Source organism: Periplaneta americana, chromosome 14, assembly GCF_040183065.1.
Source record: "Periplaneta americana isolate PAMFEO1 chromosome 14, P.americana_PAMFEO1_priV1, whole genome shotgun sequence".
NCBI classification, from domain to species: domain Eukaryota; kingdom Metazoa; phylum Arthropoda; class Insecta; order Blattodea; family Blattidae; genus Periplaneta; species Periplaneta americana.
In genome coordinates this window covers 56,539,312-56,683,490 of record NC_091130.1, presented here as the reverse complement: position 1 = coordinate 56,683,490, position 144,179 = coordinate 56,539,312, and the positions used below count along the sequence as shown (strand labels likewise).

The 144,179-nt window shown below is 35.3% G+C and overlaps 1 protein-coding gene and 1 long non-coding RNA gene across 2 annotated transcripts; one reads left to right on the top strand and one right to left on the bottom strand.

Moving 5' to 3' along the window:
* Positions 1-70,044: 70,044 nt before the first annotated feature.
* Positions 70,045-141,939, bottom strand: Vps8 (vacuolar protein sorting 8). Its single transcript, XM_069845297.1, has 21 exons — positions 141,777-141,939; positions 139,573-139,704; positions 133,470-133,664; positions 129,073-129,366; positions 126,540-126,758; positions 123,446-123,628; positions 119,324-119,578; positions 117,042-117,176; positions 115,678-115,791; positions 113,155-113,273; positions 110,713-111,059; positions 101,320-101,524; positions 97,516-97,669; positions 95,038-95,282; positions 92,774-92,954; positions 92,546-92,685; positions 86,673-86,829; positions 84,859-85,147; positions 78,376-78,510; positions 75,040-75,235; positions 70,045-70,591 (listed from the first exon to the last, which is right to left on the bottom strand). Exons 1-21 carry the CDS (start codon positions 141,855-141,857, stop codon positions 70,354-70,356), a joined length of 4,014 nt encoding a protein of 1,337 aa, XP_069701398.1. The 5' UTR covers positions 141,858-141,939; the 3' UTR covers positions 70,045-70,353.
* LOC138713313 (uncharacterized) lies at positions 106,349-116,495 on the top strand. Its single transcript, XR_011335838.1, has 3 exons — positions 106,349-106,419; positions 106,502-106,615; positions 116,365-116,495. It is a non-coding gene; the product is annotated as an uncharacterized lncRNA (long non-coding RNA).
* Positions 141,940-144,179: the final 2,240 nt, after the last annotated feature.

The window sequence follows — 144,179 nt, the reverse complement described above, 5'->3', positions numbered from 1 at the left end:
GTAACTCTGTCCTTTAAGTAAACCCATAGAAAGAAGTCCGGTGTTGTTAAATCTGGAGATCTCGGTGGCCATAGGTTCTTGTAAATTAACAGGTCGTCAGATTTTCAATTGTCTTCATGGATTCCTTTGATGTATGACATGTGACGCCGTATTGTTGAAAATATCCAAAATCCACATGTCATTCATGAAGTACCTATGTACCCAGCCACAGTCGAGGTATAATGTGACTTCTTTTGCAGTCGCTAGATGTGAGAGTCGAACTCCAGTCCAGAGGTGCGTATCTAAATGTGACATCACCACACCGCACTGCAAAGTACAGTGTCAATAATTGCACTTCCGTGGTTCTACTGCATTCGAACGATACCTATACAATTATAATCAAAATCAAACATTAATGTGCCACCAAAAACTGCTGAGTGTTATTGGAGAGAGTAAACGAAAAAATTCTTCCAGGTTAAATTGTCCACTTCAAAATGACCAGAGGAAAAATGGCCACAAACAAAAATGTCCAGAGCGAAATGTCCAAGGGAAAAAAGTCCGGTAAAAATGTTCACATACAAAAATGTCCACAACAAAATGCCCAGTATAAAAAAATTCCGCATTCAATTTGAAACATGTATAGGCTTTCTCTTCAAGGACACCAACGAACAAAAATGCAGTGGAAGAAGCATTTCATTGTAAATTTCAAAAGATAGTCCTTGCTCATCATGCGAGTGTTTGGAGGCTAATTCAAAACATCGAAGATGAACAACATGAGAACGAAACTGTCATACATCAAATTCGAGCAGATTATCGAAATATTATGTCTCCAGTTAATAAACATAGGCTACCAAGGAAACCAACAACGGATAGAGGCAATCGTCAGGAGATATCATGAATACAAAGACAGGAATGATATAAAACGCTACCTTCATGCAATATCTTATCACTTAAAAATTCATGGACAGCCTGAACAGGAAGGTCACTTTAAAGAGATGGAATAAAAAATTAATTGTAAATTGGAGATTTTTGTGTGTTTATATGTACAGTTACCCTTAAAAAGAATGAGGCGATTCATGGTCGTCGGAAGTTAAAGTTCTACAGCGCGGTTCACTCGATATCACGTAACGATACGTAACATGACAAATAGTAAAAAATTGTTACAAGGACCACAACAAGGACAAGGACCAGAATAAGGATCACGAAGAATACTACCATTTAAGGCCAGGATTTCACAACATAGCTCGAGTCACAAAATATCATTGCTTCACTGTACCGAATGGCAAATGCCTGCTAAGGGATCTACATTCTGGACTGCTGCTGTCACTGTCTTGTCTCGGTAGCTCATATAGTAGCGTGTCGGTTCCAATGTATAACCGAAACGTCTCGTGTTCGATCCCGGGTAAAACTTTTTTTTTATTGAGGTGTAATTAATTTTTTCAGAGATCCTCGACTGTCTAATTTGTAGAAAAATATGGAATAATTTATGCCCAATTTCTGGGTCTTACAAGTGGGCTGAACCTCGTCAAAATAAATAAATCTTACTTAGATGTTAAAAGTATTCTTCCTCAAACAAAAATCATAAGAAACAAAAAAGGACCTGTTAACTTAAAATCTTGTCCACATGACATCAGCTTCTATTACAGCTCTAAGTCGATCCGGCATGGATGTCACGAGATTGTGGAATAAGTTCTGATCCCCGGCGAGATCTTCCCAGGTGTCAACAACTTGATCCCACAATTCGTCTCGATTTCGAGGGCGTCGGTGGGCATAGGTGGCTATTCTTCTCTTTTTCAATTCCGCCCATAAATTTTCGATGACATTCAAATCAGATGACTTCGGAGACCAATTAATGATTTCGATCTCGGGTCTCCTTTGAAACCATCTTTGAATGCTTGCAGCATAGTGCACGAGATGATTATCCTGCTGGAACAGCAATGTTCCTTCGGGAAACGTTCTCAGGCGGAGGGAAGGAATATATTTTCCAGAATATGCTTGTAAGTTCCCGCATTAAACCGGCCATCGATTCGTTCTATAACGCCAGGTCCATCGTAAGACATCCACCCCCAACACGATATGCTAAAGCGCCCCGATCTTTCACGTCGGTGCACATAGCGCTGGTCATGTCGGAGACCATCCTCACGATAGACAAGGACAGGACTTTCGTAATCACTCGAGATAGTTGTTTCGTCGGAGAAAATTACATTTCTCCAATCGAAATCCACTCGATTGGTAGCGATTGGCAAGACGGTCGACAGCTTGTGCTTCCCCCAATATTTCCATTTGCGCAGCCCTCCGGCTCCTAATACCGCGGTTCCTCAACCTGCTGATCACAGTCTGTGAAGAGCCGGGAATGTTAGATGCTGCGCTTATTTCGTTAGCAGTCAGAAAGGGGTCCTGTCGAACTGTCTCGAATAAGAGAGCATCCTCTTCCAATGAAGAAATCCGCGAACGCCCAGGAATAGGGCGATTTTTGACCTCTCCTAAATTTTGGTAACGATGAACCCACCTCGCGGCTGTACTTCCAGGAACACCGACCAAACGGCCAGCAGATCTAGCCCCATATGCAGCCTCAACTAGAACTATAACTCGCTGTCTCATGCCACGTCGGTTCGCCATTACGATGAGAAATGAGGGATGACGATAATACTTTAGTGTAGACAATGACTATTTAACGTGATATAGAATTATTGAAATAAGAGGCATCTTGCATAGTAAGAGTTAATAAATCAACCCTAAATTAAATATCTAAATAACAGGATATAACAGGAAGTCCAATTGTTGCGAAACTAATCAAATTAAATCTAATTACATTAAGCAAACAAACCCCAAGGTATGACACCACATTGATACAGCTAAATTGTAGGTTATTAACATAAGCATTGAATAGGTCCGTGGTTGTGCATTGGACGGCAAAACCAAACATCGAAAGTTCGAATATTGCCGAGGAATGTAACTTCTTGCTTTTTATAATGTAAATCAGACTTATAACTACAATCATTCGTATTTCTTACATTATTTATTAATATTTATAGCCAACACTGAATTTGTAAAGAAAATACTTTAGAAATCTCATATGGAATTTGTGATCTGTAGTGACATAAACATAGATTATCTCTCGGAACTTTTCCGTAAAAGTAAATTAAATTCACTCCTTGAAACTGGAAACCTTAGTCGTAGAGTCATTTTCCCACAGCATACAAACTGAAGTAGCACAGCCATTGATAAATGTTTTGTACACAGAATTAGACTGAATTCCTATTCGACAGAACCTATAATCACTGGCTTGTCTGAACATGTTAAACAAATCCTAAGTGTTTCCAATGTCACTGAACAATTTCAAAATATTAATTTAAAAACTAAGAAAGGATCGTAAATGCTGGATCTAGTGATTATTTACATTTATGTCTAAAAAATGAATCTTGGAAAAACATATATGATACTGGTACTATGATATTAAGAGTAAATGTATTGAATTTTTCACTTAATTTCATAATCACTTCAGTGGATGTTCTCCACTCAATGTTGTGAAAAAATTCAAAAGTTAAAACATGTAGATAACGCAGGGACTTCAAAATCTCATATATTAAAAAGAAGAATCTATATGTAATGAGTTGCAATGTAATGATCCTCTTAAATATTGCAAGAAGTACAGTATAATTTATCAAAATTTGTGAAAGAGGGAAATAGAATATATTAGAATAGAAAAGTACAAAATTCAGATAATGCAATTAAACCTATTCGGAATATTATTAAATTTAAACTTGTAGATATCCTAAGAAAGAAAATATTTTTTCATTAAGACCAATGATTATGAAGTAGACGCTCCCAAATCTATTGCAAATTCTCTTAACGTATTATAGTATATAGTACAGAAATATTATTGACAACTTAAACATTCAAGATTTTGCAAAAGATACTGCAATTGGTTACTTAACAGATGCATTTAATAATTAGTATTAATACATGTAATTTAGTCAATAACTGCAACAGTGCTGTTTCATTCAATCATAACATGAATCAAATTGAATGCACATTAAATGAAACAATATTGCAAACACGTAGATAAAATAGTTAAAATTAAATGAAGGGGTGAGAATGAAATAACCCAAAGCCACACTTTTAACAAAAATTGTTTTGTGCGAGTGCATATCTTACACATTACACATATGGGAAAGCTATTAATAAAATATTGTAATAATTACTCAAGAAATGACATAGCCTAAAGACTCTAAATCTTTGTAAAAGTTTGTCTATTATTATATATATTTTTTAATTTCATTTTAATTGTTAGTTTTTAATATATATATGCATTTACTTGTATATGTGTGTGTGTGTATAAATGCATTCATTAGATTAAAGTTTATAATATTATAACTTGTAATTTTGTATTGTTTGCGATCATTAACACTTAATCTCAGGACTTTGTAAAACTCTATTTCAACGTTACTTAGCTATTTCAACGTTATTTAGACAAAAAAAATCGTTGTGTAGACTAAGAATCGAACTCGCACTCTTCTACACAACACGCAGAAGTCTTACCGTCTGAGCTATTGAAACGACATGAAAGCTTTCCTTTCTGTGCGGAGTGTCGATCTAGTCATGAAGGTCCATTGTCGATTTAACTACACGATTTATGTATATATTTATGTTTTATTTACGTTATATTATAATATTTTTTGCAGTTTTTGAAGTGAATTTCGGAACGACGCTAGTAACAAACCAAATAGCCTGCATTTAAGTAACTCAATATTCGTTATCTTGTGGATCAGTGCTCTGGTCTCCGATCATGCGCAGTGTCTTACATCTGAGACTTAGGAATATTCAATCGTCTCATCCTTTTTCAGGGAAACTGTACATAAAAAATTATGATCTCATATGGAACATTTTACATAAAAATTTCATTGTAAATTGAAGATTTCTGTGTGTTTATACATTAAAAATTATGATCTCATGTATAGCACATTTTACATTTGTGGACATTTAAACAAGTGGACATTTAATTCTATGGACATTTATATAAGTGGACATTGTATTTGTGGACATTTAATTTTTATGGACATTTATGTAAGTGGACATTGTATTTGTTGACATTTAATTTTTATGGACATTTAAGTAAGTGGACATTGTATTTGTGGACATTTAATTTTTATGGACATTGATATAAGTGGATATTGTATTTGTGGACATTTAATTTTTATGAACATTTATATAAGTGGAAATTGTATTTGTGACATATAATTTTTATGCACATTTATATAAGTGGACATTGTATTTGTGGACATTTAATTTTATGGACATTTATATAAGTGGACATTGTATTTGTGAACATTTAATTCTATGGACATTTATATAAGTGGATATTTAATTTTATGGACAATTATATAAGTGGACATTGTATTTGTGGACATTTAATTTTATGGACATTTATATAAGTGAACATTGTATTTGTGAACATTTAATTTTATGGACATTTATATAAGTGGACATTGTATTTGTGGACATTTAATTTTTATGGACATTTATATAAGTGGACATTGTATTTGTGGACATTTAATTTTTATGGACATTTATATAATTGGACATTGTATATTTGAACATTTAATTCTATGGATATTTATATAAGTGGACATTGTATTTGTGGACATTTAATTTTTATGGACATTTATATAAATGGACATTGTATTTGTGAACATTTATTTTTTATACATTTATATAAGTGGACATTGTATTTGTGGACATTTATATTAGTAGATATATAATTTTATGGATATTTATATAAGTGGACATTGTATTTGTGGACATTGAATGTTTATGAACATTTATATAAGTGGACATTATATTTATGGACATTTAATTTTTATGGACATTTATGTAAGTGGACATTTATGTGAGTGGACATTGTATTTGTAGACATTTACTTTTTATGGACATTTATGTAAGTGGACATTGTATTTGTGGACATTTAACTTTTATAGATATTTATATAAGTGGATTGAATTTGTGGACATTTAATTTTTATGGACATTTATGTAAGTGGACATTGTATTTGTGGACATTAAATTTTTATGGACATTTATGTAAGTGGACATTGTATTTGTGGACATTTAACTTTTATGGATTTTTATATAAGTGGACACTGAATTTGTGGACATATAATTCTTATGGACATGTATGTAAGTGGCCATTTTGCTAGTTGACATTTCTGTTTGGGGACGTATTGAAATGGACATTTTAACCTCCAATCGAAACTGTAATCATTTGGACGAATTTGAAGCACCTGGTGAAGCGAGGCAGGCAGGCTGTAGTTGATATTACAAAAGCTTCCACAATGCGCTGCCACACATACGAAAGAATTGACTGACGACGTGTTTTACAGATGGCTTTGATATCATTGAAAACATCACACCACCACATCGACGTGTGAATCTGTGAATGTCATAGTTATCGTCATGGAGAAAATCTGATAAGTTATTTTGTAATAGCTTTGTTCAGTTATCACACCAAACAGGTCTATTTAAGTGAGGTTGTCTCTAGGGGAAATTCACTTCATCAACAGCAATGAGAATGATTCACTTCTGCTTCAAGCTCTTTCTATTCACGTGTCTTACAGTATTAACTTTTCATCAAATTCAGTGAGTTTAACACACATTCTGCAACAAAATCACACATTGATATGAGGAACGGCGAAAAGTAACAACAGGCACCTTTCTTAGAGTACAGATAGTACAAATATAACTAATACTTAATGCCACTGTACACACTATCGACTCTGTGGAGAACGGGTATGTAAATCAGTTTATGAGGTATATTTATTTTTCTGAAACTAATTTTGAACAAGACAAAGGGGTTTAAATTCATTAACAATGGATAGCTCATACAATTATATACAGTAGTGGCAAAAAAAAAAAACCGACCGACGGAATAATCAGTCCCCGAAATGAGCCACTGCGCATGCCACGCCCGCATTCACAAGATAGCGAGTAATATATTGAAATTGTTGTTGTTTCGACTGCTGATGTAGCCCATTTCGAAAGCCATTAGAAAATAAGCTGGTAAAATTCATGTTCTGAGAATAATAAGTTAATTAAGTAGTAAAATATCACTGCAATCGAAAAGTATTGGGAATAAATTTGAATAAGGAACAAAATAAAGTTTCCTTCCCAGGCAGGATTCGAACCATGAAAGCCTTAGTTACCAGTCTATCATGCTGTCACTGTGAACAAGGCTCTGAAATCAACTACAATGGTCGGTCCGGTTTTTTTGCCACTACTGTACTGTTTATTTGTGTAACTTTTCATTAGTCAGTGTAACTTTGTACTACTTAAGCATTAGGGGTGCTATTCATAGACAATCGCTAGCCCGCGCTACAAGCGTGCTAAACTAGCCCCGGCTATCGACTGGTTAGTTGTACAGGATTCATACAGTATCATGTCATGTCATATATCATATCATATCATATCATATCATATCATATCATATCATATCATATCATATCATATCATATCATATCATATCATATCATACCATATCATATATCATATCATATCTATCATATCATATCATATCATATCATATCATATCATATCATATCATATCATATCATATCATATCATATATCATATCATATATCATATCATATCATATCATATCATATCATATCATATCATATCATATCATATCATATCATATCATATTATATCATATCATATATCGCTAACACTGGTTTATGAATACGAAAAACGTTAGTTCGCTGATCATCCACCGGAAGCCCGTGCTAAGAATGTCTATGATTACGGCCCTAGGTATTTTTCCTCTTTTTACTTACTTTTCTATAAGAGGTCTAAAGTTACTATACGAAAATACTGCTAACCGATAGGATACCAGTTGTAAGAAACGAAATTACAAAGTGGTGCCGTATTTACTCGCGTAATAGACGCACTTTTTTTTTTTTTTTTTTTTTTTTTTCATAATTTTGATTAAAATCCAGAGTGCGTATTATAGGTGAGAAAAATTTTAGGGAAAAAATCAAAACAACCTGAAATCCGACGTGATAATCACAGCAGGTTTCGATATCTGACATTCAAGTAATAGATCCTACAATTAGAAATGAACAGAGCTTTGACCAGCCTGAGGAAGTTCACCAAAAAAAGAAAGACATGTATGAACCAACTATTGAGTACTTTGAAGATAAATACCATCTTAAACACAGAGACGTGATTGTGTCTTTTTATCGGGGTCTTTGGTGTTATTCCAAAATTCTTTAATACTTTTAGGAAACAATTTGGTTTACTTAAAGCCTTGGTTTTTCTAAACCGACGCATGCGACGTGCAAGATGCGAGGCCCGTCTCGCACAAATCCGGACTACACGAGAGATAGTGAGTGGTTTCTATCAGCGCATTCCGAATCTCACCGGTCCGGTGGCATCAATGACGTCACGTTGCAACGATAATAAGGAACAAAACTGCTGGAAGAATCGATGCTGTCATAGCGACTGTGTAAGTGGTTATCTGTGCTACGCTAGCAAAATTTTGCGAAATTTCCGTACTGCCAATCTCGTTCAAATAAAAGAGTTCATAAACAACTTATTTCTTGAACCGGTAGTAATAACTGGTCCGTTGACATGTTCGCTCATAAGCCATTAACATATTATTTTTACGTTGTGCTCATTACAAACAATACAGCAGAACTAAAGCAGAACACACCGCCATGACACAACAGTGCACGATGTTATTCGTCTGCTAATTCCCGCCCTATACAAGAACCAATCAGATTCACTGATGGCGGCTGATGGAGACTGCCACCACCTCTGAAAGCTGATGGCACCGGTGCGACACCGGTGGAGCATCAATGACGTCATCGGTGGAATTCGAAACACCGTGATGCCATCGGATTGCTCACCGGTGAGATTCGGAATACGCTCTATGGCTGCGAAGTGCGCACACCTAGCATCTCGCAGTTATAGAAACCACTCACCATCTCTCGTGTAGTCCGGATTTGTGCGAGACAGGCCTCGCATCTCGCACGTAGCATGCGTCGGTTCAGAAAAACCAAGGCTTTAAATCTTTAATAGATGACAGTGTTACAATAGTTTTGAAAAAATCATGTCAAATTTTAAATAATCATTTACACTCTAAAATATATGTTAATTAGATTTTAGTATTACATATCAATTTCTTTTTTCTTCTTCTTAGTCTACTATGTCTTTATATTTCTAAACCATATGTCAATGTACTGAGACTTAAGAATCTGCCGCCGTTGGGAGGCAGTTTGTAATAATATAAATAATAAAATGTAAACGATCGATTGTACCATATTTGTAAATGTAATTACTTTAGCTTGAAATTTTCCGAGTAACTTGAATATTTACATTTATTGGGAATCATTATAAAGCCGCACAATAATAAGCATATAACCGAACTCAAGCAGGAAACATAGAGACAACGATCGACATTAATACTGTCCATAGCACGCTGAAAGTTCGTAACTATTAAAACGAACCAATCAAAATTCATTTTTACACTTTAAAAAGAACCAATCACAATTCATTTATGTATTTTAAAAAGAACCAATCACAATTCATTTATGTAATTTAAAAAGAACCAATCGTAATAAAGTAGGCCTAACTGTTTTAGACAGTTAAACATGAGAAATGCATCCAATATTACGATTGTATATTAGCACAGATATAGTAGTCTCGTTTTTAATAAAAAAAATTATAGAAAAAAGTACGTCTATTACGCGAGTAAATACAGTATACCAGCACAGCTGTTCTAAACAGTAAAAGATAGTACTTAATGAAATAAACCCAAGACATTTAATCTGGATGATGATGATGATGATGATGGTGAAATAAATAACTCACCGCTTTTATAAATAGGCACCTATAACACTATTATTATGCTGCTGTCGTAGTGAACTACAAATGCACAGTTGATATAGAGTTGAAAATTTAAAAGTAGTACGTATTTGTACATATACAAGCATGTAGGGACAGATTAGCCTATGCAGTAATCCCATTTACAAAGATTTCAGTGCAAATACTGTCTACGTACCACCTGATTACCTACTGTATACTTACAGCTCAAAAAAAGAAATGGGCCGCATAATTTTATCAAGTTCCAGATACAACGCACCGCACTTATGCAGTAAACAAGAGCGCCTGTATAGACAGGGACATCATTTTATTTTTACTAAGATTTTTAATATTAACCTGGCTATATCTTTGGATTAAAGGTCTAGAACCGGAAACACCGCTTGCTCCCCCTTCCGAGAATGGAGTTCGATGGTACTGGCGTAAAATACAAATCACTTTACTAGGTGTAGGAGGGAAGAAAAGTAGTTCATCCATTTATGTAAACTAGGAAATATCGCAATTTTGAGTTTGATAATTTTCATTAGGTTTTTGTTTAATAAAAATACAGTAGGCGTACTGTATTAACACTTAGTGTTTTTACTCACGAATTGAGCTATCCATTCGGACGTATTAATTATGCAGTGTATATTGTACTGTTACAGCTCATTAGCGTACAATATAGAGAATGAAGTTAAATTGAAAATAATCATAATATTGATATTAAAACACATTTTTGAAAATGGTGGCCGTTCATTTCGATACAGGCTTCAGTTCTTTTGTGCATATTATCACACTACAGACTATTGTACCTAATTACAATTATCAGTTTCATCCTTCGTACGAGTAACTCATGTTGAAATAATTTTGTACCTACTCTATAAAAGAATACCTTACGTACTGTAAATTTAATCTTCACTTCTGCCCGATCCGAAAAGATAATATTACTCAGAAAATGCTATCTACTGTCCGTTCAAGTGGTATGTCACAGAGTCGTAGAAAAGGGGGGAAATCACGTGACAGTTAATTACTTAACGAGGCCCTTTTATTGAAGTTATTTTAAACAGTTGTATAATATTACGTAGACCTCCAATTCCTAACAGAAATTAATGTTTTCAGAAAAGAGCTAAGACAGCCCACCTACTAGACTTTACAGAGGGAAGAACAGAAGTAGGTGGGGGAAACCGGGATGCGACGTAGGCAAACGGACGACAGTACCTCTGCGAAAATATGATTCAATATTGAAAGCTCTTTCGTCACTGGAAAACGCGAACATATTTCTGGAACGTACTATACTCAATAACACATTACTGCATACGCGGCCTCGGTTCTGTGTGGAGAACGGCTGGAAGTTTACTAGTAGAGGGGGTGGGAGTGAAGTACATTCAAAAACTCAGGTACAATAAAAACTGAAGTAAAAATAAAATGATGTCCCTGTATATGCTACTTGTGGACTGTCTTGTGAAAAGTGTTGCCTACATACAGGATAAATGCCATCCAGACTCGGCCCATTACTTTTATTCTGCTACTTTACGTTTTAAAACTTTAGCTTGGTTTACCCTTCGAGGCACAGACCTCTTGATTAACAAATTTGAGGTGGATATTGGTCAAATGAAATAGAGATGAAATTTGCAAACAAATTGTATTTTCATAAATTTGCATACAAATTAGGAAATGGCTTTATTTGAAGACAATGTGGCAAAATTTCACGACATTAAAACAAAATAGAAAATGTGGTGGATTCAAATGAAGCCACAATGTCTCAAAGGATTAACAGTTGAATATAAGCAATGGATGCAGTATGATGTAGCGATAGTGTAGGGAAAGTACGGATTATAACTCATGTCATGACTTAAGAAATACTAAAAAGGATACTTGAAAATTATTTTTAACGTTTGAAATATGATTTAGAAATATCTTATTATGTTCACCTCATGCTATTTATTGTCACGTGATAAGTAATTCTTTAAGCATATTTCGATTTCCCAACAGTTCATGTGCAAAAATATATTTAAGTTAATATTAAACATATCAGCATTAGGAATAGGTCTTTTGATTGGGTGTTGACGTACAAGTATTATATACACGTATTTGTACACTTTTATTTTTAAGTATACCGATAATCCTACATTTTATGTGCATTTCATGCAGATTTGGTCTACTTAGTTACAAACCCATCGCATTTTATGTTATATATTATGAGTCATCTATTTCATTACAAAATTTTCGAAAAATTATCATCACATTTATAACTGTAAAAAAATCTCTGTAAATTGACATATTTACAAGACCCTAAATCCTACTTACAAGGAGAGGACACGCTCTGTATATCACCGAATGGAATAAGAGTGTGCAAGATGAAAGTACAAGACGTACTGTTTAAAGTCATACCTGGTATGGGTGACCAATGGTCTCTCGTTTTGAAAATATTGGCTATTTTTTGTGACATACTTCCGTTAGGTGCCTAATAGGGAAGCATTAGACTATGTAACAGCGTAGCCCATATGGTTGGATGCTGAGTTGTTATCCAGGCAACCTGAGTTCGAATCTTAACTGGTCCTATATTTTTTCTTTTAATAATGATTAATATTGTGATCACAGTTATCTATTAACATACCTATACCATACTTCTCAATGTACTGAATGCTTCATCATGTTTTAAACAAATTATTAATTTACTAACATTGTATTGTAAAGGACAAACAATGAAATACTGCTCACGTAGGAAGATAAGATGTGTCACTGGTGTCTGTTCTATTTCTGCAGCAGCTATTCCATTTCATTTTGTACCCGATTCATTATGATATCATAAAAAACACAAAACATACATATTTCCTGCACCATGCACAGCAAATGGAAGAAGGTTGTCCACAGTCACACACATTTTTCTGCACTTCTGCTGCGAAACAGATATCCTTCACATTCACAAACACTTCTCGTTCGTTTATCAATTTTGATGCATACCACGCATTTTGAACATGGCTTTGAATATAGGAACTGACAACTGAAAGTGAATTAAAATAATAATAATAATAATAATAATAATAATAATAATAATAATAATAATAATAATAATAATAATGATGATGACGACAATATCAAGCTTTAAAAAATGAGAAAGCATTAGGATTCGAACTTGGGTTGCCTGGATAAAAACCCAGCATCCAACCACATGAGCTACGCCGTTACACAGTCTAATGCTTTCCTATTAGGCAGCTAACGGAAGTATGTCACAAACAATAGCCAATATTTCCAAAACGAGGGGTAATTGGCCAACCATACCAGGTATGACTTTAAACAGCATGTCTTGTACTTTCATGTCACAAAATCTGATATACAGAGCGTGTCCTCTCCTTGTTAGATATGATTGCTAACAGTCCAAATTGCGACTCAGAATTTCACTGATATCACATGCGGATTTTATAATGATTTTAAGTACTTTCCTATACAATGTGAATTAGTCATATTATATTTTATTAAGTAAAAATAAATGAAAACTGAGAATTGATAATTTATTACATTTACTATCATTTACAGTATATATGTCTTAAGAAGAAGAATGAAAAATTCCTCAACATGTGATCGATATCTACAGGAATAATGCTAAGCTAGATAGAGCAGTATTGATTGTTATGTATTGTATTCCACTCCCAGATCACGAGTCGGCCAGTAATAAAGCATATCAATGTGATTATTCACGTTTTGACAGCCACCTGACAGATTTTCAACACGGAAGCCTCGATTGATAAACAGCCATATCTTACTTGTTGCAGGTAGTGGATAAAGTGGACAAAATAAATGGTTTGACTCTATAGCAGCTACTCTATAGCGAGTGTGCAGTCCTTGGAGAACCTACAGTCTTTCTCCTCCATTACCCCTTCTATAGTCCGGGTCAGCTTACTTCATACCCTAAGGGTGAAACCTAACCATTTTTCCCCCCATTACTACATATGCTAATTGATTGTGGTGATTTTCTAGTTTGCAAGTTGAATTTTCTTTTGCCAACTTCGTTTCGAATTTCGATACTGATAAATACTACAAATAGTAGTGATTTTTGTAACTGGTATGTTGGCAGCTGAGACAAATGTCGGTACTGGAGTTCCATGAAATTAAAATTGTACTAGATTTCTGAGCCGGTTACTGGAAGCTAGTGAAATTTGAACATACTAATAATTATTAATTAATATCAGTATTAATATTAATACACAATAGTTATTTTATGTGTTGCGTTGTGGTTATAATTCAAGACTATGTCCAGGTAAGTTTTCGGAGTTAGTATTAATAATTTTATGTGGTCAAACAAAATAAATTTTTAGGTTAGGTCTCGTGAATCAATTGTTGAATTTCATATTGCCAGACAAAATCCTAATAATTATGTTGATCCCTTTCTCGTATAGTTTGCCTAGGAAAATATGTTATTAATTTATTGAATTATTTAGAATAAACTTCCAACATAAAGGTAAAGTACGGTAAGTAAATAAGTCATTCAGTACGTAGGATCGTGTGATATCTGGTAACAGTTGGCAACACTGACAGGATGACAATATTTGCTGTCTAGGAACTGTTCTTACCTGATCCTCACTATACCACCCTTCCAAACTCACCCCGCTATGTGTACTCTTTCCATGGCATTACAGAGCTTTGAAGCAATCAGGTTGTTGTTTAGATCCATTTTTGTAGAATTATTGTTAACTTTGTCTCTGGCCTAACTTTCTTTAGTAATGCTGATTTTATTGCAACCCAAAAGCTTGGGTCGTCGTCGCGATATCAATCCGGCTTAACTCCTGAGGGTTACGAGTATGTATAGAGCAATTCCACATGTAACTGACTGACATTTACAGTACACTTTGACAGCAAAATGTCTGCCTAAATTGTGTAATGGGTTGAAATTCGACTCTGTCACCGCAGGATTTTATAGAGGAAAGTGTATACTTAAGATACATATAAAAATAAACGTCTTTAATATACAAAGTATACTATTTATTTACGTCCAAAGTGTGTGTAACAGACTGACATAAATGTCAACTCTCTCTACGGGTGAACATGATTCTCCACAGATTTCTCTGAAATGTCATTCCTGATACAATTTTGCAAAATATAGTTCGGAAAGGAAATTGTAATCTTCAGTTTAAGTTAAAAACGACCTCCGAACCGCGATTAGTACTGGAGTTATGGCCGAAAAAGTGATGTGTTACAGACTGACCTCATTCTGTAACTGACTGACATCTCTGAATTTTAAAATAAAGTTGCACTTACGGAACCATAAATAGTATGAAATAATATGAAACTTGATAAGTAATTTAAGTGAATAATACGTTTTCCAGAATACAAAAATTAGTTTGCTTAACCATGTATCTTAAATAACACAAAATAATGCAGATACAACTATTACATAGGCCTACTTAATATCATATAGGCTATAGCTCTTTCTCTGTGATTAAATACTGTATATACAAGCCGTACGCATTGATGTTTACTTTTAGGACTATGAGTGTAGCAGCAACCTTGACAGCGCTTATAACTCTATATGGCATCAACTCCCCAGCGTAAGACAGTATGTTACGTTATCCAAGCGCGTTCCTGACAGTCTGGCACTGACCTCCTTATCGATTACGATAAGGTGAAGCAGATCACAGTTTATATTTCCCATGGCTATGGCTGTTATGTGTTATGTTCATAATAATAGATTAGAATGTTGAGTTCTACTTTTAGATTGAATTTGAACCATTGGAATTAAACACGTAGAAGCACTCCACGGCACTCGTTGACTCACTCATTTAGTCTAACAAGTATGTACTGCAGGAACACTGTTAATATGTCACTTATCTGAACAAACTTCAGTTTCTTTTCACACACGGTACCTAGTATCTTTCGCACTGATTGTTCACAAGACAGCTATGCATATTCTATAACACAGGGATCTAACACTTTCACGTAATGAACTCCATGATTTGCCGGAATAAGTGCAAGATGTTCAAATTGTTTTTCGAGATACTTCTTTCCTTCGTCTATCTCAATCTGTGCTACCCCCTGAACAATAATTTGGATGTTTTTATTGCTCACGATGTTACAAAATTCTGTAGCGCTTTGTATCTTCTTCCTCGATTGCGAAGCCGCCATCCATGTCATCCTTTTTACTTGGCCTCCAATCCCATCACGGCCCCTTCGCCATGATATGACTGAAAGAAGTTCCATTCTATGTTAAATCCAAATATGCGAACAAACAATGTCACATTTCTCAATGTATAGGCATACTTCTGCTTAAAATGACTCGCTGCTCCATCTGAAAATATTTTTACCACCTCAATGTTCGGAAGAATCGCCAAAATTTCCGAAAACCCTTTTCGTAGAAAAACATCCACTGCATATTTGTCATGTGGTACATAATCTGACACTAATGCAGAGGATTTCTTCTGACTTCCCTGTCACCTTCCTGTTTAAACCAGGCAACAGCAGCAAATATTGAGACCTGCTTATTGCTCCAATGAGCTGCCTGAATCTCATTTTGCTCTTTGCAGGTGTAATTACTGCGCACTTAACACCAGTTCAAGTGTAACTTCACCAAGGCCTTCCAAGCAACTAAGTACGCTGTGAGAATGAACAGCATAACAGCTGAGACCGCGACATGTCAGTCACTCACAATGCCGCTGCGGAAAACGAAATCACTTTAGAAGAAAATGTTCTAATACTTTTTTATTGGTCATGTAGTAATAACGCAGAATACCAAAGGAAATTTTAATCTGTCAATTATTGTGCTGTGTGGAAGAGTTTTTGTATGTTTATTGTGACGGACTGACCGTAACTTACAGTACAAATAATTATAATGATTTTAAGTTATTTAGGATCTTAGGATACTTCAACTAATTTCATATTTACTTCAAGGAAAGACCAAAATATAGTATACAAAAAAGACGGCTCGAAATAAAACAAATTTACATGTCCAAATTGTGACACGAAACATAAGTATCTTTACGTCTTCTTTTTAAGTGTTTGGAATATGACAAGATCTGCAGCAAGTTATAGACTAAAAGAAAGAGTTTTTGAAACATTATCTTACGAAATAAGACAATTTAAAGTATAAAGAAACATATTTCATCAACAAAAATAGTCCTACATCAATTTCAAGAACTTCATCTCAGTATGACATTTTCATGGAATTGCTCTATAATGTCCTTAGAATGGAGTACCAATCCATTGCTGAATAAGTTCAGTGGTGGGGCTGCTACCTTAAGGCCATCATCATCATCATCATCATCATAAAATATTTTTATGTGATACTTTTTGAATATCCCTTTTTGGGAGATTTTTAAATTTAAATTGTTAACTGCCTCCCATTGGAGGTAGTCCAGAAGGACTCAGTATACTCTCCTACATGAATTTTACAATATTAAATGTTTACATAAATTTGTTGACAGAAAATTAAAATAATTGAAACTTGATTAATATAATTCAGTATTATTATTGTATTTATCCTGGTAATAATGAACAGTTTAACTCGTAGACACTTCGTTTTTCAGCATTAACTTCCTATGATTGTATGAGGAGATTTGAAGAGAACGTCAGGATTTAGACCTTCGGCTCCCCCCTCCTACCAATAATGCGTAACACTATATCAATACGGCGGTTGCTGTCGTCTACGATATAATGAACTATTTTTGTTGATTTTGAGTTCGTTATTTTTTTTCTGGTTATTATATGCTTATATAAGTTGTGTTAACTCTCGCTAAGTGGTTTTATATTTTACTTTATTAGTCTTAGTTATTATTTTATTATTGTTAATATTTTTATATTATTATTATTATTATTATTATTATTATTATTATTATTATTATTATTATTATTAATTAATTTGTGTTACTCTCTTTGTATTATCTTTGTTACTGTTATTCTATTATTATTATTATTATTATTATTATTATTATTATTATTATTATTATTATTATTTCTACCTTCAACATTATTATTGATGTCTGTAAAATTTATGTAGACTACTGGACTGTACCCGAGCACGAGCACATGCTCATTTAGGGTATCTATTCAAATGTACCATTTCAAATGTAAAGTATGAATAAATTTGAAATTGAATCATCATCATCATCATCATCTGAGTTTTTACAGGGGATGTGACACTAGTTCCGGGAATGACCAGAGATAATTTTGAAATTCTATGAAACAATGGCAGTCCCAACCTTATTATGGGAATCAGAAGCATGGACCTTAGTATCAAATCAACTCCAAAGAATAGAAGCGGCTGAGATGAGTGAAAAAACGGAAAAACTCTCGCAAGATAGTGACAGCACAAAAATTAGTTTGTGTCAGCCAGTGACGTAGGTTTCCGGGAATGACAATATCGTCACGCTGCGGCTGCGAAGAAACCTTTTCCAATGTAAAATCTTCACTAACCTCGCGAGAATCACTATGCGACATTTTGCCAAAAATGGTAAAATTGAGCTTTGCGGTAGCTTGGACATATCAAAGAACCCGGAAGAATAATGTGAAGTTTATATTAAAAATATGAACTGTCAAATCACAAAACGTTAAACGAACGTTTTACAATAAAGTCAGAACTCTAACGTATGGTTAAAAACTGCTCTTAAAATGAGTTTAAAATCGATAATTGACAATATTTTACATCTGCACTGCAGAACTGTCAAAACAACCTTTTCAATATGTTTAACATGTCAGTAGATTTACTGGCATGTAAAAGAACTCCAGCGGGACAAAATTCCGGCAAACCGGCGATGCTGATATAACCTCTGCAGTTGCGAGAGTCGTTAAATAAACCATAATTTAATTTAATTTTAATATGTTTCACAAGTTAAATTTCATATTGTGTCGGCTTCATTTTATTACAAGGTCGGTACTAGGCGGTAGATCTCTCTATAATAAAGATAGCATTGTTATAATTCGAACTTGCTGTAGCACCAAGCACAGGGATTATATTGAAGGAGGTATAAGAGGATTATGATTTTTGTCGATGTAGATTTCGTTACTCTGATTGTAAAAAATTAGAAAAGGGAAAACGATTATTGATAAAAAATACTCAAATCCAAATATGTACTTTTCAAGAAGTTCAATGGGGGCCAAACCCGGTAACCATCACCTTACGTACGGCCCTGATGTCAGCTACCTCATTCGTAAATGTATTTGGAAAGAATGAAGTCATTCGCAATGGAGGAAATATTAAAGATTGTTTAGCTTTAGCTGCAAAAGACGTTTCCCTAACAGAGTCGAAAAATTTAAGTACAGTAGTGGCAAAAAAACCGGACCGACGGAATAATCAAAATCCCCGAAATGAGCCACTGCGCATGCCACGCCCGCATTCACAAGATAGCGAATAATCTATTGAAAATGTTGTAGTTTCGACTGTTGATGTAGCCCATTTCGAAAGCCATTAGAAAATAAGCTGGTAAAATTCATGTTCTGGGAATAATAAGTTGATTAAGTAGTAAAATATCGCTGCAATCGAAAAGTATTGGGAATAAATTTGAATAAGGAACAAAAACAAGTTTCCTTCCCAGGCAGGGTTCGAACCACGAAAGTCTTAGTTACTAGTCTACCGTGCTGTCACTGTGAACAAGGCTCTCAAATCAGCTACAAGGGTCGGTCCGGTTTTTTTTTTTGCCACTAAGGGTGTTTCCGAGGTGGTGTTACAAATTTTCAGGGATTATGGCGAAGGGCACATATATAAATTTGAGATAAGGAACCCTGGTCCGGAAATGACCGAGTCGAAAGTTACAAGCAAAAATAGTTCTGTGGAAATTAAATAATTTTATTGCTCTGTACACCTTATTTATGTGTATTTATCTGTACATCTTACACATACTGTATTCATCTGACGTCGTTTACGTTGTCTACTTACAGTATTCCATTCAGTGCGCTGTCTGAGGGTTGGGGACAGGAAACTACACTAAAGCAATGCAGATAGCTTAATGTGTAACGGACATGGTCGGTCCTGATAAGCACGTCTGTAGACAGCAGTGTATGTGTACAAGTTACAGTGCCCAGTCGATCAGTCCCAGTGAAATGGACGAGTACACGAAAGTGGAATAAACAGACCTCATTTTCGAATATGGATGAGCCAGTGGGAACAGTAGACAAGCTCACAGATTGTATCAGGGCAAGTACCCACGTAGGAGACATCCGGCCCATATCATTTTTCCACGACTGTTCCGGAAGTTAAGGGAAGGAGGGCACGTGGTGCCAAATTACAATTCCATTTCCACACAACTATTTTTGCTTATAACTTTCGACTCAGTCATTTCCGGACCATAGTTCCTTATCTCAAATTGATACATATGCCCTTCGTCATCATCCCTGAAAGTTTGTAACACCACTCTGTATATGATATATATGATCCATATATTTCTACAGCTCTTATTTAGTAATGGGTCGCCACCACATCTCTGTATTCGAACTCCCCATCACCTTCTAATTACAATAACACATACAAACTTTCACCGGCCTATGCAGTCATCTTATTTTACCTTTGCTACCCCTATCACTATAAACATACCCTCAATTTGCTCTCTAATCTCTCACCTTAAAAATGTTCCCTTCTATCTAGTAGACACCTCACCACTGTTATTGTTTACCTATATTGAAGTACTTCCTATCGTCTAAAATTTCCCTAATTTTAAACTAAATTTTACTAACACTACTTAATCATAATCATTCACTTTCATTTATACGTCCATCTCTCCTCACTTCTGTCATCACTCTTATCCCCCATTTCTCCATTAGTCACTGAATCACATGTTTATTTGTTCACTTTCACCTCGATAAATTTTTCGTTAGGCACTATTTTTGTAAGCCAATGATCAATATTCAATCTTCATTATTTGTAAACTTCCATTGAAATACTTCCTCTCTTCCTATCATTTCAATTTAAAGAGTGGAAATGAGTTTTAATAGGGACCTAATTAATTAATAAAATAGAAACCTTGAAGTAGTATTCCTCGGCAATATTTGAAAGTACGGATATTCAAGACACTGTTCAATTAGCCATGCGGCATTTATCAGGAGCGCCGGTGAAAACATGACTGACAGATAAGATACAGGTACAGTGCCACTCACAGATCGAACACGTGGCAGTGATATTTTACAGGTTGTTTTGCACATTGCAGCAAAATTTGAGCTATTATGGTGTAGCTTACTCTCAGTAGCCACTGATGTGGCCACCCTCGCATTGGTAGCATGGGAGAATGGGTTACGTTGGATAGAAATTAATTTAAAGTCATCCATTGTATGAAACATCGGGAGAATCTATGTGAAGCATCTGTAAATATAAAAAAAATGTTGCGGACATAATTATGAAGACAGTCAAGTCGATTAAATCACATCCGCCACTGATGCCGGAGAGACAATTTCATTAGTATTGAGACTGGGTACACGTACCTAAGACGAAGAAGGAGAGGGAAAGGCCTCGTTTGATGAGTGAAGTAATATCATGTACTGGTAAGGAGAAAAAGAAGTAGGCCTGCTATAAATACTAAAGGCCCATTCACAATGAAAATTAAACATAACCGTAACATAAACACAAAAGTTTGCGCCCAGGCTACCAAATGGGATCATTCACAATGATTCACATAAGCATAGACATAAACATTACCGTAAGACGTTAACAAGAAAGTTTGCAAACTCCAAACTTTTATGCTTATGCTTACGTGATTTGCAGACAGAACACAATCGTGGAGCGCTGAAGTATACAACAGAATATGAGGAAATGGCGTCGTTGTTATATTTCCATGGTTACCAAGTATGTTTGCGGTTATGTTTATGTTCCCATCGTGAATGATCTTGATTTTACCGTAACGTTTATATTATTAAGTTAACGCTTACTTTATGTTTAATTTTCATTGTGAATGAGCCTTTTTAGCTTACATGTTTGAAAGTTAAGTGCATTGAATTTTTATTATGCACAATGTAACAAAGATAATTAGGTATGATTATTTAAATTTGGCTCATAATGTCTTTATATTTTGGAATAAACATAATCAAATTAAAACAGAACTAAATTTATATTTGGACGTGTACAGAGTGCGGCAATGAATCGGACGATTTTAAAAACGTTATCATGGATGAATGACTACATTTATTCACCTTTATCACAGGCGAACACATACAAGCATTTAGTTTACAAGCAATTTAACTGCATGAACAGTCCTTATTTTGCGAAAATAACGTCCTGCAAATGACCAGCATCCCTCTGTACGCACTCGGTAAGTCGCTTCCTAACATCACTCACTACTCTTTGCAGCATAGCCACTGGAATTCGTTCAATTTCTTCCCGAATTCGGCGTTTCAACTCCTGAATCGTGTGTGGTGCTGGAGCATTAAAAACATGAGATTTCAAGTACCCCCAGAGAAGGAAGTCACAGGCTGAAAGATCGGCCATCCGATATTCCCGTGTTTGGAGATAACATGGTTGGGAAACAAGTTCCTCACAGCTGCCATGGAGATTCGTGCGGTGTGGCTCGTAGCTCCGTCTTGTTGAAAGAACTTGTCCTCGTTCACAGGAAGACGAGCAAGTGCAGGAGCTAAGAAATTCTCCAACATGTCACAGTTACAGCTCTTTACCGATCATCTTCAAAGAAGTACGGACCGATAATTGCAAAAGCTGATATCGCGCACCATGCTGTCACTTTCAAACTGTGAAGTGGTTGCTCATGAATTTATTTTGGGTTTGTGGCAGCCTAACAACGCCAATTTTGTTTATTAACAAATCCTGATAAATGAAAATGGGCCTCATCGCTCATCAGTAAGTTGTTCACGAGATTCTGGTTTCCATTAATCAACTGCAGAAAAGTCTGGTAGAACTGAGGCCTGTTTTCATGTAGGTACTTACTTACTTAAGGAACTCGGAGGTACATTGTCGCCCTCACATAAGCGCACCATCGGTCCCTATCCTGAGCAAGATCAATCCACTCTCTACAATCATATCCCACCTCCCTCAAATCCATTTTAATATTATCCTCCCATATACGTCTTTGCCTCCCCAAAGGTCTTTTTCCCTCCGGTTTTCCAACTAACACTCTCTATGCATTTCTGGATTCGCCCACACTTGCTACATGCCCTGCCCATCTCAGACGTCTGGATTTAATGATCTTCATTATGCCAGATGAAGAATACAATACGTACAGTTCTGCATTGTGTAACTTTCTCCATTCTCCTGTAACTTCATCCCTCTTAGCCCCAAATATTTTCCCAAGCACCTTATTCTCGAACACCCTTAACCTCTGTTCTTCTCCCAAAGTAAGAGTCCAAGTTTCACAACTATACAGAACAACCGGTAATATAACTGTTTTATAAATTCTAACCTTCAGCTTTTTTCGAGAGCAGACTGGATGACAATATCTGAACATGTACCATTTAAAAAAATAAAATAAATAAATAAATGAGTAAACGAATAAATAAATAAATAAATAAATAAATAAATAAATAAATAAATGAGTAAATAAATGGGTAAATAAATAAATAAACGAGTAGCCGAATAACTAAGTAAATAAATAAACAAGTAAATAGACATATATATTTTATAAAAATGGATTTTAATCGTATGAAAATATTTAAGGTACCGGTAAGCTATTTATACGAGACAATGCAACTAGAAACCGATGAAGGTATTTCTATACTATCGTAATGAAATACCATACTTTTATTGACATATTCTTTGCCTGAATGAACAAATTGAAGAATTAACAACAATCATGACAGACCTAGAAATACAGTATAACACAATCCTTTAAATAACAGTCTTGTATTAAATGACTACATGTGTGCGCGTGCGTGAGTGTGTGCATGTTTTTATGTATGCAAGTATGTATGTGTGTATGTATGTATGTATGTATGTATGTATGTATGTATGTATGTATGTATGTATGTATGTATGTATGTATGTATGTATTTATATATTTATGTATGTATGTATGTATGTATGTATGTATGTATGTATGTACTGTACATTATATTACATATATAATCATCACGTATATTATAAATAATTTTATATCAACGTAAAAAATTTATTTAAAATGTTATAATGATATTTTGTAGACTTAGAAACATTATCACATAAATCTGAAGAAAGAAACATCTCCTTCTTTGTAGGAAGAGTGCTTAGGCTAAGTGATTCTGTTCTAATTTTTTGGTATTACCAGTATTATTTGTTAATGTTATTTACCTTTTGGTATCCTGATACGTCTTGGAAATTCTTCGCTACGATATCCTTATCTGTTTGTCTCACACTCACTTTATATTATTAAACCACGGAAACCTCCATTGAAGGAAATACTCAACACTTTTAAAAGCCACTGCACTTTGAAATACTGCATTAATCACTTGTGTTCAACACGATCAACTGAATTATTAAGCAATCCGCTTCTTATGGAAGTTGCAAAAATTCTCACACTCTTTATTCACATAATGAAAACATGAACAAAAATATTAATAAGATAAAAAATGATACGCATTTCGCATTCCACTTTTCTTCTTTCTTGAATGCGACTAGTTGATGAACAGAATGATGAAAGCAGAATTGGCTACTAGAAACTTGTTTTCACTTTCAGTATGGTTGGGTGATGGGTCATCCTCAAAGCTAGGAGTCACTGTACGCAACCTTGTCTTCATTCTTAAGAAGATGAAGAATAACAATCTTAATATTAATATTATGTAGAAGACAATTATCTGCTGTTGCAATTCGAATACACCAACGCACGCGAAGAGCCACAGCTTCCGACTAAACTTTCATGCGATATACTTGTGAAATACAATCTTATCTACATTATCTGCTGTGCATTTGGAATAACGTTTGAAAACACGAGACAGAAATTACAATTCCCACAGAGAAGTGCATGATAACTGAATATTTCATCATTCAGTGACCTGATGTTTACATGCATGTTTTGGATTGAAAACCACTCTGGTTCTCGATTCTTAAGTTATAGTAAGATATGGGACTTTAGGGTAAATGCCTATTTTTTCCTCAACCAGTAACTTAAATTGTTTTTAAATATGTACGTGTTTCATGGAAAGAGATGAAAGTTGCTAATTTTATAATATCCTAACATGCCTATTTAAAAATTCCAGCTTAAAAATATTTAATAGTATAGTAAAAGAGACACAAACTCAACAATGCCTTCATGTCTGTGTTCTCTGCACCGTTACTATGGTATCAAGTTAATAACAATCAATATTTTATACTAACCGGTAGTACTGATCTTACTACAGTGAACATAAAACCGTGACAATTTTTTAATTCAAATCTTGTTACAAAAAATATAAAAATCTTCTGGATCTTAATATAAAATACTTGTACAATAATAATTAATTAGACTATAATATAAAAACTGATAAAATAATATTAACCTATTAGGATTTACATAGCTCTCAGAGTTGGTAATATGCCAACTCAAGATATATTAGACTTAACATGTGATACTTCAGGAAACTTCGATAACTTATTGATTTTTTATCTACATTTTGACAGAAAGAAAGATGTCCAATTATACCATAATATAAACACAAAAATAAGAATTATATATATATATATATATATATAGTAAAACAATCTTAAAATTTAACTTATGAATGACATTGCAGCCAACCGCCAAATGCTTCACAAAACACGTGACAGAGAGGACAGCCCAAGCAGTAATGGCAATGCACGACATAAAAAATATACGGCTACTCAGCCTAGAAACAGCCCTAAACATATTCAAGGCCAAAATCATGCCGATACTATGCTACAGAATTGAGGTTATATGGAGTCATCTCACAAAAAGTAACCTAAATGCATTAGAGAAGGTAAAATCAACATATCTAAAAAGAGCACTTGGACTATCAAAAGAAACTAGATCACGATTGGTATATCTCCTAGCTAGAGAATCTTTCGTAATAGAAGACATTAAACTTCGGTATTTGTTACAACACACCAAGGCTTTTGGAAACCAAGTGAAGATTATAGAGAGGAAAAGAGTAGAAGTATGGCTTGAGTTCTACGGCACCGGAGCCATGACAGACCGAACATGGACGACCCCAAATTTCGAACTGCGGCACGTCGTGACTAGACTGGCAATCCACGGCTTCCATCACCTAATCTGTACCAACAAGACGTATCACGACCCAACCCAAGCATGCGTGTGTGAATTGCGTAGTAAAGGCTGTGAACGCTACCACATAGAACTATGCACAAAAAGACTAAGATCAATACGCGACTACGCAAATGCAAACTAACTAAAGTAGAAACAATGCATATTTGTGCGCTTGTTAGTTTATTAAAATTTAACTTATATACCACTAGAAACAGAAAAGAAAAATAAAAAAAGCATGGTCGTTGAAATAATAAAATCTGAACTTGCAGGAAAATAGTTATAAAAATTAAGAACATGCCAAAAAGTTTATTTAGTTTTTCACTCGACGTTATTTTCCATTTTTCTTTCCGTAAGAATCTACAAAATCCAAAGTTACGATCTCGGCATGCGAATGTAAGACAAAATACAGGATAATTCAAAACCTCTGCGACAAACTCTGAGGGGTGATAGATCTAACAATAAGGAACCCTTTTTGTTAAACAACATATGTTAGGGATGCAAAACTGTGCTCCAATTGAGGCAGACGTCAGAAGCCGGAATACGTAACTCATCCCTTCCCTCCAGCCCTCGTGTCATTATAGGGTAGAGGGAGGAGAGAGATATATTCAATCTGCTTGCCAAACGTCACAGAGCATCACTGAAGGCTCCGGCCTTGTGGACGGGGGAATGAACTCTTTCCCCATGTTTCCACCCCTCTATTTCCCAGTTCTGTAAGCCTGACCTATGTCTTTTGATACGTCGTTTCGAAGTTGTCGTTGAAAATGTTTTTGCGCGGGCGTACGTCAATGTATGCGAATGTGTGGACCCCTGTTTGTTTGTTTGTTGAGATGTTTGTAAGAGACGAGAAGGGTTGTTGTTGTTGTTTGTTTACGTTTAATGTTACGTCCTTTCTGTTCAGAGTAATCATCAATTGAGAACGGATGTCTACGCGGTCTTCCACCAATGCGCCGGGGACGAAGAGACCCATCGTCTCGAAGGCGCTGATAAAGTCGAGCAAACATTGTGTGGTGAGGGTGATTTCTGTTTTGAAACTGTTGTTGGTACATGTGGAGAGCTCTGCTTCCGTTTTCGCCAGCCTCCCCATAACACATTACCATGTCGGCTAACTCGGGAAAAGAGTAGACATCCATTCTCAATTGATGATTAGACTGAAATGAAAGGAAAAGGTATTGAACATTAAACTTAAACAAACAACAATCCTTCTCATCTCTTACATACATCTCAACAAACAAACAGGGATGCACACATCCGCATACACTGACGTACGCCCGCGCAAAAACATTTTCAACGGTAACTTCGAAACGACGCCTCAAAAGACATAGGTTGTTCAACAAAAAGGGTTCATTATTGTTAGATCTATCACCCCTCAGAGTTTGTCGCACAGGTTTTGAATCACCCTGTATATGTAATACACAAGAATCCAAGAAAGCGCATTATTCCTTTTCCTTGGAAAAAATATTAAAATCTGGTCTTATAAATAAGTACTTATTGCACCAAGCATAATATGTAACGTTTAAGATAATATAATATTCTTTCATCTTTTCTCCTACATACTGTACAATTGTACACTCTGCTAATCTCAGAATTATCGTGTCAGCACGGTTACAATTTGGACAAAGATCATCATCCGTCAAGTGAATACGAAAAAGCCTATGCCGGGTAGCTATTCACGTAGATATTATAACTGTTGAGAAAATAAAAATATTAATATTTATACACATTTGTTGATAATTAATATAATCAGGATGCAGTTTGAAAATTCTTATATCAGGTTTAGGCAAATTACTATACATAAAACTGTAAACAGTTTTCGATGATACATATATTATATACTTTGGAATACAAAATCTCTCAATAACGTATTTTTGTATATATGAACTTTGACCGGAATTTGTGCAATATTAAGATATAATGAAAACTCTATTAGGGACACACAATAATTGGACCACCCAGCGGTAAATGTCAATTTCTTATTTTGTAGTACCTATATAATTACGGCTAAATCACAGACTCGTACACTTTAACTTAATATTATAAAGTTCAACACCTCCTTCTTTCCGAAGTAAATGTAGGGTCGTTTGTGGATCTTTAAATATGTTCCTTTTCCATATAATATCATAAAATTGGACCAGTGATTTGGCGAGCAAACGTTTTTTTTACATAGGTACAATTTACGCAACATACCATAATTGCGAGAGAATGTATGTGTGAGTAACCCATACCCTCGTGTATATACTTAAATCACGATAATAATGTTCCCGGCAGAGTATCTTGATACGATTAATAAGTATGGGTCAGTTATTTTGTTGAAAACCTTTGGTGTCCTTACTAAAATAATTATACCAAGAGTTTTAAGTTTATTTATAATTTTAATGTAGGGTATATGCTATCAGCAAAGCGTACGATTTATCCGTATAAATTTCTAGATCCGATATGTCCTTACTCCAAGTTCTGTATGTCTACATTCTGACTTAGAATAACAGTACATTGTCCGCAAAAGCCTTCACAGCCATTGTTTGATCATCCTTTATATTATTCTGTATTTTGATAAGCAATGGGTTAATCGATAACGCAAACAAAATCATAGAATGAAGGATCGGTGGAGCGGAGAAAAATTCTCTCCGGCCCGGGATTCGAACCCGGGTTTTCAGCTCTATGTGCTGACGCTCTATCCACTATGCCACACCGGATTCCAATTCCGATTCCGGATTGAATCCTCTCAGTTTAAGTTCCACCTCTTAGTTTCCCCATTAGCAGCCAACCCTCATGCACTGTGTCACAGATGTGTGACAGTAGCACAATGTCCAACACACTATACCCTGTCTCATGGTGTTTGAGAGCGCGAGTAAACAACTCCCCCACCCGCTGCACACTGGCCCACGTGCTGTGGCTCCGCGCTACTACTGATCCTACAAACATAAACATAGCACAGAAAACAATGATTTTAAAATAATGTTAAGTGAACTCACCAACTAATCGTCCGTTTCTAGAGGTTCAATTCCGGACATGTCAACGTCACCGGAATCATCAGCACCATCATCATCATCATCGTCACTGTCACTGTCATCACCCACGTTAATAATTAGAGGTTCTACCAGCTCCTCTGTCAGGCAATCTAGACGCCACATATTCTCTTCTTCCCCACGGACATGGCGGATGCAATCTTCCCATTCACGCGACAATATATTTCCTACTGCCTCAAGCATGAGTTCTCGCACTTCTGAAAGTTTGAAGGTTTTATTGTTCCTGGCCACATGCCCTTTCACTTGGCTCCAAATTAATTCGATAGGATTAAGATTGCAATGGTACGGTGGTAGTCGTAGAACCAATCTTCCAGAATTTTCGGCAATTTTGTCTACTCTATACTGACGGCATTCGGTTGCGAGGTGACTTGGGATACACTGCAATAGTTCCAGCTTGTGGTAATTTTCCTCAAAATACAGTTCTTTTGAAATCAGCCAGTCCCTGATTCTAATATTAGTCCACGATTTATTGGGCACTCTTTCCACCATTACGCTGTGGTAAGGAGCGTTGTCCATAACTATAACAGAGTCCTTTTCCAGGCGTGGAAGAATGTCACTAAACCATTTCTCGAATCTGTCCCCATCCATTTCCTCGTGGTAATCTTTAGTCGACTTGGACTCGAAAACAAGAAGACCCCCCATCCACGAAACCTTTCTCACTACCAATATGAAGTACTATCAGTCTTTTCCCCTTTCCGGTGGGGTTCCTTAGTCCAGTCGATAGCCCAGAGAGGAATGCCTGTTTTCGGGTTTCAATAGTTTTGTCCACTAGAACTCTATTAACGGTGTGCCCCGCATTCACCCACGTTTCGTCTAGGTAATATATTACTTTGCCTTGAGCCCTGTGCTCTTTTATTGCCCTCAAATATTTCCTCCGCCACAGCACAATGTCATCTCTGTCGAGCAACAAACATTGACGATTCCATTTTTCATATTTAAATTGAAGCACTTTAGTGAGCAGTAGATGCAGGGTGGCGCGCGAGAAATTAGGCAAATTTTTGTCATTACGCACCACGGCAAGAATTTTGTCTACAGTCGGTATCTCATTACGAAAATAAAACTGATGCACTATACCACGAATTGCACATTTAGTTGCTTCATCATACTTTTCTCCTAGTTGTTTAGCCCGGCGAACTTTTTTAGGGGTGCTCAACTTTTCGCCCGACTTCACCTTACTTCGTAGTCGATAATTGCTGGCTTTAGACACGCCTGTTGCTTCAGCAGTCAACTTTGTCACTTCATCAATAACCATTCCGGGATTGTCGGGAACAGTCTTATTGAAGACATTTAGCACACACTCTTGTTGGCCTCGTTGCAGCGGTTTGCCTTTCGAATGCTTCTTCACTGAAAGTTCCTCCATTTCAGTTATTATATATACGCACCCAGGATATATATATATATATATATATATATATATATATATATATATATATATATATGTACAAACAGACTATAAAGTACTTTACTTAACACTATATATTATATACACTTAACACTATATTATTATATATACTGCCTCTCAGTAAAAATCTCAGCCTCAGTCAATGTATTATAACTGTGTAATACACAACGCAAGTGTTGACTGGAGAAGGGGATGCTGTTGATATTTTGTGTTCGCAATCCCATCCAATGTTAATCTGCATCCACAAATAATTACATTTTAAAAGCATTTTATGCTGTTCACAAACCCACCAAAAATATAACATGTATATCTAGTTTGAGTTCTCTACAATATCATAATAAATTAAAACATTACAGTATTGTAAATGACCGTAATCAGTACGAACGGCGACAAGGAAAGGGGGTGAGATCACTAGAGTAACAGCCACCTGCAGGCAGTCCAGCTCGTCTGCTAGAACATCACCGGGTGGGGGAGTTGTTTACCCGCACTCTCAAACACTGTGAGACAGGGTTTATGTGCAGAGGTGCACTCATTACGAGTGATTAAGTGACCGGGATCCACGGAATGAGCGCCGTCTTAAATCACTAAGTGATTATATACGCATATCATATTATTGCGATGCACCGAAGTACATATGATATTTCCGTGCAGGAATTCTGCGTTATCATATGATGATAGTGGATAGATCGTCAGCACGTAGAGCTGAAAATCCGGGTTCGAATTCCGGTGCCGGGAGAGAATTTTTCTCCGGCCCACCGATCCTTCATCATATGATAACGCAGAATTCCTGCACGGAAATATCATATGTACTTCGGTACATCACTATAAATTCATAGAAGCCGGACACCCCTGACAAATAGATCATTCAATCGGAATTGTCTATGTATGAGACCCATTTATCTGTATCACTGATTCTATGTCAGAATATAACATTTGTACAGTATAATATATGACATAAAATGTATTACTAAAACCATACCATCGAAGCATCTGATTGAAATAACTATGATGCACACTGTCAAATGCACTCCGAAAATCCAAAGACGCCAGGATTGAATTAATTTTATTATGTTTACAATATGTAAAATAATAGTGAAGCGAGCTAGTAACCTCAAAAATAATACGATAGTCTACATTACAAGTTTGTGCTGTGTGTATTCATTTTGGAAAAAGGGGTTTTAATCTATGAACAAAAATTCTTGCTAGTATTTTATAATCATAATTCACAATTCCGTATGCATGTGAAGTGTTATTACAGACTTCTTCGGTATTAAAACTATTATTCCTTCTTTCTGTGAAGAACACAACATCCCATTTTGTATAATGGTAATGAATAGTTAGATCTTCTCCAATATGTTCCCAAAATGCCGAATAAAACTCTTTTGGCAACCCATTCAAACCTTGTGATAGCCTGTTCTAACATGTGACTTTCCTGTTCACTAATCGTAGTAGTAGTAGTAGGTTTAAGAAGGGCGCGTCAGCTACTATGGCTATTTGCGCCCTTATCTAAAATTCTTAATGTAACAAGTACATAAATAATATAATAATCAGAGTGCTAAAAGAACTAAAAAGCGTTGTCACGATAAAACGAGGCACACAAATGCAGTATACATAAGGTGATTTCTACAGAATCATAAAAGTGAGCAATTCTACCACACTAGGTGGTATTCAAGACGAACAGATAAAACAATAAAACTAAGGCCACCAGAGATAACTTGTCAATCATATTTTAAAACCATAAAATTTCATAAAATATTCGGATGTATAAAGTCCGAAATGTCAACAATGTAAAATCAAATATAAAACAACAAATGTAACCTCCGGATGTAAAGGGTCCGGAGGATGAGTAAAACGGATCAATAAAAAAACTAAATCACCTTATCCAAACCTGTATTTGATAAAAATCTCAGAACTGCATTTGCACAATTAAAATCATTTCCAAGAGCGTCACGTAATGTCGGCCGAATTCCATATTGCCTCCGTGCATGGTCATATTTCCTGCAACGCAATAAAAAGTGTTCCACCGTAAGTGGAACATGGCACATATCGCACTCCGGCTGAGGTTCGCCACGTAGGAGATGGCCGTGTGTCAGATGACAATGGCCAATCCTCAACCGGGTGAGTAAAACCTCCTCGTGTCGCGAAGCTCTTGTAGACGAATCCCAAACTCTAACAGTATTCTTTATATTTCGTAATCTGTTTCCCTCTTGTGCAGACCATTCTCCTTCCCATTGCCACCAAATTTTATATTTCAAGTAGTTTCGAATGTCCTGCCACCTCTCGCGCCAATATACCAGAGAGCCATCCAGTGCGCCAGCCCTGGCTGCAGCATCCGCGGCCTCATTTCCTGCAATCCCTACATGGCCAGGAATCGACACTACTCCAATCTCAGAATCAGAGCAAAGGAGAGTATGGAACAGCTGCTGAGTTCTTAAGACAAGCGGATCATCACAATTAAAACACTGCAAGGACTGGATGGCACTTAAAGAGTCGGAACAGATAAGGAATCTGCCCCAAGGTTGCCTAATTAAAAACAATAAAACTCTGTAAAAAGCATAGAGTTCAGCAGTAAAAACACTAGTATATTGGCTTAGTCTGTATTTAAATATCTCTCCATTTGTAACGAAGGAACAACCAACACAATCATTTATCCGGGATCCGTCAGTAAAAACTAATGAATAATTTGGATATCGGGATAAAAGTTCACTAAAACGAAGTCTATAAACAAAAGCTGGTGTAAAATTCTTAAAACAGCGGCTCAGACTTATATCAAACATGGGACGTCGCATAATCCACGGTGGAGTGGTGGTATACTCCAGTGTGCGGACTGATGGTAGATGTATATCCAGCTCAGAGAGCAGTTCACGAAACCGCACACCTGCTGGACGAGGTCTCCGTGGATTTTCACTGTATCGGCCGTAAAGAGACGAATGATGGAAAGAGTCGTAAGAGTTGTGCTCAGGCTGCGAGCGGAGCTTAACAGCATATGAGCACAACAAAATATGACGTCGCCGATACAGTGATGGTTCTCCTGCTTCACAATACAGGCTCGCTATCCGACTGGTTCGGAAGGCCCCTGTAGCGAGTCGTATCCCATGGTGATGTACAGTATCTAAAAGACGTAATTTAGAGTTATTTGCTGAGCCATAAATAACACACCCATTATCCAGCTTTGATCGAATAAGAGCTCGGTAAAGGCGTAAAAGCACTGTACGGTCTGCACCCCATCGGACCCCTGACAAAAGGCGTAAAATGTTTAAGGATTTCTCGCAACGCCTTCTCAAATCACGTATATGCGCCTCCCACGTTAATTTATAATCAAAGATAAGGCCCAAGAATCTCGCAGTGTCTGTATATTGCAATTCCACTCCATTAAGACGCAGTTCGGGATGTGGATGTAGTTCACGTTGGTTGTAAAAGTGGACACACTGCGTCTTCTGAGTGGAGAATTTAAAGCCATTGCAAACAGCCCATTCTGATAGTACGTTGATGACCAGCTGCAAATGTCGACCGATGGACGGAAGATATCGGGAGCTGTAATATAAACTGAAGTCATCAACGTACAACAGAGAAGATACTCGGTTACCCACACAGTGGGCAATTCCATTGATCGCAATGCAGAAAAGAAGAACGCTTAATACAGAACCCTGCGGAACGCCGTTTTCTTGGAGGTGTTCGTTAGAAAGTGTGGTGCCTACTCCAACTCGGAAATACCGCTCTGCCATGAACTTCGCAATAAACGTTGGTAGACTACCACGAAGTCCCCAGTCATGCAGAGTTTGCAGAATGCCATACCGCCATGTGGTATCGTAAGCCTTTTCTAGATCAAAGAAGACCGCCACAAGATGTTCCTTCTTGAGGAAAGCATCTCTAATGGCGGTCTCTAGCTGAACAAGATGGTCTACGGCGGATCTGTGCTTACGAAAACCACATTGGATGTTAGATAATCGGTTTTCCGATTCGAGTACCCACATCAGGCGTTTGCTTATCATTCTTTCCATAACTTTGCATACGCAGCTGGTGAGAGAAATTGGTCTGTAGCTTCCAGACAAAGAAGGATCCTTTCCTGGTTTCTGGACGGGGATTACAATGGCGGAACGCCAAGCAGATGGGAACACTCCCTCAGTCCAGATTCTGTTATACATTGCCAGAAGAAAGGATTTTCCAGCAGGCGGAAGATGGCGAAGCATTCGGTTATGGATGTTATCAGGACCAGGGGAGGTGTCAGGGGATGTGTCTAGTGCCGCCTCCAGCTCCTCGGATGTGAACGGTGTATTGTAATACTCTGTATTATCTGATATAAAATTGAGGTTTCGTTTTTCCGCAGCATCTTTGATTTTCAGAAATTCCGGGTCATAATTATTTGAGCTACTAATCTGTGCGAACGAGGTAGCTAATATTTCTGCAATTTCTATTGGGCTGGTGGTCGTTAATCCATTGCTTATTATTCCTGGAATTACAGAACTACGTTTCCCCATTATTCGACGGACTTTGTCCCATACGATGTTAGATGGGACATTACTTTTCCTTGAATTGACGTAGTTTGTCCAGGACGTCTTCTTAGCATCGCATACAGTGCGACGAGCTTTTGCTCGAAGACGTTTAAACTGGACAAAATTTTCTTGGGTCGGATGGCGCTCAAATTGGCGTAAGGCACATCGGCGGTCTCGGATTGCATCTCTGCAGGCATCCGACCACCAGGGGACAGAGAAGCGTTTTGGCCTGCAGGACGACCGGGGGATAGATAATTCCGCTGACTTGATAACCATATTTGAGAAATGGTCTACTACGGAGTCCACACTTTCATGTCCGTTATCATCGAATGATATGGACTCCGAAAATCCGACCCAGTCCGCCTTTTTAATAACCCAGTTTGGAGATCGAGATTCCGCAGGACGTAAAGCGGACATGCGCATTCGGATGGGGTAGTGGTCACTACCATGTAAGTCGTGAATCACAGACCATTCGAAATGCGTGGACAAAACTGCGCTACAAATGGAGATATCTATCATGGAGTATGTACCATAAGCCAAGGAAAGGTGTGTTGCTTCCCCTGAATTCAGGGTAACAAGATTTAGACGGGTACATACCTCTGCTATTTTATTTCCTCTGTCGTCATCGGAATTTGAGCCCCAAGAGTGGTGGGATGCATTGAAATCCCCCACCAAGGGATATGGTGCAGGTACCTGTGAAAGAATGTGTTGAATTTCAAGTACTCTAAAGGGTGTATCTGGGGGCATATAAACGGAGACTATTGAAAACTGTATGGTAGGTAAGGTTACTCTGGCAGCTATGCATTGATGAGGACTGTTAATGTTTAGAACAGAGGAAAAGATATTCTGGCGGAGAAGGAGGGCACAACCTCCGTTAGCACGAATACCGGCAAGATGGTCATACCGGTAAACATTGTATCCCGAGATTTTCAGGGAATGTTCAGGTCGGAGGTGTGTCTCCTGTAGACATAAAATAGCAGGGTTCTCACGATAGATCAATTGCTGTAGTTCTGCATATCTGCTGCGTACACCGTTCACATTCCATTGTATGATATCAGTCATTATGTGGATCTAAATTATCATGGTGACTTGACGGGTGATTTTCTCTTCTTATCTTTTCTAGGATTTCGTGCCGTTGACTGAGACTGCTTGGTCTTCGACCGTGGGGATTCGCTGGCAGATCGCCGCACGCCCGATCGTGATCTTGATCGAGATCGTGATCTCGATCCGTCACCAGAACAGGGAGCGCGACGTCGCGGCGATCTACCAGGCGTAGAGTCTTTCTCTGTCGCCACGGTAATAATATTTTTTCGAATATAAGGCCTTATGTCAAGGCCACACGAGTCGTCTGACTCAGCAGTCTGAGTGGCAACGTCTACATACGTCTGGGTTGCGCTTTCAATACGCTTCCCAGGTATACTAACAAGAGGTGGCGTTTGCGTAAATACATCTATTGCTTGTGTTGCCTTTTGCAAAACTGCTGCATAGGACTTTTCCGTCGCCTTTTTCTGTTGATCTAAAATACGCTTACGCGCCTCGAAAAACGTAATATTTTCTCGGACTCTCAGTTCTTGGATATCCTTCTCTACCATATACTTCGGGCAATTTTTAGAATTGGAGGCGTGGTCCCCAGCACAATTCACACAGTGCTCGGCACTGGCACACGGGATTCCCCATTGTCAGAACCGCCACACCTTGCACATACGAAGTTGTTTGTGCAACGTTTTTGCGTATGTCCGAACCGTTGGCACCTAAAGCACCGCATTGGGTTCGGCACATACGCACGAACTGGGACACGCTCGTACCCGACAAGGATGTATTCTGGTAGGACAGGCTTTTCGAAGGTAAAAAAGACAGTGCTCAGCGGAAAAGTCTGTCCGTCCCGCTTATGTAATAAACGGTAAGCCTTGGACACAGACTGTTCCGCCAGTTCTAGTTGGATCTCTTCATCAGACACACCGTCCAGAGAATCCGTATGCACTACTCCCCGCGTGGTGTTCAGCGAGGAGTGCCGTTCGACTTTAATAGGGTAAGACCCTAGCAACTTCGCTTTCAACAGCGTCTCACTCTGTTTTGGAGATACCGTCTCGACGAGGAGACTACCGTTGCGTTGGCGAGTTGCATTTTTGACCTTCCCAACGAGTCCGTCGAGTGCGCGTCTCACGTAAAATGGACTAATGTTTTTCATTGTCTTCTCTGTTCCGTCCAAGGTGATACTGATAAACTTCGGAGGCGGCACTTTGACAGTTACTTTCTCAGGGTCCAAGTCCATAGCAATTTTCGTCAAAATTTGACCACCAGTCGTATCAATTCCCGTCTTCTGTTTTTTATTATTTTTTTCTGAGGGAGAAGAGGAGCGCGAAGAGGCCATTTTGAACTGGCCCCCCCTACGGAACTGTCGGCGTCAGCCTGCCACCGGGGGGGCGAAAGAAAAAGACACCTAAGAATTCTTCGCGGTCTATTCCGGCCGTGGGGACCCCCCCACAGCCCGATCCCAAGCAACCCACTTCACGCAAGTTACCCTTCAAACTGGTCATTACACACCTAATGGCAAGTCTTACACCAGAGGCGTGTCGCAGTTTTATGCCCCTACCACGGGAATAACCGCCCGTGGCTCCCCACTCTACACCGAATACAAGTGCCAGACTACTGCGGCTAACTCCGACCGACCCTCCCAAAGCCGGAGCAATCCGAGACCGCACGCAGCTTCAGGGGACTTGTGGTTGATTACACTGCGACACCCATACGTCAGCGGTAACACGTCGGAGCGATATATCCGCCCCGGCGAGCAGAGTCGGTCACCGGGACGTTTAAGTCGCTCCGGACCCCCATTGGGGTTCTACGTGAGTGTACATGACTACTGGTCCGGGCTCCGCACCTAGACTTGCATATAGGGGCAGTATGAAGGACTCACTATTGCTTCGTTGCTGGGCGCCCTGTCGGGCCACACAAGTTGGAAGTCGCGCTCGAAACCGTGGGACAGGACCACGGAGATAGGAAAGATCCCCGCTGGTGAGACGGGAGTTATAAACCTAAGAAACTTAACCTAATAATAGATATAAGAATTAGAAGGGGAAGAAGAATAAAGCCTCATCAGGCATTGTTAATAAATCCCGCCATGGTGGCGGACGTGGCAAGAACAAAAACAGCGGGGATGGAGAGGTGAAAATGGCTGTGATGATGTGGTGGGCGTTCCGCATGCAATGGCGGCCGGCAGAGAGAAATAGTGATGAAAAAGAAGAGAGAACGAAGAGGAGTGGTTGGTGATAGAACGAAAAATGGCCGAAAAGAAGAGCACGAGAGCCACCATTGCACCCCCCGGTCACCACTTGGAGGAACCGACGTCGACCGGTCACTAATCGTGTAAGACGGAAGTATATTAAACTGATCTATGCTATGAGTCTGATTTGCAGTAGAACTAAATATTCATGTATAGTACGAGTGAAATTCTTTACTAATGTCATGCTGCTTTATTAAAATTTCACCATCATCGGAATTGATTTCCAGAATCATATTTGACTTACGTTGTTTGTGTAACTTCATTAAATGATATAAATTAACTCTTTCATTATGGACATTCCGTCTATACAGTGAATTTCGATTCTTTTCTACAGGGTGTAAGGGGAATAAGTGCCGTCCTTCTCACAGTCGTCGGGGACGGTCTACAGTATCAAAAAATGTCCATACAACATAGGGTCAAAACTTGATAGTTTTCTCAGAAATAAAATATTTATTTTCTTATTTTATTTGCGTTATACTGCTTATATCGTTAGTAAAATTACGAAAACAATTACATCAGCAGGTATATCTAGCAAAGAGTTAATATTAGTTTAAATAAATATTTGTGTGTTCTATTACGTTTTCGTGAAATTAAATAAAAATGCATGCTTAAATTTGTTAATATTCTGGAGTGAGAGACTTTGCAACGTTCAACAGGCAGTACTCTGCACAGACGAACGTACGAGTCAGCTGAGTTCAAGCTCCCTGTCCATAGCTCTACTGTCGAGCGAATAGTAGTACAGTACAGGGTATTCGATAAACAACTTACAATGTCATTCGCAGTTTAGGAATAATGTTATCAATTTATGGAGAAAGTCGTCGTAATTCAAGTGAGGCAAGAAGGATGTACCGTCAACATTTTCTGCAAAAAAAGGTTATCTAATCAGCTAACTTTTGTAGCAGATTCTCAACGATTATTAGAAACTAGAAGTTTCTTACCTCGTTTCGAAAATTACAAAACCAGAAATTTGTTTGAAAATGGTATTGCTTTACGGAAGCGGGAGAGATTAAAATGTTGCATTAGAAAAAAAAGTTCGTGTGATTTTGTGCAGTAAACCATTATTGTTTATTTTTTAGACGTACAATTGAAAAATGGAGCAATATTGTTACATAAAATGTAAATTTACCATAATGTTCTATTAATGAGAATGAAAATTTGTATTTGCTGCTCGTTTTATGTAAACAACAGTACAGTAGAACTTGGTTATAACGACATCCAAGGGACCTTGAAAATTATGTTGTTATAAACGAGTGTCGTAGTAACCGAGATTCATATTATCAGTCTAGTGAGGTGGAAAATGAAAAATAATAAACATAATTAGGCTTATTTTAGATTTATGTATTCACTTATAAGCATACCATGAACACAATAAAATACATGTACAATTGTAAATACAGTATTCTGTATTAAAACAGTTTGTTCATTACTCACCAAACTTATTTACTGAGGAGTGAAGTAATCAGTCATTTTACTCTGTTGTCTCCTACTTGCCCAATATACACTTTCTAAATTAAATTCTGTGTTCATTATTTCAGTTGCAATTTCACTGCTCCTTCTCCTAGCTTCATAGATATGTTCACAATTCTAATGGCTTCTAAAGCATCACTCACTTCTTTTAGTGGCCATACTGCGTTAAAATGCGTGCATTTAGTGAAAACTTCCTGTCGAAACTGACCGCATGCAGGTACCGTTAATACCGCATGAATTCGGGCAGGTTACAATGTGGTGGGGAATCTGCCTGCATTCCAGAGGTCTATGATAGAAGAGGACAGTAAAGGATTTTCCAGATTTCAGCAAAATATTTCTTAAAATACTTTGGTTCTTAGAAAATTGTATTCCAAACTGAGGTTGAAAGTGACGTTATATGCGAGGTAGACGCATATACGTTTGTCATACTAAGCAAGGTAGAAAAGCATATGTCTTATGGGGAATTAGTTGGGACCACAGAATATTTGACGTTATAGGCGAGGTATCGCACAAAACGAGGTCGCTATAACCAAGTTCTACTGTACTGTCATGGTCTGCTCCTGCATTAGAACAGAGCATCTGTTTTGTGCCTGTATGTCTGTATCCGCTTGAGCTGTACTGTGTAGGCTACTTCTAAACCCCCTCCTCCCCGCTTGAGCTGCACTGTATATTCTGAACCCCCTCCTTCCCATCCAGCAATGTTGCAAAACGTCTAATATTGTAAACTTTAATAATTAGTTAAATATTGCAATTAGAAAAAAATTGTAAGGACATTTTCTCTTCCTTATGACATGAACAATCATCAATTAAAATAATGGCACTTATACCCCTTACATTCTGTATATGCAGTCAACATCAACTCGATTCAGGCATTAGAATTGCTGTCCCGATCTATCAGCTGATTCCACGGATCAGTCTCTTCCACATGTATCGTCTCCGAAGTCTGCTTGTTTCTTCTTAGACGTGGGTCGTTGTTAGACAATTTCGGACCAACAGAGGACGATATTTTATGTTCCGAGCTGACCACCACAGTTTGTATTTGCCTATTTCCTTCTTCTTGTTTGATACTTTTATTTTGCAGTTTTTCTTTACACTCTTAAACGCTCTCTTTTGGAGATTTTTAGTACCTTTATCTACTGGCAGTTGCGAACGTCGTTAAATAAACCATAATTTAAATTTTTTATCTACTGTAACTTCCATCTCATGATTTATCGTTTCCGTTACTATACGTTCCTGACTTTTTCTTGCGTATTAGGACGGTCAAATGCTCTCGGTTCCTTTCACACTCTCCACCACAATTTCTCGTTCTTCCTCTATACATTCATCAGCTTCCTTACTACCCTCGTCTTTTGACAACCGTCTTTGTCTCGGTTTTGTGTTGTGTGGTTTGAATAGATCACTCATCAACAGCTGTATTCTGGCTACAGTTATTTTCCTTCTCATAACTTGTTGTGGATAATCCTGCCGCAAATATGTAGGCTCTTTATATATGAAGCACTGTTGTTCTTGACCTTCATACGTTATATACGCCTTAGATCCAGCTATTTTCAAATTTAACGGAATGTGTCGAGCGACAGTCATTAATGCAATTCTAATGCCTGAATCGACTTGGTAGCCTATTTATACTTCATTGACCACTTGTCATTCATTAGTTATCTGATGCATTTTTCCATAGTTTAACAAAGCATTGATAGGCGCAAGAACGCCATTTCGTAGTGCTTTAGTAATAACATCTTTAGCAAGACTTCTGGCTTCTGTTGCATTGAAACAATTATAAAATACGATAATTTGGTCCAGGGAGCATCCGATTTGGTGCAAAGATAATTCATTTGGCTTGTTTCTTAAATGAAATTGCGAAATGGCGTTCCTGTTCTTAACATTTAATGAGAGATGAGAGATTCATTTTGATTTCATAATTCGTGTTTAAACTACTATAGTCCCGTCTCTCTAATTTCCGGCAGCCAATCACGTTGCAGGTCGGCTACATTTAAACGTGTGCATCTTGTGATTCGCTGATGAAGACGTTATGTATTTCCTAAGGCTGGATAAATACTTAATATAATCGCCCGCCATTTTGGTTCTTTCGTTGGCGTTCGCAGAAAGCACACGAAGACGTTATTTGCAGCTCAATTATTTGCCGAATTACAGTGCGTTTGATTTATTATCATAGGAGCTACGACATCATAATGTTTAGCGGTGTAACAAATAGATTCCTCGTCTGGTAGCTCGGCAACGAAAGAACAAATATGGCGAACGATACTACGTACCTAGACTTTATAGAGCCTTCACTTCTTAAGACGTAAGCAAAGAGGAGTCACGCCGGGAATAACAGGGTCGCGACTATAATTTATCGAATTCTATGTGATATAGTTTTAATTGTACATAAAACTCATGTTACCGGTACATGTAGTTTATCCATTACAGTTAAAATTGATGGAAAACATTATGATTATGTATGTTAAAATTGTATGAATTTAAAATTTCCGTTATTTGGTCGAATATCATAATCAAAATAAATAAAATAATGTATGACGTCTTGGTGTGTGTATATACATAATATAATTATAGGTTAAAATTTCTTCTACTGTATGTGTGGTTTCGTATCTATTGTGGATACGATTATTCTGGTTGCTTTGCGATATGTTGCAACGTTTGTGCTTGAGAGACGAAAGACACATGCAGCACTACATGTAATATGAGTTTTATGCACAAATAAAACCATATCACATTGAATTTGATAAATTAGTAGTTTAAACACAAATTATGATATCAAAATTAGTATCTCTTCATAGCACAAAGCACTTGTTGCATAAAGCTCATGAAACAACAATCAGCATTGTAGGCCTACACAAATTAATGATCTATTATAAGAGTGAATATTCTGTATTATACGTACAATGTATTACAGAATAAATAAATAAGGAAAGTAAGTAAAGCAAGTTAAATAAATAAATAAATTAATTAATTAATTAATAATAAATAAATAAATAAATAAATAATAAATAAATAAATAAATAAATAAATAAATAAATAATAAATTAATGAATGAATGAATGAAATAAATAAATACAATACAACCCAATTATATATTGTAAACAATGCATCTGATGATGCCGTATAGGCTAAAACGTTCATAATATTTTTTTTTATAAAATAACATGTATTAGCAGATATGTAATAAATAATAAGTTCGGAATATGTATTATATATCTTTCTCGTGTTAAATTCTATCGTACCTGGTTAACATGTTTCGGCCTGCTATTGGCCTTCTTCAGAAGAAGGAAGGAAGAAGTTCTGAAGAAGGCCCATAACAGGTCGAAACATGTTAACCAGGTACGATAGAATTTAACACGAGAAAGACATAATATAATACATATTCTGAAGTGATATAGGCTTAGTGTTAAAAGTTGTCTAATCAAGAAGTATAAAATAATAAGTCATATGACTGAAAATTGAAATATTATTGTAATCGTAAACGTATTTTTAATTCTGTTATTACAAACCTCCGGGGGAATATTTCAAACTTTAACTTTACTAATTTCTTCCTCAGCTGATGTTATATGCACAATTGTGGTTGACCCATCTAATAATGCAAGTTGAGACATACCTGCATTTTTCTTTAACAAGATTTCATAGCTAGTTGAATTTGTTGCAGAGTCTACAGGTCTTCAGCTCTCATTTTTGACGTTTCATCTAACCAGTTGTGGATTTCCATTGCTGTAGGTCTATGTTGGTATTTGTTAAAGATTGCTTTAATTGTATTTTTCCTCACTATTTTGTGTTCCATTTAAAAGTAACGAGAGAAGCCCTTATTGTCTGAATTATTTTGAAATTGTATTCTCACTCGTTACGAATAGATTCACTGCACTGCACTATCACTGGATACTTCGAACTAAATGCACAACTTACTCCGCTTTGACTGATGAGGACACGTTGTTCGCTGCTCGACAGTCACGAGCACACTGGCACTCAGTGTTGTCAACACATAAATTGTATCCCCGTCAGTCTACTGCCACAGTCTAGTTCTAGTATATACATTCACGAAGCTTGAGTTGTGAGGGTACTAGGAACAATAGACTGTGCAGGTACTATTTCGCATTGTCTGTAATGAGGCAATAGTAGCGATCCTAGTGGTTAGCAACTATCTATGGATGCATATTTACTACGTATTGACCTTCGTGACTGTATATACTAGACTGTACTACTACCTGGAAATCCGTCAGAATCCGTCAAAATGAAAAAAAAAATAATAAGGCCCACTCAATATATCTATATAAAAATAAAAGCAAATGTTAACACAACTTCCTTACCAATCTTGATTAAAATAACAATAATTCATCCACATCATTTGCCTCTAGTTTTGCAGTTGATGTACTGGATTGGTTTACGATCCCCCAAAAATTAAACAATTAAAAATAACAGCAACTAAAAAAGCCAAAAGACGATGTAAATCTTAATTTTTTCCAGAAAATCCATCATCCGTCAAAGCCGTTCTTTTCCCGATAGCTACGTTGAAATTCTGTCAATTTTGACGGAATTTCCGTCCAGTTGGCAACACTGCTGGCCATTCAGACACATTCTGGTTCCGCAGACTATTTTCAGATTTACTAAAAGTTTCACCATTATGAGTAATAATTATTATTACAAAAAAGTGACCGTTTTTATGCACTGATGTGCCGTTTTTATGATAATATCCACAAATATGAATATTTCTGAGCCATTCTTCTTTCTGTTTATTCCTGAATGTCAAATGAACAACATGAACTACAATCTTTGAAACATCTACACTAGAAGTATTTTGTTTTATTTCTTATGAGAAGTTTAATTTTTAATGTTTTTAGTTAAAAACAATTAAAAATAAACTACAAATGTTACAGCAATAATTATAGTGCATCATGTTCACAAGTATGAAAGACAGTTGCATGCAAAATTTTACTGCGGGATCTTAAAAACTTACCGAGTTATTACAAAAACGTTTTTGAAAAATACAAGTTACGGGAAATGAGTGTTAAATGTAGCTAACCGTACCTCATGTGTGGAGAGCTAAATAGCGCAGACTCGCACGTTTATGGCCATATCTACCAAAATATTATATATATAGTATAAATTCTTTCAACTGACTGACAAAGATAAATGTCCAAATTTTAAATTTAAATTATGGTTTATTTATCGACGCTCGCAACTGCAGAGGTTATATCAGCGTCGCCGGTGTACCGGAATTTTGACCCCCAGGAGTTCTTTTACATGCCAGTAAATTTACCGACATGAGACTGTCGCATTTAAACACACTTAAATGCCATCGACCTGGGCCGGGATCGAACCCGCAACCTCGAGCACAGAAGGCCAGCGCTATACCAACTACTGTACGCTACCGAGGCCGACTAAATATCCAATCTTTATATAAAAAAATAAACTGAAAAAGGACTTTTTTGACCCTCAAAACTGTATATGCCCCCCTTAATTCTCATCACATGATTGGAAGCCCAAAGGAAGAGCCAAAGAGCAATTATTATGGTATTTTACCTTGTTGAGTTACCCTAATCATACCTCACTGTATTTTTTTAAGAAACTGTAATATTTTTATTCTCTTGTTTTAATGGAGTTTACTAATTAGTGCGTGTTTATGCTTCTTTTATTCTCGTTATATTTTGTGAAGTGTAAACACTAAAGAGGGATGAAGTTACAGGAAAATGGAAAAAGTTACAAAACATACAATTCCATGCATTTTATTCTTCACCTGACATTTATTAGGAACAGTATATGCAGACGTTTGAGATGAGCAAGGCATGTAGCACGTATGGGCGAATCCAGAAATGCATATAGAGTGTTAGTTGGGAGGCCGGAGGGAATAAGACCTTTGGGGAGCCCGAGATGTAGGAGGATAATATTAAAATGGATTTGAAGGTTATGATTGTAGAGAATGGATTAATCTCGCTCAGGATAGGGACCGATGGCGGGCTTATGTAAGCGCGGCAATGAACGTCCGGGTTCCTTAAAGGCCATAAGTAATTAAGTAAACACTAAATTGATAACTATTACTGAGATTTTATCTAAATGTAAAAATGAGTAAAGTTTATACAGAGTGGAAGGATTTCTGTAACAGTCCTTTGAGATACGAATCCTGAGCATAGTGTAACTGGGAAAGTTCTCTATCATGTTATTCCTTTGCGCTTACATTTCTTAGAAATAATAATTTTATATGATTATTTTTGAGCCAATTATCTTTCAAACATATTTTCATAATGTTTTTGTTACATTTACAATTTAAGAGTAAGTATTTTAATACTGAAAATGGGTTCCAAGTTTAGCTTCTTGTAAGCTGGTTTGAATAATGTTAAAAGGAAAAATTGATCCGGGACCGGGGATCTAATTCGGGACCTTTGGTTTAACGCGCCAACGGTTTACCACTTAGCTATCCACACAATTCCAATCCATTTCTTCCCTTTAAGTCCACATATAGCTCAGTGGTCGAGCGTTGGCGCGCTAAGCCAAAGGTCCTGAGTTCGATCCCCGGTTTTCTGAAGAAATTGATATAACGTACATATTGATGCAGTTGTGTATTTCATTTCTGTTATTTTATTTTTATCAGTATAAAACCACAAATTTTTACTTTTTTTCGAGAATATTAATTTCAAAACTTTTTTTTTTCTTTAGAAATCTTCTTCCTCTTCTTCTATTAATTTTGTAGCTGAAACTCATTCTATACTATGTTGGCTGCGTTTTCATAATAGTTAGTAGATGAACCTTAGTTAAGAAAATATAGTTCTTCTCATGTGTTCATTTGTATATTTGGTTTTTAAAAATTACATTTCTTCCATTTTCTCTGGGACAAGTGAAAGTAAATAGTTGAAATTTCGCAGTTTTTTTTATAACACTACATTATGTGAATCATGTGGTAATTTACGTACTGATTCAAAATGTAGATTAGAAACTTCTGTTAGAGTCAAAACTTTTTGAAATAATAATACAATAGAAATAGATTAATTCGACATTGGATAATAATTGGAATAAATGTCTATTTCCTTAGTAATTACTTTCGAAACTAATGTTGATAGTTAATATTGCATTCAAATTTTCGAAGCTTACTTTTCGAAAATTCATTAATTTAAACGAAAATAGTGTCCATTCTGGAATCCTGGAATATGTTGATGAAATTCCATTATTTTTTTCTTCTAGCTACAAAACGTTGTACTTTAGTACACTAACACAGTCTAGTATATACAGTCGCGAAGCTCAATACGTAGTAAATATGCAAACATTAGGTAGTTGCTCACCACTAGGATCGCTAATATCGCCTCATTACAGGCAATGCAAAATAGTACTGGCACAATCTATTGTTTCTAGCACCCTTAAAACTCAAGCTTCGTGACTGTATATAGTGGACTGTGACACTAATTCATTTTATTTTATAACAAAACAAAATAATGTAATTTTTATGTTGTACTAGCTGAAAGCACTCGGGCGTTGCCCGAATTATCCTTTCTGCTTCTATTTTTAATTACACTGGTTGTTAGACTTTTCAGAAATCTCGGAAACTCGACTATAGACAACCAAAACGAATTTTTTTACTAAGCTATTCTCGTCCATAAAGATGAATCTTTGCCTAGCGCCATTTACATTAACTAATAAACTTCTTAGCCAAATGTCTGCCAGGGTTAACTCAATTTAAATAGTTGTAGGTCAGGCACCGAAAAGAAAACATTTCATTGTGTTCCTTACGTTCAACTGGTTTTTAATTAATTACTTAATTAATTTTTATTTAGTTAATCTGGTATAGTAAACGCCAACGGACCTTCTCTTCTACACCACCAGAAATACAAATAAAATAATAATAATAATAATAATAATAATAATAATAATAATCCGTGGCGCTACAGCCCACGAAGGGCCAAAACCGACCAGCAGACTGCTGGCCTCACAGCCACAAGCCGAAGCAGAGGTGGACGATCATCCAACCAGAATGGAGGTATTGTGTGGTTAGCACGATGAGCCCCCCCCCCAGCCGTTATAGCTGATTTGCGTAACCGGATTTCGCTACCTATCGTAGCTCCCCAAGTGCATCACGATGGTGGGTGGGTTCCGGTCCCATACACTGGTCGAAATTTCATGAGAAAATTTCTTCTCCCATGAGGACTCGAACCAGCGCGCATTCCGTAACGCGAGTCCCAGGCAGGATGCCTTAGACCACGACGCCACGGCGCGGGACACAAATAAAATACAGAAAACTCGAACTATAAACAAAGTAAAACCAAACGAAAATATATAATGGCTACAGTTACACAAACTTTAAATGAGTCAGCATTGTCTTGAAGTTCAGCAAAATAAAAACATACCCCTCGGTACCTATATGCCCACTGAGCGTTGACTCAATGTTCTATAGATCTTACATTTTATCTCTGTCGGTCAGTTACCGTTAAATTTCAAGTGGTTTGTCTTATTTGTTGTTATCAGCGTATTAAAAGCATTACAACCTTTCTGCCGTTTCCTTTCCTCCCCACTGCAAATTTGATACAGAGACAGATATAAAATAATTATAAGATCTGTACATTAATTTGAAGCTGTGCTGACATAAATTTCACGTAATTTCATGTCTATATTTGCTTTCACTTGAACTTCAGAAACAGCTACGATAAATAAGGAATTCCCTTGTTCCCAGTCTGAACCCGTTGGGGTGTCATCGTGAGCCAGAATTTATGTCTCTATCGGTCGTACCAAGAATCAATATATACATATATATAATTTAATTTATATTGGAATATTTTTTTCTTGTAGTCTATTTATATTTTGCTTATTATTATTATTATTATTATTATTATTATTATTATTATTATTATTATTATTATTATTATTATTATTATTATTATTTATTAAGAACACTTTCAAACCATTGTCAGTAAAGCCTACGAACTGCAGCTGCATTTTGCCGTGTTTCACAATGGCGCAGAACAGTGTCAGTGTACTCATTCACAAACGCACCAGGAACACCGCTGTTACCATAATTAGTAACAAAACAGAAACGAAGTAAATGGAGCGATTCCATAACCATGTTACTAGTTCTGCTTGACGTTTCAACCGCTAGACACTCGAGTCACTTGCATTTTTTTTGGTATCCGTTTCGTAAGCCTGTGAACTAGGCAACTATTTAGCGTTTTATGCGCGAAGGGAAGTCTAGTTCAACAAAAGACGGCGCAGATAGGCCACCTGGTAGCTATGCCACTGCAGTGAACTATGCTGTACATACGAAAATAGCCGAAACATTTAAACAATACTTACACTGCAAGAAACTCCTTTCGACATCGCAAAAAGTGGTATAAGCATAAAAATAACATGACATATCACTGATGATTTTGCATAAAGAAATCGTCTGAAGTGTCTCACAGTGGGTAGCCATTGTTTTCATTTCAAATAAGGATCTAGTAATTCTTAATAAAATTATTATATTTCATGTGTATCATTCTGAGATAAATTGACCAGGCAACAAAGCATTCAGATGGTACTTCATACACAGATAATTTAATATAATTATTATTTTTAAGGAATTATTATTAAACGGTTACAGAAAGCGAACGACAATTTTGTTGAGGATTTGAAATATTATTTACTTCACTTCAATGTAATTGGTGACAGTGAGATGATATTTGGCGAAGTGAGACCTGAAATTCGACATTTTATTATCTGACATTCGTCTTACAGTTGGTATAAACTTCTGAAAAATAGCAAACAGATAATCAACCCAAGCGGTAATCGAACCCATGCCTGAGCGCACCTCCGATTTTCATGATTACTTTAACAAAAGATCCAATTAACATGAAGGAATTTCCGATACTTACATAATGTTACTTCATGAGCTGCGTAACATTAATATGAATTGGCGATATCTGATTATCACGCTTACACGTCCAGTAAAAGCTGCCTGCATTTCTCTCCACTCAGTAACCGCTGTAGTGAAGTCAACTTCAACTGCAATAAGTTAGAACAGATGCAGCCCAGTACCTCTTGCTGCCACAACTAGAAATGTTTACAATTTTAATATAGGAAATCTGCATTACTTACTTAAAAATGGCTTTTAAGGAACCCGAAGGCTCATTGGCGCCCTCACATAAGCCCGCCATTGGTCCCTATCCTGTGCAAGATTAATCCAGTCTCTATCATCATACCCCACCTCCCTCAAATCCATTTTAATATTATCCTCCCATCTACGTCTCGGCCTCCCTAAAGGTCTTCTTCCCTCCGGTCTCCCAATTAACACTCTATATGCATTTCTGGATTCGCCCATACGTGCTACATGCCCTGCCCATCTCAAACGTCTGGATTTAATGTTCCTAATTATGTCAGGTGAACAATACAATGCGTGCAGTTCTGTGTTGTGTAACTTTCTCCATTCTCCTGTAACTTCATCCCGCTTAGCCCCAAATATTTTCCTAAGCACCTTATTCTCAAATACCCTTAACCTATGTTCCTCTCTCAGAGTGAGAGTCCAAGTTTCACAGCCATACAGAAGAACCGGTAATATAACTGTTTTATAAATTCTAAGTTTCAGATTTTTGGACAGCAGACTGGATGATAAGAGCTTCTCAACCGAATAATAACACGCATTTCCCATATTTATTCTGCGTTTAATTTCCTCCCCGAGTGTCATTTATATTTGTTACTATTGCTCCAAGATATTTGAATTTTTCCACCTCTCTGAAGGATAAATCTCCAATTTTTATATTTCCATTTCGTGCAATATTCTGGTCACGAGACATAATCATATACTTTGTCTTTTCGGGATTTACTTCCAAACCGATCGCTTTACTTGCTTCAAGTAAAATTTCCGTGTTTTCCCTAATTCTCCTAACATATTCACGTCATCCGCATAGACAAGAAGCTGATGTAACCCGTTCAATTCCAAACCCTGCCTGTTATCCTGAACTTTCCTAATGGCATATTCTAGAGCGAAGTTAAAAAGTAAAGGTGATAGTGCATCTCCCTGCTTTAGCCCGCAGTGAATTGGAAAAGCATCAGATAGGAACTGATCTATACGGACTCTGCTGTATGTTTCACTGAGACACATTTTAATTAATCGAACTAGTTTCTTAGGAATACCAAATTCAATACGAATATCATATAATACTTCCCTCTTAACCGAGTCATATGCCTTTTTGAAATCTATGAATAACTGATGCACTGTACCCTTATACGTACTCCCATTTTTTCTCCATTATCTGTCGAATACAAAAAATCTGATCAATAGTCGATCTATTACGCCGAAAACCGCACTGATGATCCCCAATAATTTCATCTACGTACGGAGTTAATCTCCTCAAAAGAATATTGGACAAAATTTTGTACGACGTCAACAAAAGTGATATTCCTCGAAAGTTACCACAGTTGGTTTTGTCCCCCTTTTTAAAAATAGGTACAATTATGGATTCCTTCCATTATTCTGGTACAATTTCCTTTTCCCAAATAGCAAGTACAAGTTTATAAATTATAGGAAATCTGCATTGAAATAAAAATATCTATTAAAGATCCAGTTATTGATAAGACCCCAATTTATTTTGAAATCGACAAACTGATTGTATAATGACACATTACTGGATTACAGAAACTTAAAATTAATATATTGACTAAGAATTATGTGGCAATAAAATTTTACAGAAAATAATACTAACAGATTAATTACTATGAAGGAAGTATAGTACTGTACCTTAAAGTTTAACTAAATAAAAATTACAAATATTACTGAATAGAAGCATGTGAAACTGAGGGAAATTATAGCTACAGAACTGCAACGGCATGGGATAGCAATAGCAGAATGCAATTAATTCTCGGTTAGCAAAATACGGTGTTCACAACCAGCAATTCAAACACTGGAGAACTTCTATAACACTGCAATATGCCAAAGTATTTAATATTATCTGGAAAAGGAAATTACGATTAAACAACATTGAAAAATTATACTAATTTTATAATATTATAAAACTATTTTACTTAAGTGATCATGCTTCATTTAATTTAGGGTGCTCCTTATTAATATTATTGTATTATTATTATTATTATTATTATTACTTTTATTATTATTATTATTATTATTATTATTATTATTATTATTTGTATTTATTACAATGTACAATTTTATTATTTCTTCAATTTAAGCTCTAAGTTCACATTCAATTTGACTCCTCTATTTACTGTAATCGTTATTATTCTTGTATGTGTATTATTCTGTGTTTTTGGCAACCCAGGATGCCTGGGCAGACTATTTCTTGGAAATAAATTGTATTATATATAGTATTATTAATTTATTATTGATTTTATTTATTAATTGTGTTTATTATTAATTATTGTCATATTGAGTGTAATCAGTTACCACTGCCACAAGGTACTTACCTATTTGCAGTGTGAATAAATACACACATACATACATCTTTCTGTATTTAAGGTGTCATCTCCATTGTAGCTATAGATTTAATTTTTCTCCAATTTGTCTTTATTAAATTTGACAAAGCTCTAATTGCACTTTCGTGTGTTTCATTAGAGTGACAAAGTAGGTCATATGCAAATATCAATGAATCTATAAAACTTTCTATAGTTAAAAACGTTACAATTTTAAAAAAGATAATTTACCTTTATGACAGACGGGTTCATCAGCAAATATCAACTTCAGTGGAAGGGTCATCTCGAACGAATGGAACGATGCAGAATTCCAAAAGCACTGTTTCATTACCACCCACATGGAAAAAGATCTCTGGGTCGTCCGAAGAAGAGATGGACTGAAAATTCTAGTTTGAGACCTTAACAGGCCACTCGGCCTAATACTTGTTAGGAAGACGACGACGACGACGATAGACGGGCTCCGTTTCAACACTGGTGTGGTGTCATCTTCATTGTCTTTCGAACTACTGCTCCTCCAGCTGATCTTGATTTCCGGCGTTTACTTTCGTCATTGGTGGGGGTGGGGGTATGTTGCTCTTATGGTAGTGTTGGTTGTTTGTGTGTCGTGTATTATGATATAGATTACCGGTAATGTATTTATATTGAATTGTATTTGTGCATTAAGTATATGCTGTGGGTATGTTTTTGTGTGCTTGTGTATTTCGTATTGTTCTAATATGTTTAACTGTGGACTTTTTGGTGTGATGTGTAGTATTTCCATATCTGTTTCTATGTTATTGTAGTCGTGATTGTTGTTAGCAATATGTTTTGCGTAATGTTATGTCATGCATGGTTTAGTTATAGCTTTAATGTGGCCATTGCATCTTATTTGAAATGATCATGTCTGTCCTATGTAAAATCTGGACAGCTATTACATTTTAATTTGTAAATCCCGGTTGCTTGCTTACTTACTTACTGGCTTTTAAGGAACCCGGAGGTTCATTGCCGCCCTCACATAAGCCCGCCATTGGTCCCCATCCTGAGCAAGATTAATCCAGTCCCTACCATCATATCCCACCTCCCTCAAATCCATTTTAATATTATCTTCCCATCTACGTCTCGGCCTCCCCAAAGGTATTTTCCCCCTCTGGCCTCCCAACTAACACTCTATATGCATTTCTGGATTCGCCCATACGTGCCCTGCCCATTTCAAACGTCTGGATTTTATGTTCCTAAAACCCCGGTTGAATTATATTTATTTGTTTGTTTGTTTGAGGTGATTAATTATGCTATCTTGTAATTTAGTTTTCTGAATGAAGTTGCAATTTTGTACATTTTGCTATTGTGATATGTTAATGTTATGTATTTATTCTCGTGTGTTGTGTTAGCTTGTTATGTTTTTGTTTTGCCTTTTTTTATTAGTGTGTCTATTATGTTAGGATTATATCCGTTGTCTTGTGCTATATACTTTATTGTATTTGGTTCTTCAATGTAGTTGTCATTGTTACTTGGTATATTAATTAAATCACACATCACATTAACTACAACCATACATAAATTCATAAATACTGGTGATATTTAGTTTTAGGCAGGGTGCGAATTAACGGGTAGATGGGGGGATTTCCCCCCTGTTGGAAAGTTATCCCCCTCTCATAAATTCATATTAACATACATGCCAGGGATAACTTCTAACCCCTCTCACAAAATATAATTATTGTTTTAATATGAGTATACTTTACAAAGTTTAAAGTAAGCAAAGAAAATATTTCTGTATTATCATCACCGGCAAGCTGATAACAATCAATAACTTAGGAATTACACATCTTATTTTAAGCTGCTCATGGATATTATAATCAAGATGCAAAACAAGCAACTCAGTGCGACCAAGTGTTGAGCCGTATCTAATGAGGATAATAATAATTTGATGTATGGTATTCTCTATCTAGGATTCTATCCCCCCCCCCCCCCCCCATCAGAAATCTTAATTCGCAACATGGTTTTAGGTCTCACAAAGGTATCAGTTTAATTCATTCCATATAATATAAATTGTACAGTTTATAATTTGAAATGTTATGACTACAAAGAGCATAATTTATTGGTACTCTCTGAAAATTTTACAACTATAATACTGCTCTCATACATTACAATTTAAATAGCAGAATCATCTTTTTATTAGTACTAGTTTAACCTGTTAGTACAATAGGGCAACTTGAAAATACAAATGGATTACAGTAGGTACCGGTACTTACTTTTTGAAAGACACTGAAAGAATGGTGTGCAATAATTCTGGATAGAGAAGTTACTTAACGACACAAACAAACAGTAATGATAATACAATTTATGATTTTTATATAACTAGAATGAAACTTAATTTATACGTTTTATGGGGGTCTCAAGAAAAAAATGCATAAGTGAGAAAAACGTATAGTCCTACCTATAACTGAAATGACATTTAATAACATTTGAAGACTATATGAAGAGAACGAGTTAAGTCAATTCAGTAAAATTTTCACAAGAGAAATGTATTAATTTACAGTTTAGCCATCTTTGAATCTATAATACAGTACTGATACTCAAGTATATAACACATTTTCTTGAAGAATGTAATATTATTTGTAGAAAAATCTTAGGTGCTTTGAGCCAAAGCTGGCTGATATATTGCATTTCAAACTCCAAAGCAGAAAATTTTACTTTGATTTACCTTGTTCTTTTGTGTGATCTTCATTTATTAGCACGTGATTATTTTACAAAAAAAAAAAGTCAGAACATGAAGTGCTTGCTTTTAAGGAATAAACCATGCCCTCAAATTGTCATAACTCTTCCGTAATTTGTTCATTTACATCATGGTGTGTTAATGTTACACTGTTTCTCAAGCAATAATATCATTAAGTGACACAAGATTGTTGGAGGCAAGTATGGGCAGCTTCGAATTTCCACGATTTTCAAACTGTGTCGCATTTTAACAATAAACACTTGCCGTATTTCCGCGTTATTACATTTTCAGGGCAAACCTAATTTCGGGCTAAATTAATATATATAACGTATAAATGACGTTTCTCATCTGTTGGAGTTTAAAATACGATCGTATAACTGTGAAAACTATAACCAAAAATAAATTAACACGGGAAGTATAGGAATTTTGCCAGGACTTCAGAAAAAGAAACATAAGTGTGAAAAACTGTAAGTGAGAAATATATAAAAGACTGATTAAATGGCGATCTTACTCGTGTTAATTGTGTAAGCATGTGCGGCTTACAGCTGTTTCGGTGCTTCTTCACACCATCTTCAGAGCCTATTAGACCTCGGCGTCATCTCGAACTTCGCTACCTGTTGTGTGGGTGCGTTCGATTGTTGAAAAGTGTTGAAATGTGGTGTCAAAAACTCAACACACTAGAACAATATGAAATATACAGACACACTAAAACACACCCTGATCAAATTCTCAACACACAGATCAAATTCAGAACACACACACTATTTGACACATTTCAACACTTTACAACAATCAAACGCACCCACACAACAGGCAGCGAAGTTCGAGATGGCGCTGAGATCTAGTAGGCTCTGAGGATGGTCTGAAGAAGCACCGAAACAGGTGTAAGCCGCACATGCTTACACAATTAACACGAGTAAGATCGCCATTTAATCAATTATTTATATTCGAATGTTAAACGTAGTGTACGAAAGTTTCAACATGGAATATAAAAGACATTTTACTAGTGCTATGTGAAATATGAAAAGCTTAGCAATTACATAAAGATCTTACTCCACCCAGAAATCTGTTGAAAATTAAGTCATAATCTAGGAAATTATACCAAAAACAAAAGACTACTGGCACCTAACATGTAATCATATTTCAACTACAAATAAAAACATCATAGGTACACTTAGGAACACATGTATATTTCAACTTCAACTGCAGATTAATTTTTGTTACGGTTAATACTTCTGTAAGTTTTCCATTTGTTAAACTACCAGTTCGCAACACATGATTCTATATTCAGCAAATAGCACAAGGTTTCACACTACAATAGAAGGTGGTTTTTCTTCCTGAATTAGTACAGATTTCTGTTCAGCACACACACAACCTACGGCCACCATTTCCATCTTCCTCCTCACATTTCGTCCATCTCTGGAATCCCTAAACAGTGAGACCACAGCAACTTTGACCGTAATACATCGGTGACTGCCATGAGAAGCACATCGTGAGCCATCGCATACGCATTTCGCTGTCAGCAGAGTCCTTGGCCATACACGAGTTGGGTTGCTATGGGGTCGCAATTTCGTAGGACAACCCCCAAGAGGTTCTCTGGATTGGTACTGCAACCAAGATGGCTGCACAGGTAGGGTGTTGAGAATCTGAGAGTCCACGTGATGGGTCAGTGGTTCATTCAAATTAGAGGGACACGAAGTTGGACCATAAGAAAGAAATTCCAAAGCTGCCATTGGCAGATGGCCAAACTCTGAGTCAAGTTCTGAGGCTGTGTTTCTGGATCGCTTCATTTTTGATTTGTAAGAATTTGATTTACAAGAATCTGATGAACAGTCTGAAAAGCTCGTTTGCTCTAAATATCTCAATGTAAAATTTTCATTTCTTTGCTTCAATGTTGGCAAGTTCTTTTCGCCATTGTTGAGTTTACTGAGAGTTGTTAAAGGCAGTGAAAGAGGCTTTTTTAATACTCGTAGAAAATGTAACATTTCGGCCAATGACGCATTATTATTAATAAGGAATCTGACAAATTTAGAACTTAAGTGATATGGCTTTGTAGTGTTGAAGACGTTTTGAATATGAATATTTTTCCGTCCTAAATGTTTATTTTGGCGACTTGAGTATCTAGCCAGCGGATGATGATTGTATTCTTTCAATATGTTGGAATGAGATATTAATTCTGTTTGTCTAATAGAACAATTCTTTGACAAAAGAGAATGTGAAACAGAGATGTTTCTCAATTGTTTAAAGAAACTCCAGAGAGTATTTATGGAAGAACTTTTCAGAATGTTATCTTTAGGAAACATACTTTTAGAAATAGACTTATTTAATCCTTTCTTAAGGGTCCTCTTTCTTAATAAGCCTTCAGTTTTAATTGAAAATATACTTTCCAATTTTTTTTTCTTCGCAGTGGATCCTGAGGACTTAAATATATCAATTTTTAACAAACAGCTTCTACATGCAGTACCGGTACAACCCCTCTCTACATTACATATGAAAACTCTTGATTTAGACACGTTATTTAGAAGACTATCCTTCACTAAACATTTTTCACCGCTGCATATTAAAGCACTGCAAATATCATTGAAATTACATTCCATGAACGCTTTCGTCAACAAAGCACTATACTGATTGAATTTAAAAGTGGCACAATTAATGTTACCAGTATATGATTCCTTGCTATTGCTTCTAGGTTCACTTTTTTGAAGTTGATAACTAATACATCGCACAGGAATAAACTTCTTGAAAGTCAAAAATATATTTCTTTTAAGATTAATTCTATCGCTGGTTTTTTTCTTAATTTCATCACCTGTGACAAAAATGTTGACTTGTAGACCAGAACTCAGTTTGGGAAATCTTTCATCGAAAAAACTGTCTGAAGAAGGTTCTCGTACTTTGTTTACTATGGCAATTACATCCATATCATTAAGCACTGGTGATTGTATACCATAAGTAACTGAAGAATACATCACTATTGAAATATAAATAATCGCAACAGAATATTTTAACCTCAAGTCTGATATGAATAGCAACATTACGAATTTCAGCATACTGCAGATAGTTTGTGGAATAAAACAATACCAGTAAGCACAGTCTTAACACACTGCACAGAACTTCCGTGAATCCAGATTGGGAGAAGTCAATGAAAATACAACATGAAGTTTACATTATGTTGTTCAACAACAATGGATACGTCTGGAATTAAGTGTCCAGTTTCAAATTAAATACTGGAAGCAAATAGAAGTATGATTTTATAGTAAACTTTTATAAAATCTGATCCCAACTGAAATAAAGTCTTCTGTATGAGAGTATGATCTGAAGACTGAATATGTACCATAGTTCAGATGCTCTTATAAATGAAACCTTAGATGCCCACAGCGAATCTTACACCCACAACAAATTTGAGGTACAAAGTAAGGTGTACCACGCATGAGAGATTATTTTCACAATATACCACCTACATGTTATTCCCTTGTGCCACTTTTAAAATATCTGAAGCTAGTATATTCAACATTCATATATTTCAACATCAAAAGAAAAATATATTCATATCTTTTTCTTTTTTAACTGACAAGGGTGGACAACTGGGTGCGGACTGAACGGCTCCTCCCCACAGTTCGTAACAGAATCTGAAGACCACCTACGTTAAAACAAGTACAGATTGAAATCAGACATTTTGCTTTGTGGAGGAAGGGAAACAGGCACGAGATACGGAGTGACTATGGATTGCAAAGCGAAATAAATCTTGAAAATTAAAGTGAACTTAAAAGAACAATACTATCACTTATCAGTAATGCATTTGGTGAATGTATATAATATACTACTTTGAAACTATAAATAGGTACTGGTAGGAATGCGATTTGTAACAAATTGCAACTTAATTTTCATTTGTCTTGTTTACACAGTTAATTTTTCTTGTAGCTTAAGTAAGCATTAAAAATCTAGTTAAAATTTAAACACAATGGTCAGTTGTAATGGAAGATTAAAAGTATCAGAAAAATGGAATTAAAGAACTGAAGGTTTTGATCATAGTTTATCATAGAACTGCCATTTTCGAAACATCGTGCTTAAGTCTGTGTACAGGATTGAAAATGGAGGGGAAGGGATTCTCTGATAAGAACAGCAGCATTAACTTGAATAGTGTATTTAATTTCTTGTTTTTATTACTACTGTATTTTTGCAAATGCTGTTTTATTTTGTTTCAATTCTTGTAGCTTTTTGAATAGAAGATAACACTAATAAACAATGAAATACTCCTTTAAATAAAACTAAGTGATCTTTATGTATTGAAATATGCTGATAACGAATATGACATCCGTTTTGCTGTTCACCTGAATTCCTCATTTTATAGTTTTATCATTTCCGGTCTCAGCATCCGGCTTAACGTTTGGTTCCAAACAAATTAATAAGAAGCTTTTACCGATCTTGTATGTTTATGAATAGCACTTAATAATTGGTGAAGGGTACATCTGGCAATAGATTAATGTTCTCTTTCTCTGTTAAAATTATTATTTTGTGAATTGCCTTCTTAGTAATGTGCTAACTTCCTTTCTGATCGCTTCATGAGTAGCCATATTTTATGTTCGTGAAATTGTGAATCTAAGTATGTATTGTGAAGTGAAGTGTAAGGTGTATTTTAACAAAACGGTAACAACATTCATCATAATTGCTTTTTTAATTATAATATTGTAACTCAATTATTGAGTTCTCTATGTCATGCAAATGTGTGAATAACCTGAACTTGTTCTGTTATGTTTGTGGTGAATTTACTCCGAAGTCACCGAGAAATTCCTGGAGAGAAGAGTGTTAAGAATCACCTTTTAGTTGAGAAAGACAAGATTCTGTTACCATTGTTGCACATAAAATTAGGACTGATGAAAAATTTTGTCAAGGCTTTGGATGAACATGGTCAGGGTTTTGGGTGCTTGGAAAAATTTCCTAAACTCTGTGATAGTAAATTAAAAGAAAATATATATTTTATTGGGCCACAAATCAGTGAGATCATTCATGATACAACTTTGTGGAATTGCTAACAAAAAAAGAGAAAAGTGCATAGTTAGCTTTCAGACAAACATGCTCTAATTTTCTTGGAAATGTGAAAGCTGACAACTACTGGTACAAGGAACTTATTAGGAACTTGATGAAGTCTTATCAGCATATGGGGTGCAATATGTCCTGAAAATTCACTCTTTTACACTCGCATTTAGACTTTTCCCCCCCTAACATGGTTAGTGATGAATGCAGTGAGAGATTTCAGCAGGATATATTTGCTGTCATGGAGAGAAGGTAAGCAGGAAATTCAGTACATACATAAGAGACTATTGTTGGAACCAAAAAAACTTTTCTGGTGGCAGTTACAAACTGAAGAGATCAAGGAAATATTTTTGAAAATGTGAGAAAAATGCTTCCCCACCTTTTTTCTTTCTTTTTTTGCATGAAATTTCTTCCTAAAGCAGTTCTATAATTTATTTCATATTTATTCACTCCAATATTTAAATTTTAATTCATGAGCAAAGAAAGAAAAATGATTTCAAATTTCGATATAGTATTACAAAAGAAAGTCCTGCGCCATGGCGTTGTGGTCTAAGGCATCCTGCCTAGGACTCGCGTTACAGAATGCTCGAGTCCTCATGGGAGAAGAAATTTTCTCATGAATTTTCTGCCAGTGTATGGGACCGGTGCCCACCCAGCATCGAGATGCACTTGGGGAGCTACGATAGGTAGCGAAATCCGGTTGCGAATGCCAGCTATAACGACTGGGGGGAGGATCATCGTGCTAACCACACGAAACCTTCATTCTGGTTCTGCTTCGGCATGTGAGCGTGAGGCCAGCAGCCAGCTGGTCGGTCTAGGCCTTTCACAGGCTGTAGCGACAGGATTATTATTATTATTACTATTACAAAAGAAATTAAATTTCTATTAAAAATGAAAATGAAAATCCTAAGAAAATGAGAGGTGATACAGCAGTTCCAATTCCAGATTTGGATTCAGTGGGGTCGAATTATAACTAATCACCTATTTTCGTTCAAAGGCTAAAAAAAAAAAAAAAAAAAAAAAAAAAGTTTAAATTTGTCTATCAGTGATAATTGCAACTTCTCCCCTTTCCATTGTGAATGGCCTTCATCTTACTGTACATTTAAGACGTAGTTAATGAGAATTAGTTCTACAAAACATAAGCATGCAAGCAAATGTTACGGTATGAATAATAAATTGGATTTGAATAATAATATGCTTTAAATTATTTTCAAAAATATATAAAACTAATCAAAAGATGTATGGTACTTATGTAAGATAATAGCATTATAAGAATAGTTACAGTAACTTTTAGAGCATTGCTAAGCTTTTCACTTCAGTAAACGGGAACTACAAAATCCTACTTATTAAGGAAAAAAGAAGAATTTCAGGAACTTCATTAATTTCTATTTCTTATTCGCGTGCTGTACCAAATTTGTAGTCTCTATAAATATATTTAATGATTCAGAGAACAGGAATTAATTTTGGTAGTAGGTAGCCTATCTTGTACTTCATGGGCTCTCCCACCAAAATTCCTGAGGTGACTATTACAGTGAGTTCCAGCAACCATTCCTAGTCTATTTGTAAGTTGACCAGTGGCAGGTACTCTCCGCTGCTGTTGGTTCTTGCATCATCGAACTTACAGCACTTCACTGGATTAAAACTTACATACTATGTTATATTAATAACATTCAGTACTTACCCTCCTCACAGTAGCTGCTGGAAGTGTTGCCCCAAATTATACTCCTCTCAGTCAGTCATGGCCTACTGTTAAATAAATAAGAACAATTAACAATAGGTATCTCAATCATAAAAACCTCGTTAAATAGCAGACCAAACTGTGAAGTAATTTAATAATTAAAATATACGATCATTTTGGTTCAGAGAGTATACATTTTGAGTCGGCCTGGGTGGCGCAGTCGGAAGAGTGCTGTCTTCTGTGCCCGAGGTTGGGGGTTAGATCCTGGTCCAAGTAGATGGCATTTAAGTGTGCTCTTTACGTAGGTCCTTTAACATGTTTAATTGCTACTGACGATGCATCTTTGAGCCATGTGGTTAAAGACGTATTAATTCGCCAGAAATACTAGGTCTCAGGTTGTAGAGTTAACCAAATGAAATTTATTTACAAAAGAAATACAAACTGAATTTAATATAAGTGCCGATATAAGAAACTGACCAAGTGGTGCTATGGACAGACAGAGAAGTCTGTAGAAGAGAACTGATGAAACATTTACGTTTATGCTGAGTCAAACTTCTATTTGTATGTAAAATTGAATGCAGATTTCAAATATGTAAAATTTAATATAGAGAGCCATTTTAAAAAAGTGTTATTTTTTGCCACACCCTGTACATGAATCAATACTTTTGTGAGACCACAGCCATAAGTTTTAGTTAGATATCTCCAACAACTTTTGTTTTTGGCATTTTTTCGTAAAATGAATATATAAAGAGTTATTGGCAATATTCCATACTTAATTAAGATATGAAAATATATAACTTATTCATTATTGTTCTGCAAAGAGCAGGTCTTTCACTTCAAACCATTCTCCAGTCTTTCCTATTTTCTGTAATGATTTTAACTTTACGATTTATTATACATTTGATATACAGTAGACTCTCGGTAATTCGCGGTAATTAATGCACGAACTTCCGCGAAATATCGAATATCGCGAATTATCCGCAAAATTTACTCTGACAGGTTTAATTACTAAAATACACTTCAAAATCAAGTGCAAAATGTGAAACACTACAAAACATTTTGAAATATAATACTTACATTACACAGTAGAATAAAGTCTCAAAATAAGAAACGCAAATTTTACAAAATATCGTAAGATACTTTAGTTTAACAAAAATAATAATGTCATCTTTTTTTCGTTTCTAAGAGGATTGTTCATTTTTTCTGATTTTAGATCGTTAAGAGGGAGGGAGAGAGCGTAAATCGAGTAAAAACGGAAATTACGTTATTTCGCCTTTCCTCCCCCCCCCCAAAAAAAAAAGAAGATTGCGAATTACCTGCACGCGAATTACTGTACTTTATTACAGATTTTCCAAAAATTGGTATACTTCCTAAATCATAAAATAAAATGTAAATTATTTTTATCAGAAAGAGAATTCATAATTTTATTCAAGTTTCCCGAATGCCAACATACTTCCAGTATCTTACAAGTGTGTAACTCAACTCCTACAGTTATTGATCTGTATACAGATGAAAAATGAAAGCACAATATACTTCTATCACAGAGTACAAATCTCCTTACTGTACAAAAAAAGCGACACAAAAGATTTTTTTACGTATGTCCCTCTATTGTACAAGAGGATTTATCAAGCTAATCCTCCTGGTGTTGTGTAAATTCACAGCAGTCTCCCACACTCTTAATGAGAGCAACAATGGAACAAATGCACACTGCACGGTATAGTCACTTTCCTATTTTTTTTTTTTTTTTTGTTTCTTGCTATGAAGAAATTACTAACTGAATATATGCAAAATTGGACATATCACTCGCAAAGAATTCCAATAACAAAAATACTGAATCTGTGCTGCAATATCAACTAACAGGAAAAAGAGAAGTAGGTAGGCTGTAAAAATGAGAGATTTGAGACTGGAACACGTCAAGAGGTCTTAATTCTAAGGACAGCTGAGGGGGAGAGGATATGACTAATAATTCAGGGTCACTTTTACGAACATATATTTTTTTTTGTTATATACTGAATTTTATTTCCTACATACTGTATTATCTTCGCTCTAGGAAAAAAATTTAGTTTAAAACAGGATTGTAAGCAGGATTGCGTTTACTAAAAAACAATAATAAAAACAAAGCTATTTAACATCAAATTACACACACCTTATAATTTCATAAGTCTATCATTTTAAACAACCCAAAATGTCGTGGGTTCGTTCCCCACACGGGATGCTAAATATTTTTCGAATGCAGTCAAATTGAAGTTATAATAAAATCATGATCGAGTTTAATAATTTAATTATATTAAGGTATGACATTATTATTATTATTACATAATTATTTTATTGGTGTGTTGGAAAGATAAAAAGAATTATTATATTATATTAATCAGGGGTGGCTTTTGGGGCCGTGCCAGTGTGCCATGGCACCACCAATGAAAGAAACAAAAAATAATATCCTAAAAAGGAGTTGTAATCGTTCATTTCTACACATTTTATTCGTATTTCAGCTGAACGAGCGCGCGCACAGATCGGGACGCACTCTTGCAGCATTTCTCCGAATGTTGGAGCCCGTTCAGTGTGGCACTATCTGCCTCCATATAACACTGTACAAAAGGCTACTGATTCTAGTTTATATGCGTTTCTTATGGCAGACTTTGAGCCGAATTCAATTTGACTCAGTAGTTAACATTCCGCCCGCTAGAGCACAGTAATGCAGAAATTTCGCTAGATGGCAGGGTTGTTGGAGGCGTTTTCAGGGAACCATCAAGCGCAGACTTGCACGAAAACACAAGTTAAAGTTCCGCGCCAAATCTTAATGTAATGCTGCCAATTCAAAACTAATGCACACAACTTGGATTTGAATGTGTAAATTATTATCCATTTAATTATATTGAATGCAGAGATAGTCAAAATAACATTGCAATGATAGCAGTATGACACAGATTATAAATAGATAAGAAAGGAAAACTGCGTAAAGAGGATAATTAAATGTTTTTGCCACTGAAGTTATAACATTTTGTAAACATAAGTTTAAAAAACTGAAAAAGTGACGTATAATAGCACTAGTTTGATGATGATTACTGTCTAATGACGATGCAGTGATAGCAACAGCTTTGAAAAATAAAACATTCATACTTTACATGCAACATGTCTTGAAGACGGATTACACTGAAAGATAAGAAGACTATAGAAAACAAATATTTTTATTAACATACATGAAGTCTTATATTACAAGGGAAAATAAATATATTTCATTTGACTAAAATATATGCATAGATATACAAATGGAATGAATACTGTTTTGGAATATGAAGCCAGTCTCAATAGTTTCTTTCGTTGCAAATAAACACCAAAGACTCAAAAATATATCAATAAAATTAATAAAGTGCACTATTTGAAGTATCTTAACTTCCGCATAACTATAACGTCATTAAAATGGAAATTCTGTAGTATTTTCACTTCATTTTAATCTGGGACAGAAAAGTTGTACTATAACTACATAATATGCAATTTCAGAACTGAGAAACTTTATGTTATACTCGAAAATTGAAGCGCATTTTTTTATTTTAATTTTATAAAACTCGCAAGAGTTTAATTTTTACTGCAAAACGTTAAATCTGTTTTTAAGATTTTGAAAATTTGTCAAGTTATGAACTTTAACATGTAGTTACAGAAAAAATAACCATATCATTATACGTAATTCTGCCTGCAGATACTGCATAAAAAACAAATAAAAATTATCAGCACCTATAAGCTTACTTCATAGAAATAATTTTACTTCATTTTTATTAAGGGAGACAAATAATAATAATAATACTAATACTAATAATAATGATGATGATGATGATGATGATAATAATAATAATAATAATAATAATAATAATAATAATAATAATAATAATAATAATAATAGCAGAAAATGCCACATATGAAAAGGTGATAATTGTGTTGGAAAAGTAAAAAATTATAACAATTTTTAAAGCAATGTTTGGATAAAAATTGAAATCATTCTAAATTCTCCATGTTCTATTGGAAATGAATTGGGAAAAATGTATAAAAATAGGATACCGGTACTTAAAAGAAAAAGTAAAACATCTGTAGGCCTAGTTGTAAACTATCTGCAATAAAATTATCTCTATATTTTAAATCTTTTTCGCTGAATAAAAATAGAATAATTACTGACTATGTATGTGACACACTCAAACTCGTTTGTATCTTAAATTGGCGTATTTGGCACATGACATTCTTATGAACGATCAGGTTGTATCAAACGTAATTCCTACTCACAGAAGGTATATAACGAATACTGTTTAAGAAAAATGTTATGTATTTTTTCAAATATAATTTATGATGTATAGGAAAGAGGTAACATTCTGAGAATGTCATATCAAACCATTTTCAGAAAACTTTCACACAAAGAAGATATCAGCATTAAGACATAAAGTAACTTCAACAATGTAGAACTTTTTCACTCTTATTTGAAAATCATGTAATTACAAACAACAAAATATAAAAGTATAAGTAAAAAGAGATACAAAATGATACATATGTACATACACGATTTGCATAAATATGCAAAAAATAAGTAGTATCTGGATTCCAGAAACATAAATGTATAGGTCAGAGAGTATATTATTCTCCTACAACTCTTCCCCCTTCCCTCTTCCTTCCTCTCTCAGAAATAAAAATTGTACGTATTCACATGAAATTGGCGTGTTTCTATATTGGCAGCATTCATTATTTCGCTTACCACGACAGGAAAAAAAAAAACAATTGCTTTTCCTGTCCATCCTAGTGAGAATCATAACCTATCATAGCCACACCTTCTGAACTGTGGTGCGAGGTGTCAGACCAGTAGTGAGTGAACTCATAGAGTGCACGGCGACTCACAGCAGAAATTCCCAAGAAAATCGAGACTTTTTGGGAGGGATACATAACAACCCTTTCCGATGCCAAGTAAAGGTAAATGAAAATAAAAGAAGCCTGCAATAAACGAGGTTTCGTTATTTCAAGAAAGGCATCCTGTGTGTACTTAATAAGATTGGTAAAGCTCGAATGGAATTAATTTGTATCATCTCGTGGGGTGTGGTGACTTGTATTGGGGGGGGGGGGTGGATTTGCTAGCTTTTTCCACTCTGGAATTAATCCCATCCGAGCTTTGCCAATCTTATTAGGTACACACAAGATGCCTTTCTTGGAAATAACGAAACCACGTTTTTTGCAGACTCCTATGATTTTTACGTTACTGTACTTAGCATCAGAAAGAGTTGTTATGTACCCCTTCCAAAAAGGCTCGATTTGCTTGGGCATTGCTACTGTGATACACCGTGCACTCTGATTATGAAATCACTCACTACTGGTCTGTCACCTATCGCCGCAATTCAGCTGTGATTCCTGACGCACATGATGTCATTCAAATTCGTTATCGGAGATCGGAAACAACCCTGTATTACTCGAATTTCTTTCCAATGTGTTTCATATGAATTAAGTTTTCCCTATTGAGAATACATAAGGATCAATTCTTGCAAAAGTCCATCACAATTGTAACTCAAACATTCAGGAAATAAATATTTTTTATGGTCAGTCATATTTTGTTCAAATTCGAATTCGCAAGCAAATCATTGAACAGGAATCGTTTAGTTTTATAATGTTGCATTATTTACGCAGTTCCATAATTCCCTATTAAGAGAGTCTTAGGATGATTATTTCATAAATTATGTCTGCCATTTTGAAACAATAATATAGATTATGAATAACATGACAAGTATAAATTTTTATGTTAAAATATACACTTTCCTTTTTATTGCAGTATGTGTTAAATCCCTCAACACACACTGTAGTAGATGATTTAACATAGATATTCTCTAGTAAGACGATTTGACATAGATATACTGTACAGACATAACAATGGCATAAAGGGATTTTTACATATATGTGCAAACATATCTAAAAGAATGGAAAAAATTCCAGGTATAGTATTTGGGACACTTCACAATATTTTAAAATTTCTACCCATTAGAACAAGTTTAAGACATATGTACGATATCATGATACATAAACTTAAGAGATGATAAAAACCCGATTTCAACAAATAGTGGACATAGATTTCATGCTTCTGGTATCTAGATATGTATTTTTAAAACTGAATCTAACATTCCTAAATATAATAAACAAACAAGAAATTCCTTTTAAAACAAATTTTAGGACATCTGTTTACTGCGTCAATAAGAGTATTATGTACAGTAACACTAGGATGCAGTAAGGAGAAATATTTTTAGTTCGTCAGAAATCAACAGTAATAGCAAATTTTAAGAGTAATGATCTATTTTAGAAATGTATACACAGAGAAAATATCCCTTATAAAAAAGCATAATTTGATAGCTTTCGTTACAAAATTATTTTTTATTTCCTTAAATGGAATGTATTAAATGTTTGACTATATATGTTTTTTATACACAAGGATTTCTGCGATACGTTATTGAACATTATTTATGTGGGAGAAGTATGATAATATCTACAGAATTCCATTTTAAGTAACCTTCATTTTAGTGTAAATTTACATTTGTTATAAAAATTGTACACCTTATGCAGCTGAGTTGTACCAATAGACATCTATGAGAAAGGTACTGAGGCTAGAATAATTTAAAGCTAAGCATGGTCTCAGCATCACGATTCTGGTTGGAAATATGTATCCCCTTCCCTGTACCGAAGAGCTATTTTGGTAAAGAATTTACCAGTCAAGTGACAATGAGAGTAGTACTGGGTTCAGAGCTTCTGAATGTCTAATTCACTTATTCACTAAAAATTCTGTATTAACAATTTTCAGCAATGTCTTGCTTTATTCTGAGACAACGTTTATTTTCAAAATACTGATTTTATAATACCAGGGACCTTATAAATATTTAGCAGCCATAGTCACATATTCAAGAGACAGTACTAAAAGAAAAATGCTCACCAAAGTAACAGAAATTAAGTGTAAAAAGTGTTATTGTTAATAGGTAATGTCTTTTATATATCTGTACATATGTGAATCCTGATGATGTAAATTATAGAATACATTCATTTATATATTATACTAATACTAATGTACACCCGGTTTTTTAGAGTTTTGCGTAAATGGAGGTAAAGTAAGAATAAACAAATTGTATAGGAACCAGAGTAACTTAGTCAATTCATAATGAGCAAAGCAATATAGAATTTAAACGAATAAAATGTCGTCATTTTTCTATATACACTTTTAACACTTAGACAATCACTGATTAACTTGAAACTTCTTTACTGTGTTAACTTTTACGTAATCACTTGGCTGACTAGTTTCGAAGTGTTATTCTTCATTGTCCAAAGCCTAGGACAATAAAGGATAACATTTCAAAACTAGTCAGTCAGGTAATTATCTAAACATTAACACGGTAAAGAAGTTGCAAGTTACTCAGTGAATAAAATGTAAACAAATAGTGAATAAATAAATAATTCGTAATCTACCTCTTCTATATTGTTCAAAGAGCAGCGAAGCATTTATATATTATTATAATCACAACCTCGTACGACTGGAGAGTTCTACCAAAATAGAAAATAACATGCGAATCTCTTGTTACTTCATAGCTAAATCGCTCTCAGGTTATTAGTCAACATTTCGATCAATATTATCCATTTTATAAAAAGTATAAAACTTTTATTTTGTTGGAGCATTTCCCATAAAACAACTCTCTTGAATGTTAAATTAGCAGTACGGGAGAGTTGGGTAGTATCGGACATCGGGTAATATCGGACAGTGATGTTTCTTTCATCTACCACCAGATGGTAGTACAGTGAAGTTTCTTTCATCTACCACCAGATGGTAGTACCAGTGTTCAGATGTCGCATACAGAAATGTAACCATGTCACTTAGGTACTGTCATCTGGTGGTAGATGAAAGAAACATCACTGTCCGATATTACCCAACTCTCCCCTAAACATTACTAACACTGCAACTAAGATTGATAATTTGGTATGGTGACAAACAAAAGTCTGCTATGACACTGAACATGAATGAATTCTGTATAAGATTTCTCTACAGAAAAACGATTTCCTCCAAATTATAAACGATACATTGTTATTTGAATTACAGTGTTTATATGTTGTTTTGAAAGAATTACTATTATAGTTAGGATGCAAGTTTATCTAAATGCCTCAGAATAATGTAATGCTGAGAATTAAACTTTTTTCCAATTCTGACAAAAATACAGAATACAGACATTTGCAAGGGTTTTCTGGTGCATATGACGTGGTCAAAAGAAATATTACTCAACGGGGTCATTACAAATTAAACTGTAAATTGTAAATGTAATAATTTATAACAGACCCAACAATTAGGATTCATTTCGTCCTTGCTCTTCATCTGAAGATAAAGGTATATATGAACTTTGGAATGTCATATGTAGAGCTCGGAATTTTAGGTGCTAAAAGTTAAGAATGACACTGAGTGTAGATGAATAGATGTGTCCGGTGAGGAGGGTTTTAAGCTTAGTTCACAGGAGTCCGATATGTAATAATAGACAACAGAGTCACAAGGACTGGGTAATGAAACTTGTAAACCATGCGTTAATTTGTAAGCGGTTTTTAAGAGGATTAGAGACCTTTAGCGGTACTGAAAGGAAAATAATGAATGACAAGAATGACGTGTCAAAGAAGTGGGGGCATGGCTTCTGTTTTATAAACTATACCGAGGAACAATATTAACTTTTAGTATGTAAAATTCCGAGATCTAGTCATATGTTTTATATTTCATCGACAATGCGGAAAGGTCCAATACAGACTTCTCCTTAATAAACCATTAATGCTTTCTCTCCAGTTTGCAGTGACCTCATAGTAATAAGATTCAGAAGCCCCTTCTCCCACTCTCAATGCCGCTGAACACTCTTCCAGCAGACCAAGTTACTGAAACTGGCTATTTTTTTTTGTTCAGCACCATATTTTTGCTTAAAGCTAATCTCGACACTGAGAGCAATCACGCGACGACTAGAATATCCCCTCCAAGTCAGGTGGTGGTGGTGGCGCCAATCGAAGATTGAAGTCATGACTATGGAGGAGACCTTGGGAAGCTATTGAAGAAGGAGCAGGTCTGGCTGGAGACAAGACAGGCTGGGGTAAGCTCTGCGGCCTCGACGTGGGGCTTGCAGGTGTTGAGCTTGGCACTGTACAATGCAGACACTGCCAAGGCGCTTCTAGACAGCTTGCATGGTATGCATGCCCACACCTACAACACAAGAAATAATACCAATTGATTGAAGTGTTTCAAGAAAAAAGTGACTGTCACACAACAACAAAGATTACAGTATTTGCTGGTGTATTGTTGTTGTTTAGTCAACTGTCCAAAGACAGGTTTGAACCTCATAAGTAACCCAATAAGGCATCACTAATGAGGCAACTAGGCCAGGAGATAATGGGGTAGGGTGGCCAGTTCCTTTCCCCTTCCAATGCATACATCGCCAATTAGCTACATAGTCCACTAATCTAACTTCAGATGCATACCAGTACAAACAATTCTTCTTCCTCTGACACATATCGTCAAGTGAAATGTACTGCCTGATAAAATAGATATACATACCAGCCAGAACCTCAATCAGAGGTATATAAGATTCATTTTTTCCTTTGAAAATGGGTCTGAAAATCAGGGTTCATATAAGATGCATTTGATCTCGTGTCCAAATCTCGTGCATGTTGTATCGTAGAATAATTTTAATACTGTGTCCAGAGCTATACAGTATAGCAAAGCTGCTTCTGTCGAAAGCACTTTTGCTGAAACATGCTTCCGTATATGCAAATTTTATTTTCAGGTAAAGCTCCCTGTGAAGCAGACTTGAATAATTTCAAGGGAAAAATTGTTCTGGGGCCAGGTATCGATCCCAAGACCCTTCGCTTAGCGCATGAATGCTCTACAGACTGAGCTACCCAGAAACTACACCCGACACTGTCCCAAGGGAAAAATTGGGATGGTGTCGGGTGTAGTTCCTGGGTAGCTCAGTTGGTAGAGCATTCGTGCACTAAGCAAAGGGTCCCGGGATCAATACCCAGCCCCGGAACAATTTTTCCCTTGAAATTATTCATGCTTTCGTATAGTTTAATATTACATGCAATGGCGGCTCGTGATTAAATATTATATGTGTTCACAATTTTGTGGTTCCAAAATCGAAGAGAATTTGAAATTGTACGTTTAGGCTAATATGAAATGTCATGATTCCAATGTTTCACTATCGAAAAAAACCGTGTATAAATTCAAAACGACATATAATAATAATAATAATAATAATAATAATAATAATAATAATAATAATAATAATAATAATAGTAATAATAATGAAACACAGTCTTTCTATTTCCAATTTTTCCTGGTAAGCCAGTTTACCCAGTTCTTTACTGTTCCAAATTTCATTGAACAGAGTTCATTGTTTACGTTTGTTAATAATGAATACATACCACAGTCCCGTTATTTACAAACGCGTGTGTTCAGTAATATATTTTGATTCACAACACACTGATACGCTATAGCCTATACCAGTACTGTAAACCCATTCGCATAGATTGATTGCTATAAATACATGACAGTAAATATTATTCTTAAATATTATACACCACCATACAGATACTTAAATTCATATCACCACCACAGTCAGCCAGAACTTGTTTGAAAGTCAAACTATGCTATTATGCTGACACTGAAGTATAGTAATTCACATGCTACACTCTCGTAGCAGCACTGTACACACATCTACGAAAAGTAAACGTTTCTACAGTCAGATGCTGACATCTACAGGCTTTTAAATTTCCTCCTCGAGATATAGCACGTGAACGATAGGCACCGATGCACCTGACATCTGTAGGATAGATACTCATCATGTTCACTTAACGCTTTGTGCTCTTGACGAGTCATAAGCGGCCAGCTAAAGACAATTTTCTCCCGCGCATGCGTGAAATTCCTTTAACCATCTCGAAAAGAGCACGGCTTGTACGTGAACGGATGTTGCCAAGTTTACATAAGAAGTTTATGCAAGATGCGGGAAGTTTAAAATACTCGATTCTGATATTATACATCCCCACTACGTCAATACGGTATTAAATAATAAAACTAGTCGTGAACAATTAATTAATTTTAACATAAAAATAAAATAAAAAAAAAAATAATAATTTATATAATAATTCAGGTTATATCGAATTGCACGATAAAATTATTCAGTGTAAATTAAATTCTTAACTTAAAGATTTAACCTGTATTGAAATAATCATTAATGGAAACAAGGTGTTCACGTGCTCTTGTGCTCTTATTGACGCACCGCCACTGATTACATGACTCTGCACAGCAAGAAAGCAAATGGTGGAAGTGCTATCCAGCATTATTTGGCACAATTAGGCAATACAGCCAGACCATTACTCTCTGGTAAAACATTTTGTTATGTGCATGTGCCATTGAACTGTCAGCTGCTGTTCCTCATTTGTTTCCTAGTTCAAAGCAATATTGTGATTGTGGTTCATTTATCAGTTTGAACCAATATGAAAATAGATGCAAAAAAGTTAATTGTTGTGATACAACAGATTGTATAATTATACAGGGTGTCTGATTTAAGCTGTTCGTTTTTGTTTAGGCAGCCCAAATACGAGTCCAGTCATGTAGGAGGTATTTAATGGTTTTGCAGGCGGAATCAAGGGTGTGTATTAGCGTCCATGTGAATGTCTTCGTATGATAATTTTATGTTAAACATGTGCAGTCAATCTGTTAATTATTTATTTTCTTTCGGCTTTCCAACGTTTCTTATAGTCGCGTTTATCATTGGATAGTGTTTTATCGAGTCAATTGCTCCTCTTACAGCCCCGATATTATATTTTCTTCTTCTTCCAGTTTCATGACTGCTGACGCCATCTTCCGGAAACCAAACGGCAATCCTCCCTATCCATCCACTGCTCTGGTGTCAAATTCCTGGAAGTCATGGCAGTCTGTACCCCTTCTATGCACGTCTTTGCTTGACGACCTCTTTTCCTTCTCTCTGTCGGTATCCATTCCATAATTTGTCGTGGTAGTCGTTCCTCTGTCATTCTCTTTACATGTCCATATCATTGTAGTCTTTTCTTCTCTATAATATCAATAATGTCTGGTTCTTCTTCTACTTTCATAATTTCTTTTTTCTCTCTATTTTTTTACTCTTTCTTTTCTTGATTTCCCTGCTGATCTTCTTAAAACATCCATTTCTGTAGCCAAAATTTTATTTTGTTCTCTTGTAGAAATTTGCCATACTTCTCCGCCATAGGTATAAATACTTTGAATTACTGTTCTATAAATTTGCATATTATATTTTCTTAATATGTAATTTATCGTCAGTCTCTTACACAATCTTTTTTTGTTTCATTCGGAATAACTAGCGGACATAATAAAAAAAAGTACCTTTAAAGAACCGAGAGCATAGAGGTTTAACACAATTTATTAATTGATAAAAAGATATTTTAATTACATCACTCCTAGTGACGCTACCATGAGAGCGTCACAACCTGGGTAAACCAAGAAAAAAGTTGAATTCGGACTATGACAGACCATATGCTCTACGACATACGAAATCGACGACAACCCACATGGAGTTGGACCATACTGATGTATTCTGCTCACTGGAACACGTTATATTCACTATAATGGGAAAATAATTATTCTCTCACTACCTTTTATGTTTGCTGTCATGAGTTTCTGGGATTCGAAACGTGAATGATTACTGAAGGCAGGATTCGAGCTTTTATAGGTACTTCTGTGGAACATTCTCGTTCATGTGATGTTTCGATTGATTGCATATTTCCGTTCTAAAGTAGTTTTAACTAGAATGTTCTAGAATCAACTGGAATCGGAGTTCAAAATTAAAAAGTACGAAAAGAAGACTGTGGATCGAATCCTCATAGAGAGTATACATATTCACAGAACCCATTACTATAGCTGAGAACCATGAACTACCTTCAGGGATCTGCATGTTAGAAATGAATGTTTCTTTCCTCACACACATCGTATGAATCAATATAGGTCTATTAATCAGTCCACCCGTCTATGTGTATTTATTATTTCAGCCGTTTTGAAACTTTATTAAAACTAAAATATAAGCGCTGTGAGTTAGAGAATTTTAATGACGAAAAGTGTCCACCTCTAGTAGTTTTGTGCATGATGCCTAAAACAATTTATGAACGCCTTGAGTCAGACACCCTGTACAATCTTTGTTCTGATTTATCTCTGTAATAAAAGTGGTATCTTTTCTTCTCATTTTCTCACGGATCAGAGTCGCAATAAAATCAAAAGTACATATCAAAAGATAATATGTGAAATTTCCAAATTCATTTTCATCACATCGCAATTCTTGGAGAAAATTCTGTAGTAAAGTCTCCTTGTGCCTTTTCACAGTAATTGCATGCACTCAAAGACATTGATTTTCAGCTTCTGTGTACGATTTCTTCAAACAATATTACAATAGCATCTTCCTCGACCACAGCTATGACTGTGATATAACAAGCTGACTGTTTTTTTCCTTCCACGAAAACTTTATTGTATAAAATATACATTACATTTTAATAATAAGCTGAATGTGTAAGATATTGCACATTACTTTCGGTACAAGCAAGAATGCAAAAGTGCTTTGCTACATTGATTTACGCCCAGCTTTAAAGTAAAATTTAAAGTAGTACCTGAAGAGAACATCCTGATCATCAGACTTGAGTATATTCAGAGGTTTATGGCACACAGTACACAGAAGGCTGCGGGGCGAAATGCCTTGGTTTGATGATGCTAATAGTTTTGCTAGGCGATGATGAAGGTCAGTGCTTAACAAACGAGCTGTTGCTTGAAGAAGTGTTTCCTCATAACAAGAATTGCTTAACATACCTGTAAAATAGGAAAGTGTATGACACCATCAGATTTTTTAGGGACAAATAATCAATGGCAATCCTTAAAATTGGCTCTTACTATTATAGATAAAAATATTCGAAAAAGGAAATAAATTTTCCAAAACTGGATATTAAACTTATGTTGGACAAAAGTATGCAGAAAATACAAATTAATTATATATTTCACTGATAACAAATGCAAAATTTTAAATTAAATTTGAATTATTAAAATAATAAATTAGCCTACATATACCAGTACCAGTACATACAGTAGAATCAAAAAAAAAAAAAAAGTTCGTATTTCATGGTGCCAAATGTTAAAACTGCAGCCATGTGAAACTTATTTCTCTATCACTTGCTCATAACTGAATGAACATAAAAACTGTTTGGATTTTCCATATTAAAACACATCACACAACACAAATAATACACTAATTTTAGGTTTGAATATTCACTGAAAATGAAAGTTCATGCGAACTTCCTAATGTGTCAAAACTGACGGCCTAGACTGTGGTAATGTGGCAGATTTAAACTTATTTTTTTGGCCCAGGCAAAAGTGCCGTTGGTTTTGTATTGCCAGTTATTTGGGTGCCAGTTACGATGGATTTTATTGCATTTAAAATAATTCTAGTTTTCACTCAATAGAGCAAATGCTGATGCCTGAGTAATTCCAGTTACATAATATAATACTAAAAGTTAAATGATTTAAATAAAATACAGTAAAACTTCATTTATACATTTTATGGGGATCAGAAAAAAAACATGTAACTGAAATGGAATTTAATTACATCTGAAATAGCATTAATAATAATTAATAACATGTGATTATTAAAAAAAAAACGAACACACACACACACACTTCCTCTTTCTTCTACTCATTGGAATTAAAAAACCAATGAGCACCCTTCTCGTCATATCAGATTGAGTCTACTTCAAAATATTTTCAGTTTGGAGGGGTCTTAGGATTAGTTGTATTCAGTGCGGCCACAGCTTTCGATCTAGATTCTCATAGCTTAAAATGTTCTATTTCTTCCCTCTGCACATACTTCTCTCCCCTCTCTGAACTGATTCTCCCACTGGCGCATAACCGATTTACTGAAGCTAGCACGTGCAGAGACAAGAATGGGCAGCTTCAAATTTCCAGCAATTTCAAAACTGGCCACATCTTAACAATGAACACATTGTACCGTATTTACGTGATTATAATATACACCCCCTTTTTTTGACAAAATATCGTCTTCAAAACTGGGTCATTGTCAATCAATGTTCTGACACCAACCCAGACCTGTTGACCAATAGTTCCAGTTCTGATAGGTACTGCAAATAAGGATGAATGTGATGTATAGCTAGAGGTAAGGAGGCCTGTCTCGATAATATACAGTGAAACCCCCATAATACACACCCGTTTGTTATGCTATCCCATGTTATACAATCTTTTCGCTCAGTCCCTTGACATCCCTATATAAAACCATGTAAAATCCAATACTTAATACGTTCATCATCCGATTTAAAACACCCTTTCATCTGCTGAAAATTCTAAAATATAGTACTTTAAAGAATACCGAGAAATTGTCCTGGATTTTTACATTTACTGCTAGCGCCAGAATATTCAAGGATTTGCAGGAGTCTTTCGTGGATACAATAAAATGGAATGCGACCCTTGAGTACCTGTACCTGCAAGACTACTGTATTCAGAGATTGTCCTTCTTGCTAACAGCTTTAAATCGCATTGTCAGTGAAGACTAGATGAAGAGGAAGTGAATGCGGTAGACATTCCAAATCCTTCTTGCAACGAAGCCCTTGCGGCAGTGTCTGTGATTCGTAGATTCATTAATGTTTATAGTAGTCAAATTACTGATGTCACTTCCAATTTAAATTGTGTAGAAATTGCAATTATTCGTAGTACCAGATCAAGTGCAAGACAGAAAACAATTTTTGACTTTTTAATAAAGGGGCACTTTAATTGATAATTGATAAGACAGTACCTCAAAATCTGTGCTTCAGTGGTTGACCATGATAATATCTTTGAAAAATATTGGAGTGCAAGAGGTCAAATGACTTTATTGTCAAACGCCTGGCATTAGAAAACAACAACATTTTCATGGTAAACCTAATTTCAAGCAAAATTTAATGAAGTTTTATACCTCTCGAGGTTTAAAATACGATCATATAAGTGAGAAAAATGTATAACTGAACTAAATTAACATGTAAAGTATAGGAATTTTGCTGGGACTTCAGAAAAAATATGTAAGTGAGAAACGTATAAATGAAGTTTTACTGTATTAAGATTACAATAAACTCTTATCTAAGACTAAATGTACAGGGTGATCCATTTGGGTACGGATAAAATAAAAACACCATAAAACATTTACTACTGAACTTTATTTGTTGAAACTTTGTGCTTACAACACTGAAAGATGGGAGATTCCTCAGAGCTCAACATGACCCCCATTGCGCAACCTGCGTAATTCATAACGGTGATGGAATTCAGCCCATGTCTGTTGTAGCATAAGAGGGGTGATTTGTTGAAAAGCTTGAGTAATTTTTACTCTCAGATCATCAATGTTCCTGGGTTTCTGTGAATAGACAATGTCTTTAACAAAATCCCACATGAAGAAGTCAGGACGGGTTAGATCTGGGGAGTTTGGGGACCAAGCCATGAGATAGTTGCTTCTTGTACTGGGTTTCGCCTGCGATCTCCTGCATGTTTTTTTAACACACAACCTGTTTCTACAAATTTCGATACCACAACATTATGGAATCGTATTTAGGTACATTACGTACACCATACTCACATCGAAATTCCCTTTGACTATCTTTAACACTCTCAAATTTAGCATACCAAAGAACACATTGTGCCCGCTGTTGATTTGTAGCAGTCATTTTAATCATCTAAGTTTTTCATTTGTACTTTCAGATTATGCGTTCCTGATTGTCATATATGGAAACTCCTATCTTTTAATCATAATGTAACCAGCAAAAAATTTTTCCTACTATCATAATAGCTTTATACCGCAATAATAAATTAATATTATCCATATCCAAACAGATCAGACTGTAATATTGATATAAAAAACTCCAATAAATGAAACACAACAAAATCGTCAACTGAAGATATGAGAACTTCAAATAACTCACCCATCATAAGTTCTCTTATATCACCGAATTTTCCTCCTTTGTACGCAGGATCCATAAGTATGACTTGAATCATAGCAGGTAATGATACATAACCACTCATTGAGGTTAAAAGCTGCTGTGTCTGTTCCTTTAATACTGAAAGACAAAAATTGCAAAACTTAGATATTTTTCGGTCTTAATTTGGTGAGAGTCTGTCTGTCTATGTCTTCTCCTTAGGAGAACAACTTAGCACGTGCAATATTTATATCAAACCAATCCTAAAATACTGTGGAGAAATATTAATAATATCTTCTAATACAAACAAAGAATTACTTCAACGCACTCAAAATCAAGCATTGCGTTTGATAACTGGTGTACTCATAACTACACCAATTGCAGCATTACAAACCATCACCTCTAACAAACCCATTATGCTAGAATTAGAAACTCAAACTCTGTTAACTTATGAGAAGTTAATAAGAAAGACTCCAAAATTCTGACAAATGGAACAAATGAGGAGTGTCATTTCAAAACGTGTTGAGTCCCCTCTCCATCGAAATTTAGTTAGATGCGATTTCGCACTTATAAGCATGTCTTCTATCATATATTATAACAAAACTGGATCATTTCGTATTATATTCTGTGTTTTTTTATGCACTTTCTGATGCGTCGGATCAAATCGTATTATGTTCGCGAAACTGATCGGTTCAAATCGTATTAAATTTCCAACCGTTTTCCTTTCATTGTTTGACCTGAACGAAATGCCGCATTTTTTCCCAAGTTGTCAGCGATGTGTACGATGTAATAAATAACGGTTGCTTACTACTTTTGTGAAAAATGGATGGTTATGCAATAGGGTAGTTAGAGAAAGATCAAAGAGGATCAGGAAAAGGCTGAGAACAAAAACAAAAAGGAATAGCGAAATGGAAATAAGATAAATACATCAACTGTGTTACTAAAGTAAACTGAATTAAATATCTCATTCTGAGATAATATTATCTTCTTAACTATATGCATTTCCATATACACACAATGGGGAAAACTGGACCTTTCTACAACTAATCGTTTCCAATTCACTATGTATCATTCCCACAAAGTTCCCTACATTCTATACATGGAAGGAGACTCAGTCTGGAAGAGGCGCAAATGAAGTGGCATCAGGAGGAATGTCATTTCTCGAAGCTCTCAGCTTTGAGCAGGATGTTACTTGCATAAGACTTTTCTTGACAGATGCAGCGGGCAGAACAAAAACATGCACATAATATACGTCCTTCCTTTCTGGCTCCAAAGCAAGGCACCTCCACATATTTCCAAAGTTGTAATGCATTTTCCAGTGCGAGGCCATTGGGAGTCATAGAGAAAACGTTGCGCAAGAAAGCTGAGTCCACACCTGTGGAGTAACGGCCAGGTCGGGACAAGTTACCTGGTTGAGGTTTTTTCCGGGGTTTTCCCTCAACCCAATAAGAGCAAATGCTGGGAAACTTTCGGTGTTGGTCCCCGGACTCTTTTCTTTTCACCAGTATTATAACCTTCATCTCATTCAGATGCTAAATAACCTAAGATATTGATAAAGCGTCGTAAAATAACCTAGTAAAATAAATAAATAAGGCCGAGATAATTACCCCTAATGAATATAGGTTTTTTATGAAACAGTGGGTTCCGTTAAAACTCTAGGAGAAAATTGGACAATTCTCTAGCTTCACAGTACAAAAAGGTGGACACAATCAAGAGTATGAAAAGGGTTACGTTAAAAAGGATCTATAAAAATGGAAAATCAGAGGTTACTTTGAAAATGGAACCCACATGTAGATATGATGATCCTTTCAAAGTAGACACTCGTATTATAAAACGAGGAGTAAGAAGAATAACAGTGCCACAAATCTTACTGATGCTAAGAAGAACGATGTGGATACTTTGCTGAAAGTGAGATTTGAAGATAGTTGGGAACAAATGGATGACGTGGGGTTCTATGTTTCTGCCTCAGCAATGATACAGGATCTTCTACTGAAAATAACAACATGGTGAATATCTTCATGAAGAATCAGGTTTTAAAAGACTTTGAAAGACTGTATTTTCATAATTATTTTAGTCATGTGTAATCATTTTAGACTAAAGGGTGCTCAAAAAACAATGTAGCTTCAATTTTATTAGTGCCCTAGTATAATTTACGATAGGCCTATTTCGTTGATAATAAATACGGAACACAGAATATTTAATCTCAAATAACAATTTCTGTTATTTACTTTATAACAAATAATAAATGACATCTCTGTGAAAAAGATAAATGAAACAGCATTGTGTAACAAACAAAAGGTGTCGGATCAAAATGTATTAAATTCCTTGTGTTGTTTCAAAACGTATTAAGTAACAAATTAAAAGACAAACTGCCCCGCAATGTGATAGGAAACACATTTCAGATTTTATCAGTATTAGTTATAAATGTCTATATTAATATGATGGCAATTCATTTTTATACATATTCAAAACACTTTAGGAGAAAAACGTTTTACTGTTTCCTGTAAAATTAGAATTCGGGAACATAACACGTTTTGAAATGATGCTCCTCAAAAATCAAAATTCCAAGCATACATTGAAAACCCAAAACGGATTCATACAAGTAGCAATAAAGTTAAAAGAAATCCTAAGAATCCCCAAACAGAAAGAAAATCGGCTGAGTAGTAACAATCCACTTGACAATATTAATGTACAGTACAGATTAAACTTTAACAAATCCTTCAACAAGAAAGATATACCCACATATGAAGCAAACGTTGTCACATTAGAAACCCTGCACACAATATATCCACCAAATGATTGGATTCATGTATATACAGATGGCTCCCTCACAGATCAGGATGATGGGGCTAGAGCAAGAGGAACTTGCCAGTTTCTTTTTTTTTTTCTACAAAAGACTCCATAACAATAATCCAGGCAATAGTATCAACAAATCACCCAAAAATGGAAAAAAATTAAAGAAATACATTCTATGGTTAAACAAATTCAAAATCTAAATAAACACATACTTCTTCAGTGGATACCTGCACATTGTGACATAAATGGGAATGAGAGGGCTGATATGTTGGCGAAAAAAGGCTCCAAAATTGAACACAATACAAGTCTAAATTTGTCCTATGAATAATCAAAAGCAAGATCAACCACAATTACAACATTAAAATATTAGCAGAAAGTGAAAATACCAAATGGAAAAATCTGTTGGTAAAAAATGCTTATTCTTAGAAAACCTAAAAGTTTTCGGCAAAAATGGACATGCAAATTTTTATTAATTTCCTTCTCAAGAACATAAACTGTAAACTTCTGACATATTGCAACCCTGTTAGCAGACAAACAAGTACAGTACTTGATGCTACAAGATGAGTTAGAAAATAATGGTATACTTTATATAGTGTTTCTTATGCTTGTTTGTATAATACAATACAGTGACGTTCTTCCATTGTAACATTTTAATGCACAACCACTCATATAAATTGAGGGAAAGAAGACAGAGGACGGACACTGGAAAGTTTTCTTTTCTCAATCCTACTATCAGGGACCGGAATGCTTTACCTGCAGACTTACTAAAGGCTTTACCAATAACCAAAAATGTATTTAAAAATAGGCTTAAGGACTTTACTAATAGACGATAGTATATTATACACATTACTTAAAGGGTGTAATTGATATCTTGTTATTTGAAGTGTTCTATCAGTGAGGAAGTGTGTTGTATCAGTGAAGTGTGTAGTGTCAGTGAAGTCTATTGTGTAAGTGAAGTGTGTTGGTGTCAGTGAAGTGGCTGTGCAATGTATTTGAACAGTGAAATGTTTAGAAGTGTTAGTGAAATCGGGTAGAATCAGTGCAGTGAGTGAGTTGACAGCGAAATAAGTGTAGTGCCGAAAGGTACTTGTGCAGGTATGAACCTGTCACACTCGTGGGTCTTAGTTCGAACTTAGGGTTAAGATACAAATTAGATTTACTTCAAACATTATTTTAAGTGACCATGCTTCATTTAATTTAGGATGCTCCTTGTTATTATTATTATTATTATTATTATTATTATTATTATTATTAGTATTATTATTACTATTATTATTATTATTATTATTATTATTATTATTAATTATTGCTATTTATTAGTTGTGTTTATTATTAATTGTCATTATTGAGTGTAACCAGTTACCACTGCCACCGGGTATATACCCATTTGCAGTGTGAATACATACATACATAACACTACTGTAAAATAAAAGGTACATGTAAAACACTAAAATACGTCACAAAATTGATCCTCACCATCACAAAAGAAAAAACAAAAGCTGACTGATGCTCAGCCACTGTCAGTCTACGTCACTTCCACTTTGCTATGACTTATTTAGATTAGAGTCACATCTGGCCATAAGAAATACCTTATACACTCTAATACACTGTGTCTGGCTTAAACATATAACATTTCATTATTTTATTACTTGAAAAGTATTGTTTATATTTACAGTCGGTTTGGTTCTATGGGTAGGATAACTCCAAATGTTTTCTGTGTTTGCATGGAGGGAGTGTACATTGCATGCACAAACTACGTCGTTCGCGGAAATAGCCAATTAACGTCAGTAACCATGTGGACTCCACAGCAGAAGGCATTCTGTGTGCTTTCTCTCGCAGAGATGAAATCTGTTACGCAGGTACAACGTCGATTTCGGTGTGAATATCAACTGCGACCAACTGACTATGTTCCAACGTATGTAACAATCATGAAATGGGACAGATGCCTTCGTGAAACTGGAGTTTGATTTCAAAGTCGGGCCACCACACCAAGCACGCTGTTCCAGTGGCTTATGTCGAATTAATCCATAAGTCTTTCCAGTGGAGCCCCCGTAAATCAATCCAACGAGCAAGTAGGAAGCTAATTTTACCTTGTTCGACAGTACACGATGTCGTCCATAAAAGGTTGCGCCTACAAGCGTACAAACTTCAGATTCGTCATCAAATCAAACCTGAAGACAAGACGGAGGACATTCACAGAGACAATGAATCAATCTTCTTAATGTATCCACCTGTTTGATGACAACATGAAGTCCACTATAGTCCACTGTAGTCTATTCAGTTGTTGTTTTTCACGAGAAATGAGGGATATTTTGACTCCAGAATATAGCATACAAATTCCAGGAAATCATTCTAAAAATGATCCTCAATACATTCTTAAGTTAGATGCCATGGAACTACTCTGCAGCACATATAAGGTTCACCTTCAGATTTATACAGATGGATCTCTAAATCCTAATAATGGGACATCAGGAGCAGGGTATTATATTCCAAAATATCAAGAAAGTTGTTTCATACCATGTTCATCCTCCTCCAGTCTTGACACTGAATTGCTAGCTATTGATGCTGCTCTTCAGTGTGTTACTCAAATTTCTGAAAAATCTATTTGCATACTTACCAACTACCTATATTTAATATAATTAAATATGTACCAAACCTATATGCACATAGAATTACTCCACTTCAGAAACAACTAAGTAAACTAAAAGAACTCCAAAAGGAAATAACATTTCAATGGATACCTAGTCATTGTGGTATACCTGGAAACGAGAAAGTCGATAATATTGCAAAACAGGCAACATAATTGCAACCAAGACCTCTTCAAGTGATATCTCTATCCATTGGCTTTGCTTCAGTAAAGTCTCATTTTACAAACCTATGGATCAACAAGTGGCTCTCTTCTGACAAAGGAAAAATTTTACAGTCTGTACAAAGGAAACCAAATGACCTGAAAATGTACAAAAACTTGCCCAGACATGTTCAAACATTTTTAACAAGAGCCAGAACAGGTCTCATTGTCACTCAATTGTACCTACACTGATTTCACATTTCTGATAATCCTACTTGTCTGTGGTGTAATAATCATGATGAAGATCTGGAACACATTCTTCTTTACTGTCCATCCATAAACCACAAAAGAAATAAATTAAAATCATCAATACCAGTTGCAGAAGACACAGCCCTGCAGTACATATTGACTACACCCCATCTCTGGGCTACTAGCAACAGGCATCTATAATGAACACCGGTTCACAGAGACAATTCTAGCAAAAATTGATGAAAATCAGGCATTCCTTCATATGGTTTGTTTCTCAGACAAGACTAAATTCCACACTTCTGGGAAGGTTAACAAACACAACCAGATATGCGCCATCACATTGTTGCAGCTGTCGCAAATGTTACGCGTGCAATGCTGCAAAACACATGGAGAGAGATGGAATACAGATTGGACGTCTACCGCGCCACTAATGGTGCGCATATCGAGGTGTATTAGGTATGTAAAAAACATTTTGAGTTACCCTACCCGTAGAAGCAAACCGAGTGTAAATATCAACAATACTTTTCAAGTAATAAAATAATGAAATGTTATACATAAGCCGGACATACTGTATTCATACAAAGACAAAAGAAATATGAAAGGAGTCCTTTTAAGGAAAGAGAAGCAGCATTTTTGGATAAGAAATTGATTAGTACCTGCTAAGTGTGGAGGTTTCTCCTTTCTTTGTGGTTTCATCAGAGTTTCTAGCAGTGGAAACCACAGATTTTGGCGACCTTTCTCATCCAACATGGCAGAACCACGTTGGCAGAGACCAACACATTTGCTAGAGATATTGCAAAACTCTTCTACATCCATGTGATCTGCTGGCTCTTGAGCTGAGAGATTGTTCAGCTTTTCCATCATGAGGCTCAGGGCTCCCTGAAAGTCTCCAGTCTTTTCCAAGAGGAATGCTGTTGCTTCCACTTGTGAGTACTTCTTTGTAATCTGCCGAAGTTTACAAGAAATTGAAGAAAATTATTATTTATATGGCGATAGTTACAGTTCAGATGGAACTCAAGATTATTTTTCTTAAAACAAATTAATAAAATATTTATCATTATCTTCAATTACTTCAAATGCCAGTTGGTATATAACAGTTTTCAAACAATACATACATATGTGTTCTCCCCAAGAGCAGGTCTTTCACTGCAAACCCAGCATTCTCCACTCCTTCCTATTTTCTGCCTTCCTCTTAGTCTTCTCATATGATCCATATATCTTAATGTCGTCTATCATCTGATATCTTCTTCTGCCCCGAACTCTTCTCCCATTCACCATTCCTTCCAGTGCATCCTTCAGTAGAAACTTTCTTCTCAGACACTGACCTAACCAATTCCTTTTTCTCTTTCTGATCATTTTCAGCATCATTCTTTCTTCACCCACCATTTTCAACATAGCTACATTTCATATTCTGTCTGTCCATTTCACACGCTCCATTCTTCTCTATATCCACATTTCAAATGCTTCTAGTCATTTCTCTTCACTTCGTCGTAATGTCTATATTTCTGTCCCCATACAATGCTACATCCATACAAAGCACTTCACTAGTCTCTTCCTTAGTTCTTTTTCCAGAGGTCTAGAAGATGCTCCTTTTTCTATTAAAAGCTTCCTTTGTCATTGTTATCCTCCTTTGACTTCCTGGCAGTAACTCATGTTACTGCTTATTGCACACTCCAAGTATTTGAAGCTGTTCACTTGTTCTACTGCCTCATCTAGTATTCGCAAGTTTATCTTCTTTATTTTTCTTCCATGTCTGATTTATTTCAGATCACTGCTATGTTTCCCACTTCCCTTCCCCCTGAAAATATTTCCTTTCAACTACTTTGGCAAAGATGAAATAATAAATAACTTAATGGAATGCACAAAGATGAACGGGAGAAAAATTTGAGGTAGAAGAAGATATCAGATGATAGATAACATTACAGCAGAAGATAGAGAACATTGGAGAATGCTGGGATTGCAGTGAAAGACCTGCCCTTGGGTAGAAAGTTATGAATGAATGATTATCTATTTAAACACACAATGTATAAATGAAGTCAAAAGTCATTTTGGGATTATAAAGAATGTAATGCAGGAAACGGAGGTTAATCTTTTTATTTGCATTGTTATTAAATGACACATTCAAAAAACGAACTATAAATGGTAATGTCGTTTGTAACATGATAAAGGGACATTCATTGCAAAACGCATAATGAGAAAGTATATGACACATTTCTGGCACTTAAATGTTTTCTTTTCGGAAATACATCTATCAATAATCGAAATAATTGTCCGATTTTTTATACACTCAGTTTATTATTTTTATTTATTTATTTTTATATACCTATATAGTTAATGTACGTTGTGGAAGGAAACACATCTGTTTGGTGAAAAAAAATTAATATTTATAAAAAAACTGAGGCCAAATTATTGAGATATCAAACATTATGCTACAATCATAATGAAATACATACCATATAATGAAACATACCTCCAGAGCGTTATCCAGACGATACCCTTCACTGCTAGTGATATATAAAAATACTTTCTCAGGACTGAATTCACACAGCAATTCTATATAACGTTCAACTAAGTCTGGGTCGAAATTCAGCTCATCTTTGAGTTGAGCTAAGCCGGAGTGGGATTCCCTTCAAAAAAGAATAATAAACTGGCTCTTATTATGTGTGAAACAGTCAACATTCAGGAATAGATCAAATATATTAAATTACTTAACGAAACAATGTTTCGTCAACTGAGCTACAACAAATGTTTTAACTTTTAGGAAATTACCTAACTGACTAGTTTGGAAGTGTTAAAAGTGTATATAGAACAATGAAGAAAAAATGTCTTAATTTTGCATCACTCATTCATTACTTCATTTGCCCTTCATTTTCAAAAATCACATCTCTCAAATAATTCATGCCTGTAATAGTAAGGCCACGAAGCGAGCCGTATTGGAAGCAGGTTGCTGCTGTAGGTTTGTTGTTAAATTACAGACCTACCAACTTTCATGCATAATGCGCTAGTCATCCGCAATCAGCTCATGACTTTCACTTTCCTGTATTGACATATCTCCAGGACTTATAGGTTATCACTATGGCCCTGATTGTTTGGTGAAGTAAAACTAGTTATTTCAGTGCTTTACAAGGTTCTATTTTGGTGGATATTTCGTAAAATAAATAGTAATTTTAATCGCCGCTAGAAGTTATTCCTAGGTATTTACATTTGTTAACTTCCGGAAAGGTTTCACCCTTAACATTTATGATGTGATTATTTTATTTCTTTTTATTGTAAAACTGACGGCTTTGCTCTTTAGAGAATTTATTTTCATTTTGTTGGCCGTTGCCCAATCGTTTATTCTATTGAGGTCATTCTGAAGAAGAGTAGTATCTTCATAACTTCTTATTTCCCTGTATACAATACAGTCATCTGCGAATAAGCGAACCCTGAACAAGATGTTAACTGGCAGATCATTTACAAAAGCCAGGAATAGAAGGGGGCCCCAAGACACTCCCCTGTGGGACTCTGGAAGTAATTTCTATTGGGCTCGATAATTCCTCCCCCACCCATACTCTCTGAGTGCAACAAGTTAAAGATCCCTTGATCCATTGGAGCTCTGAAGTCAACCCCTGTTAATATTGTAGTTTAACCAACAATATGTCGTGTGGGACTACATCGAATGCACGTGAAAAGTCAATAATCACTGCATCTACTTGGCTATTTGAATCTATTCTGTCTGCTAAATCCCGACATACGGTTACTAATTGACTCTCACATGAGTAGCCACCTTGAAACCCATGCTGACAATTACGTAACCAATTTGAATCATTCCAATGCTGCCTTAGATATGCTGAAATCAAATGTTCCATCTGTTTGCGAACCCCAGAGGTGAGGCTGACTGGTCTGTAATTTTTTGCCTCTGAGCCAAACCCTGACCTAAATTGGCACCACTATTGCATCTTTCCAATCTCGCGGGACAATACCATTGGTTATTGATAATTCAAATATACACACTAGATAGGAAATCATGGCTTCCCCTTCCAATTTTAACATGTTTCCAGCGATACCATGAGTGCATGCTTTACGAGTCTCTACACATTACAATGAATGACTGTAACATTTTAAGTGTTTCAAATAAAAAATTTCTCCTTTTTTTCTGATAAAATACATTTTCTTCTTTCCTAATGAAGTGCTCGTTACCAAATTCTTCTATTAGAACACTAATCTCCAAGCACCCAGCTTTGTTTTGTTTTCGCATGTTCTCTGAACAGCAGATGTGAACTGTGTAGTAGGGTTGAATGCCGCCAATCTATACTCCACAACAGTAATGTGTTGTGAACCACTTTTGGATAAGCAATTGCTTTTATAGGCCTATAGGCAGTAAGAGTCGAATTACTGTCCAGAAGTTGTGTGGACACAGGAGGCGCTTACCTAAATGTAATGTCATCACACACCACTGTTCCATACGTATAGTCGGGATCAGCTTACTTAATACCCTAAGAATGAAACTTAACCATTTTTCTTCCATTAATACATATGATGGTGGATTATGGTGATTTCCTAGTTTGAAGATTGATTTTTCTTTTGCCAACTTCGTTTCGAATTTCGGTACTGAGAAATACTACAACTGGTAGTGATTTTCTAACTTATGTCGGCAGCAGTAACAGTTGTTGACAGTAGTGAAATTTTATAAAATTAAAATTGTTCTAGATTCCTGAGCCGATTACTGGAAGCTAGTGAAATTTGAACATACTAATAAGTAATTAATATCAGTATTAATACATAATAGTTATTTTATGTGTTACATTGTGGTTACAATTCAAGATTATAGTCGGATAAATGTACATAAATATAACATATGGTGTGATACATGCACTTGGATGATTGATAGAAATGCCATTTCACATTTTAATTAATTTCTTTCGTGTTTAGATTTTTATTACAATAATGTCAAAGAGAGAAAATAGCATGGCAGTGACTTCTTGAAAAAAAGAAAGCATGTGCCATTCAGAGTACCCTTCAGGAATCTATATAAACTGAAGAAAGACTATAATGAAGAAGGAATTATGTGCACAGAGACAGCAATTATAACACTAGTCAACAAATTTTAACTTTTTGTCTGTCACAGAAATGAAATCAGCTGATTTTTACTAAATCGACCCTGCTGATTACGAAAATCGCAGTGAAAAATCTGTAACACGTAACATTTTTGTGTGACAGAAAGGGAAATATTTTGATTTAAAAAACGTTTTCGTGCATTTGAAAATACGTAATTACAGCAGCGATAATAAATAAATTCCTAAGATACAAAATTTATATACAAAATACACTGACGTTTCATAGAAAAATAATAATGCTACATAAATAATAATTACAATAAGAAAAAGTAGCATTATATTCCTTTTTTTCCCTTCAAAATAAGCTTTTACTTTATTAATTTAAAACTGGACCGAATGAACTATAATTTTTTAAAATTTATAAATTAAATTGATTAAAATATCAAATCAAATAACTTAAGAGCCCTACACTGAAGTAAACAACCATATACAGACTTCAAGCTAGATTTTTTAAAAATATATGTAGTTATTTAGAGTTATTTTTTCCTCTTGTAGTTTGAGTCACCTTCTCTGAACAAAAACCAACAGTAGTCCCCCATCATACTAGAATCCCACCTTCCTTGATGTCGTTGTTCCATCCTGTGTATATCTTGATGAAATCTTTCCCCTTGTTCATCGCTTACAGCTCCTAAGGTCTTTGGGAAAAAGTCGAGATGGGAATGTAGGAAATGTATTTTCAAAGACATTTGACAACGAAGCTTCTGGAAACTATGCAGGAGTTCTTGCACAAGCTGTTCGTAATTGTCAGCTTTAGTATTACCTAAAAGCCCACTAAAACACTTCAAAAGGCATTCCAAGCTTCTAGTTCCTCAACACTTAATTTTTTTTCGAAGCTCTTATCTTCCAAAAGTTTCCTAATTTGAGGGCCAACAAAAATTCCCTCTTTCACTTTAGCTTCACAGAGTTTCGGAAACATATTCCTTACATTTGCAAAACCTTCTCTATTTTTATCCATAGCTTTAACGAAATTCTTCATTAAACCAAGCTTGATATGTAAAGGAGGAAGCAGTACTTTTTCCGGTTTTACTAAAGAGACATGCTTGACATTATGTTCTCCTGGGACATAGCTTTCTCTGGGAGGCCAGTCTTTCACTATATAGTGTTTTTCAGTCGCTCTACTATCCCATAAACAGAGAAAGCAACAGTATTTTGTGAATCCACCCTGAAGTCCGAGCAATAAGGCGACAATTTTCAAATCTCAGTAGAGTTTCCAGCAGTATGTTTTATATTGGATTGCATCTAGTAACACTGACAAATTTGTGTAAGTTTCCTTCATATCCACTGAATACACCACTGGAATTGATGGTTTAGTGTTTCCATTGTGCAATAACACTGCTTTTAAACTTATTTTGGAAGAATCTATGAACAACCTCCATTCCTCTGGGATGTGTTGAAATCCTAGTTCTTCCATTAAGCCGTCTATATTTACATACGAGCACATAGAATTTTTCATTATAAAATACTTCGAAAACCATTCATCTCCCTTCCTGTACAATGAAATTATAGTATCTGGTGCTAGCAGGTTCCATTGTTGCAGTCTAGACCCTAAAATCTCAGCTTGTTGTTTAGTGAGATTAAGATCTCTTATTAAGTCGTTCAGTTCACATTGTTGGATTAAATGGGGTTCTTTATGATGTTCTGGACTATAGGACGGAACAGATCCTGTTGATGGTTGAGCCAAGTCATCTGTTTGTTCAATTAGGAGAACCTATTCTTCCAATTGCGAAGGTGGATTAGGAATAGGGAGTTTTGGTCCATGTGGTTCAGGTCTTATTGCAGATTGAACATTAAGATATTCAATTTTATATCTTGTTTTCTTTGAAAATCCCGTAATCTTTGTTAAACAGAAATAACGGACTTCTGCATGGTTTGTCGGTTCACGCCAGATCATTGGAACTGCAAACGGCATACTTCGATTCTTCTCTCCATTCATTCATTTTATCAGTTTTGAGTAACATGTTGTGTAGCACACATGGGGAGCCCATGATTTGTCCTCATCACACACATTACATTCAAAATAGCAATAATATGCTTGTTTCAACTTATCTGATAAAGGCCGATGCTGCGATTTTGTCGTAAATTCTCCACATACGTAACAAAAGCTGTCCGGCGAAGTTACACACGCACGACGAGATTTTTTCATTCTCAGAAAGCGTAAATGAATGCGAAGATGAACACTTAAAACCAGCGATACAACTTGTCACAAGCTCAAACAATTTACAACTAATCCTAAAATGCAATCCATTTCATTCTAAAAGTCCACCCTCTCAGTGCTTTCTCTTGGTCTAGCGCCATAAAGCAATAACGTTATATAGATAGGCCTATATATCGCCCACTACGCACCTTATTAATGCAGACTCACATATTTGAAAGAACCTATTCCTTAGTATATTCTGAGCAACAATAAGTTATAAAACGTATGAATATACTGTGTAACCGTTTAAATAAAGTCAATAGTTCGATACCCGAGTTCTTTAGTAAATTCATTCCTCTTTTTTTTTTACAATTTCCAATTTTCCTCTTAAATGGTGCGTGATGGAAAATTTTCAAGTATAGATCCACTATCAGCACACAAAAATTGATCTAAAATGACCATTTTCACCCTTGTGACAAAAACCTTGTTGACTAGTGTAATTAGAATAGCAAAATTATTAGGAGTAAGTGTTTTAAGCATACATTTCAAAGTGGCATTCGGTTTTCGGAGTTTGTACTAATCATTTCACGTAATCAAACAAAATACATTTTTAGGTTAGGTTTCATAAGTCGTAAACTGTTTAGTCAAAGCAATGACTTTCATGTTGTCAGATAAACTATATTTTAATATTAGATCATATTAATCTACTAATTACCAACATAATGTGCAAGAGGTTCAGGAGGAAAATATAGGCCTAACTCTTTCACAAATTATTGAACCATTTAGAAAACATCTCTCAACATAAAAGCGAGATGTGGTAAATAAGTAAATAAGCAAGACATTGTTATTGTTAATACATTATTAATATTAATATTATTATTATTGTACATGGCATTGTGATTTTACCCTCTTTGGTGGTATCTGGTATTAGTTGGCATCACTGAACAGACTGCCAAATTAGCCTTTAGGAACTGTTCTTACGTGATCCTCACTATACCTATGTACACTGATGCGGGTTGGAGACAAGGTAACCAAACGTAAGACTCTAGTTATAACAAACTCAGTTGTTAGAGAAACATTAGAATTTGAGACAAATGCTACATTTTCTCTCACCTGTAGTTAAAAAGGCCTTGTAGAAACTGGAAAAGTACTTTAGGTTCTTCTTGTAATTTTTCTACGATTTTAGGAATGAGTTGAGGTACATGTAATAAAAGAATTTGTCCTGTCTTTGTTGAATCAATATCTAGAAGTTCCTGAAAATATAACCAAAATATTTATGTACAAATTCAAGAAGCAGTAGAAAGAAATTTACAACATTATTACACAAAAGTATTCCGTTACCTGTATATTATCTGAGATCTGTGCTTCTACTTTGGCCCTGTCAGTAGTACTGGTGTAAAGCAGAAGTATATTGCGAAGGTAAGAAAATACTTGAGGCTTTCTCAGTGGGTCACGTAAGTAGCAGTGAAGAATTTTATCATACTCTCGTCTTTGTTCATACAGCAGTTCACACACACGGTAACTACAACATATGGCAACATGGAACATTGTGATATTGATAATAATAAGTAATTTCAGGTTTAAATAAACATGAAAAGGGAAGTTCATGTTTACAAATGTTCACTATTTTTTAATAATTGTTCACTATTTTACACCCCAGCAAATTTTGAAGGAAAGAGGAGAACAAGAAATACATATTATACTGCTAGTCAAAATGCTACTTTGACTATTACACTTTTACCACGTCTTACTACTTTTGACCAAAAAAACGGCATGGAGGACGTGTTTCAACCAATCATGGCTGTTTATCGCTACAATTTTATTACTTCCTAACATTTGTTTCTTTGTTTGCCAACATTTGAAACTGAAAATTCTTTATGAGACTATAAAACATGCTTTGCGATCGACATTTGTTTACCACATAGATAGTCAACTGAAAATGGCGGCTCCGTTCAAACGTTTTGGTGAAGCTAACATTAGTGAAACAGAATTTTAGTAAGTCAATATTTTGTATTAGAGTACTTTATTTCTTCTAGATAAAAATCAAAACCCCTAGTGAGATTAATGTTGATAAAATATGCAATTGTGATAAGATACAGGAAAAATGAGAATAACTAAAATTATAAGAAAGATGAATTTTGAATTTTTGAATTTTAATTACAGAATTTTTGTTTATGTCTGTTACATTACAATGGCTGCACATATTAAATGAGAGTATTCTGACTGCAGAAATAGGAGGAGTAGTCACCCCACATAAGTTTCTTCAAAATGCTGGGAAATAGTGAAAGAGTTTTCATTTACAATATATAGCAATGTTATCACATAAAACTAGGCTAATGCGATATACTGACAGATTTTTCTAGGTACGTGTATCATTATAAATCATAATGTTACCAGATACTAATTAATTTTATATTTAACTTTTAATTACATAATATATTAACAGACTTTTATTATTATTATTATTGAAATGTATTATAAATATGTAAACGTGAGCTCAGGATTAAGAAATCTTTTCTGTATTATAATAAGATAGGAAACAGTTAATTGCAATAAAGATGTTTGTATGTTTATGTACAAAGTAAAATATTGTTACTAAATAAATCTGATGTCCCACACCGTGGCGTCGTGGTCTAAGGCATCCTGCCTAGGACTCGAGTTACAGAATGCGCGCTGGTTTGAGTGGGAGTGGGGAAGAAATTTTCTCATGAAATTTCGGCCAGTGTATGGGACTGATGCCCACCCAGCATCGTGATGCACTTGGGGAGCTACAATAGGTAGTAAAATCCGGTCTCCAATCTGGTTGGATGATCATCCATCTCTGCTTCGGCATGTGGCTGTGAGGCCAGCAGCCGGTTGGTTGGTCTTGGCCCTTCGTGGGCTGTAGTGTCACGGATTATTTATAAATAAATCTGATGCATTCTAACACACCAGATTTGGTTGGTCATGTCTAAAATCATTTCAAATTTCACAGCTCATTTCCTACCTCTACTTTCTGGAATGTCACGTTCTGATAACGCCGATGGTAATGACAGTAGTCTTTTTTTTTTTTTTTTTTTACAAAAAGGGAGAAAAGTAAAAGTCAAAATTGTAATAGGAATGGTTACATTTCAAACACGATATAAACATGAATATAACGAGGAGGTGCAGAGAAGTCGTCTGAAATTCCCGCCATTTTTTTGTGCATGCAGTGCTTTGCTCGTGGCTGCGAGAAGCTTCTTGACAAATTACACTTAATTCAGCATCTCTCCTATTATAACCCTTTTGGTCTTAACAATGACATGTAGCTAGTGAAGACATAGAAACTTACCAAAATAAACAAGACTATCTCCTGAACATTGTCACAGTAAGTGAATGTTCACATATTAATAGGAAGGTGGGATATAGGACATCACAGAAAAAGATACATACAGAAATTTAATTTTCTTTATGTAGTTATCCTTTAATCTTGAAATAGGTATTTAAAAAATAACCTGAAAGGTCAAAAGAAAAAGAAAAAATATTTTAATAGTTATAACTATATTATAATACAGCCAGAGAGTTTGTCTCATAAAAACTTGAATAGTCTTATCAATAATATTACAAAAATGCAAGAAAAAACTTACAAAGCAGCCTTATCAGCCAATTTTAGCAATTTATCTTGATCATAATGTGCCAGACCACCTGCTCTCATCAGCTCCAGCAAGGCTTGTTGTCTCTCTTCATGATGTCCCATTGTGCTGGTGGATCCAGAATCTGTTGTAAGGAATTCTACTACTTGTTCAAATAGTTGACGCTCTACATGCAAGCTACACCATGGCTTGGCTAGCTGACGGGCCAAGAATGTGAACAAGGATCCTACTTGACTAGGCTGTAAAAAGATAATAAAACCTCTTAACAAGTATGTTCTAATGCACGCACATACACACCTGTATTCTCACGCATATGCACACATGCACATGTGGTGTTAGTGAAATAAGTACAAATATTTTGATAGGTAACAGATAAAGCCAATATGAATTAAAAATTCCTTTACCACTTTTCCCTTACTCAGTTTGTCTAGTATTTAACAATATATCGAACTACAGATTTAGGCATTATACTGACATAACTGGTCATAGTGTGTGTGTGTGTGTGTGTGTGTGTGTGTGTGTGTGTGTGTGTGTGTTTAGTAAGGAGATCCGACCTCTCTTGCACAGGAGGAAAACTAATCAGCAATGAATGCTGGTGATTTAGGACTATAGTCCTGTACAAATAATGCACCGATAAGATCTTAACCTTTTATCAAAGCTTATGTTGAAAATTATGGCCACCTTTCTGGAATACAAGAATCACATCGATGTAAAAATTCTGAAACATTTTCTGCAACTCACTATTTTGTAACTTCATTCAGCACTCGGGTGATTTCTTTCTCCAGCTCTTCAAGAGTCTCTGGATTGTTCACATATACTTCCTGAATTCCCCCCGGATAAAAATCACAAGCATTTAAATCTGGGGAACGAGTTTGTAAACGTCCACAATTAATTATGCTATCAAACACTCTTTTTAATGCTTTAGTGGTTGTTTGTGCAGTAGTTATACTTCTGGAGGTAAACGTAATGTTTCTCATCTTCAGTAAATAGACCTATAGGGGAAAAAAAAGCTACAGCATGTCTTGTACATAACGATTTGTGTTCACTGCATCCTAAAAAAAATGGGGCCAATCACTCTTAAGTGCAGATATGCCACACTACACACCCACTTTCTGATCGTAAAGAAAAACTTCATGCACTAAATGAGGATTTTCAGTGTCCCAGTGCCTTGTATTCTGAGAGAAGAAATAGCAACTTAAAACTGGAACCAAGCTTCGTCCATCATTATTAATTGAGATGGATCAATAGTACCGTCATGAACAGATTGCAACATCCACTCACAAAAATTCACGCGAGTAGCTGGAACCCCTTGCTGTAATCGATCAATCACTGTCAAACTATAAGGGTAAAAGCACAATGACTTTAGTCCTTTTAATGCTGATGTCGCATTCTTGTGCCAATCAGCGTGAAGATTTCGTATGACTCTTTCCGGGGGGGAGGGGATATTCAATTATAGAGATATATACTGGATCAGATAGTATACTATCGTATGTTTTCGAAGGTTGTAGAGAGTATTTTTATAAAAACATTGAAAGTTTTTTTAATCTTATTGTAAAAAAAAATGTGTGTGTGTCCAATACCTACCCACTTCATTTGCGTGATTCGGATTCCGCATATTGCGCATAGATGGCAGGACTGTGAACCATTTTCAAGTTGCACCACTTCGGCAGGCCACACTATGCATGATGTGTATCTGTGGAGAGTTAAGTCGTGTACTGGGGTGAATATGTGTAAGTATTCGTGTAAGTGTAGTGTAGGGAATGGATGAGAATGATGATGAGGAAGGGAAAAGGGGAAATCCAGTGCCAGCACATAGCCTATTCCTGTTGAATAGCACCAAGGGGGCCGCCAGGCTTAACGTTCCCATCCGATGGAAAAATCATTATCAACAATGACATATGCCTTCTCTTCACATGCCATTTCCAGAAAACTTACTAAGGTAACTTCTATTTTTAACTCCTATTTTAAATCTAGCAATCCAAGATTAATTGAAAACTACAGATTGTATCTATATTATCAACAATACTTAAGGTATATGAAAGTAGTATATATTTTATCTGTGCGCACTTAGAAATTCATCTCTTTGCACCTGGTAAGGTGTGGAATTTTAAAATACAATACTTACTCTCAAGTACCAATTATTTGCCTTAATAACAGAAGGCATGATACTTCTGTAGCCTTCATATGGGCGAGATTTGCAGCTGACAATACTACTGATAGGTTCAGGCTATTTCACAACATAAATACGAGTACGATATTTAGATTAGAACATAGGATTTTTGCAGTACAAATAAAACTATGAGACATGCCAAAATGTATAACAAATTTTTTGTTCCTTTCACTGACTTGCATTAATAAAAATATTTGCACTTATTTCCTTAGAATATTACATATTACAGAATTTCATGCATAAATCAAATAATTGTGGTTTCTAAGTATAATATATAAGTATATTCAAGAAACCGCACTGACCGTGAAACCATCACCTTGCTGCACCATGACTAGAAGAAGAATGTCAACAAGCCTTTGCACTTGCCGTAGTCCTAATTCAGATGTAAACTCAGGCTCTTCAAAGGCCAAAGCCAAAACATTTAGAAATTCCCTGGTATCAAAGTGCAGTAATGCCCTGTAAAGTGTAATGAAAAATACGAAGTTATTATTTCCTATTACAGAAAGTTTTACAGTCGAAGTTGCAAAAAGTAGACAAATCATACAATGTTTGTGATATTAGGTATGCCATTAATGTTAAAAAAAAGTGAAACAATATTCATCACTTCCATAAAGATGTTTCCTAAGATCTGAAGTGAACCATAAGTAACAGCATTTTTAATCAATTCTGCATACTTGACATTCTTAAAGTAAGGAGACTGACAATGATTCTGAAAAACAGTTTTAAGTTGCATAAAAGAATAGTTGCGTGCTTGTAAAATATTTTATATTATAATGTATGTTTAGACTGTTTGTATGACAGTTTGTATGTCTGTCTATTTCTTAGTTAACAAAAGTAAGATTCAGATGAGTTCACTACTGTATCCAACGTGGATACAAAACCGGAACATAGATACATAATGAAATTCTGTATTCATTTTAAAAGCAGTACCTTTTGGAACCTATAACGTGACACAGAGAAGATTTATAAAACGATGCTTTATCATTTGCACAAGATTTTAGACTTCATCTATGGTTTTTGGAGGCGATTAAAACAGAATATGTACTACAGACAGGTTAGCTTTTTAATACTGATACTAAACAAAACACACAGAAAACTGACCAAACCACCAATGAAGATAGTTGAATAGCCCTTTTAAAAATCACTGAAAGGCTTGATATTGAAGTCTAATAAGTCCTTTCAGATTCTCTGCAAAGAAACATGAAACACACACAAATAAATGGAAAGACAAACTGAATATAACAATACACCAACTATCATTTACAAGCTATGACTTAAGAAAGCAGCACTGATGTAAAAGGAAACAATCACGGTAAGTAAATAGCTGCATGTGTTCAGAGAACATATTAAGTTACAAAAATATTAGGGTCAAATCACATGGACCACAACTTTGCGATTATTTTGCAGTTTTGTGTGGTTGTGCTGTGGGCGGTCAGGAATTAGTATGGGAACAGGTGACAGTAACTCACACGGACCACAAACTGACGTCACTGTCGACTAATAATTATTTGTCGTATTATTATTATTTTAGTTGCGATTAAGCCCATTTAGGACTATGCAAAGTATTTAGAGGGATTTCATTGCCTCTTTTTTTTACCCATAGTTCTCTCATTCTTTGGCAGTGGGATTCTTTTTTCTTTTCAGTCCACATTGTTCCAGTCTTTTTCGTCAGTTTTTGCTCTTTGTCAACTTGCCATTTTACGAACTTCGATTCCAAAGATCTCTCTGTTTAAGATGTCTTCTTGTGTGATTGTTGCTATTTTAAGTCATTTTTTATTTCCCCAATCCATTTTATAGTATCTGTTTGTGCTTTACTCCTATTTTCATAAAATTCAATAATTTGCTTTGTCTGGGTTCATTCTTTTGTTGTGTCTGTAAAATTTTAACTTTTTTTCTTCTAATGTCACTATGTCTGTGTATTATTTTTATTTCTTGTTTACTTCTCTGTCCATATTGTTCATCTATGACTTTGAGCCTAAAATTTTCCTTCTTTATTTCAATGTTTTGACATCAGCTTTTTTATTCAAAATTAACGTTTCTGCTCCATAGAGACATTCTGGTTTAATGAGTGTTTATAATGTCTTAATTTTGGATGTTTGGATATGCACTTTTTATTGTAAATATTTTGAGTGAGCCGAAATGTTTTCTCCATTTTTTTGGCATCTAATTTCGTTTGCTTTTGTATCAACTCCATTTTCCTGAATCATGTCATCGATGTATTTAGATTGTGAGGCTCGTTTAATTTTACCATATTTGGTTTCCATATACTTCGGTGCTTGTTTGTTGCAGTTAATGTATTCTGTTTAATCGAAGGATATCTGGAAACCGATTTTCTCCGCGATTTCTTTTAACAGTTCAATCTGTTTTTGAGCTGTTATGATATAATGAGTTAAAATTGCTAAGTCATCTGCAAATACTAGGCAATCTATTTGTTTTTTATTCTAGTAGGTTATTTTACGACACTTTATCAACATCTTAGGTTATTTAGCGTCTGAATGAGATAAAGGTGATAATGCCGGTGAAATGAGTCCGGGGTCCAACACCATAGTTAAGCAGCACTTGCTCACAATGGGTTGAGGGAAAACCCCGGAAATAGGCAATCTATCTTTAATTTATCTCTGCCTAATGTGATTGGTTGTTTAATTTTGAGGATTGTTTTTGTTTACACCACTCTTGCATTACTTTTTCAAGAACACTGTTGAAAAATAATACTGTCCATCTCCTTGCCTTACTCTCCTATTTTTCTTCGAAAGGTTCTGAAATTTCCCCCATAAAATTAACTTTAGACTTTGTATTTGTCGGTGTCTCTTTATGGTTGCAAGAGTTTTGTGGTCTAAACCATTATTATTATTATTATTATTATTATTATTATTATTATTATTATTTGCAGACGACCAGCTAGTTATAGCACAGAGCTATGAGGACATAGAATATATGACCAGAAAACTTATAGAAGAATATAACAAATGGGGTTTAAAAATAAATTTAGAGAAAACACTATATATGTCCTGTGAAAAGGAAATGAAGGATTTGGTTTTGGAAGATGGAATGGGATGTATCAAAGGATGTGAGGAGTGTGAATATTTGGGGGTAAAAATGAACTCAACATAAAGCCAGGAAAGTGACACAAAATATAGAATTCAGAAAGGTAGATCGGCAATAGCTATGTTAAATGGGGTTTGGTAGGATAAGACAATAACAATTGAAACAAAACTCCAAATCTATAAATCTATAATGAGTACTATAACATATGGGATGGAAACGTGGCATTTAAAACGAATCAGAGATTGAAACTCCTCTCCACTGAAATGAATTGTTTTAGACGTTCCACTAGACATTCTAAATTGAAAAAAATTCGAAACACAACCATTAGACAAGAAATGGGAGTAATAGTACATTGTTAGATTTCATTAACTACAAGCAATTAGAATGGTATGGCCACATACGTAGGATGCGAGAAACAAGATTGCCCAGACAGATTTTAGAATGGATTCCATCAGGAAGAGGAAAGAGGGGAAGACGAAGGAAAACCTGGATGGACGATATAAGAAGTGGAATGAAGGAGAGAGGCTTGGAAGAACGGGATTGGGAGGCAAGAGAAGAATGGAGGAAGCAGATAAGAATTTAAACACTTTGGATACAGGAAGATGTAGTTTACATTGTAACCCTGTTAATGATGATGATGATGATGATTATAATTATATAATAATAATAATAATAATTATTATTATTATTATTATTATTATTATTATTATTATTATTATTTTAATTAATTTTAACTTATAACTCGTGTTTGAGCCTATTCTATGTTTCCCAAAAGTTGAAGCCACTGGTTGGATCAGAAGAGAATCTGAAAACAAGAGTAATGAAGTAAGAACTATTGTGAGTGAAAGAAGTTGAGAGGACAGGGTTTAGGAGACTAAGTAGGATGACCCAAAACAACAGAAACATCCAAGAGAAGGAGAAGAAGAAGAACATTTAGAAGTAGAATTGTACGCTTTCAGTAGTAGTTTGGCTGTGGTATAGAGAAAATGATACTTCACATATCATTGCCAAAGTACTAAATGTTTGAAGTTATCCATTGATATTGATTGAATTTTAGATACCTCAGATATGGATAAGACTGCTCTGTGTCAGAGGCATTCTTGCTGTGCAGACATGTAATACATTTGAACACTTCATGTTTTACTCTTTGGTCATCTTCTGCAGGTACATCGCCAGAGAGGGGATATGCTCTTCCAGCAAGGCAGCAACTAATGTAAACTAGCAGTTTGTTCCCTAGAGCTATGTTGTTATCACTCAGCTGTTTACCTGTGCAACAGAAAACAAAATAAGTTGAGTTAAAATTATTGTAATCGTATTTCTTCTGCATATGAGGAACATAGTCTCCGTTTTCTCCATTCTTAAAAAAGTTGAACATGTAGCATTTTTTCTTCATTCTATGAACGCAGAATTCAAACCTGCAACAATAAAGTAACAAAATTAGTTTTCCTCCATCTTAATATGATGTTAAAAAGGAAGTGTTTGTCGGAGGAGACTCGATTTTTTCATTTCATGAGAAAAATACTAAGAAGGAGAAAACTCATTTCTAAATGATGCTCCTAATATAAAAATACTTCAGAGTTAAGCTCAAACAAATGAGAAAAACATGCCAGAACTTTTATATAATTTACCTATATATACCCATACACATACAATATAATCAGCACAGAAATCAAATGCATACGATTATGTGATCAATTCTTGCTTCAATATTCTTAAAAGCTACAACTGAGGCAAAACCAGTGCAGTGAAAACATCCCAGCACATTGTCGGTTTAATGTTCTGTTAACAAATGTCACAAGAAAATAAATAGGAATAGTGGCGGAAAAGACAGAAAGGACCACCATATTTGTTATGGATCAGTGAACCAAAGCTAAGTCTAATATTTTAACATTCATGTTACTTTTAAATGTCAATTTTTGTAAACAGAAAAATAATATTAGAAATGACTATAGTATACATACAAGATTTGATAAATTTGTTTTAAAACAACCTTCCTCTATTAATGTGAAACTATGATGGCAATTTACCTTAGTTGATATTTTCAGCTTGATATTATAGCCATCTTCAGGTAATAGTGAGGTCCTTGCTTGTTTCCGGTTTCTTCTGATGGTGCTTTGGTGGTGGGTGCGTTTATTATCAGTAGTGTTGTGTCAAATAGGTGTGTGTTCTGAAATTTAATTGTGTATTGAGGATATGTTGTGGATGTGTTTTTGTATGTCTGTAATGTGTCACAGCCATATCCAAATCACTTCATATATGCAGAACACATCACAAACATCACACATGCAGCAACACAGACAAGGAAATCCTACATGCTAAACCGCAAAACCAGAAATTAAATACACTAGAACAGTACGAAATATACAGATCAACAAGGTGCCAAAAGATGATGATGATTTCCGATGACCCGGATCTTAGTAGTTACACCATTCTCGTTCTTGCTTCCCAATATAGGCTAGTTATATCTTGTGCAACTTTATCTATCTTTACTTAGAGTGCTGCACTGAAGAAGGTGTTCTGCATTCAATAGAGCGTCTGTGTTGCATAACATACAGGTGTCCGAGTCGAATATTTTCATCCTGTTCAAATTATATGCCAGGCAGTCATGACCTGTTAGAATCCTAAATTTGAATTTCATTTTTGTTTTGTTACCGATAAGCTGCTATACTTTAATGTGTAACACTTTTATTAAGCCGCCAATGCTTATCTACTATAATAGTCATTTACATGAATAAGATTTTTACATGAACGTTTTCGATACCATTTTTTGTATCATCTTCAGATGCATTATAATTAAAATTAACAATTAACATTTGTAAATGATTGAAAACCTAGCCATTGGTGTGTGTGTTCTGTGAACTTCTTTTCGTGATTAAGTGTGTGATACATTTATGGATGTCGCTTGTACTTGTGTGTCTACTAGTAATTAGTGCTAATAGTAATACTAAGCTTACTTAATATCAATCAATTTCTAAAATGCAATATAAAACTTATAGTATAACACCAATATAAAAACTTTTATAAAAGAACACTTGTTTGGTCGTTTTTGTTATTCTGTCTTTGAGTTCTGTTGTGTCTTGCCTTTTAATGGGGCGATTATAACTGTTCTCTCTTTGTTTTTATATAAAACTTCATAATACTAAAATGCTGAAACATTTGAATAAGAAATTATACGAATTACATATACAACTAGCAAAATATTTCAACAACTTATGGGACCATATTTATCAAAACAGCCACAAGAAAATCAATAAAATAATGGAACGGAAATATGAAACACTACAGAAAAAACTAAACAATCTAATCAATAACCGACCATAACAACAACCCAACAACGTCACACAAAACAATAGGATAGTGAACTTGACAACTCTTAAGTTAAATGACCAAGAAACAAATATCCTCAACAATGGCTACAAACATAATTATCCACAACTTAATAGAAAACTTGACAATAGAAACCCAACACATTATTTCAAACAATAAGCATGAGAATAAAGAATTCTTACAATATAGCACCGCGAAAATCATAGAAAATTACATTACAGACCCAACAACTAAAATAGTACATTATGCAACGAGCCTATAATGATAGTAATTAAGAATCGAGTATGGATATTTATGAAACGAGCACAAGCAAGTTTCATAATTTTCATACGAGCTTCTTAATTACCATTATAGGCGAGTTTCATACGACTTTTTATACTCGACCATATTTCTAACTTGAAATTACCAGTATTCAGATGTATACATTTTATTTGTAACTGACAAGATCGGAAGTGACCTTGTTCTAGGTCGTGAATTGTGAGATGTGCGCAGACGCGAAAGTATTGATTTTTTCCGAGGAACAATAATGTCATTGACCTTGACGTAGTCCCGTTAAACTTGATAATATTGTAATATTATAACCTTGATTATTGAATTCGACATTGAAAAACGAGATGACAAATTGAATTTATTTGAATATTATTTACAATTAACGCTAATTATTATAGTAACAGAACATAACCTTCTGCGACAGTATTGGATTTCCAGCCTCCGTGACTTTTCGCTAATTCTCTTTTGATTGCATATCCGAGAATAATCGATACTTGCGGTTTTATAACGGTAGAAAGCTGACCTGTCATTGGCTGAACAGTTGTAACCTGAGTCGTCATTGGCTGAAAGACCTGACCTTTAATGAGTAGGTGTACTTTAATGACATGCATTAAAGGTCTGCTACCAGGTGTATAACTACTACATTTCGGCATGGTCGAGCATAAAAGATTTTAAAGCAACAAAGAAACCACACAAAGAGTTAAAACTATTAAAACAAAAACTAGAAGATAATAACATCATACACATAAAAGCAGACAAAAATGATGCAGTTGTATTAATGAATAAAACAGAATACATCGACAAAACGAATGCATTTTTTGACAATAACCAAATCACTGAATTGAAATCAGACCCCCACAGCAACATATCAAAAACAAATAAAAACAGCTATAAAAAACGCATCAGACCTAATACCAAAAAGTAAAAGTCATAGTTTCATAATGAAGAACCCTAAAGCACCAAATTTGAAAACACTGCCCAAAACACATAAAACAGAAATGACTATGAGACCAATAGTTAATTGCAGAGAATCACCAAATTATAAAATCAACAAATTTTTATACAATTTCCTAAATACAAATATTATACAAGATACTCATTACAACATCAAAAATACACAACAAATTATAAAAAAACTTCAAAAACTGAAAACCACAAATAATACTAAATTACTATCGCTAGACATAACAAACTTATATACAAACATTCCAATAGATGAAACCATAGACATAATAGCCAAAAAACTCAACGAAGCTCAACTAGATAACAACCTAATTCAGCAAGTCATTCAGTTACTGAAAACATCACTGAAACAAAACTACTTTAAATTTAATAATAAAATATACACTCAATCAAAAGGTTTAGCCATGGGTGACCCCCTTTCCGGATACCTAGCAAACATATTCTTACAAAATTTAGAAAATGAACATATACATGATCTAAGTAACAAATTCCATTTTAGCATTTACGCAAGATATGTCGACGACACATTAATAGTATATGAAGTCCCCCAAAATTTGAACACACAAATACTATATGAGTTTAATAAATGGCATCAAAATATCAAATTCACATTAGAACAAAGCAATAAAAACAGCCTAAACTTCCTAGATTTAAATATAACAGTTAAACCTCCATTAATAACCTTTAATATATACAGAAAACAAACGTCAACCACACATTCAATACGCAAAAACTCTATACACCCAGCCACACATAAAACCAGTAAATTCCGATATCTTATCGACAGATTACTTACAACTCCACTAAATAAAGACCATTACAATAAAGAAGTTAATTACATACAAAAACTAGCACTCGAGAACGGATATGAAAAACAACTAATTAACAGACTAATTCAAAAAAGGAAAACAAAATTACACAAAAACAATTTTACCACACTTCAACCAGAAAATGCAAAAAATAATAAACAATGGCAAAGCATGAAGTATTACGGCAAAATCTCAAATAAACTCTGTAATTTTTTCAAGAAACAAAACATTAATATAGCTGCTAGAACTAACAATAAATTAAACAATATAATTCCCAATAAAACCAACAGTAACGAATCATTCCTAAATAGCGGAATATACCAGTTAAAATGTAAAAACTGCACAAAAACATATATAGGTCAGACACGACGCAACTTCAAAGTCAAATACAGAGAACATATAACGGACTTCATTTACAATAGAAACAAATCTAAATTTGCACAACACCTTATTGAAGAAAATCACGAATTATCCAACATAAATGACACATTAAATATAATAAGAATTACAAACAATCCCTCAATAGACACGGCTGAACAATTTTATATAGCAAAAGAATATATCTCAGGACAACCCCTCCTTAATGAACAAATAACTAATACTAACAATCCCTTATTTAATTTATTCAAATCGCTCCCGCGAAAACAAAAGCATACAGTCACCACACAGGCACCTCCAACCCCCCCTCCAACTTCCGGTATCAACGATGTACTTTGAACTCTGTGAGCAAGCACCATTATTCCAGCTCAGCCACGCAACCGACAAGTACACAACATGCAAAACAGCTGAATTGTAAGTTTATTTCCTATTATAAAATATAGTTAAAACTCAAAACATCTAAATTCTAACATTAATTATATTAACACTGTTACAGAGAAGCACTGGCTTTGCTTGAATACGGAGCTCGACATCAAACCAAATTGTAACTCAACCTGTTAGACGATCGAATTTGCATAGGAAATAGTGGACAACAGTGAACTCCAAAATGGTAATGTTAACATGTGGTTACGTGACAAGTAAAAAGTAGATAAGGTTTTATACAACTACAACAACAACAACACACAGTACAAAAGTGAAATTAATAATTCGTAAGCTACCCCAGTTCACTTCGTAAAAAACCAAGTGATTAAAACAAGTGCTCTACAAATTGCTTCTTACACAACGATTCAGCATTTTAGTATTATGAAGTTTTATATAAAAACAAAGAGAGAACAGTTATAATTGCCCCATTAAAAGGCAAGACACAACAGAACTCAAAGACAGAATAACAAAAACGACCAAACAAGTGTTCTTTTATAAAAGTTTTTATATTGGTGTTATACTATAAGTTTTATATTGCATTTTAGAAATTGATTGATATTAAGTAAGCTTAGTATTACTATTAGCACTAATTACTAGTAGACACACAAGTACAAGTGACATCCATAAATGTATCACACACTTAATCACGAAAAGAAGTTCACAGAACACACACACCAATGGCTAGGTTTTCAATCATTTACAAATGTTAATTTTTAATTTTAATTATAATGCATCTGAAGATGATACAAAAAATGGTATCGAAAACGTTCATGTAAAAATCTTATTCATGTAAATGACTATTATAGTAGATAAGCATTGGCAGCTAATAAAAGTGTTACACATTAAATCCTAAATTTGGCTACAGCATCCTTGTGGTCTAAAAAATGTATGGGTAGGGGTTTTCATTCAATATCTATTTTCATCCACTTTTTTTCCTTGGTATGTTGTTTTGATGTGCTTAATATAAGTTTGATCAAGAAAAAAAGAAACCAGAAACAGGCAAGGACCTCACTAGTAATCTGAAGATGGCTACATATCAAGCCGAAATTAGTCAACTAAGGTAAATTACCACCATAGTTACACATTAACACAGGAAAGTGTTCATATAACAAATTTACCAAATATTAAATGATAAAAGTGTATTAAAAAAAAGCACGCATGCACACACACACAGCTATTTCCTTTAAATATTTCTTCTTCTTCTCGTTATACTAGGCCTACAGCCTGTTCCATCCAGAAATTAGGAGTCTCTCCATCTTTTTTTCCGTCTTCCAAGTGATCTCTTTCCCTCCACAGGTAAACTGTCCCTTGCTACGTGTACAATTCTATCCAATGTCATGCGGGATATATGTTGGTTCCATTGAGTTCATCTATCTACCCAGTCACCTATTGGCTGGATATTTGACTGTCTTCTAATCTCTTCACTTCTAACCTTGTCCGTTCTAGTTTTATGCACGATTTTCTCTAAAATATTCATCTCATTTGTCTCTAAAATTCGTTGTGTTCTAGAAGTATCCGCTTTTGTCTCAGAAGCATAGGTCGATATTGGGCGTATTACTGCTTTATAGAATCTTGTCTTAGTATTCTTATTTAAGTATTTATTTTTCCATATTTTTTCCATATATCATCATCCATGCAGCCCGCTATTCTCGCTGCTTTATTGGCCTGATGTATGGCTTCATTCTGCGATGCTCCCCAACTGGTTATCTCAACACCTAGATACTTTAAATATGTGAAAAAATAATTAGTTATAGTCGCGTCGCTATTATTTCCAACGTGACTCCTCCTCTTTGCTTATGCCTTATGAAGTAAAGGCTCTATAAAGTCTAGGTAGGTAGTATCATTTGCCATTTTTGTTCTTTCGTTGCTGAGCTACCAGACGAGGAATGTATCTGCCACAACATTGAACATTATCATGTCATAGTTCCATGACAATAAATCAAACGCACTATAATTGAGAAAATAACTGAGCGGCACATAACGTCTTTGTGTGCTTTCTGCAAATGTCAACAAAAGAACCAAAGTGGTGGGTGATTATATTAAATATTTATTGAACCTTAGGAAGTGCATAACGTCATCAGCAGCGAATGACAAGATGCACACGTTTAAATGTAGCCAACCTGCAACATGATTGGGTGCCGGAAAGAAGAGCGATGGAACTATAGTTACATATACAGAGTGTTAAAAAAAAGTATCCAATATTTTAGGAGGTGATAGTATGCATCAAAATAAGAAAATAACGTCTAATAAACATGGGTCCTACAACACATACTTTCTGAGATCTGAACACTTGTTCATAGGAGGTGCTCAATGTGACGTCCATTCATGGCAATGCATTTCTCAGCATCCCATTGTGGAATCCTGGGAAATGAGAATGCGGATGCTTTAGCAAAGAAGGGCAGCACTGCTACTTACAGACCTGTTACTAAATCTACGTATTACTCTGTGAAAAGATTTATTAAATCTACATACTTAGACTTCAACAAAATAAAATTTGATAACACAATCGCAAGGGAAAAAATGGAACTCTCTGCATCAAAATCCACAGTTAATTCCCGATTTACCACGAAAATCGTCTGTAGCTGTATTTAGATTGGCAACAGGCCATGATTGTTTGGCCAAACACCTGCATAGAATTGGAATATATCAGTCTCCTAACTGCCCATTGTGTAACTCAAACCAAGAAATGGATTCGGAACACCTCAAAATCTGTGCTTCAGTGGCTGACCATGATAATATCTTTGAAAAATATTGGAGTGCAAGAGGTCAAATGACTTTATTGTCAAACGCCTGGCATTAGAAAACAACAACAGATTGTACAACTCTGACATATCATTCGCCTCATTTTCCACATCTAAGCAATAAATTCCTCACAACAGCCTATATTGCAGAAAATATACGAAATAACATTAATTGTTAAACAAATTAATCCAGCAGTATTTGATAGATCAATATTGTCTGGAAGAAGCGCAAAAAATTACAATTCATAAGAAAAGACCAAAAGGTATTACTTATTGATAAAATAAGAGGCCTACAAGATTTTGTAGTCTCTTGATCACCTCAGCAAGATCTCTTAGTGGGGAAAAAATGATTCTGCCCTCTACATTTCAGGGTAGTTCACGAAACATGCAGCAGCTATACCAAGATGCTAAGTCTTTTGTTCAAACCATGACAAACCTTACATTTTCTTAACTTTCACATACAATCCGCAATGACCCGAAATAGCTACTGCATTACTCCCACATGAAAAACCCACTGATCATCCTGACATTGTTACTAGTGATTTCACATTGAACAACTGAAGACGGATAGGTTCAAGGAAAAGTATTTGGTAAAAAAAAAAAAAAAAAAAAACATTCAGAGGGAGTATGTTTCACTATTATGGAAGCAAATAACTATCAAAATGCCTGGTATTCTTCATTGAAAATAAATCTGAACAATTTTTATTGAACTTTTTATGGACTTAGTTTGCAGCAATTGCTGCACAAGCCACTAGTTATTTATCGAATCTTAGGAAGTGCATAACGTCATCAGCTGTGAATGATAACACGCACACGTTTAAATGTAGCAGAGCTGGAACGTGATTGGTGCCGGAAAGAAGAGCGATGGGACTATAGACTATATACAGAGTGTTGAAAAAAAAAAAAGTATCCAATATTTTAGGAGGTGATAGTATGCGTCAAAACAAGAAAATAATGTCTAATAAACATGGGTCCTACAACACATACTTTCTGAAATCTGAACACTTGTTCATAAGAGGTGCTCAATGTGACGTCCATTCATGGCAATGCATTCCTCGGCCCTACAATACAACAAACTACCAGATAATCATACCGTAGTTGACACCCCTGGCATGGAATAATGATATGCTACAAGAAATACTGAAAACAAAAGTCTGGTTGCAGATATGAGCGGGGTTCAGCAGAGCTGGTGTTGTGAATTTTCGTAATCAGCATGTGTAGGCTAATGAAAATCCTCATGCAGTTGAAGAAACAAGGCATCAGCACCGATTCTCAATCAACGTACAGGCAGTCACGACAGATATCTATTTGACTGGACGCACAATAAATGATTACCTTTAAGTATATCTTTTGAATAACAGTTCAAGAAATAAACTCTATATGGTAATATCACTCACAACATAATAAAAGATCTCAATTGTTGCAAAATGAGTATAATGTACAAAAAAGTATGTCACCTTCATGAGACTCACTTTTTTATTTATCAAGTGTATTTTTAAGTGATTTCTTTCCTTCCATCATTCATTATCATATACTGACTAACCTGTAGCTAGTGCAGCTTGTAGAATAGGCATCAGCTCCTCCAATGGTGTGACATAATCCCGTAAGCCGCGGTTGTGAATATGAATGATAGCGTCATACAAGCCATTAGCTCGACACAGTCTCATGACTTGGTCAATGTCTAGTGAAGATACGTCCAGATGCACGATGCAAGCCTCCAAGGCTTCGAGCATTCCTTGCTTCTCATAGTGACTCACGAACTGCTGTGTGATCGAGGGAGGAACCTGGGGCAAGTGGTCACTCAGCAACCATGGCTCAAGGGATTCCAAGAAACATGCCTGTGCTGTGTGATGGAGGCAGGCATCCCACAGTTTTCCAAATAGAATATCTCTGTAAAGCAATAATAAAATATTACAAAAAAGCATTTGCATACACACAAACACAGAGGAAGATAACGTACAGTTAATACTGTACAATATTAAAATAATTTTTTGAGACTTTATACACTTTGCAATAAAATATTAACAAGTAACGGTAATAATTTATTTATGACTGATTAAAAATTTGGATTAGGAGAATAGAACTTGTTATTTTTTAAGTAAGACTTCAAAACGTAACTAATAATTTGCAGTTATATGAAGAGTCTGTTTAATTCAGTAAGTGTCCTTTAAAACTGTTCCATTATTTTTAAAGTCTTGAAAATTATTTATCACAGTTTAACAAATTCATTTTGTAATCAGTCACTTCTTCAATTACTAAAATGTTGTAAGTGACAAATTGAAATATGTTCATTTTCGCTTTTACTTATACTTTTATCATACCGTTATTTATATTATCGTTTCAATAGGGATCATTTTTATGTCATCTGCAACAGGAAGTGAATTTATATTGTTTAAACTGCGATCTAAGTATACATTTCAAAGACTTTGCGAAACGAAAGTTACAGTCATAAGTGTAGACCAGGAAATCATTCTCTTTCACTAGTAATAATATAGTAATGAATTGATGGAGTGGTCGACCTGGTTGGCGAGTTGGTATAGTGCTGGCCTTCTATGCCCAAGGTTGCGGGTTCGATCCCGGGCCAGGTCGATGGCATTTAAGTGTGCTTAAATGCGACAGGCTCATGTCAGTAGATTTACTGGCATGTAAAAGAACTCCTGCGGGACAAAATTCCGGCACATCCGGCGACGCTGATATAACCTCTGCAGTTGCGAGCGTCGTTAAATAAAACATAAAAAAAAAAAAAAAAATGGAGTGAGAACGATACACTCCTAAGCCACAAAGAGACAATTTTACAGGAGAGAATATTGAAGGTTTAGAGTCCAATGTTATTAGGTGCAGTATCATAATTTCTTTGGCGTATACTTACGATATTTGTTGAGTAATTTTTATAATATTTTACTAGTAGCTTCCCCATATGTGTAAGAAATGAACTCGCACAAAAAACCATTTTTGATAAAAGTGTGGTTTGGAACTTTCTCATTCCCACCCCTTCAACTATTTACGTTGTGTGCATTTTATTCATATATATTATTTAGGTAAATGAAGTGATTACAGTTTGTGGTTTCCATATGTGTAAATATGATAAAGGCATGAAAATGCCCGAAGGCATGTATCCAAGAAATTTTTATATTGATGTGTATATAAATATTTCAGAATTAATTTTACACCCGCTATACTCAATCATCTCAATGATCATTAATTCCACATCGTTGTTGTCATCTACACCACTATGTCTATGAAAATAACAGAGTTCCGATTCGTAAAAATTTCCATTCCGAGCCCTACTTGGAGTTAAAATTAAACTGGTCTTATGATTTAAATTAAATTAAAGAAGTTCATGACAATGACAACTGTGATGATGGTTGTATGGTATGGAATATGGGTGGAAAATGACACAAGCTCATGCCATAATATCTATCTTCAAATTTTGGTTGTTGGAGAAATAGCCAGCAAATTTTGCCAGGAGTCGTCTATCAGGGACAGGGTTCTTTTACGTGAAACAAATCAACCACACAGGATACCTAGCTTTCTCTCCCACCGGAAGAAAGCCATGCCAAGAATTTATATCATCCTTAAAAATCATCACCCTCAGTGGAGTTTAAACCTATAAACCTCAGACCCAATGGCAAACATAGTAAACACTGCACTACCGAGGATGGTAGTGACAGCAGTGATTGATTACGAAAATTTTCCTTAATTTTATTTCATTTTAATTTTTAAGGCACATTAATTGTGTATTATATTTCTCTCTCTATACTTTAATTAATTACAGTATATATGAGAATACTCCACACCATCAAATAATCTGCGCACCCTAATTTTTGGAAAGAAAATTTAAAAAAGTGTTTGAGGCGAAGCGGTACCAACATTATTTTAAATAATGCGTGCATCCAAGTTTTTCTTCGCTAAATTCCGGCAAAAATATGCACAGGAGTATTCACGCATATACGGTACTCATTTTGCAATTAGTTAAATATCTCACATGACTTCTAATTCAATGCAGTATTGGATACATGCAGGCAAAGCCTCCTGGCACAGTTCTACGTCACCACTCCCTGGCTCCAATATCTCTTCAATGTATGTATGCAATATTTCCAGCACCTGAAACATGCATTTTCTTATCACTTACATACAGTAATTAATTATCATAGTTTTGTACAGTAATCTCTGTACAGAGATATTTATATGTCCAGGGGGCTATCACACAAAAGATACTAGTGACAAGTGACAATTTACCAATATATGGATGACAAATGTCAAGTCGTCGTAATTTCTCTATTGAGGTTCTGTCTTGCCACTGATTGAGGTTCTGGCTGATATGTACATCTATTATCAGGCAGTACATCTCACTTGACGATATGTGTCAGAGGAAGAACACTTGTTTGTAACTTATGCATCTGAAGTCTGATTAGTGTACTATGTAGCTAATTGGCGATGTATGCAATGAAGGAGGGAACGGAACTGGCCACCCTATCCCATTATCTCCTGGCCTAGTTGCCTCATAAGTGGTACCTTGTTAGTATAACTTGTGAGGTTCAGATCTATCTTCTGACAGTTGACTAAACAACAACACAATTTCATTAATTTGTCATGATCAACATAGATTACAAGTGAAAGGCAACCATATTAACAATTCTGTTCTAAAATATTGCGAAAAAAGTAGTGTTATAATACTGAAATCTGTTTTAAGTATTATTTAATTCTGCATTAATTTAATTACGAAAGAAAGACAATAGTAGTCTATGACGCACACAAAATTCCAATAATTATGTGTTTAATTGTTGTAAAACCCTCTACATCATCAGGTAGAAGAAAATCGACTAAGTAATTAATTGAAGGGTTCAGAGCCATAGTGGGCCAAGTGCCATTTATTAAAAATGGAGAAAGCAAGGGTTAAAGTGAATACCATAGTTTAATGAAGATTGATATATCATTTAATTTTAACGTGTATACTTTATATTACTTGCTATATGTTTCCATTGAATTTTTTTTTTTTTTTTTCCACAATATTTACACAGTTTAATAACAAATTTTCTATCATATAATTATTCAACTTATGTTGGTTTAACTTACACTTACTTCTGGTTTTAGTGCAAGATATGTTTCCATTGAATTATGGTAATAACTTAATTTTAACCCTTGTTTTCTACGGATTTAGTAAATAGTGCTTGGCCCACTATGGTTCTGAACCCTTCAATTGTTGCAAAAATGACTCGAAATGATCCTCTTATCACGTTTTTTGATAAATTAAGAGAAGAAAATGATGTATTATTTGGACAGTTTTCTTACAATTTGACGAAGGAAGTAAAATCAAATATAGTCGGCTCCTGATAATTTGCATGCGGTTAATTTGTTTTGCTGATAATTCGCGATCTTATCTTTGAGGGGAGGGCGGCGCAAATTCTGTCTTTCCATTTTCTCTCAATTTACGCTTCTTCCTCTCTCTTGATAAATTTGAGATCTAAAATCACAAAAAATGAACAATTATTTAAAAAAAGATGACATAATTTATTTTCGTTAAACTAAAAGTGTCTTATGATATTTTTTAAAACTTGTGTTTCTTGTTTTAAGATCCTATCTCACTGCAGCACTGTATAATATTTTACGTTTCAAAATATTTTGCACTGTTTCACACTTTGCACTTGATTTTGAAATGTATTTTAGTAATTAAACCCGTCAAAGTAACTTTTACTGGACTTTAAATTCTGTATTAATACAAAATTTTGCGAATAATCCGCGAGTTTCGATATTTCGCGGAAATTCATGCATTAATTACTGCTAATTATCGGGAGTAAACTGTAAAGAACTCCACATGTATGCTCAATCAACTGGTCTGATATCACCGAATAAGGACTGAAAATATGCTAGAAAAATAATCTGACCAAACTTTAGGAAGAGACCTATGGTATGTACTTACATTATTATCTTTCAAATGAACATTATTATCAATTCTTTAATTATTTTTTAAATACAGCGTCTGATTACTATCAAAATATCTTTTGTTGGTTAGAGGTAAGATCTACTATGTTGCAGGATGTCTAATAAGGCTCTGCAGTAGCAAACGATGTGTCAAATTTAATTAACTGGAATTCTTGAAAATCAATATTTATCTTTAGCTCTTATCTACTGCAATTAGCTGGTAATGTTTCAGGAGACATCGTGAAAACTGGTACCACATACCAAGAAGTAAGTAAGTAAAGTTAGGTTTAATATTCTTGTATGGTTGGATCTGTACTTTCAAAAAAGAAAAAGTAAAATCAAAGTTGTGATGAAATTATGTAACTATTTTTACTCAGAACAACTAATATTACAGAAATTAAAACACGTCCTATTTTTCACTGCATCAGGTATTATTACAGAATGGTGAAAAGATGTAAAGGAAATATCTAAATGATATATGAACTGGATTAGTGGATGTTTTTTCATCTTCATTAATAAAGAACAAGAATTTTACTTAAGTCACAAAAATACAAGTTGCTTAGCCTAATCATGTAACAGAACATACCTTCTCACGTGCCATTTCTTTTCGCTTCTGTTTTGTTCCTTTGAGGCCCACAACTGCTTTGGCCTTATCTTGGTAGAACGCCATTCCCAACATGAGTGCATCCAAATATCGATTCTAGTAACAGAACATAGCTTTGCGTCAATTCAATAGTCTTTTATATAGTCCTACTATATTATTCATATGTACATTTAATGTTATCATATGACATTATTGCTTGGGGATCTTCACCAAAATCAACACAACTACTCAAATTGCAGAAAAGAATACTTAAAATTGTTAAGGAAGTCTCTATTCGAAGTGAAAGTATAAACATTTTCAGAGAACTTAAAATTTTACCTGTACCTTGCATATTTATTTTAGAAATAGTGTGTTATTAGTCTAAATTATAGATTCCTTTAAAACAAGTTCAACCTATCATGAGTATGGTACCAGAACAACCAGAAATATACACTTGAATTATCACAGACTTATCTGAAGTCTTAATAGTTATTCACATAGAGGCAGCAATTTATACAATAATTTTTCACAAAATATCAAAGAGCTTAATATGGAAAAATTAAAAAAGAGGTAAAGAACATTTTATTAACATGTATGCCATTTTGTACAAATGAATATCTAAATTTCAAGATTTAGTAGCTTGATTAATTTTCTCTTCTTGATACTGCCCTTGCTCATTTTATGTCCCAGGTTGCCAGAGTGGAGATCAATGATGGGAAGAGGAAACGTAGTCTGGATGGGACAGTGCCAAACACACCGGGAAACTAGAAGAAGGGGTCAAAGTTGAATGCTCCTGGATGGGCTTTGTAGCCGAAATCGGCATTTTACCTAGGAAGTTTGTATTGTAATATATACTATAATATACCTTTATACTGCGCTTCATTTTCAATGAAGAATTAAATGAATTTTAGTTTTGCATGTTACTTAGAATTAAGTTTGCACTGTATATTAAATTAAATAATTTTTCTTGCAATGACGATACCATGAATTTTTGTAATTCCTACAGCTAATAAAAATCATATCAAATGAAATCAAATTACAACAACTAACAGTGAATTTCTGATAATGAAAGAAGGTGGTTTGCAAGCAATCATGTTTCAGTTCTCTAATGTCATTTATCTCTACTTATGTAAAATATATTAACACATGTTAAAGGAATGAACAGAGTAAATACGACAAGCTTCACAGATAATTGTTGGAATGATCCGAAATTGATTGAAAATATTAAAAAACGAAGCAAAGTAATAGACTGTGATGATGTTAGATAATGATTAATTTCATATTACCTAGAAATTCTGAAAAATACTATGAAAGTGATACGTTGTATGTTATATTTAAAAAAAAAATGGAGATCACAACAATATTACCTGTTTAACAAGATGGTTAAGACGTTCATTCCAGGCACGAATTGTTAGAACATGGAATGTTTTAGTCCCCAAAAGTAGCATTTGATTCCCAAAACTAACTATGGAGTTATAGCATGCACGTTCACCAGCTAATGCCTGAAAAATAAATTAATGTTATAACATCTACTTCAGTTAATACATCTACACACTTTTTTCAATAGAGACACGAAAAATTCACATCATGTCATATAATCAGACAGTGGATTTTCGATCTCTACACAGCCTTGGCATATGGAGGGAGTGTAACAATGAGTTCAATGACCTCCGTGCAACTGACTTACACCTAACATTCAGTATCTGGACCGAAAATCCGTTGTCTATGGAGACAACTGGTACTTCCAAAATAGTAATTTTTCCATTTTGAATCTTGCGTACACTACTTTTAACACTTGAATGTAAGTAAGTGATTAACTAGCGGACTTACTCGTGTTAATTACGTAAGTTTGTGCGGCTTACAGATGTTTCGGTGCTTCATCACACCATCCTCAGAGCCTGGTATGAGTAGGCTCTGAGGATGGTGTGATGAAGCAACGAAACAGCTGTAAGCCGCACAAACTTACATAATTAATACGAGTAAGTCCGCTAGTTAATCAATTAGTTATAGTAATTTTTGTTTTCCGCAAATGTATATTAAAATGAGGATTAACTTGATAATTTTTATACTTCAATATAAATACCAACATGGATTGATAAAGGAACTTTATAGTTTATTGTATCAGTGATAGCATTCTGAGTTATTAAATTTATTTGAAAATTTTTTAAACTTCAGTATTTATCCCTATTCTGTGTTTTTGTTTGTTAGTAGCAATATTTGTTCGACAACATGTTTTATCCTGAAATACCTTGTAGTCTAAGGATATAGCCTAATACAGCGAAGTCTCCAAAGCCAATTTCGAATCTGTGAGAATGCAAACCTTCTCATCTGACATTACATCAAAAGTCATCAGAACATATTAATATTGATTCTTGAGATATAGAATATAACAGCTTGTGCCTGATTTTTTCTGATGTTAAACATCCATCTACATGCAACAGATAACAATCTTTGTACTGTTAATTTATCATTTTTGTGATTACTACCATTGGTAAGTGAATTTTCCAGGAATTTTTCAGTTTTATGTTTGGTATGATTAATCAAAGACTGGAGTAATTAGGCTACTATAATTTTCTCTGCACTTTTGTCAGGTAGAATATGTATCTCTTGACTGGTTGCAAAATCAAACACTTGTTTAGGTAGATTTGGTGGAGTTAAATGGATTTTAAGAAAGAATTTCCAGGTATTGTTGATTTTTTTGTGTGTCTGAACAAAGTTTGTGTAGAAAATGCTACATTGGCCAGATGGGACACTGCAAGGAACACCAATGCAGCATAAGACTACATTACCCTGATAAGTCGGCAATAGCATAACACAGCCTGGAAACGGACCACACGATGGACTTCGACGCCACAACAGTCTTGGACAAGGCATTGGGTCATTGGGACCTGGTCATCAAGGAAGCCATTGAAATCAAACTAGATGGTAATAATTTCAACAGAGACAGGGGACTATGGCCTATAGCTGAGTACAGCGTGGAAACCTATAATCTACACTCTTTGATCAACTAGAACACGGCAGGCAGTCAGGACTAGTACTGATTGGCCCGCAGTGGGAAGCTCTACTGACCGCTTATATACCGGCTTAGACATGGTCTCACGGCACTTCATTCCCTGAAGAAGATGCCAGAGCTAGTCATCGAAAGCTTGGAAGCAACAATCCAACCCACCTGGCTGAGAATCCGAGAAGAATTATTCCATATCCAATGCTGGGAAAACCTCAAGTTTTATAAAGTTTGTTTTTTTTTTTTTTTTCAGATATAAACTTATTTGTGAAATATTTAACTTAGTCCTATGGCTTGTATTGATATATGATGAAGGATTGGTGAAGCGGAGAAAAATTCTCTCCGGCACCAGGATTCGAACCAGGGTTTTCAGCTCTACGTGCTGATGCTCTATCCATTAAGCCACACCAGATTCCAATTCCAAAGCCAGATTGAATTTTTCTCCACTCAACTGATCCTTCATCATATGATAATGCAGAATTCCTGCACGGAAATATCATATGTACTTCGGTACATCACTATAATATATTGTATTGATATAGTTTTAGATGTATGAGGCATATTCTCAGTCCTGCATTTTCAATTATCTATAATTTTCTGATAAAAGATTTAGCTGCACAATGATTAAGCTTCAGTATAACTTACCATTGCTTTACTAACATTGCCTCCTGTTGCTAGCCCTTTGAAGTGACTGGTCCCATACACCAAGCGTACTTCCGCCAAATCAAGAACTTCCAATTCCTCCTGTGTTCGAACATCCAGGAGGTGAAGTTGTTCCATTGTGTCTACAGTCGCCAGAGTGCGAGTGTTTAGCCAATGAAGACTTAGTAAAAAATACGGAACAGTTAAACGCTGAAGAGGAACAAATCGAATCTTACTCCTCCCATCCATAACAGACACCTGAAAGAAAATATAGGTTCAGTTTCAAGTTTCAGCAACTGTAGATTTCAAGCATTCTTATAATAATAATAATAATGACTAATGAAATTCTAACAGAGAGTATTAATCTCTATATAACATTTTCATATGAGCTTAATGTTTATGAAACATATCAAATGCATTTAATGTAGCCTAATGAATATAAGTCATTTAATGTAATGAACTTTGTCTGCTAAGAAAGCACTAGAATGTGAGGATGAACGGGCACAAGGAGTATGGGGAAGAAGGTGAGTGGTGAAAAAAAAAAAGAATCCAGGAGTCGGGAAGTGACAAAGGGAGAGGAAGTGAGTAATGAGGATGGGATTGAAAGGAAAAATTTAGAAGACTCAAATCCGTTGGGATATTGAATATTTTAGAAGTATTATAGTAAAAAAAAGTTTTAGGAATTAAGTCAGAAGTTAAGTGAGCTGATGGGGATAACGAAAAGTGGTGAAAAATATGGTGGGGGAGATGAGAGTTGATAGCAATAAGGAAGGCGAGGGAGTGAAAAAAGTGCAAGCTACGAAGAGGGGAGGGGGGAGAGTGGTCAGTGAAAGAGGTAGAGATCAGTGCTGGGGCCTGTTTCTCAAAACTCATGGACTAGTAATACTAGTCTGTACACTAGTAATATTAGTTTATTGTACAAGTCTGTGTTTCTAGAAAATACAAGGGTAAAGTAGTAGTTACCAGTTCACAGACTAGTAATATTGGTCGATTTCACCAGTTCATAAGTGATTCTGTTTCTCAAAATGCTAATCTAGTTGATTACACTAGTATTCAGAAGGAATATTCCTACAAGACTCTAAAGACTGATGGTTTCTACATTATCAGTTACCAGTGACAACCTTTCTCAGATAAAACAAAATATTGTAGTTATTTTCTTTTAATATCTGGTTTGGTGATTCCAAATGAAGTGATGAAGAAGTTGTGAGAAGAGCTAAAACTATATCGAGAAAGAACAATTATTATTCCTTTACGGGAGCATTGTTTAAATATAATGAACTGTTTAGGTAAAGTACTGAAAAGCTTGAAAAGTTGTTAAATATAGTGGGACCTGCCATAACAAGACAAAAAAATAGAAGTCTTGCATTATCAGCAAAACTTCAAATACAAATTGCTCTACAAATCGGGATGTTGATTATTTTCCAATGCCGTCTAGTCTTTCTGTCCTAGACCTGCAACACTTGCAGAATTTTTTCCTAATAATATAATACCAATTCATCAACTGTAGTAATTTTTACTGGCTTTCCTCCTCCACTGCCAGTTCTTCTGGCACTGTCAACTTTAGCCTACAAATTAAATATAAAACGACAATAATTTATGAATAGATCAAATATAAAACTGAAAAAAAATTAGCGAATTTTTCATCAAGTCATAAGTGGCATTCATGTCGGCAGTAGACCCACTAGCTACATCATAATATGTTCATATTATGATACTGTGAACTTGAATTGGTACTTATCAAAATTACTTTCTTAATGTTGGGCCAGTAAGTGTCCCTAACGTATGCATAGTCTTTGTTCTGAGGTATCAGTTCCATAGCCCCACACATTACAACACTTTTTGTCCATTCGTTCACTTCATCATTTTTTGTTAACATGCTTCAAAAAGCACCGAATAATAATCCTTTGATTCATTAATCATATTGAGTATAGTTAATTTGCTTTCAACTGATGGAATTTCAACCGAAAAGAGAAATCAAAATCAAAACACAAACAACTTAGCCTTCTAATATCAAATAACAATACCTACTGATGGCTATAAACAAATGAACTCAATCAGCTGACTAGTGAAACAGATCATGTGACTAGTGAAACATTGTCACAAATTACTAGACTGGTAAAATAGTTTGAGAAACAGAATCTACTAGAGCTGGTGAAATATACTCTGGTAACTAGTAACTGGTGAACTACTAAACTAGTATTTTTGAGAAACAGGCCCCTGATGATGACCTGTTTTACTAGGGGAAAAAATGACTAGTGAATAGTATTTTCAGAGTAATGAGTGATCAATATTAGTGAACTAGTAAAAGATCAAGAAAAGAGTAGTAGGAACTGTTTACTGATACTGAATTAGATTAATATTAAGGTATCAGAGTAACGAACGTGGAATAGTAGGAATTATCTGATGGTGGAAATAAGTTGTTATAGTAAATAACGAATAGGCTATAGAAGCAAACTGGTATAAACAGAAGGTATGTGTTAACTAGTGAATAAATAATGAATAGCAAACTAAAGGTAGGGTAAGTATAAAATGGATCATAGACTGAGCTAGCAAGAGGGTAGTTTTAATAAAGTATACTGCAAAGAAGTGTTATTTGTAATAATTGTTGATGATGACACCATGAAAATGTGAGGTCCACCATTACAAGTAAGAAATGACGAAATATACAGGGTGATTCACAAGGATTTACCGTGACTTACGGAGTTTATTTCCGAAGATATTCTGAGCAAAAAAAAAGTCATTTAAACATGTGTCCTAATCTCAATATTTTCAGGGTTACACTAATTTGAAGTTGTTAGTAAAATGCCTTTTTTCTTTAGTTTTAAGGGTAAAATAATATTACAAATAGATACTGAACTATTCAGAAGTATCATTTCTTTATTTGGCTAGTGTTCTAAAGCTAAACATGTACTGTTAATTGCTTTGTACAAATTTTGTTTCTCAATTTTTAACTAAAAATTACATTATTCTTATGCACTTATCACAAAAATTGTTACAAATCATATGACTTTAAGAACTTGATTCTTTACAGTTTAGCATCATAATGAACAGTCTTAAAGAATTTACAAGAGTGGCGTGATTTGTAACAACTGTTGTGAAAAATCATAAGAAAAATGTAATTTCGTAGTTAAAAATCGAAGAAAAAAAAAATCTGTATGAAGCTACTATGGAATTCACAACACATTTTTAGCTTCAAAATACTAGCTAATTAAAGAAATGATACTCCTGAATAGTTAAATTTTTATCTAATATTTTTTGTACCCTTAAAACTAAATAATAATGGTATTTTACAAACAAATTCAAATTAGAATAATTTCAAGGGAAAAATTGTTCCGGGGCCGGGTATCGATCCTGGGACCTCTGGTTGAACGTACCAGCACTCTGCCAACTGAGCTATCAGGGAACTCCACCCGACACCGTCTCAACTTTTCCCTTTATATCCACACAACTCGTGTGGGCTGACGAAATGCCAGAGACCCACATCGAGTGCACACAAACTCTCTGTGACTTGAAATTGTGGTTTTCTTCTAACGTACACAGTGACGTATATATTATGCAAATCTAATCTTTCAGGTAATATATACGTCACTGTGTACGTTAACAGAAAACCAAAATTTCAAGTCACACACAGTTTGTGCGCACTCGATGTGGGTCTCTGGTGTTTCGTCAGCCCACGCGAGTTGTGTGGATATAAAGGGAAAAGTTGAGACGGTGTCGGGTGGAGTTCCTGGGTAGCTCAGTTGGCAGAGCGCTGCTACGTTCAACCAGAGGTCCCGGGATCGATACCCGGCCCCGGAACAATTTTTCCCTTGAAATTATTCAAATCTGCTTTACAGGAAGCTTTACCTGAAAGATTAGATTTGCAAATTCAAATTAGTGTAACTGAAAATATTGAGATTAGGACAAATGCTTATATGACTTTTTTGCTCAGAATGTCTTCGGAAATACACTCTGTAATTGACGGTAAATCCTCGTGAATCACCCTGTATATCATATATCATATCATGTAATAAACTTAAGATCAACAGTATAAATCATGAGCTGCAAAACTAGGTTATCAATATTCGGAACAGTAATAGCTTTAATGTGATAACTTGCAGATATTCATATTTTTATTTCATTTACCTGGTAGAAAAATATAGTAGACTCTCTTGCAAAAGCTAGAACAGGATCAACAACACGGGTTCCATCTGCCATCTGAATTATAACAAACTGCCACGCAAGCAATGGCAGAGTGGCAGGACTAGTGTGAAGTAATGGCTGTGTGAACAGGACTCTCATCCTCGGTCTGATGCTTACAACTATAACCTATCAAGTCCAAGCAAAACCATATTTAGTAAACAATAAGGATACATTATCACGAAAAATAATTATGTGAACATTTTGCGGTTTATGCAATTATAATATTTTCACTGATTTTATTCTATAACAAAGCTTTTCAATCTTTCCTGGCAATATATTTGTATTTCAAAAACATCAGACCAGTAACATTGGCAGACCACAAGGATCATGAATTCTAGAAAACAGACATTTCTGAATGTTTGAAAAATAGTAAACGGTATATAAATTTTGAAAAAAGATACAAAATTTCTATTAAACTGAACATTTTGAATAATCTTGCAGTGTAGGCTTTCACGGCCGGAGTCTATAGATGTAAATTCATTTTCCGGGCTGAGAGGCCGTGGTCTATTAGTTGGTCTTCATATCAGGAAACGTTATACAGGAAACCTGTATAAATACGCCCGCACAACCAGACACAGGATCAGTTGCCTCAGGTACGCCGAGAAGAGTCTTGCGACCTCGGATACCACTCCACTGAAGATGTCTGCCGCAGTTGCAGACGAAACATCTGGTATAAAACCAACTAATAGACCACGGCCTCTCAGCCCGGAAAATGAATCTACATTTTGAATAATGTCCATAAAATATTAACCAAATACACTACTTATTACAGTATACAGCGCACTATAAAATAATCTTCGCACCCTAATTTTAGGAGAGAAAAATAAAAAAAAAAGTTCTTGAGTGAAGCCGTACCAACCTTATTTCAAATAAGGCCCACACCCCAGTTTTACTTCGCTAAATTCCGGAAAAAAATATGTGCACAGTATTCATGTATACTCGTATACAATACTGATATATCTTTTGGTTGAGGAAACCTGTATTATCAACAGTAATCTCACTAGACGTTTTGATTTATCTAGAGAAAATCAAAACTCGAGTGGGATTTAATTGACTATTACACGATTAGAAGAAAGTATATAAAGATTAGAAGTAATGAAGTACTCCAATACAATAAAATATTAATTGACTTACGAAAATACAATATACTGTCTTCAAATGCATTATTGTACCATCTCAACATTACAAATATTACGCTAGATGCATGCTAGATGGCAGTAGTGTCTTTATATAGACACTGTAATGATTACTATTCAATAAACTTAATATTAAACAATCTCTGATACGTGACTATCCATAATATCATATAGCAGAAGTTCTTTTTATCCTCTCAGAGCAGAAGCTATAACATAACCTAATATACACAAGTGTTAGAAAAGTTTTAATTAACGACGATGACATAAAAAATAAACATGAATAATTTTAAAAGGAATAATTATTGAATGTACAATTTTCAAATTTGAATGTGGTTGGTGGTTCAATTGATGTTATATTGGACGTGTGCGTAATAGAAGTGGAACTAGTTGATTTAGGCATACATGGTGTATTCAACTTATTCAGGATTTCCGAATGGTGCTCTTCATTTATTTGTAAATCGGATTTCAGAAGATGCATAGGTATGATCAGTGATTTTTATTAATTCTTGTTCTTGAATGCCAATGCGAGTCATATTTGAAACTGCTGTGCATCGACTGGAGTGGTTTGTAATTTTATATATATTTTTGACATCCAGACCAGCGCAGTTTCAAATGTTGGCAAACAAAGAAACAAATGCTAGGGACGCGATAAAATTAAACAAATGCTAGGGACGCGATAAAATTAAACAAATGCTAGGGACGCGATAAAATTGTGCGATAAGCAGCCATAATTGGTTGAAATACGTCCTTTCGTACCGTTTTATTGGTCAAAAGTAGTATGACGTAGTAAGAGTGTAATAGTCACAGAAAATTCCTTTATTATATATACACGAGGGACATTTCACAAGTCATGGAAACTATATTATATCAGGCCAATAAAGCTGCAGGAATAGAAATTCACTTTATGCGATTGTAGGTCACTGGAATGTGCTTTGCAATTCTGGTACCAAATTGGGTCCGGGTACAGGAGGCAAAGGGTACGGAAATTGAAAGATGTGTAAATAGAAATCATTGTTTTATTATGCACAAAAGGAAACAAAGTACATTACTCACAGCTAACACTCTTCAAAATAATCTCCCCAAGGGTTCCACACATCTTTGCCAACGATGATGCAGGTGTTCAATACCATTGGCTGTGTGTGATTTGTCTATGGTACCACCTCTCGTCGAAACGCTGTTAAGATGTCCTCCCTGTTTGCAAACCGCTTCCCACACAGTGTCTTCGTCAATTGCTTCTCATAGCTCAGAATAACATTGACAAGCATTTCTGCCATGAAGAACTGCAATTTTCACGTATGGCTGCTGTTGAACTTTACTTATATCCATCTTGGAGCACAGTCTTTAGTACACTAACTTTTGTGTGTGCTGTCAACTAGCCACCAATGCACAGTGACACAATCTGGTAGTGGCATGACGTACAGTGTACAACAGGTTTTCAAACTTATATATACTGAACTAACCACATTTTCGGTTCTTCGGAAGATATAACATAGTTGCCATGACTTATGAAACGACCCTCGTACATATATACATACATAAAACTAAAATACTAGAATTTAAAATAAAGGTGATAATTCAAACTGTTCAAGGAATGCAGTGCTATGTTTTGCTTTGTAAGGTTGGATCATATCATGTAGAGACGATGAATATAGCCACTAGAACATATGAAGAATATTCATGAGCACTTTAAACAATGTCACTGAACAAAAAGAAAACATACTTAATTCGCTAATAATCAAAGATAATATTATTACTGGATTAAATCATCTTACACTGAGGTAAATAATGTTAATTACAGATCTTCGTATTATATTTACTGTAACTAAAATACAATATATTTTATTTTCTAATAATTATTTATATGTTTCATAAATACTACATTTTAATGGAAAGAGTGTCACCTTAGACAGAGTTGCCATGGCAACCAGCACTACTCCATGTAGAGGATGTGTGCTAAGCTGGTGTAAAAGAAGCGGCTCCAAGCAACAGACTTCGCCCCTACTGCCAGAAAATAAGCACTTGGAATCACAGCCTCGAATGCCCATAGTACGGCGAAAGTTGAGCTCAAACACAGATCCACCACTGTCACTACATAGCGCCAATGTAGGAGAATCTGTGAACTAACAGTATATCTACAATTGGAATCAGTTTTTAACACTTCTTATTAAGTCACGCACGCACGCACACGCACACACACACACACAGATATATATTTATTTCAAACATTTTTATGATCACTCTACAGAGAGAATAATTAAAAAAACCATGGTTACATATTATATATTGAATATGTAACATCACTTTTAATAATGTTATATACGGACAAACTTCATCAAAGACAATTCTAAACCCATATAAAAATGGGAGGAGGAGGAAGAGGGGGGAGGGGGAGGGGGAGGAGGAGTAGGAAGACCACTCGTAAAAAGTCCTAGGTTCAGCTGGTCTGGATGTCAGTTCTTGGTAAAGAACCCTTTCCTAGGGTAATGGACGAATAAGGACAAAGAAGTAAATTTGGACAGAAATTTGCCCAACATTTTATTATGCCTGAAGCTCTATCACTCAGAGACAGATTTTTTACGTTGCCATACAAATGTCGTCCTCATTAGTATAGAACAATAACCTATACACTTAGAATTGATAGAATACACCTAATAATTATTGGTATATATGACGTGTGCATGCATATGAAAGGGGACTTCTTGGCAGCTTCTAGTTTCAGATATAGACAATGATTTCAGCGTGATTCAGTTAACACAGGACTTTAATATTTACACAGTTTATTGCTTAGAATGTGATCCTATCGAGGCATAACAAAATTTACAAGTTTGAATCCCCCTTTTGTTTTTGTTTTTTTTTATTAGATTATATCTGAAACTAGAAGCTGTGTAGTGGTCCCTTTTCATATGCACGAACACAAGAAGTTCTTTTAAGATGGATTGCAAAAAGAGTTAAATAAAATAAACAGGACAGATCATGTACAGCAGTGGCAAAAAAAAAAAAAAAAAAAACCGAATTGACCCTTGTAGCTGATTTCAGAGCCTTGTTCACTCCAGAGCATGATAGACTGGTAACTAAGACTTTCGTGGTTCGAATTCTGCCTGGGAAGGAAACTGTTTTTGTTCCTTATTCAAATTTATTCTCAATACTTTTCGATTGCTGGTTAAATTCATGTTCTGGGAATAATAAGTTAATTAAGTAGTAAAATATTGCTGCAATCGAAAAGTATTGGGAATAAATTTGAATAAGAAACCAAAAAAAGTTTCCTTTCCAGGCAGGATTCGAACCACGAAAGTCTTAGTTACCAGTCTATCGTGCTCTGGAGTGAACAAGGCTCTGAAATCAGCTACAAGGGTTGGTCCGGTTTTTTTTGCCGCTACTGTACTTAAAGGCGGAGATCTAAAGACTGGAATGGGAGTGATAATTCACCAAAAACTGTTAGTGGACAACAACTGAGAGAGTTTCACTGAAAATATCCAACACACAAGATGCTTATAGATCACATCATAATAAATGAAATAATAAAACAATTTCTTGGCTACCAAAACTTCATGAGATGAAAATATGTTTATTAAACAGTCATTCAAAATTATAGAGGTTTTTACGAAGATGATGAGAGGATGAGTTAGTTAGTGGGGTATAAAAAGGGCGTGTCAGCTACTATGGCTATTTGCGCCCTTATCCAAAATCCTTCACAAAACAGAAACACAATACAATAATCAGAATGCTTAAAAGAACTAAAAAGAGTTGTCATGGTTAAAACGAGGTACACAAATGCAGTTTCAACAAGGTGATGCATAAAAAGTGAGCAGTTCTCAGACCCTAGCTAGTATTTAAAAAGAAACAATAAAATAATGAAACATATGCCACTAGAAATAAATTATCTGGCGCATTTCTAAAATAATAAAATACTCGAATGTAAAGGGTCCAGAGGATAAGTAAAACGTGTCAATAAAAAACTAAATCACCCTGTGAAGTTCTGTATTCGATTTTCAGAACTGCATTTGTATAATTAAAATCATTTCCAAGAGTGTCACGTAGAGTTGGCAAATTCCATATTGCTAACGGACACAGTCACATTTTCTACAATGCAATAAAAAATGTTCCACAGTAAGTGAAACACGGCATATATCACACTCCGGCTGAGGCTCTCCACGTAGGAGATGGCTGAGAGGGTGACACAGCAATAATAGAGCACTAGTGGAAAGTGAATGAAAGGGAAAATTAAAACCTGTCCCATAACTGATGTTTCCACTACAAATCAAACAGCATCTGTCAAGGAACAAATCCGTTCCTCTAGTGAAATTCTATCAACTGTCCGATATGAAGTATGACTCGACAGTGATCATGAGATGAAGTTTTAAATGTACAATTACTGTGTCATCTTGAAGATGTAGCAGAACTTTAAAATACGAGTAAGCAGGCAGTCAAACTTGCCTTAACATGCAATACAGCTGTTCCTGGGGGGTGTACATCAGCCATTGTTCTCAACACTTTGCCATTGACTATATCAAACATGAGAATATGTCCCCTGGCAAAACCTGCCAGTAATCTTGTACAGTCATGGTTGAAACTTAAGCTTGAAACAGATCCTTGATCATGTGCAGTTTCTCCCAAGCACCAACGCAATGTTTGTGCTGCATCAAACACAAGCACCAATCCATGAGAAGTACCAACTGCAATCATTGTAGTGGCAGCCATGGCAGTAGGAAGCCCAGCGTTCACACGCTCCTGTAACAAAAAACATACAGGCCTATATTAGCTTCAGTCATTTTTAATTGGATAATATTTGCTCACGTTAGTTTCCATAAAGAATTTCAGATTTTGTCTCTCCTTTCAAAATGTGAATGAATTTGTCACATATCAAGGAAATGAGCACGATTAAAAGCTCTAAGTATTTCATTAATCACATCAAACTTAATCTAACCAAAATATAAATCAATAATATTAGTATTGCTCGTTTAGAATGACATGATACTAAGCCTACACAAGAGAGGAGATTAGAAAGAAAGATAGGACAGGCCAGAATGAGTCCTGCTGCTCTAGCAGAACCCGAACAGAGATATTAGTGGCGCATAAATGCCTTAAGATGCACTGACCAGCAGGCAAAATTTTATAAATATTGTTTTTAACCCATTTTAGAAGATTTTTCGATATTGAAATCTGTAGCTAGTCCTTCAATAATAATGCTTTATCTTCCATTTGCCAGCAGTTTTATTAAGACTGCAGTAATTTTGGAAATCCATTTTGAATCTTGCGTACACTACTTTTAACACTTGAATATAAGTAATTGATTAACTAGCGGACTTACTCGTGTTAATTATGTAAGTCTGTGCAGCTTACAGCTGTTTCGGTGCTTCATCACACCATCCTCAGAGCCTATTAGATCTCAGCGTCATCTCGAACTTCTCTGCCTGTTGTGTGGGTGCGTTTGATTGTTGAAAAGTGTTGAAAAGTGGAGTCAAATAGTGTGTGTGTACTGAAATTGATCTGTGTGTTGAGAATTCGATCTGGGTGTGTTTTAGTGTGTTTGTATATTTTGTATTGTTCTAGTGTGTTGAGTTTCTGGTTCAACAATCAAACGCACCCACACAAGAAGTAGAGAAGTTCGAGATGACGCCGAGATCTAGTAGGCTCTGAGGATGGTGTGATGAAGCACCGAAACAGCTGTAAGCCGCACAGACTTACATAATTAACATGAGTAAGTCCGCTAGTTAATCAATTACTTAATTTTGGAAATATACATACAATGTAACAGTAATGGCCATTCACACTTACACATTGTGCTGCTGCATATTAATGCGAATGAGAGACAGTGAAGTGATGCACTACAGCATGGGCTGCATTGTTGACATCACAATAGTCAGTTGTCTTTTTATATAGCCTACCTGTACATCTCAACTTTTTTATAAGTTAGGAATTAAAATGGATTGTGAAAAATTGATTAATTTGATGGAGAAATATCCATTTCTTTATGACAAAAGCCAGATACTATTGCAATAATAGCATAAGACTTACATGATAATTCCTGGAGGGAAATAAGTAACACACTAGGAAACATTACAGGTGAGAAAATAATTTCTATTGATTTTGTTTAGCCAAGCTGTGCAGCACCACACCACATAGTTCTAATGACAACAGACTATAGAAAATATTAGCACAGTGCAACATGTCATGATGTATAGGTGTGAGGAGGCTATAACACATTCATAAGCTATGCAACTTAATTAATACCAGGCAGATGTATATACGTCATTTCAATTTCCCCTTCCGATGATCATGTTGCCAATAGATATTATGATTTAAAAAACAAGGCTTTATTAACTTTAAGACAATTCGATTTAATAACCAGGCTTCGCATGTTTGTCACAAGAGCTATATTGGATGGAGTAATTTCTCCTGGTACATTAATGACATCAGTCAAAGGCACAAGCAGGTTAGAAGACCTCTATGAGTTCTGACGTTTGTTATGCATATGTTTGTATGTCGATGAGTTCACTGTGACCCCGTTCAGTCATACCAGGAGGCAAATGCTGCCACCAATATCTACACTGCAGTTATTTATTTCGGAATTTGGAAATGATTATTTTTGTGTAAGGAATGTGAACACATTCTGTAAAGTGTGCAAAGTGGAACTGAAGGTAAAGAGACAACGAGTTATTCACTACTACCCTAGATCATATATGTAACAGATAACTCCTCGCTACGTTAAAATCGGCAGCACTTTGAAGAGAACAACCGCCAGGATCGCCACCCGTCCGCCGTAAACGAACACGAGATGGCAGCACAGTCGCTAATGCAATTCAAATAGGAATTATGACGTGACTCCTTATATAACAACTAGATGGCAGCGTAGTAAACCTGACAAAAGTTGTTAACTTCAAAGCCTATAAGCCCGACATATCTGTTACATATATGATCTAGGCTACTACTACTACTACTACTACTACTACTACTACTACTACTAAAACTGCCCCCACTGAGGGTAGCCCTTACGGACTCAGTATATCTTCAAAAAATTAATATACATATGTAAATATAGATATTAAATTTAAAAAAAAAGGAAACAAAGAAAAGGGCAACAAAAAATTACAATTGCTATTAATGTGGCACCATGTGATTAATCAGGATTTGGCAGGATTTTTTTAACACAATTATCACAATGTCTTCCCTCAGGAATGTTGGCAGAGCAAACTGCCGTCGAAATTCTTCGAAAAAAGCAATTTACTGTAGTAGTAAAGAATACATGGAACATTTGCAATTGTTTCTTGCTGCAAGAGATATAGATTTTAATTGTGATCATTCACAGTTTTTCAGCGATTTGTGTTTAATGATGATAAGTGACAATTGGAAAAGGTTTCAGTTAAATAATCTCAAAATGTATATTTTTTGTCATTGTAATAGTAGTTATTTCAATAAATTGATGTGAATTATTGTTTGTATATAATATGTATAAAACTTATGTTTATTTATTATGATATTATTCATTTTGAAATGCAATTGAAGGTATATTAGATATACCATAAGTAGAAATATATGGTATAAATCATATAAAACCTATAAATCTTGAATATAAATAAAACTTAATAGATAATAACTTACTCCCAATATTAATCTTAGAAATTTCATATCCAAGCCAACCACCTAAAAAACTGACTAACAACACTAAAGTTTTCAAATAAAAAGGTTAGTCAATAAAGGGGCAAACATATTTGTTCAAAACGTTTCGGTTGTGCAAACCACTAAAATTAAGTTGGAGTGTTGTCATGATATTGTGGCGCCATGTTGGAAGACCTGGTCGCCTCGGAGAAGTTGCGCGCGCATCTAGTGCGAGGGAAGGTGCGGCGTGACGCAGAGCAGAAGGAGCAAGGGGGGGATATCTGGAAGTTTGCAAAGCAATGTGAGCCGATTGTTGTAGAAGCTACGAGACGCAGTACATTTGAGAACGTGTAATCTAATAAATAAAGGGGTAAGTGAGCCAGTCAGTCAGTTTAGTCAGTAAATCAGCAGCGAGTGAGCAAGGAAGCCAGCCTTCGAGACTGAGGTTCGACGTGAGGAGGACCGCAACTGTGGCAGTGTCCAGGCGAGTGCGGCATATCTGGAAGTCTTGGATTCGACGTGCAGTGAACTTGAGTGGGTCCGCAACTGCAGCAGCGTCCAGGTGAGTGCGGCGTATCCAGAAGTCTTGGGTTCGAAGTGCAGTGAACTGTATCTGAAAGTCTTCGGTCGAAGTGCAGTGAACTGTATTTGAAAATCTACAGTTCGAAGTGCAGTAAACTGTATCTGGAAGGCTTGGGGTTCGATATACCGTCAACTTGAGTGAGTGAGCTAGAAAACTAGCCTAGACGAATGAACTGTGAATTGACAGTTTTGTTTTGTAAATAGTGCTTTGTGAACATTAGTTGAAATTAGGAGTACATTGTTGTTCTCAATAATACACGTGAATTGTCATTGTCGTTCTGTGGAGTGCAATAACGACTACTGTGTTGCTGTGTTGAATGGAATACCCATTGTTGACGGATGTGTGTTTGAACTTAGAAATAAAAGTCACATTATTATTGTTAAATAAAAGTTACAATATGCTCCATTATTTACATTCACTGTAGGTCTAATGTACCACCACTTATGACATTTGAACTACCTCCATACAAGCTATATTTCTCGATAAATTCAGTGTAACAAAATTGCGAAGTCTGTTAATAACAAGTATTTTGTATATTGATTTTTGTTTAGCATTTTTTTCATTTAGTGTTGCATGCTTCATTTAAAGCTTTATTATTTATTTATGTGTAAGTATACTTCAGCTCATCAAAGGTTTATTCAGGCATACTTACACAAGCGGATGTCAACTGTGTTGAAATGCCCTTAAGTATGACGTGACGCAAAATGGATCCTGTTCTATGGGTAGCTCCGGTATTAATATTACTCCAGCGACTGCCTCCTCGTGTCTCATGTCTTCTCTCTGAGGAACTGCGGCTCCTGCTATCTAGACTTCCTAAAGACAAAGTCTCGCTACCTTCGAAGCCACCCTGCAAAACCATAATTCTTATTACAACAAATTTTATTTTCTACATAATTTGACACAATTGGGATACATCTTATATGTAAAAACTCTAAATAAGCAAAAAATCAACATTTATTTTCATCCACTAAGGGTTTCAAATGCAATTCATGGCTGTTTTTGCATATTTTACAAAACAGAAATACATATTTATACATTAAATGAAGTAAGAAAATAGGGAATAAAATCACTGAAGCAAATTTTAAATTAATAATATATGTTATTTTTGTTTTAACGATTTCAGAACACCTTTACTATAAATTAGCTGGTAGTATTATGAACGTATTTTTTTGTGATATCGAAAGTAGTTGGTGGAAATGGTATAAGCAATTACTGACTAATATGGAGTCTAGTAATGGCTTCAGATGAAGTATAAATAGGATTATAATAGAAATTCTAAAATTAGTGGCACCTCATCTCTCCCAAAACACACATAAAATAAATCCTGGAAAGACACAAGCAATTATATTAGGACACAAACGGCAAACCGACGCTGTAAAACACCTCGACATTTCCCCTGTTAAAGTAAGTACAGTGCATATCCCTTTCACTTCTTCAGTAAAAAATCTTGGCATTCACATGGATAATAATCTCAACTGGGACATGCAAATCACAGAAACCTGCAGAAAAATATATTCTATTATCCATGTGCTAAAAAGGATAAATGTTCATCTCCCCTCTTGCTTAAAAAAGTCCCTTGTGCAGACACTTGCATTTCCCTATTTCGACTATGCGGACATTTTACTGACTGACCTCTCCAGCGACAACAAAGCGAAACTTCAACGTGCTCATAATTTCTGTGTACGTTTTGTAAGCAATGTTCGTAAATATGATCATATTACCCCATCCCTGGAAGCAATAGGTTGGCTTAAACTAGATAAGAAAAGAAATTTACATTCACTTCTCTTTCTCTTCGAAATCTTGAACTCTTCTATTCCTTCGTACCTGTCGTCTCGCTTCACTTACCTTTCTTCCCACCATAATCTGAACACACGCTCTCGTCATGAAACAATACTAACAATACCATCCCATCGCACCTCCTCATACTCATCTTCTTTCACAATAGCCCTGCCAAGACTCTGGAATTCGCTACCTGCTAGCATCAGGGACTGTCGAAATAAAATTGAATTCAAACGAAAACTTACTAGGCACTTGGTCAGTAATTGATTACTTGTAAATAGTTTCTTTAATCTATCACAAAATATTTCAATATCCAGTAATTTCATCACTATACAATTTTGTTATTCTAGATTTAATTTGTAATTCAGTAAATATAAAATATTCTTTGTTTCTCTATGATAAATTATCTAGCTTTAATTATTCAGGTAATCTTTTCGTACTTTGATTTTATTGTAATTGTAAATTTAATACTAACTGTAATATTATTTGTAATTGTAATTGTAAATTTAATACTAATTGTAATTTTATTGTTGATATTGTAGTTGGAATCTCCTGGTAGAGGGGCAGAGAAGGCCTGACGGCCTTATCTCTACCAGGTTAAATAAATAAATACTACTACTACTACATTATTTTACTTTGAGTAGATTGGCTGTTATGCTTATGTACTAACCCTACAACGTAATATTAGTCGTTTTATTCGAAGGTAATGCAGTAAAGCACAGAAATAAGTTCATTTTGCCACAAGTGGAGTTAAAAACGGAATGTTGCTAGTTCCCACTTCATAAATTTGCGAATACTTTTACAATATCAGCACCATTTTAAACAACTGTAATGAATCAACATAGTAGTTGCTGCTGCTGTGTTGTTTGTACAAACAACACAGCAGCAACTACCCCCACCCCACCTCCACTGAACATGGTGGCATAACAAATATAAAAATAACCAAAGTTGGAGCACATTAATAACGGACAGCATACTCACATATTTTACAACTATTAGCCTACTACAAATATTCTCTGCAAGAACCAAGACAAAACATCTTTAATTTACACACTTCTGTGTTGCCATTTCGTTTTATTGTCAAGTACATGTGCAATAAATTCGTTCGATTTCAATTCTACATAGCCTATCATGCTCTTGTTCAGAATGACAATATCAGGAAATTTCCTATGAAGTAATGTTCGTTGTTTGCAATGACTCAATTTTTATATAAGTATCAAACATAAATAATAATTGCTATTCTAACCTGCGACATAGTCTGGGCATGATCACTCTAAACAACTCATTATCTGCAACTTACCAACTTGACCATAACATAAAAATGCAACCCTCTCTCCTTGTATTCTCCTCGTCTTCCTTCTGTTCTCCTTATCTTTTCCTTGTTTTTCTTATATTCCTCTTGTTCTCCTTGTCGTTTCCCCGTTTTCCTCATCTTCTTTGCGTTCTCCTTGCAATTCCCTTGTTCTCCTTGTGGTTTTCTTGTTTTCCTTATCTTCTCCGTGTTCTCCTTGTATGCCCCTTGTATTCCTCTTGTTCTCCTTGTGGTTTCGTTTTCCTTATCTTCTCCGTGTTCTCCTTGTATTCTTCTTGTTCTCCTTGCAATTACCTTATTCTCCTTGTGGTTTCCTTGTTTTCCTTATCTTCTCCGTGTTCTCCTTGTACAACCCTTGTTCTCCTTGTACCGGTATTCCTCTTGTTCTCCTTGTTATTCCTTTGCTTTCCTTATCTTCCCCGTGTTCTCCTTGTATGCCCCTCGTTCTTCTTTTCTCCGTGTTCTTCTTATATGCCCTCTCCTTATCTTCTCCGTGTTCTTCTTATATGCCCTCTCCTTATCTTTTCCATGTTCTCATTGTATGCCCCTTGTTCTTCTTATAATTATGCCCTCTCCTTATCTTCTCTGTGTTCTCCTTGCATGCCCTTTGTTCTCCTTGTATGCCTCTTGTTCTCCTTGTAATCCCCTTGTTCTCCTTGTTGTTCTCTTGTTTTCCTTATCTGTCTCATGTTCTACTTGTATTACCCTTGTCCTCCTTTTCTGACCAACGAGACACAAAACATTTTACATCTGAATTTAAAGTACACAAATCCCTATGTAACAGATGTAATCTATTACTGGATGATAAACCATATATTTTCCAGACACTAGGATCTCCACTGCTATGTGAACTGCTTGGGAGCCTTTGCATAGTTAAAAAATATCACTTTACTTCATATTTCAAAATACAGTAGTAATAAAATTCTACTTGAAGCAAGTAAAGAGATAGGGTTGGAAGTAAATCCTGAAAAGACTAAGTATATGATTATGTCTCGTGATCAGAATATTGTACGAAATGGAACTATAAAAGTTGGAGATTTATACTTCGAAGAGGTGGAAAAATTCAAATATCTTGGAGCAACAGTAACAAATATAAATGTCACTCGGGAGGAAATTGAACGCAGAATAAATATGGGAAATGGCTGTTATTATTCAGTTGAGAAGCTTTTGTCATCTAGTCTGCTGTCAAAAAATCTGAAAGTTAGAATTTATAAAACAGTTATATTATCGGTTGTTCTGTATGGCTGTGAAACTTGGACTCTCACTTTGAGAGAGGAACAGAGATTGAGGGTTTTTGAGAATAAGGTTCTTAGGAAAATATTTGGGGCTAAAAGGGATGACGTTACAGGAGAATGGAGAAAGTTACACAACGCAGAGCTGCACGTATTGTATCCTTCACCTGACATAATTAGGAACATTAAATCCAGACGTTTGAGATGGGCAGGGCATGTAGCACGTATGGGCGAATCCAGAAATGCATATAGAGTGTTAGTTGGGAGGCCAGAGGGGAAAAGACCTTTGGGGAGGCCGAGACGTAGATGGGAAGATAATATTAAAATGGATTTGAGGGAGGTGGGATATGATGGTAGAGACTGGATTGATCTTGCTCAGGATAGGGACCAATGGCGGGCTTATGTGAGGGCGGCAATGAACCTCTGGGTTCCTTAAAAGCCAGTAAGTAAGTAAGTAAGTAAGTAAGTAAGTAAGTAAGTAATAACCTTATGTACAAGAATTCTGTTATAGTTTTAATTATACCCTTTTCTAGCATTAGCTCGGTATTCTCATGTGCCCAGTATATTTAGTTATTCAAACTGTCTAATTGAAACATTGGTCTCAATTACTGTAGTTAGGATAATCAATGGTCTACTTTAGGTCTACCCATGAGTCATGGACGTCATTTTGGTCTATAAGAACACTATGCACAACCATTTAATGTAGAGTTTTGTAGTAAAATTTAACTTTCCACACTTCTTTTGCTGCGTGTTTAAGTCCACAAAACGTCAGAGCCATTGGCAAAAAACGTATTGCTTACAAATTACCATGTCAAACAAAATATCATGTCCAATAATCTTGAAATGAAAATGCTACATCTATAAAGATACACAGAAAGTGTGCAACTAATTCTTTACAATTGCACTACCAAGGTAAGGCAGATAACAATGATCCCCCATCAAAGACATCATGCGATAGCATGGGAGAGTGGGAGTTTTGGGTGGAGAAGTGACAATCATCTAGTGAAGGTGGTTGAAGCAATAGAAGATACAGTAGTTCACAGATGGTATTACTGGCGTATAAAAAGCCTAACAAGCCAAACCTAACCTGTCACTGAACCTGCTTCCTATCTATCCACCTACTTAAGAAAATGCGTATATATAAAGCATACGAAAAGCTTGAACTAACCAAACCTAACCCTATCACTGATCCTTAACGTTAAGAAAACTCGCTTTATGTCTCTCTTTCCAACCTTATTCTGGTGCGAAATTGCTGTCACTCCTCAATTTATGTTATGGTTATTGTGTATATATATATATATATATATATATAATAATCCGTGGCGCTACAGCCCGTGAAGGGCCTGGACCGACCAGCCAGCTGCTGGCCTCACGCCCACATGCCGAAGCAGAGGTGGACGATCATCCTACCAGAATGGAGGTATCGTGCTCCCCAAGTGCATCACGATGCTGGGTGGGCACCGGTCATGAGAAAATTTCTTCCCCCATGAGGACTCGAACCAGCGCACATTCCTTAACGCCAATCCCAGGCCGGATGCCTTAGACCGCGACGCCACGGCGCAGGACATATATGTCCACCGCTGTGGAGTAATGGTTAGCGATCTTGGCTGTAAAACGAGAGGGCCCAGGTTCAAATCCTGGTTACAGTTTTTTCTGAAGATTTTTTTACTCAACCACTCGAAGCAGAATTCCTGGGTAACTTTCGTCTTTGGACCTCGTACTCATTTCACTTTCATTAGTATCTTTTCACTAATCATCTTAATAGTTACAGGTTACCAGGAGAACATGGTGAACGTGGTTCTAGGATCTGCCTATAGGCGGCATCTGTCTGTGGGAGCTGCAAATATCCAGCGAAGCCGCAGGGGCTTTAAGCAGACTGTTGGTGACGAGGGTAGTGTAGCTCCCTGGGGCAGATGGCGCCTTGGTGAGTCGTGGAATCGACTGCTACATGTTCTTCTGGTTAAGGATACAGCAGATTCAGGCACATGAATTGTGAACAGATGCCATCGATCTGAGGAGGCCGCAGAACACCACCAAAGGAAGGCGGAGGATCAGGTCTCCAGTCAGGACTGGATCGATACGATGACACCATGCTGTAAATCTTGCACTTGAAGAGTGATCCTAATGAACTTCCAACAATCATTCCAATACAGCCTAAGGAGGTTGCACAATAAACCTAACGCTGTGGTGCTTGCCTGTGGCTCTCCTCTAAGAAATATGTATATGATTCGATTAGAAGCAAAGTATGTAAATAAAGCATAGTCCTACCTCTCTTTGGTAGCGCAATTGTAAAGAAATACCTTCGTTTACAATGAAAATAAAGTAGTCTTATATATTCAATTAATGTATTTTACAGAAATGCTTTACACTAAACAATATACTAAGAGCTACAGTAGGGTACATTTGTACTGCACACAATATTACAAACTTACTTCTGCAGTTGGCACCAAAGAATTGGAAATTTCATCTTCACTAAGGGATGTTTGGTCTTCCAAATTGTTGAGAATGCTTTCCAGTGTTGGGGTGCAGTCCACTGGAGGAATGTCATACTCTGCATCATCTAGCTAAAATACAAAAAAATCAAATTATTTCTTATGTGGTAACTTACTGTTAATTCTGTTAATTTTCTGTGTTTAACAATGCCTCAGAAGAAATAGGATATATATAGATCGACGAGTTGTACTGTGCAATATGCAATTTGTTATTTTCTTAAGGGTGGGGAGACAATTCGCTCTGCTTAGCACTAAAATGTTGTAATTTGTGACGCGACAGCCTATGAAGGGCCAAAGCCGACCAGCTGACTGCTGACCTCATGTTCACATATCTCAGCAGAGGTGAACGATCATCCAACGAGAACAGAGTTATTGTATGGTTAGCATGATGATCCCCCAACAATTATAACTGGTTTTAAAAACCGGATTTTGCTACCTATTGAAGCTCCCCAAATTCATCACAATACTAGGTTGGCACTGGTCCCATACACTGGTCAAAATTTCTTGAGAAAATTCCTCACAAGGACACGAATCAACGTGCAATCAGTAACGCAAGTCCTAGGCATATGTTTTAGATCACGATGCAAAGGCACGATTAAAATGTTGCAGTCTATTTCAAATTTCAAGAAACATATACTTTTACTCAATTGCCAGTCAGTCTAATATACAAAAATTTTCTACATAACTGCTATCATTAATGCATAATACTGAACTCATTACCTATATAGCCTAGAAAATATAAGAGGATTGAAAATGTGTAGTATTAGGCTACTGAAGCTGGAGTAAACTTGTCCACAAAAAAAAAAAAAAAAAGATTTAAACCATGATATCAGTTCTAATTGTGACTTGGAATTATAAAAAAACTTTAGAAATTGTAAAAAATAATTAACTTTAAAAATATGTGTTTAGTAAAGGACCGCCGAACTTTTACAAGATATGTGACAAGTTTAGTGGATAGTGAGGAGATATCTAAGTGAAGTGAGGCTGAGAAATATGTGAAAAGATTTCAATGATTTACGATCCTCGGCCTCACGTCACTTAGATATCCCCTCAACTAACGACTAATCTTGTCACATATTTTGGCTTAAACTCGCTTAGCTATCCCCTCATTTAACCCATCTAACCCATAAAGAACGTATATGACAAGGTTTTATTTATTTTTTTTATTTTATTGGGTTATTTTACGACGCTGTATCAACATCTAGGTTATTTAGCATCTGAATGAAATGAAGGTGACAATGCCGGTGAAATGAGTCCGGGGTCCAGCACCGAAAGATGACAAGGTTAGTGGGTTAGTTGAGGGGATTATTTAAGTGACATGACATCATACTTTTCCATCGTACCTTTATTTCTTTTGTAGTCAAGTTTACCCCAGTTTAAGTTATGGTACTAAAGGTTAGACTAGCAATCAAATATCAGTACCAATCCTACATGTTCACAAATTCGTTTATAATAAAATGCAGTCGAGAGAAGAGAGAGAGCGATGATCATCCCTGACTGGGACTGGCAGTGTATGAAGAGGGAGAGGTTGAATACTTTTGACAGTAGGAGAGAAATCACTCCTCATGGCTATACCCTAATGATGTAGGCTACAATTAATACAAAACTGACATGGCATGGAAAAAACACTGTTATACTACTACTACTACTACTACTACTACTAATAATAATAATAATAATAATAATAATAGTAATAATAATAATTTCATAGTGTATTTGGACTGAAGAAACCGTATGATTTCAGAATTCAAACACAGAAAAGCCTTAAAGCTAGGATAACCTTCAACGGACTTGGAAGTTCCTACGGTTGAATTAGGACGCACACAGAAGAATGTTACATAAAATTATGACTATTTCCCTTGTGAAGTACATACGATTTCTCTTTAGTCTTCATTTTAATGCAATAATTCCACAAGACTTAGAGGTTAAAACAAGTTATGTTTTGTTCTGCAATCAATAGATATGAAAGTATAACAGTTAAAGAAATCATTTTCCTTTCTATGTGGGTTATGAGAATTATTCTTTCATGTGACTGCCAATATTGGAGAAAAACACATCTACTAATTAAAAATTACACTATGTAAAACCACAACACTGACTTTTTTAAGACACATGCTTATTCATTCGGCTTTTTCATGTATTACCTCTTCTATATCAAGATTCAGTGATTCTGCTACTAAATTGTCTGGCGTATCACTAGTTGACAACCCTCCAACATCTGCCATGTTCAATAATCACCCCAATCACCAATGTCACTATCAGGATATTTACTTTCTCAGAAGGGGTGGAAGATTTACAGACGTGCAACTGTCAACAGAGCACAGTGACGTCATTGAAGTGTACTGTACAGACTGCCATCTGTTCATAACCTTGTTTAGTCAACTGGTGCCGGTGTTTGTATCGGTAAGAGTGATAACTACTATATTCGCAGTGTGACTATATTTGATGGAAATTACAAAAATGTAAAGGTGCACTGTTCATTGGTGGATATCAGGGGCGGAGATACGGACCCGCAACTTCCGCGACTGCGGGGGGAGGGGGCTCAGGAGGTTCGTGGGCGCAATAAAAATTTCGAAAACATAAAAAGGTAATATTATTAAATTTTAAATTCAAAACTGTGTATTTAAGTTACTCAAAAATGTTATTTTACCTTTTAAAATATGTTTCAGAATTGCAAAATTTTAGACAGAGTTACTGACGGTGAGCTTTACTGCTTATCAAAATGTTTAAGTTACCAATATAATAGAAATTTGATGTATTCTTTACCTTAACAAATGGTTTGCTTCCGTTCAGTTCTGAGAAAGGACATAAAAAAACACCATAAATATCAGACAACTGGCTAAAATTCAACTTTGTTGCCAGCTTCTCCGACGTTTGTACAGCTTACATTTTATTTACCATATATTGCCCGTGGCGACGGCTGAGAGATCATTTTCAAAACTGAAGTTAATTAAGAGCTACCAGCGAATAGGGATTATAAAGAATGGACACTGAGCGAATTTTCCTGTGTTTTGTTTCTCTGTGCTCAAGCGTATAGTTCACCACAGTCTACTATATACAGTCACGAAGCTTGATTTTTGAGAGTGCTAGAAACAATAGACTGTGACGGTTCTATTTTACATTGCCTGTAATGAGGCAATATTAGCGATCCTAGTGGTGAGCAACTATCTATTGTTTGCATATTTACTACATATTGAGCTTCGCGACTGTATATACTAGACTGTGGTTCCACTTTCAAGCGCTAGAGGTTAGTGTAATCCAGCATACGCTAATAATTGAGAATAGAGTTGAGACACAGGATCCAAACATCGCCTACCTTATTGCATAATCCAGTAACGCTTTGCTTCAAATAAATTCAAGTTAACAGCTTTTTCTTATTTCTCAGTGACAAACTAGTTGTAATAATAATATTTTATATTTCAGATATAGGCTAATAGTCTACATTATATTATAAAATAATATAATACATTATACAATTAAGTATCGAATTCGTTTAATATTTGTATAATAATGTAATATAGGTATATGGTTGTACTTCTCGTAAGAGTTTTGTTTTTCCATTTTCAGCGCTATAAAATCATTACATATTTTAATTGTTGTTGGGATCAACGTCTCAACTCTCATTATAAAGGAACTCTAGAGTCTAGACATTACAGTTAATGAAGGATTTATTATTTTATGGATCCAGTTTATTTTATTTGAGTACATAATGTACCTAGATGTATTAATTGTATGTGTTATATTTCCGCTGTGTCGACTGCTCGTTTGTGTGATGTCAGCGCCAACTCTAGGGAGAAAGCAGAATCTCACGCTTTAGCTGGCTTGAAGGTCATAGAAATCAGTCCGGCTACATCAAAGGTACCGACGCGAAGTGTCCATTCTTTATAATCCCTATTCGCTGGAGCTACCTTAGAAGTACAGTGTCACAGAAACGACTCAATGGACTTTCTATTTTGAGCATTGAAAACGACACAGCTCGGGAGATTTTAATCTGATTGTTATCGATTCATTTTCAGCATCAAAGTTCCGAGTAAAGAAGTTTTGAAATCTTTCGTAAAAAAAAATACATTTTTTTTAACATTTCTTTGATTTTTGTAAAAAGTCGTGTAATATATTATATTATTTATAGATGCATTACGCATTTAATCTTTTGTATTAAAAATACTTACATATAAAATAAATAATACAACCCTCTACATTAAACTAGTGTTAGTTTCTTAACAATGAAGTGCCATGATAACCTGAGGGCTAACAAGCAAGCATTCTGATGGAGGCAGATAAAAAAAAAAGTTATTTTTTTTTTCTTCCATCTTAATAATAATTTCAAAAAGTTCGCCAGGGGCCGTCAACAGAAACAAAATACAATTTTATTGGAAAAAAATTATTGAAACAGACACAGCAATTGTTGAGCTGTTTTCAACATATTCCCCACCGGAATTGAGACATTCGTCAATCATGGGATCGACGAGACGGTTGTCAAACGCTGGTCCCAATCCCAGACGGCAGACTTCTAGGACACAAGGATACAAAAATTGATCCCATGGTAT

Excerpts from the sequence above, each read along its gene's own strand:
- Vps8 (XM_069845297.1), bottom strand. The coding sequence starts at position 141,857 with ATGGCAGATGTTGGAGGGTTGTCAACTAGTGATACGCCAGACAATTTA. Across the intron at positions 86,830-92,545 it reads CAAGGCCTTTTTAACTACAG|GGAATCCCACTCCGGCTTAG; the intron begins GTGAGAGAAAAT and ends TCTTTTTTGAAG. Across the intron at positions 78,511-84,858 it reads GAAACCTCCACACTTAGCAG|TATTAAAGGAACAGACACAG; the intron begins GTACTAATCAAT and ends TTTGTCTTTCAG.